This window comes from Carcharodon carcharias, chromosome 26 (assembly GCF_017639515.1).
Source record: "Carcharodon carcharias isolate sCarCar2 chromosome 26, sCarCar2.pri, whole genome shotgun sequence".
NCBI lineage: Eukaryota > Metazoa > Chordata > Chondrichthyes > Lamniformes > Lamnidae > Carcharodon > Carcharodon carcharias.
In genome coordinates, this window is record NC_054492.1 from 29,835,850 (window position 1) to 29,980,028 (window position 144,179).

A 144,179-nucleotide genomic window follows, 5' to 3' on the forward strand; every position below is an offset into this window, starting at 1 on the left:
CTTGTAGAGCACAAGTGCAGCTGAAGGTCTACAATCACAACAACTTTATTTTTAAGGTGCTATATAAATACAATATCTCAATGTGCTTCACAGAGGCATTATAAAACAAAATGCACTGAGCCATACAAGGAGTTATTAGGGCAAATGATCAATAGCTTGGTCAAAGAGGTTAAGTTTAAGAAATGTCTTAAAGGAGGAAAGTGAGACAGGGGTGGAGAGATTTAGGGAGGGAATTCCATAAATCTCAGACCCAGGCAGCTGAAAACATGACTATCTATGGTGGAACAATTAAAGTCGGGGATGCTCAAGAGGCTGGAATTAGAGGAATGCTGATAGGAGATCATAAGAACTAGGGGCAGGAGTAGGCACTTGGCCCCTCGAGCCTGCTCTGCTATTCACTAAGATCATGGCTGATCTGATTGTGGCCTTAACTCCACTTTCCTGCCTGCCCCTTATAATGCTTAACTCCCTTGTAGATCAAAAATCTGCTAAACTCAGCCCTGAATATATTCAATGACCCAGCTTCCACTGCTCTTGGAGGATTGTAGGACGGGAGAAGATTAGCGAGAGGGAGGAGCCAGACCATGGAGGGATTTGAAAACAAGGATGAAAATTTTAAAAGCGAGACTTTGACTGGGAGTCAGTGTAGGGCAGCAAGCACTATGGTCATGGGTAAATGGGATCTGGTGCAAGTTAGCATACAGGTGAGAGTTTGGATGACCTCAAATTTTCATGGAGTAGAATGTGTGAGGCCAGCCACATGCACATTAGAATAGTCAAGTATGGAAATAAAGGCAAGGAAGAGGATTTCAGCAGCAGGGAATAACTCCACTGATGAAAGGTCACATGGCCCAACAAGCTCATCTCTTCACAAAATCACGAACAATAACATAGGAAAAGAGACATTTCCCTGGGACCCCTACCAGATTCTCCGGGATCGTTTGCATTAATGCAAATAAATATTAAAAATAACCTGCCATCTCTCCATGGCCTCATTTCTCCCCATCTCTGTAATCTCCTCCAGTCCTAATTCTAGCTCCTTGAGCATCCCCAATTTTAACTACTCCATCATTGGTGGCCACAACTTCAGCTTCCTACATCCTAAGCTCCGCAATACCATCCCTACACTTCTCTACTCCACTTTCTTTATTTAAGTTATTACTTGAAATCTACCTCTTTGACCAAGTTTTGGCCAGCTGCCCTAGTATCTCCTTACATGGTTCAGTGTCATAATTTTGTCTTATAATGCTCCTGTAAAACACCTTCGGACTTTTCAGCACTGCGGATAGATGGTTGACCTGGGATAGCTGACTCCAGTCGGTGCATAGTGCCACTTGATTCAGGGCTGGAGTGCAGCCCGTTGAGCGCCACTTCCCGCATCCTGTGCTAAAGTCACAGTTCATAAAAGACCTGATACTGGCTCAGGGTTTTGTGCGTAGCAGAGCAGATATTTCACTGCAATCTACTGAAATGTCATGCCTCGAGCCAAATTTTTGTTTGCTGCTTCAGAGAGCCAGGACAGGCATGAAGGGCCACATGGCCTCCTTCTGCGCTGCAACCAGTGTGTTATTCTGTTTCATTACATTAAAGACACTTTATAAATATAAAACCAAAATACTGCAGATGCTGGAGATCTGAAATAAAAACTTGGAAAAGGTCTGGCAGCATCTGTGGAGAGAGAAACAGTTATCGTTTTCAGTCCAATGACTTCTTCGGAACATGCTTCTCTTCGGCTATTTAAGTTGTCGTTTTGCATTTGCAACATTTTTTGTTTTTATTTCAGGTTTCCAGCATTTGCAGTGTTTTCCACAAAAATAAATAATTATTTTTCTCTTTAATGAATGCCATTCTTTACACAGAATGTAGTGAGCACCATGAAAACGCCACCTGCCTGTCTAATGTTGCTCTGTGCTCTGACCAGATGCTGCTTAGCCAAGGGACCGTGCGCCTTCCCATTGGCCAGCTTGACCCACCACTCAGCAGCCTCTATTTGCACCAATCCTGTGGCTCCGACTGGCGTGATTGACATGGGAGCCGATCCGCCCCCTTCCTGGCTCGCCTGCGCTGGCTCCTCCCCTCCTGCAGTGCAGGCACCGCCCACTGGAGGCTATCGCTGCGATCCGATTGGCTCGATTCCCCCTCCAGACCCTGCCCCCTTCCCCGGGGCTCCTGTCAATCACACCTGCACCGCGTGACGTCGGCCGTTAGTCAAGTTAGGTTGAGTCGCGGCTTCCACATAAAAACTAAAAAGAAAACCCGCGGGGTTGTGTTCATACTCGGCGCCTTCCAATCGTGGCTTCTCTTATAAAATCCACCTTTATAAACAGATAGATCGGGAGAAAGAGTGAGGAAAGAACCCATTTTCACTGCGATATACAAGCAAGTTAGTGTTTTATTTATATTTGAAGAAAAACCATTACGTGACAAATTTTTAAAAATCGTTCTCCGGATTACCTTCGGTTCAGGTAGGCGGTGCGAATGGAAGCGGCTTTTATCCGATTACTTTTATTTATCTCTTCTGTTCATCGTCGCCCTTGGACCGGGGCTGGCGAAGCTCGCGCGGCAACCGTTGGCCCCAAGCGAGTCCCCGCCCCGTTCGTCGCCGCCGCTGATTGGCTAGTTCCGGCCCGTGGGCGGGTTTTCCCTACGGCCGCCGGTTGGTTGGTTCAGGTGTCAATCGCCGCGGGCCGGCCGGTAATCTTGCGCATGCGTGCCCACTCTCTCTCCTCCTTCCCCACCACCCCCCCCTCCCTTCCTTCCGGGTGTCTTGCTGCCCGGGGATGTAGTTGGCGAGTGACTCTCCTGCCTGCTTTTGACCGGGTAAAGGTGTGCATGCAGAGTTAGGAGCATTTGGTGTTTGACCGCTCTTCATTCACACCATACCCTCCTGCGTGCACACCTCTTTTGCAATCCGACAAATTATATATTTATAGGGAAATAATTGTATGCCAGAGCTGAAAACTGAAGTAAAACAAAATCTATTGGTGTCAAAATCAGTGCCCCCTGTTGTGATGACTGGACGTACCCTGTGGGGTTGAAATGTAAGACGTTTGTTTTTTTTTGTTGTTGCTGTTAAATCAGTTTCTTTGCAGATCAATAGTTCAAAATGCGCCCTCTTGTAATGTTCTTTCCATTTTCCCCTCTCCTGGATAAAATACAGTGGTGTGTGTTTAACTGCGATGCTTGGTTTATCTAGTGCAGTAGAATTAGATTTTTTTTTTCAAAAAGATGGTGCGTGTGGAATACCAAAATATCAAATTCGGAATCGTGTTCCAAATTTTTGGACGGGCAGAAACATTTAGTGAGGAAGTAACAGGTATGCAAACCGACGCTGTTGCACAAGAATAAGATTTTTTTGTTTTGTTAATGAAAGTTCCCTAAACCCAGTATAATTTATTTACCAAATGCTAACTTTACACTTTTTTTTGTTTTATCTTGCCTGATGGCTGCTATGCGTCTTTGAAAATTATTCTGAGATTAGAGTTAAAATAGGCAAAAGGCTGAACTCAAAAATAACCAAATCTAATTTGAAAATGTTTGCTGATAAATCCTAGAAATGCAGTACGTGGAAGATGCACAATATCCATGCCAACAGTTTTATACTGTTTGTGTAACTTAGGCAAGTTAACGCCCTTCAATCTTAAATTTAAAAGCTGCGCCCTCGATAGTTGCTGCCAGTTTCCCCTAACTACCGTATTGCTTTGGTTTGTTTAAAACAGAATCTGCTAAAATGGTATATTAAATTAATCAATATCTGTGTGATTTTATAACATTACTTAAGTTCCAACTAAAGCTATTAGGATTCCAGTAAAGCAGGACAATATTCATTTGAGCTATTTCAAAAAAGAACAGCAAATTCAACATTTGACCTTGCAATCATGTTGCGATTTGGAATACACATTTTGAAATGTATTAGGGTAAAGTGTGATCCATGTTGATTGCAGCTTTAACTGGCTGTGCTTTGGGAGCAATTTGTGATGGTAAGTTAGGAGTGACACACAAGAAAGGTTATTCTCACAACACTTAATCATATTTGCTTAAGTGCACTTTCTCTTGTAGTATATTGCTGCTAAATATGCCTCTGGATAACACTTCACAAAGTGATAATGGGCAGTTGTAATGTGAAATATCCTTCATATGGTTAAATTTAGACCCCCATGGCTATACCAAGATACCGATTATTGAAGGAGGCATTCTGAACTTTTTCATGGGAAAAGATCAGATTTGAAGGTGTCCCTTAATGGTCCATGTTCTTCCGATTTTTAATTTTGTAAATGTAATGTGTGCTGCTTTGGAGTTGGGTGTAAGAAAGACAGACAATACAATATTTCTGATTGGGAAATGAATAATCAGGTATTCGTATTCTTCATGTGGGGAAAATGATTTTGTTTTATCTCTTCATTGTACTGCATTCAATGCTTATGTAACAGGGAGGTTGTCACTTTAAGATCAAGCTTAATATATTGCACATTGATCTATTTTTCAGTATCCTCTCATCTTGCAATAGCATAATATAGCATATTCTTAATTATATTGGAGGATTCTCATTATCATGATTATTTGAAGACAAGGCATTTGCAATAAGCATTTGAATGCTTTTTAAAAATTAATACTTTTAATGCTGGCTAAAGCTTTGGATGAATTGCGTGATTTGAAATATGTGGTTTGGGTCATTCCAACCTTCACTGCATTGTGGTTTGCCTGACAAATTTTTAGATAACTAACACCAAATGTTTGGTTGACATAACTTGAATAGGAAAATTTTGAGTGAATCATTCTGTCCGCTATGTATATTTCCTAAATGTAGTGATAATTGGGATTTTGCAAACACTTGTTTAAAATGTGGGTCACTTTTCGTTTAAACGAATGTTAATTTATTGAAATTAGAAAGCTGTGCTTGGATAGTATGAGCATGCAAATCTTAGTAACCAAGCAATCAATATAATTTTATTCTGGTGTAGCATTAATGAGGTAATACTTTCCTGTTATTTCAATGGAACTGTACAAATTCATTCCATCAATCTTTTTCACTGTTTTATATCTTGGTTATGCTCAGTTGTATTTGGAATTTCTTCCTTCTGTTGAAGCAGTTGTTTCATATGTCCACTGTAAGGAGGCTTTTATTGAATAAAGGAATTACAAACATAGCTATGGCAACAAGTACCACTGCCTATATTCTTTCTCCTCTTCCTCTTGCGGTTTTGCAGAACTTGGTTTTGGACATATTTCTGTTTATGCAAGCCTGAAAATAAGCTTAGAATATGGGGGAAAATAAATCTCATGCCTGCACGGATAGGTTATTGAAAATTTGTATGTATTTGGCACCTGTGCCTTGAGTTTTTGTTCTGGTTATTTGTTCTTGAGATGTGGGTGACACTGAAGTAATAAATATCACTATATCCCCTGCGGACATTGTGCCTGCATGTAGGGGTGGCAAGCTCCTTTCCCCAAAGGAAGTTAGTGAGCCAAATCACACACAAGTCATAGTCAAATCTCACACTAATTATTGGAATATTTTTTCCACAGTGGAGTTTAAATGCTTGACCCCTGAGTTGCTAGTCCAGTGCTGTAACCGTAAGGCTTCCAATTCCTCTCCCATCTTTTAAGCGCTTTAGATCCAGGCATACCCCAGGTAAATTGTGTGAAGCAGCAGGAGAGCTTGATGCAAGGTAAGCTGGTTGTGGTTGCTGGCAATAGTTTCTCCTTAGTTCTCTGTAAAGCTTTTAGCACCTAATTTGCTACTTGAACAGAAGACTGGTAGTGAGCCCATGCTTTTGTGGCATTTGCAGTTTTCTAAATGCCTCAAAGTCAAGTTAATGTAAAATCAAAACTAATTACTTCTCTTCCCTCACCAACTCCCCCTTTCCTTGTTCTGCATTAAGTAAACAATATTTAGCTGGTTCTGTTTTTATTTTCCTACTGGTAAGAATGTATGGAATGAGCCCTCAATACAGGGAGCAGTATGCTTTCTAGACTTTTCTGAAGTTCCAAAATATGAAGTAGCAGGTCTGTATTTCTGTAAAGAAAGAAGTTTAAATTATTTAGTGTGTTTCATGTCCTCAGGATGTCAGAGAAATGTTTCATGGCCAATTATTTTCGGGCGTAGTCACTGGTATGTAGGTAAACTGCAATAAATGCTGGCCTTGGCAGTGACACCCACACCCCATGAACAAATGAAATTAACTAACCAATCATTCCCTTTGACATGGGAAGAACTGACCTACTCATCTAGGAATAGTGGGCTATTTACTCTTTTTTGAATAGGCAAATGAGGTGTCTATTTTATGCCTTCTGAAAACGGAATGGGGGAAGGTATTTTAAAAAAAGATGTGGAATCTACTTGCAGTTAACAAGTACTTGGCAGCATTTGAGAATCCATTAATTTTGTGGAATATTACTTTTTTTTTGTTAACCTTACTCTACTATGGATGGATGACTGACTGTCAGTGCAAGTTCTTTCCACTGTTTTTTAATTAGCTAATCCATTTACACCTAGTGTGAACTGAAGCCTGCATTATTTTGATTATTTTACTCTTGACCTAAAAAGGATGCCACTGCACTAGTAACATTGAAGTGCCTTAACCTTTTGCCTAGTACTTTCTGCTAACCAAATGATGTGTATAACTGTAGTAGAAAGTAGTGCCAAATATCAGTAACTTGATGGATTAAAGCTGCTTATGACTTTGTGCATAATTTTTCTGTAACATGTTAAAATTTGATTTTAATAAATTTTGCATTACATATTACATTGCGAGACATGCATTGCCAGTACTATACATTTTTTTCTTGTTGGCTCTAAGTACTGCTAATGAGTTTCCACTATCACTAACTAACATGAAGTATTGGCCTTGCCTCTTACTGAACTGCCTCTCATTGGCACTACCCTTTTCTGGTTTCATTCCTATCTATTCTAGAGTAGCCAACACACTACCTTGCTTTCTCCTTCAGTGCTCCCACAGTCACCTCCGTGTGTCCCACGATTTTTCTATACCTCCATATGCATATTGTCTCTTGGCACTTATGTGTACGAATGGGATTGGCTTCTGCATGCATCAATGAAACACTGTTTTAACCCTGTCACCACCAACTCAACTCCCTTGATTTTGGCCCTGAACTTAGCTTCAAACTGCCAATCCAATGCATCTTTAATTTCCACCATTATGATTGCCTTCTGTGAAAAATTACTTTTGTGTAAAAAAAAAATGTAAAAGCTTTCCTTTTGAATGCATTTATGATATCACTGTCAAAGTAACCAGAACAGCTCCCTATGCCTCACCCCAACAAGTTTTGTTTCTGGACTATATAATATGTGTTATGCCATTGTTCTCCAAAATAAGAAAGAAATGCTGGACCATTATGCCCGATTTAATTGCCAGAGATTGTATTCACCAGACTATCATATAAATCATGTTGATACATTGCTGTTATGCTTGTATGAGGACTGTCCTGCACCAACTGCAGTATTAAAAGCAAAAATTGTGGCTATCTTAAAACTAAACCAGAGTGTTTTATTTTTACAATTCTAATCAAATAATACTGATAATGTATGTTGTTGCTTTACTCTTTGCACCTATCCACTGAATTATCTTGTCTAACTCATTATTTTGAATACTAGTTATTTACGTACATAAGTTAGATGATGGGGAAATAATGCAAGCTTTTGCATGGAATATTCCCTTTGGCAAAGTTAATCATGATTATACCTGCTTTATGTGTTGATCTGTGGAAACTGTGCTTTTTTTTTCCCCTCAAGAGCCTCAAAAGCAATAAATCCAGTCAAGCGTGCAAGATCTCCCAATCTACTGTAGCTTTTGGGGGGGGTGAAAAATGTATGTGGCTATTTTGGCTTAAGGGGCTGGAATGTTTTCTGGTTGGTATGCAGAGGATTAAATCCAAGATACAATTATGCATATTTAAATTATTTTAATGCAAAACTTCCCTTGCAGTGTTCTGGAACTTCCATTTAATTTAGGGTTATTCTTAAACAATGTCACTTTTATTGTACAGATACGTTCCATTTTATTAAAATGGTTGTTGACAGGTTGGAGGGTGCATTTGATGTGCATCGCATATACAAAGATAGAACTTGAGGCTGCTACTGAAATATCTAACAATCAGGATTTTTTTTTATTAAAAGGCCTTTATGATAGTTCTTAGCTGTGTGGAAGACCTGCTGGCACTTGGCAAATACTCATTAATTCTTTCCATAAACCACAGCAGTACAAAATGTATGCTCTTCAGAGAAACATTTAATGAAATACAATGAAACAGCGACCTTCTGATTGTTCAAACTTATTTATGCTAACTGCAAGATGATCAGTTTGGCTATTTAATGCTTACAAATATTGAAAATCATGCAAAAAGAAAAAGGTCTGCCTTTAGAACCCATCTTAAAAAATAACTAGTTATCTTTTTAAAGCCAGCCTATGCATTTAACAATTTAGATAGTTGTAATGAAATCAGCAGTACTGCATAAAGGTTTAGAATTGCTTCATGCCAAATCAAAACATGATGCAGACAGCATTCATAAACTTAAACTTTGAGCCTCATAATCAAGTGGTGCAGAAATGAAAATTGTGATATTTCTCCCCACCACCACCACCACGCTCTGTAATATCAGTGAAATGGGTCTAAAAGCCTTTTGAGTTAGTTCAGCTATGTTAGGCCAGAGATAATGGCAATTGAGGAATGAAATCCATATTTGATAATGCTTGGTAGCTTATACCCCTCTGCACAACCTAGAAATAGTTGACAATCACACAAAGTTGCTTCTTAGATTTTTAGCTGGTGCTGGAGTGAGCTATTAAGTGGTTAGAAGTTCAACGTTCACTAGAATGTTGCGAATGTGTTTACGTGTCACTCAAAATTGGTTTATCTCCATTAGCTGAGTCTTTTCACAACTGTTGAAACTAGTAGGTTGACTGTGTGCAGTGCGGTGTGCTGTTCAGGGTGATAGTGTGTAAGTTGACATTATCTTCATCCCCAAATTGCTAGAATTTTATATGTATAACAAAATATGATGCAACAAAGAAAAGGATATAAATTAACTGATCCAACGTATGGTTTAGTTAATACCTAAAATATTGTCATTTGCAGTTATAGCCCAAGCAATACCTAGTATTTATAACAAGCTCCAGTAATGTGATGCTTTTCATGTAATGAAATGTTTCAAAGCATTTTACAAGAAGGAGCAGCGGAGACCAAATGTAAAGCTCCGATAGCTAGTTGGTAGGAAAGAAGGAAACCAGGTCTTTACTTCTTCCAGATAGAGCTTAATCCAACTCACATGAAATTCCACCCCTAGTTCATCACCTGTTTTCCCCTTTAGACTCTTTTAAAACAACAATAAACAAATGAAGTAAACTGGGAAGTGACAGTCTCTTAAAGGGGTGTTTCCCCTTTCATATACACCCAGTGATGTACTTAACCAATTAACCCCTCACTACTAACTTGTTGATTATTTATGAACTATTTCTATCCTAATACTAAACAACAGGAAATTTAGGGAAATGGTTAAAGGTGTTCTCAATAAAATATGCTTTTCTTAGCTTTTTAAAAAGGGTGAAAGTATGTCACAAATTGAGATTTAAGATGATTGTACAAAGAATAGCCTGTGGCCATCACATCTATGGTGGAGTTGATCTCACTATAAGTCAGTTGTGAACAGATGCGGCTGGGATGAAGTGCTGCAGTAGGGCATAGAGGAATTTGAAACATGGGGCCGAGAGCCAGTTGTTAATAGGACAGAAATGGTGGATTGCAACCTTTAGGCAGTGGAGATTTGTATATGTTGGCATGTGTAGGGGAAGGATGAGATTGGTCAGAGCAGCTTACGAGAAATCAGGTTTTCTGGTCACAGAGTTGTAGAGAGGTGATTTAGGTTATAAGTAGAATGCTGTGGAGCTGGAAGTGAATGGTCTTGGCAATAAACTTTAAATAAAGTTTAACTTTGAGTCGTATGGATGATGAATGAACATTTATGGATTCCATTTCGAGTGAGCAAATTGGGAAGGGTGATGGAATCAGTAGATCAGCTTGAGAACTTGTAATGTTTTAAAATACTGTTGAATTTCAGAAGCCATTTGTGCCAGAACTTGTTTGTGATGGCTTAATTGATGTCAAAAAGTTTTCACAGTTTGATCAATCATGTTTCTCTTGATCTTTTCTTGTCTTTATTCATTTAAATTAGATTTCTGTGTATGCTTAAATATTTTATTGTCAAATGATGACATTCCAGAGACAAAACAAGCTTTTTTAATGAACTTGGTTGAGTCCCTGTGTTGTGTTTCAACATGTTTGCAAGATTGTATGTTGGTAGATGGAGCTTCTTGGCAGAGTTGCAAGTGCTTTGTTGGTATTGAAGGGGCGACAGAAGGAACAAGGAGTAGTGTGAACCTGTAGGAAGTGAGCACAGGTTATTACCTACAATTTTCCAGGTCTGCTTGGAGGCTGTGTTCCTAATCTGCTTTCTGTAAGATTTGCAACTGCAAAGGTTGAAAGTGTGTGAAGAATGACTTTCAAAACAAATCTGCAGTAGATTGAGATCCAGTCCAGGCTTGGGTGGATTGCCTTCTATTTGTTGTGCCTGTAAAATGAACTCATCTAGTGAGCATGGGCCTACAGAACAAAACTAATTGGCATTTCAGAGAAGGTTGATATGTACTGATAAATACAAAATGTTCAGGTCAAGTAGACACTTTTCTTCTGAGATGGTGACACAGGCACATTGTGATGCATACATGTATAATGGAGAAGTCTTGTAGACTTGGGGAAGTCTAGTGTCCCTACCTCTGAGCCAGAAGCTCTGAATTTGAGTCCCACCCCAGGACTTGTTGACCAAGGAAGATGCATTCATAATGTGGCCAAACAGGTTGATTTTTAACCTGCAAACCGTTCCAATACGTGCCAGTGGCAGGTGGTAAGAGTAGGAGAGATTCCTGGTCAGCCATGTGATGGAAAGAAAGTTGAAGTCTCTACCATCACTATTCATAGCTCCAGACTACAACATACATGTAAAAGTGCATGTTGCCACACCAATTACACACCACCGCATGTATAAAGATCTTTAGAACATCCTATAATGCTGCATTTGACTTTGAATTGCTTGATAATGCCAATGGGTGCCTGAAATGTTTTGTTTCCCAAAGCTTACATCCCTCATTTTGAACAGGAAATTTACCAAAGTATAATGATACTAATAGCAAGAGTGTTGGCCAGGATTTTAAAATTTTGTAGGCAGTATCACAATCTCTGGACCTTCAGTGCTGAAATCTAGAGTGTATATGCAACTACCAGCGTTGAATAGTGGACTGCAGGAGTAGCCAAACAATTAATGATTACCCTGATAAGTAATTCATTTGAAAATTCAAAAAACAGCTTTTTAATTTTGATGATCATTTAAAACTTTCAAAATATGATCTTTGACTCCAGCCTTTGATCTTTAGGATTTAACTGCTTCTGCAATTATTTGATATCTTTGAAATTTTATCGCAACACCATTTGGCTCATCCTATTCTACTTCCCTGCTCCTCATGTACTTTTTATTATTTTTTCTTCAAATGCCTAAATCTCTATTAAATAGTGCAAAAAAACTACATGTAATGCATCCTATGTTCTAATTATTCAATAAAAATATTTGTTTCCTCAGACATTTTAGATACTTGATGTCTTCTACTTTTACAGTTCCTTTCAATAGTGCTTTTTTGACAAGATTCTCAACATAGTGATGGCTAATGTTTTGTAGTCAATTCCTCTGGTACATGTCTGAGCTTTTTGAGTGTTGATTAAATAAATAATGAATGTTCAGGATACTGATGAGTATTCTTGGAAGAATTCTGCATATTTGTAAGGACATCAGAAATTTAAATGAAATTCTATAGTGCACAGTAACATTACAATTTCCAATTTAATAAAATTACTTATGTATTTTATAATTTACAAAGAAAGTAGAACTTTTCTATACTTGAAATATCCTAAAATAATTAAATAATGTGACTTATTGTTTAGGTAGTCTTGTTTGGGACTGAACTGGTAACTGTACTCTGAAGTGGTATGGATAGCTGGAAAGTACAAATAATGATGCAATCAGGTACTTTTTTATGACGTTGAGGTGGAAGCACAGAGAACTTTACAAACCTGTTCCATTCACTAATGCTAATATTTCTTTTTTTCTCAAATGCAAAGTTCTTCAATATTATACAATGTAAAAGCTTGAGTTATGCAACAATAATCATAAAATTTTAGAAACCTAATGGTTTCTGGTGGCAGAAAATCTGCCATATATTTTGTAACTGAAAAGCATCTTTATACTGTAATGCATAATTTTTGGGAGCAATTAGCTTTGTTTTAGGCATATTCAGAAGGTTGAAGCCAATGTTTTAGTCCCTGCCACAAACTCCATTTCCTAGCCACTGTCTCCATCCCTCACCCTGACAACTTTCTGAAGCTAAACCAAATTGTGTGCAACTTTGGTGTCACATTTGATCTCCAGGCTTCCAACTACAATTTGATGTAATCAATAAGACTGTCTATTTTCACTTCTAACATGCTGAACTCTGTCCATGCCTCAGCTCATCTGTTGCTGGAACCAACTTCCGTGCCTTTGTTAACTCCATGCTTAAATATTCCAACACATTCTTGGCTGGCCCCTCATGTTCCACGTTTTGTAAACTTGAAATCATCTCAGCTCATGTGAGGTCCCATTCACCCATCTGTACCTGTACTTGCTGACCTACATTGGTTCCCAGTTGAGCAAAACCATTGTTTCAAAATTGTATGCCCCCCCCCCTCCCCCATTTTTCCAATCTCCTGCAGCGCTACACCACCTCTGAGATACCTGTTGCACTCAAGTTCTGGCCTCTTGAGCATCCCTGATTTTTAATCTCGCCCCTTTACTTTCCAAACCCTTTCTGTCATCCACATGGCCCAAGTGAGGAGCACAATGGGAAACGCTCTGGTTGGCTGGCTGCAACTCCAAAAACACTCAAGAAGCTCAACACCATCCAGCGCAAAACAGCTTGTTTGACTGATATCCCATCCACCACCTTAAACATTCATTCCCTGCACTACTGATGCACCATGGATACAGTGTACATCTATATATGCACTGCAACAACTTATCAAGGCTTCTTGATAGCACCTCCCAAACATGTGACCTCTATCTATCTTGAAGGACAAAGGCAACAGCTCCATGACAATGACCTGAAGGCAGTGGCACACCCCTTCCTGACTTGGAAATACAGTGTCATTCTTTTACTGGTGCTGGGGAAAATCCTGGAGCTCTGTCTAACAGTGATGTGGAAATATTTTCACCACATGCACTGCAGCGGTTGAAGAAAGCAGTTCTCCACCATCTTCTCGAGGCTAGTTAGGGATGAACAATAATTGCTGGCCTTTCCTGTGAATTAATTTTAAGAAATGACTCCACCTCTGTCAGTTCTGCTTTCAGTTGCAAGGCTCTATGCTTTGGAATTCTCTCCCTAAACCTCTCTGCTATTGTCCCTAATTTTTGTCCTTTAAGACCCTCCTTAAAACTTACCTTTGATTAAACCTTTGTTCATAAGAACATAAGAACTAGGAGTAGGCAATTCAGCCCCTCGAGCCTGCCCCGCCTTTCACTACGATCGTGGCTGATCTCATTTCGGCCTCAACTCCAATTTCCCACCCTCTCCCCATAATCTTTCAACCCATTACTAATTAAAAACCTATCTATCTATCTCCTTAAATTTATTCAGCGTCCCGCCATCCACTGCACTTTGAGGTAGTGAATTCCACAGATTCACGACCCTTTGAGAAAAGTAATTCCTCCTCATCTCTGATTTAAATCTACCACCCCTTAGCCTAAAACTATGGCCTCTTGTTCTAGAATGCCCCAGAAGGGGAAGCATCCGCTCCACGTCTACTTTGTCTATCCCCTTTAGCATTTTATATACCTCAATTAGATCTCCTCTCATCCTTAAACTCTAGCGAGTGTGGACTTAAACTGCTCAATCTCTCCTCATAAGACAAGCCCCGCATCTCTGGAATCAATCTAGTGAACCTGCTCTAATATCTCCTTACATAACTCAGTGTTTAATTTTGTTTCATAATGCTCTTATGAAGTGCCGGGGGTGTTTTGCTATGTTAACACCAATGAGTGGCATTTTCTTTGTGGATTTAATGCATGGACAAAGGTATGTGTAGGATTTGATGACTGAAGTGATGTGAAATTATCAGGAGCAAACCTTCAGAAGGCAACTCAGAAAAATAATTAAGAATGTTCTTTTATAGTCTGTCTGCAGATTTCTGATTTACACATCCTGAAATTAAGGACATCATGATAGCTAATTGCTTTCTACTCATAACCAGTAACTCAACCATAATTCCCCATTCAAGTACTAAAATTTGCACTTGCACAAATTGAACTTTAAAAACATTAACACATGGCTCTGTAGGTTCTTTTCCTAGATCTACTTCATGCTCTCAGCTGAAGAACCTTGAAGTTGAATTGGGAATTCTGTCAGTTGAAGAACTGATGTTTACGGTTGGGTTGCATTTGAATTGTGTAAATCTGAAATGAATTTGCTTTGCAGGCTATATCCGTTTCCTTTGTGCTGTGCACTAAACTGTCATATTTCAAACTTGATGTCAGGGATAAAGCAGAGCAGGAATTTGAATTAGACTGTGTGCAGAATTGTAAATCTGGCTTGATATCAACACCCCCGCATTTCAAAGGAATAGCATTTAAGTTTAATGGGTGGCTTGAATTGACTGCTGTACAGCATTTGCAACATAAAGTTGTGCTCAAAACTGCAATGAAATGGTTTTTGTCCTCCTTGTATGGCTACTCTGGTTTATTTTCTCCAGTCTGCATAGATCACTTTGTAAATTTGTGTCTATATGCAGCACTTCATACTGAGCAGCAAAGTAGTGGTGGAGAGAAGGGGTTGAATTCACAGGTTTTGACGATAGCAAATGGAACTTTTTCAGAGAATTCCATAAGGAAAGGGTAAACCTACAGTAATGCCTAGAAGATTAGTCTCCAGTGGCTGAGCATAGGGAAGTGGGAAAGGAATATTGGGAGGATCATCAGAGTGGAGGATGTGTGTTGAGTCCTAAACCTGGCAAAATGCACTTAAGTAGAGTAATCTTTTTAGCTTGATTTTTAGTGGCATAACATGTCAGAGCTCATCAAGTATAGGTGGTGGGTATTGGAAAGAATTTGGGCCGGGAAATTTTAGTGGGAGACTGCCAAGGTCATTGATTTCTCAAACAGTTTATTGAGTTATAAAAATGGAAGTTTAGTTTTCAACAGTATTTGTTGACTTTGGCGGTATGAGCAATGTTTGGATTCTGTGTTGTTCCTTATTCCCCAATCAAACCATGCCTCTTAGTTAGTGCTGACCTTTGGCTATTGAGAAGCCTATGGGTTTTCTGTTATTTATTTGCTTCTGGTCTCTCACTCTCCCTCTTATGCTCTCATCTATTCTGGCCACACTTAACTTTTCAGTTTGGAAATTTGTTCTTGTGACGAATCGTACAGATGTACTCAATTGCTGTCATCTGACATGCTGGTTCATTGCATTATGAGCTGCTATCTCTATTTTTTTAATGTTCAGGTTTGATTTAATGGTTTTGCTGGAATGAAGTGTTGTAGTTGATTCTAACTACTGTAGTAGTAATGTCTAAAGACGTGTGGGAAGAAATTAAATGTGTAGGATTTGTTTTAAAAGGTTTTGTAGGCTGCACAAAAAAAAGAGACATTTCCATTGATCCCACAGAGTCAATGTAGCACCTTTGAAGTGTAGTCACTGTTGGAAATGCCGCACCCAATATGAAGCTCCCACAAACTGCAATGGTATGATTTTTTTACATGTGTGACATTGATTCTTTTAAGTTATCATTTTAAGTTATCAATGATGATCCATGCTACAAAGCGGTTCAACACCTGTGAATATCTGCTGTGCTGGAAATGCTGAGGTATTCAAGATTCTGCCAGATTGGGCATGGTTGTGGAATGAATGAGTTGCTTCTCACCTGTGTCAAGTTCCAAGCTTTTTCTGATACTGTAATTCATTTGCAACTTGTAGTGTAATCATTTTTCACCTGTGAACTACCATATCTCAAAGCTACAAATCAATTTGCTTTGTAGCCCATAAAGGCCATCATGCTGAATTATCGTTTATCAAGTTTTGTTGTAAAACTATTTCTTGGTTTTGCTCTTAAAATCTTTTCCATGTAGTCCCATTGTTGTCATTATAGAATTAGAGAAAGCATATTCAAGAAAGTAAAAAGGTTCAATCTGTATTAAAGTCTACATAAGATCATTGCATGTTCACTGAACTGTTTTGCATTATTTGGGGTTATTGAAGGTATTATTGTTGAAGCACAGTAAGTCTTGCTTGGTGTAATAGATTTTCTGTTCTGTGCGTTTGCCATATGCCTTTAGTGTAGTAAGGAGACAGTGTTCTGTCTGCCTGCAGCTTTCGCTGTGATTTGCTCATCCTGGATTTGATATCATCACAACACAAGAGTTCCAGGCCAGCTGCTTTGCTGCAAAACGAATTGGAAATTAGTTAGAATGAGCTGCTGGGATCACTGGTTGAGGCCAAAACACTGGGTGTATTTTAAAAAATCTGAGTCTGCTTCTGGAAGTTAATAGTGTTTGTACGTTGGATGGCTGAGATCAAATGGGGCTGAGGGGCTTTCACTTGAAAATCTCCATTTATTTCGTGAAAATCTTAAGTATATGGCTGAGGCGTTCTTAATGCATGTTTGTTTTTATCTTTAAGATTAGGATGTTCAAACCCCAATCTTTTAGATGAATGTAGCTCACAATCCCTAGCATTTTGGCCCACAAAACTCCAAAAACTTCAATAACTTTTAAATTTGTGTCAGTAGAGTATCTGCGCTATTCATTCTTGAAACCCAGATCTCAGACTCAGCAGCAATGAAATGCGAACCTGCCTGATTCTCTAGGACCATCAGCCAAGAAAATCAGATTCAAAATGCATCTTCCTGGATTCTAACGTTAATGGACATGGAAGATTTGCAGTGAGGATGCCATTGGCTATATGAGACTGTGCTTTAGTATCTTGCAGCATGATCACCATGCTGACACCATTTTATATTTCTACTCTGCTTATTTCTTGCTGGTTTTGTTCTATTGAATTTTGTGAAGCTGGAGGTTGGAAATGGAGCTCTTAGACTGTTGCCTCATTGGTGCTGAAGTAAAACCTAAATAGGCACCCCAAACACACATCTGACCTTAGAACACCAAGCCCACTTATTTTGTTACTTGAAGCTGGTTACTTGAATTATTCAACTTGCTCACATCTCATGGACAGTACATGTCAGGAGGCATTTCCAGTAATATTTAAAGGATTCATTACCTCAAATCAGCTGAAATGCTGCAAATTTGGTAAGATATTTTGCTTAGTTTTTTGCTCCTTGGACTATTTCACAGTGATTGTGGTGGTTGTACAATGTTTTAATCATTTGAAGGGACTTCTGGCAGTGCAGTCTTTTAATCATGAGGCTCTTTCTCACAATTCCACTCTGGTAAACAGAATTACAGTTGCAGGGAAACCGAATAGATTTTAAGGAACAGTCGGCCACCTTGAAGTAATCACCACCCATCGAACTTTTCACCGTCCCAATCAGCAAGCTGTCTGTAGAGAACAAGATTACATCTAAAAACTTTACTAAATTGAACTTAATTGAGGCCTAACAATGAAAATTGATCTCTCCTCCCTCAGGCAGCATTGATGGGCAGGACATCTATTGTAATGAAAACTGCTAAGGGAAATTGCTCCCCATCTGTCTGCCAGGGCCACAAATATGAGGAGTCATCTATCCCATTCTTCCCACCATCGCCAGCACTGCCACCTCCGAACCACCATGGAGAATGCCTAAACAGTATTTTCATGGACTGCTGAGACTCAAAGCTCTATGGAGAGTTCTATCACAATTATTGGTGTTCGGAGAAGCATTCTGATGAAAGGACCAGTGTTTTTTTTGTGTGTACCTCTTTTTCAGTTCACAACATTACAAAATATTCTGATTTTAAACCCTTAATTTTCAGTTTTCAGTAGTAGCAATGCATTCCAAAACATATGCCAAATATTTTTGGCATGACAATACTGAGTAATCGTTTTTAATTTTGAAACTTAATGTTGATGGTGTCATTAGGTGCTGTCAGGGCCTCCTAGATTGAAACACTCCCCTTCTGAAATTGGCATGTGTTGAAAATAGTGCTTTCAGATGGAGTATTCTTGTCTGTTGCCTTTTTTTCAAATTGCTCTAGGTCTGCTCAAAGCTCTTTGGAACAGAACAAAATGAGTGTGTGTGACATTGAACAAAGACAACTGTAGGATCTTAAATTAGAAGGAATAACAACCTGTCCTTTAACATTTCCAGGCCCAATGAATGAACTGCTTTATGTGACTAAGTGCCCTGGTAATAGCTTTTTGGGATGAGTAAATTACCGTGTTCTGAGGTGAAAAAAGATACAGGAATCAAAATTTGGGTGTCTGAAAATTGGTTCTTACTGCTAATGTATAAATGTTTTTCGAGAAACAATCTATCAATAATGAGTCTAAGGCAGGTGAGGTTGGTGGAATTTTATGGTAATCTTTTGGTTGCAATTATGCTCTGCTATGTCTGCTCTACATTGAACATTAGAAATTTGAGGCAGGAAACAAAGGCTGCGTCTGTTTCTGCATCCTGAGCCTGCCCCTGCCGTGATCCCCCCCCCCCCCCCCCCCCCCACCACGGTCCAAGTGGCCCAACTAATGACCAGAGGGCAGGTTTGCTGCCCAGTTCGGGATGGCGAGCAGGCTCTCTAAGCTGGAGGACCAGTCAAAGGTCTTCCAGTTTCAAAGGAGCAGCAGACCACTATTGAAGGTAAGGAACAGAAGATGCTCCGACTTTAAATCTTTAATTCAAAAAATATTAGATTTTTCAGCCTCTGCAAAAAGGCCTGGATGGAGCTTTAGCCTGCCTCTGATCCCAGTGTTGGCTAGGGCTGAAAATCCAGCCCTTGGTATAAATTGAGAAGGGTGGGGGAGCATGGTTTCCTTTTTAAACTGTTGGTACCTCCTATTTATCTTGCTGGTTCAGGACAGCTGCATTAAATATTTCTGTCTTGCTCCCCATAGGTAGTGTGTCATTTAAGTATTGGATTCGGAGATGTGTTGGCTTCATTGAGACAGGCAGCTGATTAGGAGGAAGGGTAAACTGCAATACTACAGCTTAATCATGCACTCAAACTTAAACCTGTTTTTCCTCTTTAAATGCAACACAGTTGGTTTCCAGTAAACAATTTCTTGGCTTCTGTCTGAACATCACCTAGGGAAATAATTCTTTTGATTATCAGTTGACTGCATAAATTTTGTATCAGCCTTTCTTTTGTTCAAGAACATTTTTTTTTCAGCACTTTGAATTAAGAGGTGTAGTCTTCAAAAAAAATTTTCTTGAATACATTTTGTTTCCATTAAGGCTTTGTTACACTGTTCTTGACACTGAAGTAAAATGAGGTAAACTAGTCATGGTTTTAAACATGTACTGTCTTGTAGAGCATTCAGTAGGCAGAATGATTAAAGTTTTTTGCTATTTACACTAACTGGTTTAAAAAGATGCTGTAACATACTTTGACCTTGAAGTTGTAGCTTGACTTTTACATTCATGTTTTTCCTTATTTTACTTTTTTAACATAACAATGCTGTTTTTACTAAAATCTCCCAAAAACATACCTTTTTGTATTGGACCTTCATTCAGGTTTTTCCATCTGCGGCTTTCAGCAGGTTCCATAGGAGATTTTAAAATAATTCCTCAACCAGTCTCTCTTGTTGGATAACCATTGAGTAATAGTTCTTTGCGAAAAGAACCAGTGAGCTTTAATCAACCTTTTGACAAAAGATTTGAACAAATTAAGGCAAGAAGGACATTTTGTAGATGAGACTCTCGCCTTTCTAAAATGGCATTCTATAGTAATGCTGTTCTGAAATCAGGAAGTATGGCAGCAGGATAATGTATGGAGCTTTTAGTTTTTCTGTGGTTTTGTTACTTGACCCAATCAGTTGTACAACAAGACTGTGACTTGCAATATGCATGGATGTAGGTTTAAACTTGCCTAGCTACTTTTGATGTCTGCAATCTGCTCAAATGGAAATTAGCAGAGCAAAAATAGGACCCAAAGCTCACCCATAACTATGAAACATATTTTTTTAAAAGTGCCCTCACGCTTGTGTGTGTGTGTGTGCGTATGTGTAATCTCTTGCATGCTCTTGTGTAAATATTTTCAAGTGCGAAAATATAATTGTCCTTTTTCAACTTAGTCCAAACAGCCTTACCAAAGTGGCATAAGTTTTCCTCGTATGTGTTTTAATACAAAGCGTGACATTTTAAAATGTTTTATTTTGTGTGTGTAGATGAGACAACACAGTACGTAACACAATAACCGTTTTTATACTGTGTGGAAGTAATTGCTTTAAAATAATTTTACGGTCATTTATGTTTGCCTTTCTGAGCCAATGTATAAAAGTTTCTGTTTTCTAACAATTAAAGGGAGAAGTGTGGGGAATAGAAAGTGGCACATTTCTTGTTATGAAAGAAACTGACATGTCATTTCAGCTGGGAAAAAAATAAATCTTTGGCGGCGTTCTAGCTGTTCTAATGCATATTGCAACAAAAATAATGACTTATTTGTTAGAACAGTTGAGGATATTTTAAGTTTCGACTTCAGTGGGCCGCTAGAAGTTGAAACCACTCGGCTCAACAATCTAATTTGTTTCCAGTTTTTAAAAAAATTACCAGTATCTTGGGCCAAAATTTGGCAGACATTAGAACATTTTATATTTACAGAATTGAAAGTTCAATTAAAGCTCAAATTTTATTGGATTGCTGATTATTTAGTATTTTTAATGACGGCTAATGAATCTGCTCCAGTATATTTTCATGTAGCTTTTACATTAGTAAGAAAATGAAAGAGATCCAAATATCATGAATTTCTTTAGTCTTCGTCTCCCTTTTCATTTCTCTCCTAAATATGTGGAACTAAAACATTCTAGTTCTAATTCCAAACTGGTGCTATTGTTATCTCAGTTTGGATCATCATTGTACTAATGGGGAATTAATTTTTTTTATTTTGCACTCTTCAAAGCCAGCTGTTTCCATGACTCTAGTGTATCACTGCAAGTGTTTTATAAATTAATCTTGTCTACTTTGCATTTGGAGGAGATTTTATTATAAAATGTTCTCCGCAAGTTGCATTACGGACTCTTGTTCGCCAAAATGATCCAGCCTAAATTCAAAGGGGCAGCATAAAGTTAGCTTCATTTTTTGAGTCCTTGTAAATTTGCAATGCTTTTAGTTGTAAGTTACACCAGGGTACATGCCTGTCTCAGGAAACAGTTTAGCAATATCAGAGGAGCACATTTTTATTGTGTGGTAGTTTTCTTCGTAGCCGGAACAATATTTAAGAACTATGCCCACTAGTTTTAAATTCATTATTTGTCTAGCCGACATACCTTTCCAGTAAAGTACAGAAAAAGAAGTTTATAGGTCAGCAAATGCAAAACTGCTTTCCTGGCTTGTGCAAGTCTGCTGAACTGCTTAAACTGCTAACTACCACAAAACATAGCTACTGCAAGTGGCAAGTTTAATTCTGTGTGCATTGCATAGAAGTCATTCTGTGGGTGTGTTGTAATTTCTGACCTCTGCCACCTTTGTCACATTTTGGCAAGTGTTGAAGAGGCTAAGTGGATCCCACACATCCCAATGTACAGGAAATGAAAATCCAAACTTCACAACTGCTGATGAAATTATGAGAACACATGACTTTAAATCTGCAATGCTTAGTGGATATTTAATTATGGATTGAAATAGACATTCTTCAGCTTTCAAAAAAAATAATCCTGACTCAGCAGAATCTTTTACCCTCCTTCCATCACCCCCTTCACTGCCCCAGTGAGTTAGTCACAGGAATGGTTTTAGGAATGTGAAAGAAGAATTGATGCTTTCTTTTAAAAATCACTTCATATGGTGTGTGCACCTGAGGCAATCAGCAATGCATTTCTAATTAAGTGCACTCCCAGTGAAGCTGCATGGTCAGTTTGAGGCATATATAGAATTGGCTTGTGCTGACTTAACTGATCTGATCTGGCTCTGTGTTGGGACACTGGAACTGGTTTTCATCTCCTTAAACCAGGAATGAGGAGGAAGGAAAAATTGAAAGTTCCCATTCCTTTACTACTTCTAATATGTGGTGTTGATTGATTCTTAAGAACAGGGTTAGGTATGACTGTTACTACTTCCACTGCTGCCTCCTACGCCCACTCCAATTCAATTGAATAGTATGCAAACACACATGGTTGCTTGAGTATGATATTGTATTGAAGGACTGCCTCACAGCATGAGTAATAACTTTGGGAGAGGAAGAGTAGAGGAAACCCCCCCCCCCCCAAAAAAAAAAATTTTTGGCTCTGCTTTTGTACCATTTAGTTTACATTTATTAGAAACATAAGTGCAGCATTAGACTAAAACTACTACATTGTTCGAGGTATCTATTGCAAACTTCTAGAAGTGGAAATTTTTCTTCTCAATGAGCATATATTTTCACACAGGTTCTAAGTGTTAACAAGTGCTGCCTGAATTGATTTTTTTGTAATTTTCAAAAATTGCAATACTCTTTTATGCATGGTTTTGGCAATTTCTCCTGAACCAGAGTTTTCTTTTTATAAAAGCATATTTGCAACGCTAGTTTGACACATTTTAAAAGTTGAATCTTATGCATATTTCCTGGTTCATTTAAAATGACTAAAACTATTCTGTGATTCCCCACTTGAAGAATGTAATGCCTTTTGGATGAAAGCAGCTTTGCTTTGTGCAAATATTTGCATTTTACTGTAGTAAAATATCCAAAATGCTGAATATATATAACTTTTACAAATAAGCTGTGGGTCCTGAACCTCATATGTAAAATTTTATCCCAGTGTCAGATGGATGTTTGAGCGTTAATAGAATGCAATACGTTTGAACAATTGTGATTTTATATGGGATCTTAAAAATGTTGAGTAGTAAGGGAGAAAATGTTTATCACTTTATAGGATTAAGGTAATGCTTTTATGGAGAAATTGCATGCTTAGAAGATGGCATTTTGAAAATAAAACTGACAATTAAATTGGATCCTTCTTCATACAAGTATTTGCTCCAATAACTGCACAAGAATTTTAAGCTGAGTTGCCCTTGTCTTTTCATGTTTGCTTTTGTTTCTGTCTCACTAAAATATTTATCTTTATGAATTTAATGTCTTGTGATGTTAAGTGTAATTTAAGATGTGTCTTTGAAAGATGATACTGGATCCTAAAACCTCAGTTTTTAATCTACTATTTATTTTAAGGAGGGACTACCTGTTGCCAGAATCAAAATTAAAAGGTAATTATGGAGGGAAAAGTACCTTCTATTTTTTTTGATGCAGGCTGTCCCTAGGGCTAGTATTGACTTGATTAGTATTGCATTTTTTCCTCAAATATGAGCTATTGCTCTAAGGAAAATATTTTATGTCCTATTTCAGCTACACAGTAGAACAGCTTGAATATATATTAAGAAATATGTATTAATATTGAAACCTCTTGTTTTGGATAAAGTTTCAATTTGGCAACCACTGACAATTTGGTTTTATTCACCAGCAGTCTTTCCATTTATATACACATTATTTTGCTCATTTTTCAATCGATAAAACGATTGAAGCCATTAGACTATGGCTCGTTTGTAAGATTCACTTCATTACCTTCTACTGTTTCATTAGATACAAATTGAACAAAAGTGCATTTTAGCAAAATTCCTAACAATTGTTAATTATGTATTCAAAGATTGTAAATCTTGTGTTCCCTATTAGAAAAAAGTTTGAAATGACCCATTTATTCGCTGACCAAAGTAGCGAACACAAAGTGGCCTTCCACACATTCTTGAGCTCTAATGAAAGCTGCACAGCTCATTTCTGTATAGATTAAAACCAAATAATTGAAATATTCATTTGGTACAAATGGCCCTGAAGTATGTGGATCAAGGTTGGCCTACAGTAAATATAATTACAGTACGTCTGAATTTCAGGTTTTCCTCAGTGGTGATGGTGAATACAAAATTCAGATTTGAGTGGTGCAAAGTAGAGTGCTTGTAGCGTTGTCTACATGGAGAAATGTTATCAAACTTGGGGAATTTTTATAAAGCATACCATGTAATTAATCACAACTAAAATGTTCTTTTGCACACAAACTATTTCTGTGCGTCTTTCTGTTGGGACAGCAAGAGAGTAGGCCACTCATCTTCAATGAATTTTGCATTTTTGGTGAGGGGCAGAGTTTGCCTGTGAAACTGTTTCAATCTAAGCAGACTGCAGGGTTATTTAGAGACATGGTTATTTAGAGATAAATGCAATAGAATTTATTGGTCTCTATGGAACCTCTACCCCTGTTTTGTTCACCATACACAATTTAGTACATCGTGGTATAGCAATTATATATAATTTTTGATTTTTAAGTGTTCATTTGTAAAAGCAGAACTGGAAAAATGACTCGTTTTATCAAATTAATTGTGGATTACTATTGGAAGTACAAGACATAGATTATGGAGCATGCCATTTGTCTATGGAGCACTAAGCTTTGCCACAGCTGTTCCATAGCGATATGAGTCATCTCTTTTCCCATCATCCCCTGCACCCCTAAACCCAGTTTCAGTTATACCCATGTGTATAAAGAGCTGTAATTGACTAAATGAAAGTAGTTGAAGCTTTGTCTATAGCGACTAGTGTTGCAGAAGCTCCTTGATGCATCAGTAATGGTTGGGGACATGTCTTTGCATCCTGTATAACACCAAGAGGAAGGCAATCTTGCCAGAGGTAAGTGTGTTCTAGCCCAGGCCCTTGCTCCTTCCTTCTGAACTTTACATTTCTGCAGCTTTTGTGCAACAGTTAGAGTTTCAGGTCTGGCTCCAGGACTCTGTTAGGTGACGGGAGGATCAGGAATTTGAAATGGGTATAGAAGGACGTATTCTTGGACTCGAACTCAAGTTCTGTTGAAGGGTCATGAGGACTCAAAACGTCAACTCTTTTCTTCTCCGCCGATGCTGCCAGACCTGCTGAGTTTTTCCAGGTAATTCTGTTTTTGTTATAGAAGGACATATGTTGTGCACATGCAAAGGGATACAGAGAGAAGGGAGAGGAGCACAAAGGCAAGCAGGAACAGGAGAATTTCAGAAAAGGGGAGAAAGAATAGGTGATGCAGAGATAACTACCTGAAAGTCTAAAGGGGCCACCTGCTATGACAGGTTGTGAATTCAAGAGCTCTGGGTGCCTAAACCAGTTCAATAACCACTCTATCACTCTGTCTATATATTTGTATGTAACTATATATTTGTATGTATATTTCAATATATAAAAATACTTGATATAATCCTGATTTATGGAAAATTACCACTTGTAAAAACACAGCTGGTTCACTGATGTCTTTCATTGGGGAGACTTTTTGACTCTAACTGATTTGATTTATGTGCAAGTCCATTCCTACACAATGTAGTTGACTCTTTGGTGCCCTCAAGGCAACTTGACATGAGCAATGAGTACTGCATTGTCAATGTCACTCGTGTTCCAAACACAATATTTCTTTTTTCAAAAACAAAGCATTGCAGGGGCAAAGAAGTAGGAATTGAAGTCGAAGCAGAGTCATTTAAAAAACAAAATCTGAGAAATTATCTGGAAGATCAACTAATAATATAATGATTGTAGAAAAATATTTTAATGAGGGGCTTCCTCAAAGCTCCCAAAATACTATGTGGCTACTTGTTTAAAAATAAATAGTCATAATCTCATGTGGCTTTATGCATCATTGGTCAAAGGAAATGGTACATCTTGTAGTTTTTTGTTGTGAGAGTTTACAGCACCAGAAATGGAGCAATCAAGGTAACAGTTAATAGCACCATCCCATGGAAGAACCAAGAATAGCAGTAGTTAATATTACAGCATTATCCATGGGGGTGTTACCAGTTCAAAGATTTTGTAGAAATATTTTATATTTTTGAGTTAATTAAAAGGTTGAATTCGGCTTCTTGAACCAATGGCAATGCAGTTTGGCCTTTTGGCCCAGAGTTTTTGTATTTTACTCTCTCAACTCATTTCTGATTGAGGTGCAGCTCTGTATGCAACTCCAGCCTGGCCTGTTTTATTCCAACTCTGGAATTTCTTACAAATGGCTTGCAAGCGTCCCTTCTACCTGGCCTGTTGCACCAGAAGGAAAAGGTGGTTAGCAAGTTGCCTGCTTGAAACCAAAAATTTCTCCCTTTGTGTAAAAAAAAAAATCTCCTTTATTAATGGGGCATTGTGCATGACTGTGCTCAAAAGTGCTTGCGCAGGTTCCCAATCCAGTTTTTTGACCTGAGACAGTCATCTTTGAACCCTGGACCCTTCTTCATCCAGCATTTTAAAAGTGCAGATGATAAGGTGAGGAGGTGGCATAGTGGTATTGTCATTACACTGGTATTCCAGAGACCCCAGGGTAATGCTCTCAGGATCTGTGTTCAAATCCAACCACAGCAGACAGTAAAATTTAAATTCAATAAAAATCTGGAATTAAAAGTCTTATACTAACCATGAAACCATTACAGGTCGTTGTAAAAACCCATCCGGCGCACTAATATCCTTTAGGGAAGGGAATCTACTGTCCTGACCTGGTCTGGCCTACATGTGACTCCAGACCCACAGCAGTGTGGTTGCGTCTTAAATGCCCTCTGAATAAGGGCATTTAGGGATGGGCAATAAATGCTGACCTACCCAGCAACACTCACATCACATGAACAAATAAAATTGCAGTTATTATGGAGGCCTTATTCCTGAAAACATCATGGGGACAGGAATGCTGATAATGGTGTCTGCTGGTTGCTTTCTGCCAAAAAAAATTGGTGGAATGAGAAACAAGTTGTAACATGTTTGTTGCAAAAATCTTCTTGTTGTAATAGTTATATAATTCAGCAACATTCGATCCCTTTTTTAAAAATCCTTCAATAGAGAAATTTGAGTTTTTCGTTTTTAAATTTAAGCTGAGAGGTAAATTTATTTTGTTTTGATTCTTGTTTCAGAAGCAACTTTGAGGCAGGATAGAGGGAAGAATCTACTTGGAATATGAGTCACAATAACCTTTTCCTATTTCTATGTTGATCTCTTGCATTTAACCTTCTCAACCTAGCTATAACAACAGTATAGCATGTGCAATGGTGCACAAAGAGAATTGTAAAAGGGCAGTACAGTTCCTTGCCTTGACATCAGTTTTGAAACTCATGACTGACTTGAAGTTACATTGTTGACCTTGGCTTATGTTTTCACTCCTGTTTGTTAAGCTGTTTATCGGTGTCTGTAAACAATATCTCAAAAAAGGATGGATTTAAATGAAACTTGGTACACAGGATACGGCCCAGGAAGGGTTGATGAGATTTTGGTGAAGATCTGGATCCTGGAATTTTTTTGAAGGATCTGTTAACATGAATTGACTTTTTTAGAATGCTGTGGATTGTTTTATTTAGAATGCTATTGATTGTTTTGGTTTGTCACAGCTGTCAAAATGTGAGCAGAGTTTTCAGAGCAGGTTGTTGGGATGTGGATTGGCCTTAAGCATCCCAGTGAAATGGAAGCTCTTAATAAAAAGATTTATTTTTTCAGCCTTGTAGTTTCAGAACACCAACCAGGCAAAAGAAAACCTCAAGGAAGAGCTGCGTGATTGTAATAAAGTTGAGTTAACAGTGTGGCAGATGTATGTGCCCACCTGAGTGTCCGCTTAACTTGTTCTCTCTGTGACTACTTTATAAGATTCAAATATATGGGAATACCAGCCTTAAAATCTAGTAAAACAATGTTTTTCAAATTTTCTATATGATTCTCCTCAAGTGTAGGCACACTTCTTAGTAGTCCTATATTCTGAGAGACTGTAAAGTGCAAATAAGTGACAAACACGGAAGGGTGAGCAGGGGATCAAAAAGCATAGAATATTCTTTTTTTGAGAAATGGTGCTCAGCTCTGCTCTGATCAACAGAAAACTGATGACTTTGTGGACTCATTTAAAAACCAGTACAATCAAAATGATTTTATTACAGAACTGATTTTAATAAGATTGATCTGCTTGAAAGGGAAGGCATAGTAGGGATTGGATAACTGCTTTTTTAAAAAGCAAAACTTCACTCATAAAGGTTTACTGTTTCCTTTTTCTCTTAAACTTGAGTCACATTTTGTTAATGTAGTCTGTTTGGGAGACTTCAATAACTTTTTCCTCTTTACGTTTTGTTTAGATATATGGAGAAAAGGTTTTGCATAGTAATAAAGTTTTCGACATCAAAAAAGGACCGGTTTTTGTCTGACTTATAGTTTGAGAGGTTCTATTGTCAGCTAAAAGAAATAGATTTGCAAGATAATGACAGTTATATATTATAACTTATGTATTTGATACCATTTTTCTTCTCTATTAGAAAATACTTGCTTCCAATAGCAGAGAAATTTATGGTTATATCAGGACAGTTAAAATAACGTATATTCTTGAAACCCCAAAAAATGAGAGTGGGGACTGTTTTAAGAGAGAAGGCTTACATAGTACAACTATGTGTACTTTTCACATTTTTGTTTTGATTCTGGTTTAACTTTTTTATTGTTTAAAATATGTGGTTAACGAGAGAGTCAGACAATGGCTACTGATGAATTTATCTAAACGTAGTGTTGAAACTTATGTGAGCGGCTTAATGTTGCCAAAAACTGCACTGAGAAGAGGATCTGTGAAAATTTAAATTCATGCAAAGCCTAAGTGAAGCTGCATCATTACTGACTTACTAGCTTAAAGCTTCTGACAAGCATATCGTCTTTGGCTAGTAACATCTGAATTATTAAAGCTTTCTTTGTTCATTAAGTTGAGCAACCAATAAGGTGACTACACATAAATTAGGGAGGGGGCAGGAAGGAAATGTGGCTGTGCATTGTAGTGCTAGTAATCATTTGAGTACAAAAGACCTCTTGCTGCTGTTCATTGATTTGATTTAAATGAAAAAAAGCCCATTAGTTGATGCAAGTCAGGGAATGAATGTGTGTATGTGTGTGTGTGTATGATCTGAATATAACCTCAACCCCACATTCCTGCCTACCCCCGAATAATGTCACAAACAGTGCATATATATATATATATATATATATATATACATACACACACACACATACACACATTCATTCCCTGACTTGCATCAACTTATATATATATATATATATATACATACACACATTTTTAAAGCACTAATCTATTCAATATTCCATTCCAGTTGTACTACCCATAACATCTTTACATTATGAAACCTCTCTTTTACAATATAAATTGCTGCTTGTCATCTCCTTCTGGGGGGGAAAAATGGTTATGTACTACTGACTTTTTTAATGACTTGTACATTCTGCACTGTAATTCATGCCTATCTTTTGCATTATCCTCTGCTATCCAAACAATCTGACCAATAAGAGTATCTTTATTTCAGGTAGAAACTAGTTGAAGTTATGATTTGGCCATCTAGCTCCTTTGAATTGAATTGGACTAATGAACTAATATTGCACTGTTTGTGACATTATTCGGGGGTAGGCAGGAATGTGGGGTTGAGGTTATATTCAGATCATCCATTATCTTATTGAATGGTGGAGCAGTCTTGAGGGATCGAGTGGCCTCCTCCTCCTAATTTGTATGTTTAACATTATTTCTTCTTCCTTTTCGCATTTTCCCTGCAAAATTTTTATTTTGTAAATGTACAACAAGGAAGGACTTAGGCGGCATAATGTTAGTGTTTGTTTTGCTGGAGCAGAGAGCAATATAAAACTACAGTATCTATGATATTTGCCTTCTCTTGAGGCCTTTTAACATTGCTTGTGAACCTTTTTGATGGTTTATCAACTCTGACCCCTGGCTTTCCTCCTTGTAATGGCTGTGTTTGATGTGCTGTTTCCAGTTTTGGATTCCCTACACATAACAGGAAATATCCAAACCCATAGAGAAGGTACAAATGAGAGTAAGCTAAACGATACCTTGCTGCTTTTAGTTATCAGGGCAGTTTCCAGGAATTGGGGGTGTTTTCTTTCAAGAAATAGACTTAGGTAGTCATCCCGACACAGTATAATCATGTCTAAAATTTACCATGGCCAAATGCATAACACTGCACTTGTCCACATTGATACATGTGGACTCAGTCACTTAACATATCTAAATTGCACTGTAAACTTATGAATGGCTCCATTAATGTCCTTGTGGCATTGCTGATTACAGTAGTACTGCAGCATTACTTCAGTATTTGATTATTGTTGTGTTTTTAATTGAAAAATGGCATATACTTGAACCTGTGCCTGAGGGGGGAACAGACTGGATGCTAGAAAACTGGTACAGTACTAATTTGATGGAAAGCAGAAAATATCCCTGGTTGTTAATTCAACCATTTTAATTGCACTAACAAATAATTTACACCTGTGGCGGCAGAATCTCAACTTTTTTGTGCTCTATTATAATCTAATGTGTCAACTTGCAGGTTTTGACAGTAGGTACTAAATATAATTCAACATTTTTTTACTTTTATGTGATGCTGTTGCTTATTAAACGTGGGTAACTGTGATAGAGTTGAAAGAGCTATTACCTCATAATTTTTTTTAGGAACTGTATTACATTAGAGGTACTGGCTTTGAATAGCTAACTGATAAAGGGATTAAATTATCAATAGTAATAATTGTTAATTCTGGAGTACCTTAAGTGTTTTAGTTCAGCGTTCTTCCACTCTCCAGCTTAATAACTGCACCAAGCTCGTTTTCCCAATAATCAATACTTATGTAGGACATAAAGAAAAGGTTGTTAAACTTGCATTTGTAATATCCATGCCAGGAGATGGAACATTTCTCTACTTCTGGTATCTGGGGAGTATATGACAGAGACTCAAACCCATAAGGAAGTTCTATTGAAGCTGCCCAAGCTCATTTCATTCGAGCCCCGAGACACTACGAGTAAGAATTTGACAGGAACGTAATGGGGCAGACATTGTTACAATCAGTTGTCAAAGAAGTGAAGCATCTGCTGTTACTGTAAAAAAAAAAGTCAAAAGATTGATTTTTTTTTTAACTACTGCAGCCAGGTCTTTTTTTTTTTTAAAAAAAGCTGAGACTTGGGTTACAAAAAACCTTCTGAAAATTGAGGCCAATTTTTGACCCCATTTGAGGTGAAATTAAATAAGCTGTTTAAAAATTCTTCCTAAATAATTGTAGAAAAGTTAAAACACTGATCAGCTTTGCTAATCTAAACAGAAATTGATTTGTTTAAAACTTCTAATTTAATTTTTTTTGGCTGTCCAAAATAACTGTTTTAAAAAGAAGTAATTACTGACTTCTGACTAGTATTATTAGGCTTGTTTCAGCGTCTTGGTGCACTTGCTGAAACCTCGATCCACTGGTTGGGACGGGCAAGTTCTTCATTCAGTAAAGATTCAGCTGTAGTCCTAACAGGAAAAGGCAATGTTATATGTCATTACTAGATAGCTTTCTTCACTTAATTGTTGAATGAGTTAATGTGTCTGCTAGAATTTAAACTAAATCTAGAAGCTGAAAAGTAAGTACTTAGCTTTATGACCATTGTGTTGTAGAATGGGGACGTTTATAGAAACTGTTACATATACTTGTGCCAAATGCTCCCTGGTACTTTACTAGATAATTGAGGATCAGAAGATCCATTGCACTGAGACTACACTATTTTGGAGATCGACCCTAATGGATCTGTTGCAATAGGCACATTTTTAAAAATAAGAAGCAGTACTGATCAGCATCTGGGAAGAAAAAAACAGCTTAATGTTTCTGATGGATGCTGTTTGGTAAAGGCGCAAGAGTTACTTTATTTGGAATTCCAGTCAGGGGGAGGAGGAAAGGATTGGTGCGCTGTTTGGATGTTATGGGAGCTGAGTTTCAGGGTAGGGTGACATGTTGTATTTTAGTATATCCTTTATGCTTTGCCTTGAAGAGTAGACAGTAGGGGCGAAATTGGTCTACACCAGCAAGCAAAACTGGATTGTGGTGAATATACAGTTTATTTTTCACCACGGCAATTTTTATTTTTCATTGACTTTGAAAATAGCCAAACATTTTAATTTCAAACCAAGTGAAAGCAACAGTAATTCTAAATAGATTGTCTCCTAAAATGATTTCATATGGATGGGGAAGCAGTTATAGTTCAATGCCAAGGTTAACAATCCACTCAGTGGTTTCAACTGATGCAAAGGGAATGGTTGAGATGCCACCAAGAATGGATCTGTTAGGGTTGTTGAGTACAGAACCATAGAAAAGTATGGTGCAGAAAGAGGCTATTGAGCCCATCGTGTCTGCACAGGCCAAAAAGAGAAAAAAAAGAAATTAGCCATTCATTTTAATCTCACTTTTTAGCACCTTGTCCATAGCCTTGCAGGTTACAGCACTTCGGATGCAGATCCAGGTACCTTTTTAAATGAGTTGAGCATTTCTGCCTCAACCACCAATTTAGGCAGTGAATTCCAGATGCCCACCACCCTCTGGGTGAAAATGCTTTTCCTCATGTTCCCTCTAATCCTTCTACCAATCATCTTAAATCTATGCTCCTTGGTAATTGACCCCTCAGCTAGCAGGAACAAGTCTTCCCTGTCCACTTTATCTAGGCCCCTCATAATTTTGTACACCTCAGTTAGGTCACCCCTTAGCTTCCTCTGTTCTAAGAAAAACAACCCTAGCCTATTCAGTCTCTCCTCATAGCTGCAATTCTGTAATGTGGTGACCAGAACTGTGTACACAATCCCAGCTGTGGCCTAACCAGCATTTTATACAGTTCCATCATTACGTTCCTGCTTTTGTGTTCAATACCTCACCCAAGAAAGGAAAGCATTCCATATGTTTTCTTGACCACCTTGTTCACCTCTCTTACCACCTTCAAGGACCTGTGGAAATGCAGCCCTAAGGTCTCTCACTTCCTCAGCCGTTCTCAATAACTTCCCATTGAGTGGAAAACCAGAGACAAGCCATCAGCATATGGGAAGAACCATGACTTTGTTTGGCAGAAGTATATATGTTGTAGAGGGCTGGTCAGGACTTATCCTTGTGGGAGCCTATTGTTGGTTCTGTGTGGGTAGCTGAGTTTACTTCTGTGGGCTTGAGAAGTCTGCTTGCTTTGGGGCAACCTTGAAAGACTGCATCAGGGCCGTTTTTACCATCCACTTATGTTTCCAGGTGGTTTGTATCTTTGACTTTATTAGGAGTTGTGAAGTGACGGCATCAGTTTTGATTCTAGGCCACAGTTGTGTTTGCTTGTCTGCTCCCAGGTGGAGCAAGAGTTTCTGTGCTTTTTGGCTTGTGTGTGTGGCTTGAGGGTGACAGCAACCTTCACGTGGTCCTTTTTGTTAGAGCAAGTTTTTCTAACTTGGCAGCCTTAGTTCGCAGGCTTTAAAGAAGCAACCGAACTGCAGGCTCCAGTCTAAGCAGTAAAAACCCACTGGAAAATGGATTTTCTCAGACAACAAAGCTGACAAATAGGATCAGCAACAAGAATATACCAGCTTAACATTGAAGACCTATCCTAGACAAAACATGAGTAACTCACAAAAGAACTCTGACAGGAATGTGGACATAGTCGCCCTGCAAGAAGCTCACCTCACAGACCACTCCACCTGTCGAGCCCTCATTCCCAGGTATCAACTCATTGCCAGCAGGGATGACAAGACATATGGCCTGGCCGCCTACATCAAGGAAAGCCTCCCAATGATGCACAAACCTAAAATCAGATCACTCCTGCTCTATCTCTATCAAAGTAGGTAAGTTGACCATCACAAATGTCCACAAGCCACCAAATGACCCATGACCCAATATCGCAGTTTACCCTTCAGCACCAACCAAATACATTGGCAACTTCAGCAGCCAACGTCAGTTGGGGGTACCCCAACAATAACACTGCGGGAGAACAGCTGCCAGACTAGGCCTCCATGCATGACCTAAAACCTGTATGTGATGCAAAGCAACCTGGCAGATTGCATTCCACCAGGTGGAAGAAGAGCTGTTTACCTGATCTTTGTTTCATGACCCATGACAACAATGGCTAACTACTGATGTGCTGCCAACAAATGCTACCCATCTTCCCCCACTCAACATTGCCCAAGTATCATTCACAATGGCTTTGAACGACCAAGCATAAACTCCAAAGTCAATACCACACTGGAATCTATGGAATGCCAACTGGGAAGCCTACAGAAGATATATAGAAACCACCATTAACGGGACCCCAACCCTCCCTGAAAACCATAACTGCTTTGCTCAGTTTCTGAAACTGAAGGCCATCATATTTGTTCCCCGGGGCTTCGGAAAAATTTTTATCTCCTGCTGGACCCTGGAAAATGAACGGCTCCAGGGAAAATTTAAGATCCCCATCTGGCAAAAGTACTCGAGTCTCATGATATTTAACTCCTCATAAGATGGCAGGAAACAGTGGAGAACATTGATTTCACGCATTCAAACCAAAAGATGTGGAAACTCTGCTGCCGCCACCAAGGAGCAGCCAAGCAACAACCACACCAGTAGCCCAGAATTAATGCTGATGCTGTTGCTTTACAACTCCTAATAAAGTCAAAGATACTAGCCAGCAGGGAAGATAAGTGGATAGTTAAAAAGAGCCCTCATGCAGTTTCTCTCAAGCCTGTGTCCCAGAGCAGACAGACTTCTCAAGCCCTTAAACAGAAGTATTGTTATATGATGTCAGTGAAATGAAGGTGGGTGTGGAGAAAAATTGCATACATATTTGCTACAAATTTGCTTTGCGCTGCTGGTATAGATCTAACTTGCCCTCAGTAAGTCTGATATTCCTGAAGCTTCTTTGAGAGGGAAAATATACTTTTATCTGGTAAACAATACATTCTTGGTTTTTTTTTAAAAGGATCCACCTCAAGACTCTGGTACTGTTTAAGTGAATGTGCTTCTACAGATTTTGAAGCTGCCACCATTTGTCCCCATGAATTCAGAAAGGAAACAAATATTTTTTTGCCTGGATAAATAGTGCAGGTTAGTGGCATTGATGTGAGCCATTTTGTTACGATGCTGCTAGATAGTGAGCATCTAAAATCATCAGTTCCTTGCCAAAGGAGTGTACAGAATAAGTGGAGAGGTTTTCTATAGTTCTATAACATGACAACATTAACACTGAAAATTCTGTTCAGGGAGGTTGTTATGAAGAGTATAAGGAGGAGAATGTTCCTTGAACTGTTTTGGATAAACATTAAATTAGTAATTTTATTTGAAAATGATTACTTTCTGAAAAAAATTTGATTAGAACTTGAGTTAAACTAACTCCTAAGCCCCCACTTGCCTGGATTACTGCACCTCCCACAACATTTATGAAGCTTGACACCATCCAGGACAAAGCAGCCCACTTGGTTGGCACCACAAACATTCACTCACTCCACCACCGACGCACAGCAGCATCTGTGTGTACCATCTACAAGATGCACTGCAGTATTTCACCAAGGCTCCTTCAACAGCATCTTCCAAACCCATGACTACTACCATCTAGAAGGACAAGGGTAGCAGTTGGATGGGAAACCACCACCTGGAAGTTCCCCCCCAAGTCACTCACCATCCTGACTTGGAAATATATGGCCGTTCCTTCACTGTCAAAATCCTGGAACTCCCTTCCTAACAGCACTGTGGATGTACCTACACCACATGGACTGCAGCGATTTAAGAAGGCAGCTCACCACCACCACCTCGAGGGCAACCAGGGATGGGTACAGCTGTGTCCCCCCCCCACCCCGTTCTTTGTCTAAAATTTACTTTTTTTGAGAACAATGTACAGAGGAGAAAGAAATGCCATACAAGCAGTTGAATAACTATACAAATTTTAAAAGTTCAATTTCATGCCCTCCATCTCAATGCCTCAATATCTGGTCAAGCTGGACTGAGATAGAAATAAATTGATGATCCACCTAAGTCTGTGTTTTGCCAAATTTTAAGGTTCAAAAAGCAATAACACAGTGGCATTCAGCAAATTCGTACCTCCCTGTAATACCTCAACTGCTCTGCAGTTGCCTTTACGCACATGTAGCGTCATTAGTAAGGGACCTGTCCACTGTCGCGAAAATTCTGGCAGAAGCCCCAATCAGCCCACAAATGGGCACTTGATTATGTAGATTAGTTATCAGCTGTTGCCAGGCAGGTAATATCTGCATGTGCTGACCCATCTCCAGGCGATTTTTCCTAGAAGTAGACTCAGAAACTCCTCCTGGACTTGCTTTGAACACTGTCCCCATGAGACTGGGATGATTCTGCCCAATGAGAACAGACTGACCCTGACAATTAAAATACATAAGGGTAATTGCTATTTCAGTGCTTCACTGTTGCAGGTGCCACTTTTCAGAGGAGATGTTAAGCTGAGGCCCTACAGATGAACATAACAGCACCCATGGCCCCATTTGAAGAAGAGAACTTCTATTGTACTGATCAATATTTATATCTGAACCAACTATCGCAGACATTTCCTCCTACCTCCCCCTGGACCATGAACCCACCACTGAACATCAAGCCATTGTTTCCAGGACTCAACCTCGGACGGCCCGCTTCTACCTCCTACCCAAAATCCACAAACAGGACTGTCCTGGCAGACCGATCATGTCAGCCTGTTCCTGCCCCACGGAACTCATTTCTTGCTATCTCTGCTCCATTCTCTCTCCCCTTGTCCAGTCCCTTCCCACCTACATCCGTGATTCCTCTGACACCCTACATCATATCAACAATTTCCAATTCCCTGGCCTCCACTGCCTCCTCTTCATCGTGGATGTCCAATCCCTCTACACCTCCATCTCCCACCGGGATGGTTTCAAGGCTCTCCGCATCTTCCTCGAACAGAGGCTCAAACAATCCCCATCCACCGCTACTCTCCTCCGTCTGGCTGCACTTATTCTCATGCTGAACAATTTCTCCTTCAACTCCTCTCACTTCCTCCAAATAAAAGGTGTGGCTGTGGGTACCCGCATGGGCCCCAGCTATGCCTGTCTCTTCATGGGGTATGTGGAACATTCCTTGTTCCCGTCCTACTCCGGCCCCCTCCCACAACTCTTTCTCCGGTACATCGATGATTACTTCAGTGCTGTTTCATGCTCTTGTCTGGACCTGGAAAAATTTATTAATTTTGCTTCCAATTTCCACCCCTCCATCATTTTCACATGATCCATCTCTGACACTTCCCTTCCCCTCCTTGACCACTCTGTCTCAATTTCTGGTGATAGACCATCCACCAATATTCATTACAAGCCTACCCACTCCCACAGCTGCCTCGACTACAGCTCCTCACACCCCGCTTCCTGTAAGGATTCCATCCCATTCTCTCAGTTCCTTCGCCTCCATCGCATCTGTTCTGATGATGCCACTTTCAAAAACAGTTCCTCTGACACGTCTTCCTTCTTCCTTAACCGAGGTTTTCCACCCACAGTGGTTGAAAGGATCGTCAACCGTGTCCGGCCCATCTCCCACGCACCCGCCCTCACACCTTCCTCTGCCCCCAGAACCGTGATAGGGTCCCCCTTGTCCTCACTTATCACCCCACCAGCCTCTGCATTCAAAGGATCATCCTCCGCCATTTCCGCCAAATCCAGCATGATGCCACCACCAAACACATCTTCCCTTCACCCCCCTGGCGGCATTCCACAGGGATTGTTCCCTCCGGGACACCCTGGTCCACTCCTCCATCACCCCCTACACCTCAACCCCCTCCCACGGCCAATCGCAGAAGGTGCAATACCTGCCCCTTTACTTCCCCTCTCCTCACCGTCCAAGGGCCAAAACACTCCTTTCAAGTGAAGCAGCATTTCACTTGCACTTCCCTTAATTTAGTCTACTGCATTCGCTGCTCCCAATGCGGTTTCTTCTACATTGGAGAGATCAAACGCAGACTGGGTGATCGCTTTGCGGAACACCTTCAGTCTGACTGCAAGCATGACCCAGACCTCCCTGTCGCTTGCCATTTCAACACTCCACCCTGCTCTCATGCCCATATGACCGTCCTTGGCCTGCTGCAATGTTCCAGTGAAGCTCAACGCAAACTGGAGGAACAGCATCTCATCTTCCAACTAGGCACTTTACAGCCTTCCGGACTGAATGTTGAGTTCAACAATCTTAGATCATGAACTCTCTCCTCCATCCCCACCCCCTTTCCGATCCCCTTTTTTTCCAATAATTTATATAGATTTTTCTTTTCCCACCTATTTCTATTATTTTTAAATGCATTTCCATCCATTGTTTTATCCCTACCTTTTAGCCTATTTCGATCCCTTCCCCTCACCCCACCCCCACTTAGGCTATCTGTACCTTGCTTGTCCTGCGTCCAACCCTTAATGTCACCTATTAGCACATTTCTTAGCTAATATCACCACCTTCAACACCTCTTTGTCCTTTTGTCTATGACATCTTTGGGCTATCTCCACCTGTCACTAGCCCTTTATCCAGCTCTACTTGTCCCACCCCCCCAACCAGCTTATATTTCACCTCTCTTCTACTTTCCCTTAGTTCTGTTGAAGAGTCATACGGACTCTAAATGTTAACTGTGTTCCTCTCCGCAGATGCTGTCAGACCTGCTCAGTTTTTCCAGGTATTTTTATTTTTGATTTGGATTTCCAGCATCCCCAGTTTTTTGCTTTTAACATTAAAACATTATCTGCTCATGCCTTTACTTTTTGTGGGAACTTGCTGTGCACAAATGAGATTCTGTGTTTCCCTACATTAGACGGTGACAATTATACAAGTCCATAAATGTAAAGTTTCCGGTAACTATTTGAAGTGCTTTGTCAATAAGGCATTGTTAAAGTCATCGATTGAGTTCCATTTGTAATTTGATTTAACACACACTTTGTCTTAATGACCTTTATTGTTATTGCCACCATAACTTTCTTTTCAACGGATGGGAATTGTTGAAGACTGCATAACCTGTATCACATTTGTATTAACAAGGTTTTCTTCAATTTATTATATTACCGATGGGAATACTATTTTGCTGGATAGATACAACAGTGTTTTCAGGAATCTTAAATGTGTATTTTCATTGCCTATTATTTATGGCCTTGGTGTAAATCCATAATATTGAGAAGATAATTCCCATAACCACCCCCATAATTTAATGTCTTATGAAGCCAGTGCATATGTTTCTGTGTGGTTGTATGATGTATCAAATAACTTGGAATCTGTTACTGTGTATTTTCTGCATTGGTTATAATCAAATTGCTGTGTGAATTCACGTCATGATGAATTAGCAGGCATGCTAGATTATAGGTCTGACAAATTGACTGCACAACTGCATTTATGAAATAATTACTCTTTGCAGTTGGTATTTTTTATATAGGCACTAGTGTTTCATGCCATTATTTTGTGGTATCCTGGTAATTATTGAGTTCATCAGATGAGCTTTGATTGTAAGAAAGACATCCAAACTTCTTTCTGAGTAAGAAACATTCTTCCTGGTCGTCTTTTTCTTCCTTTCCTCACCAAACAAATCCAAAGCTTTTGAAATGCAAATTAATGTCACTAGACACAAATAATTGCAGTTCTTTAAAAATATTAACCATATTACCTTTTATCTCGACTTGCACCAAGTCCATTTACCTGTCACCTCTACTCTTCTCTCTCCTTTTTCATGCTCTCTTGTTCTTTGTTTTTCATGCACTCGTTCTTTTTTAAAGCATTTCTTAAAACCTACTTCTTTGACGAAGCTTTAGGTCACCTGTCTTAATATATCCTTTTGTGGTTTGGTGCTAAATTATTGTTTGATAATGCTCCTTTTAAGCACTTGGGAACAATTCACCACATTAAAGACACTGTATAAATGCTAGTTATTGTTGTGGCCAATGCCCGGGCAGAGATCAACTAACTCGGTGTAACAAGGACATTTTTTAGAAGAAAATGTATCCTGGTATTAACTAGTACATTCACATCAGTGAAGAGTTGAATATAGGAGGTGTTGACTTGAAACAGGATTTTTTAAAATTTTATTTCATTGTTTGAAAGGAGGAAATGCAAAGGAAGAGGACTTTTCTCAATCTGGCATGTCAAACACCAAAGAAAATCTAGAATTGTTACTGACTGACTATATCATTATTTTTTTTAATTCCAGTGTCACCTGTAGGATATCAGGATACTAAACCAAGTTCAGACATCTTTTTCTGAAATAGAAAATGAATATTGCATTGGGGTTCATCAATATAACTTGATGTTGATTTATGGAGTTGATCTATCACTAAAGTGAAAAAGGTGAGTTCTGATTTTCTTAAGTCTCTAGCACAAAGCTAACAAAGATTGGTAGAATGTTGCATTTTCAAATACTTGTAATTCGAGAATAAACTGTTCATTCAAGGTACAATAAGAGAACTATGCTTTATGAAGATAACAGTATGAGACTTGAATAGACAAGTACAGTAGTTCAATTCTAAACATGGCAAACCTTCATAAAAGCATAAACTATGCACATTTTCCTTTATATTTCTAATTTCTACAGCAATTGAATATGCCAAAGACAACAGTGGTCATTGAAGGGAAGAATTTTTTTGAAAAGTGTGGAGAAAGAGACTGCATGTTTTTTGGGAGAGCAGTAGTATGTGACACAACACTCAAATGATTGATCTCCAGTGGTAGAAAAATCAAGCTGTAACACGGTGGAACATGTGGATCTGTGATTTGAAACAGTTGCTCATATAGATTGGAGCAAAACCATAGAAGAATTTGAACATGAAGATTAGGATTGTTAAATTAAATCATTTGGAATTAAAAGAACTGAGGTAATGGGTTTGTCACAGTGTACAAGTGTTGCAAAGCTCTGGGGTAGCTAATGTTTGGAGATGGGCAGGGTAGCACAGAGACTGTTATAAAAAAATCTCACAACAAAATTCCGCAGATGCAAAGAATCTTTTTTTTTTAAATGCTGGAAGTGCTCAGCAACTTGCACAACATCTGTGGGCAATGTTTCAAGCTTTTGGCTCTTCAAGATTAGTAATAACAAAGGGTCAAATCCTGAAACCTTGACTGCTATTTTCCATAGATGCTGCTCAACCTGCTGAATTTTTCCTGTTTTTTTTCTGTTTTAAAAATGAATCTTAGAAGTGAAGGTCTGGATTTAAGATTTCACCAGTGGCAAGGGAGAGGTACAGCTGTAAGAGCATTTTGTTTCAGAGAGAGTTTATTATTTTATATCACAACATGCTTTTCAAGTGAAGTTAAAAGCTCAAGTCAAAGTGTACATCATGGTTGTACCACACTTAATTTAGCCTAGGGTAACCAGAAAGGTTAATGAACTATGTAGTGAACTAAGAAGGATGGATTGGTGATTGTTAACAAACTGGAGGGAATTTTAACTAGTCCAGATTTGATTTTTGGGAAGTAGTTTTTGGCAGTAATGGTAGAGGAGTAAAGCTGGGTGTAGTTAGTGTATGTATGGAAATTGATTCCATGCTTGTGAATGCTGCGTATAAATGATGAATGAGGGTGTCAGTGATGGTTCTCTTCTTAAAAATGACTGTCAACAGACATATTTGCTATGCTGGGATAAGGATGAATACGAACATGAGACCATACTATGGCAGGGATGGATTAAGAAGGAGAATGGAGTGGTCAGTGGTGCTTAGGATGTCAGAGAAGGGAGAAGGAACCTAGATCAGTATTTCAGGATATCATTTGGTGTTTTTTGACCAGGCTGATCTGTGTTCTGGGTGGAAGTGCAACAAAGATTGGTGAAAATTTAGTGGTACCCACTTAGTCAAATAAGTTATATAATATAATATAATATATTATATAATATAATTAAGTAATGAATTAAAATACATTAAGGATGTCAGGACAGGTGATGTGTCATGGTTGCAGCATGTGGGAGCTCCTGGATGCCATTGTGATCCAGGTCAAATACATCTGCAGCAAGTGTTTGTGGCTCGAGGAGCTTCAACTTGGAGTCATTGAGCTGGAGGCCGAGCTGCAGATACTACAGCACATCAGAGAGGGGGAAAGTTACCTGGACGCTTTGTACCAGGAGGCAGTCACACCACTTGGGATAGCGTCTTCTGATTTGATCAGTATTCAGGGACAAGAGGGTGTAACTGCGAGTGAGGCAGGAAAGGGATCCAGAGGGCAAGAGTGAAGCAGCTTCAGCCTTTGCCATTGTTGAATAGGTTTGAGATTCTGTAAGCTTGTTTAGATGATAGTGGGGACTGCAGGGTTGATGAGTAAACTGACCATGGCACCATTGTACAGGAAGCTATTCAAGTGGGGGGAGTGAAAAAGTTTGTGGTAGTAGCAGGAGACATTATAGTGAGGAGAATTGACACTTCTCTGCAGCAAAGAGCGAAAGTCCAGGCAGCTGTGTTGCCTGCCCAGTGTCAGGGTTCAGGACATTTTTTCAGGGCTGGACAGGAACTTGCATTGGCGGGGGGTGTTGATGTGAAAGATCCACTTGTTGTGGTGATCCACACAGGTACCAACGACGTAGGTAAAACTAGGTAAGAGGCTTTGCAGAGAATGTGAGGAGCTAAGCACCAAATTGTAAAGCAGAACCTCAAAGGTAATAATCTCTGAATTATTACCTAAACCATGTACAAATTGGCATAGGGCAAGTAAGATTAGAGAAGTTAATGCATGGCTCAAAGACTGGTGTTGGAGAAGTAAGTTCTGTTTTACTGGGGCATTGGCACAGTACTGGGGAAAGTGTGATCTGTACAGCTGTACATCTGAACCAAGCTGGGACTGGTGTTCTAGCAAGCTGTATAAGGAAGGAAGTACAGAGGGTTTTAAACTAATTAGTGGGGGCAAGGGATCAAATTTGGGAAGATGCAATAAACCAAAGAGCAGAGACAAGGCAAGAGAAAGATATTAATATGGGAAATGATAAACAGAATGTGACAGGATGGGATAGAGTGTACAAATCTAAGAGTGAAACAGCAACCAAGGCTAGAGGTTACAAAAATAAAAAGACAAAAGTAAAGGCTCCATATCTGAATGCACGTAGCATTTGAAACAAAACGGATGAACAGAGCAACTAGAAATAAATAAGTACAATCTGATAGCCATTACAGAGACATGGCTGCAGGATGACATAGATTGGGACCTGAATGTTGAAAGGTTCATGACTCTTAGGAAGGACAGGAAGCTAGGAAAGGTGGCTGGGTGGCTCTGCTAATTAATGATAGTATTAGCGCATTAGAGAGAGATGACCTAAGTTCAGGAAACCAGGATGTAGAAGTGGTGTGGATTGAAATGAGAAATGACAAAGGCAAGAAGTCAATTGGAGTGGTGTATGGGCCCCCTAATTGTGACTAATGGTAGGACAGAGTGTAAAAGAAGAGATATTGGGAACTTGTCACAAAGATGTGGCGATAATCAAAGGGAATTTTAATCTACATATAGACTAGAAAAATCAGATGGGCAAAGGTAGTCCAGATGAGTTCATAGTATGATCATAGTTTCTTAGAACAGTACGTTCTGGAGTCAACCAGAGAGCAGGTATTGAGCAATGAGATAGGATAAGTTGATAACCCCATAGTGAAGGAACGTACCTCTGGGTAGCAGCGATCATAATATGTTTGAATTTTGCATTCAGTTTGAGGGAGAAAAGAGTGGGCCTAAGACTAGTATTTTAAACTTAAGTAAGGGCAATTATGAGGGCATGAGCTAGCTAAAGTAGACTGGCAAATGAGATTAAGGGAAAAGATATGGAAATGCAGTGGCTGACATTTAAGGGGATATTCCAGAATACACAGAATAGATAGGGGAGGACATATGGACCATCCGTGGCTAACTAAACAAAAGTTGGACAGTATCAAACTTGAAGAAAAAGTATATACTTGTGCAAAGAAGGGTGGCAAGTCAGAAAATTGGACAGAATATAAGGAACAGCAAAGAATGACAAGATTAATAAGGAGGGAAAAATTGGAGTACAAGAGAAAGCTAGCTAGCAATATAAAGATGGATCGTAAGAGATTCTATAGATATTTAAACAAGAAAAGAGTTAACAAAATGAATATTGGCCTTAGAGTGTGAATCTGGGAATTAGTAATGGAAAATAAGGCAAAGGCAGATGAATTGAACAGATATCTTGCATCGGTCTTCACTAAAGAGAATACAAGTACCATCCCAGAAATAGCTGTAAATCAGGAAATGGAAGGGAGGGAGGAACTCAGGAAAATTACAATCACCAGGGAAACTATACTTAGCAAATTGTTGGAGTTGCAGGCTGGCAAGTCCATAGGTCCTGATGGACTTCTTCATAGGGCCTTAAAAGAAGTAGCTAATGCGATAGTTGATGCGTTGGTTTAAGTTTTCCAAAATTCCCTGGATTCAGGGAAGGTTCCATTAGATTAGAAAATAGCAAATGCAACTCCTTTATTCAAAAAGGGAGGGAGACAGAAAGCAGGAAAGTCCAGGCCAGTTAGCCTAACATCTGTCATAGGGAAAATGTTGGAAGCTCTTAAGAAAGATGTTATAGCAGGGCACTTCGAAAAATTCAAGGCAATCAGGCAGAGTGAACATGGTTTTGTGAAAGGGAAAACATGTTTAACCAAGTTATTGGAGTTCTTTGGATAATGTGCTTTGGATAATGGGGAGCCTGTGGATGCACTGTACTTAGATTTCCAGAAAACATTTGATAAGGTGCCACATCAAAGGTTAATGCAGAAAATAAAAACTCATGGAGTAGGGGGTAACATATTGGCGTGGATTGGCCAGCTAAACGGAAACAGGGCAACGATAAATGGATCTTTTTCTGGTTGGCAGGATGTAACGAGTGATGTGCCTCCGGGATCAGTGCTGGGCCCTCAACTTATATATAAATGAATTGAAGGGGCAGAATGTGTGGTTGTTAAATTTGCTGATGTTGCAAAGATAAGTAGGAAAGCAAGTTGCAAAGATGACGTGAGGCTACAGGGGGACATAGGTTAAGCGAGTGGGCGAAGATTTGACACATGGAGTATAATGTGGGAAAATGTGAAATTGTCCATTTTGGCAGGAAGAAGAAAAAAACATAGTATCTAAGTAGTCAGATTGCAGAGCTCTGAGGTTCAGAGGGGTATGGGTGTCCTGGTGCATGAACCACAAAAGGTTAGTATGTTGATACAGCAAGTAATCAGGAAAGCTAATACAATGTTATTATTTATTGTAAGGCAGATTGAATATAAAAGTAGAGAGCTTATGCTCCAGTTGTACATCTTGGAGCACTGTGTACAGTATTGGTCTCCCTATTTAAGGAAGGATGTAAATGCATTAGCAGCAGTTCAGATAAGGTTTACTAAACAAAGACCAGGAGTGGGCAGGTTGTCTCATGAGGACAGATTGGATGCTATGCTTGTATCCGCTGGAGTTTAGAAGACTAAGAAATGACTTTATTGAAATAGGAGATCCTGAGTGGTCTTGACAAGGTGGGTCTGGAGAGGATGTTTCCTCTTATGGGAGAATCTAGAACTAGGGGTCACTGTTTTAAAAATAATGGATAACTGATTCACCCATTTAAGACAGAGGTCAGTAGGAATTCTTTCTCTGAGGGTCATGATTCTTTGGAACTCCCTTCCTCATAAGGCAGTGGAAGTAGAGTCTTTGATGTTTCAAGGCAGAATTAGATTCTTGATTGACAAGGCGGTGAAAGATTATCAGGATAGGCAAGAGGTTACCATGAGATCAGCCATGATCTTATTGAATGGTGGAGCAGGCTCGAAGTGCCAAGTGGCCTATTCCAGCTCTTAACTCGTATGTTCGTTTGACCTTGCAAGGAGATTGACAATAGATAAGTAGAGACATTAAGGGTCTGCTTTTTAAGTGGATGGTAGTTTTAAAAAGTGAGCAATGCTAGAGCATGGGGAGAAGTTTGTTGTTAATTAACATGGATTATAAAAGTCACATCTGAAAGATAGACAGTACAGCCTGGATTATGTACATAAATCTCTGAAGTGGTACAGGGACCAAAAACCTTCTAAGGAAGAGATAAGAATGTTACCATTAAGTCAAAATTGACAAAGGGTTCAGGAAGGTGGTATGAGATTAGAGGTGTTGTAAACATGAGAGTAAAAGGAGATTAGAGATTAAATGAAGTTGATGAAGATTGATCAGTCAAAAGTGGGTGTTCTTTTGAGGAGGGCACCATGCAGTGATAGAAAATTGGTGGTTTGAAAAGGGAAAGGGATATTACTTAAGCAAGAGGATTCATTAACAATTTACAGTAGCCAGGTAAGGTAATCAAGCTGTCAGAATTTGGGTGTAGAGGTAATCGGAGAAGGAGATTATTCTCATGGGAAGAAACAAGCTTGAGGAGGAAGGGTGGAGAGGATGCGAAGGAAACTAGAGTGATAGCGGATCCGGTGTCGAGTGGGGTGTCTCACGTATCTCACCAATTTAATTAAAGCATTTTTAAAGACCTTTTCAGTCATTGCAACAATATTTAAAAAAACACTCTTTACTGCGCTAAACAAAATCAGTTTATGGTCATGGCTACAAAGTAAAGGTGGCCATGCAGATGGCCTCAGCCCTCTCATCCAAACCTACAAACCACAGCAGCCTCCCTCTCTTTCCCCAACCTTAAACTCATCATCTCCACAAACCTCCCACTCCACTTGGTCCCTAAGCACACCTCCTTTACTTTTGTAATCCATGTTAATTAACAATATAGACTTATCCCCATGCTCTAGCATTGCTCACTTTTAAAAACTACCATCCACTTAAAAAGCAGACCCTCAATGTCTCTACTTATCTATTGTCAATCTCTTTGCAAGGTCAAACGAACATACGAGTTAGGAGCAGGAGCTCCACCATTCAATAAGATCATGGCTTAATGGTAACCTGCCTATCCTGATAACCTTTCATCACCTTGTTAATCATAGCAGCAGCCACCGCCTCCCCCATGGCACTGGTGTTCAGTAGAGCTTTGGCTGGTAGTTCTGGTCTCCACTCCAGGGCCCGTGATCCCAGGAATGGCCTGCCACTGGCCTGTCAAGTGCCTGAGTGACACATGATGTGGCAGGCTTTCCTGGAAAAAGGCGAAGCAGAGCTCTTGCAGGCTCTTCAGACGATGACCGTGGCCCTGTTGCCTCTGTAAGATTCCGGTTGATATCTATTACTTTATCCTTTTTATCTCTTTATCCTATGCTCTCTTTTTTCCTACCACCCTGTCCTGCAACGAAACCCTATTTAAAGATATCAGGTGAATGCAAGTTTAATTGTACTTTTAGATCTGGCAGATGTTGATTTATGATGCATATCCAATTTTAGTAAAGAAACTGGAAGGGAAGTATGTTGCTACAAAAAATGTTGTCTTACAATATATTACTTGCTTTGACTTGGGTTTTTACAACAGTTTGCAGTACAGTTCTTCCAAGCCTATTTTTACAGTTTTTCTTTATTCTTACAACTGCTAAATAAACCGTACATTTATCTTCTCGGTTGAACTGTTGTCACAGGTAAAAAACCTTTTTGAGTCAGATTGTCACTTCAGAGTGAAATGTCAGTGAGCAATTCAATTGGTTAATGAGTTGAAGAACAGAGGTCTGCGATGGCAAAGGATAATGCTTTTTGTGCAGGATACTTTACAGAGGGTTCAAAATCTGCTACTTCATATAGTTTTTACTGTCTCTATTTGCAAAGTTTAATTTGTCCCAGAATTCTTCCCAAGAAAAATTTAATTTCAGCTTGGTGATGGCTGGATTCAATTCTTCCCACAATCGTAGAGCAACAAATTCACAACTGAACGGGTTGTAAAACAGTAATCTGATTGAGGTCTTCGGGCTGCATCATAAAACAAAATAACAAAGCTATAACGATTTCTTAATGTCACTTGAACCTAGATAAGATTACTATCTTGAAATCCTGCCTTTTTGATTTTATAACGTATGCTTATCTTGATGAATACCTACAACTGGAAATGTTAAGAAATTGAGAATTTTTCATGTTGGCAAAATGAAAACTGTTGTGGTTAACCCAGGAGTTCCATTTTTTGGTTGTTGTTAAATAGGTGCTCATTGAAGGCCACAAGTGGAAAACATCAAGAATTATTCTGAAATTTTAAAAAAACACGCATCAGGTCATTCATTTGATGGCTTTAACCCTATCTTTGTCTCCTCAGATGCTGTATGACCAGCTGAGTGTTTCCACCACTTCTTGATTTTCCGCATCTACTGTATTTTAATTTAAAGAATTTTTCTGGCTTGTTATGCACGCAACCTAGCAACAAGAATTGGCTACAGCCAACCACCTAAGTACTATTCTGACAAGTGGTACAAGGACATCTAAAAGGGAGTAGGAACAAACACATTTATGTATCTCACCTGGTGGCTTAAAAACATGAGTAAAGCTCTTAAATTCCATGGAGGAGAGGAAGTATGCTTATTGTTACAATCCTAGCTGATGTTGATACTGGACAAGTCAGATCCCAGAGCGAAACCTGACCTTATAGATCCTAACTTTTTTTTAGAAACTGTGGAATAAAGTTGCTGAACAAATTCACAAGAGTCTGCTGATGAACTTTTAAAATGCAGGAAAAAACCTTTATTAAACAAGAAAAGTGAACTATATTACCCCAGACAAGGTTGGAAAGACCTCAATACGAACACAAAAATATGATTCAAATATTCACTCTTACTTCACCCAAGCTATATCTTTAACCATACGTACAAATTAGAAAAGATTAAAAAATTATCATATCGAACTTATACTCTAGTAATCAGGGTAAGTATGCAGTACATGTGAATTAACAGGCAAACAGTGGTCAGCATACCACACTCCAAAGTTAATGACACATGCGACCAAAGCAGATTCCATGGATCTCTCAACAACCCACTCCAGGTGCTTGACACATCGTGAGCCAACTGGTCTCACTGAAACTCTCATGGGGAAATTCCAATCTTCACATCTGAAGAACTCGCCTTGGAGTTCTCTCCAAATGTAGCTCCCACTCAGACGGCTTCAGCAAGGATCCACCTCTTTTCAATCCCGCCTTATGAGATTCCTTTCCTCTGGATCTCCGTGTACACTTAGCTTCACCTTCCAAGCACAATTTCAGATCCTCAACCAAGCCAAACTGAACACCATTGCTCCTAAGGGCCCACAGTAAGGAATCAACCTTAGGCTGCCCTCTTGGATCTTCTGGGCTTCTCTCGAGCCTACTTTTCTTCAAGTCTGCTCTCTGAAGCTCTGTCTTTAATTTGGATCCTGTTTCTCTGCTCCTTACTTTTAACTTCACTTAAGGGACCTCTTTCTAATCCCTGTCTGTGTCCCTGACCTAGGACTTCCTTTGGGGACCTCTTTCTGGCCCACTCCCTGTTCCCTGTATCCTGCTCCCTGGGACACTTTCCCCCAGAATGGTGCATTCAGGTCACCTGACCTTTTTTCGCACCGTTTCACTTCTTTGCTGCTTTCCCCCTGCGCAGGCATGCAAGGCCAGTTCCTGGCCTGAAGAACGAAAACAAAAAGCTGCACATGTGCGGTCACTTCCCCACCGAATCATACGCAGAAGGCATGAGGCCCCTGGGAACTGGAGTTCCTAACCATCTCCTTCAGATTAAAGTAAGTATTTTGAGTTTCATCACATACTATCTAGTTTGAGTGCAGGAAGGTTCTATGTTGGTCTTGTTTTACAATGTTAAAAAATACATTGAGTATGATGCCAACAATTGACCTTTTGTGTCCTTTGTGTTGTTGAGGGAGATATAATCAGCCAGGATTCCTGCTCCTGTTCGACATTTCTCAAACCTGTTGAAAGTGCATGTTTGCTGTTAGGTGCAGAAAAAGTTGGGTTAAATTGTGATGGCCTCAAGTCAAAAAACCTGGTTATGCTCAATGTTGATTGTTAGCTCATTTTGTGGAATTTATGGTGGGCCTTATTCTTGAACCGATGCGGTCCATGTGATGAAGAACTGCCCACGGTGCCTTTGGGTAAGGTGCAGGTTAAAAATACAAGTTTTTTTTTTCCCTTCTTACTTTCTCATTAGGTATTTCATCCAAATGATTGGCTGCTCATCTTTGAGCCTTGACAAGTGAATTTTGGTGGTCTTAAAAGCTGATTCTAGACCGTGTTCTAATCAGATAATCACAGAGTAACTCCTGGATAGTGATCAGCAGCAGGAACCTTTATAGTACATTAAATGTAATCTTTAGGCAATGGAATAAGAAACAGCCATATAATGTCTATAAAGTAGCATATGTTAGTTGCATCATGGAGGTGGAAGAACAGGTGTTTAAACAGAATTAGCAACAGTGAGACAGGTTTTTTACCTTTTTGTGATCTTGAATAATGTAGCCTCAGTGTTTTCAGCTGATCAGATTAACTCAAACCAGCAAGTTGGAAGGTAATTGATGACCAGAACTTGAGGAAAGTGGAAGATTGGAGGTGGGATGATAGTTGGAAAGAATAGACAAGTTCATTTTTTGAGGCAGAAACTGATAGTGGCTTTGAATCACTTTGGGGAGCTGGGTAGAGGGTGTGGTGGTAGGTTTGTTGAAGAGAAGATGGAGATAAGTATTTAATATTCTGATGAAAAGTAACAGACCTAGAACATTAATTCTGTTTCTTCCTCCACAAATGTTGCCAGGCCTGCTGAGTATTTCCAGTATGTTCTGTTTTTATTACAGATTTCCAGCAGCTGCAGTATTTTGTTTTGTAGCAGAATTGGAGGAGCACAAATATCTCAAAAGGTTATTGGGCTGGGGGAGATTACAGAGATCGGGAGCCAAGGAGGGTTTTAAAACTGAGGCATCACTTAACTGCAAGCCAGTGTAGGTCAGCGAGCACAGGTGTAATAGGTGAATGAGGATTGGAATGAGTAAAGGACACAGATGGCAGAGTTTAAGATGACGTCAGGCTCATGAGGGGTTGAATGTGGGAGGCCAGCCAGGAGTGCTTTAGGATAGTTGAATCTAGTGGTAGCAAAGGCATGGATGCTTTCAGAAACTTTAGTGAATTTACAGTAAATCACATCCAATCTTGAATAGCGCTTCAGACAAAATACAGTCCCTTGATATGTTGGGTTGCATTTTCTGCAGGTTTCCCCAACTCGGGCAAAGTACAACTACTGTACATGCCTTGCTCTCTTGGGATTCTAAATGGATTTAATTGAATTCTGAATCTGTTATGTATGCTAGGTAGAGAACAAGCATTCAGTGATCTATAATTTATTGTAAAGAAAGTGCAAGTAAAAAAAAAAGCTTTAGAAACTGCATTTGTATTCACAGAACACTCTATAGTGTAACATTCAGATTCATTAAAATTAACGCTTAAACACACAACAGTTTTTAAAGATGGTACCTCCCAAATCACTTCCTTCTATTGGTATTGTTGGGATAAGTTCCAAGGTCTCTGACTGTCTTATACTTGTGTACTTACTGTGTGTCAGCAAGCTATTCAACTGTGGAGAGCATAATCTGTGGAGCCAATAACCTATTTTCCTGCAATCTAGCAACTCAGGTTTGACTACCAAAATGGTCAGAAATCATGGCCCACGTTCAGTGAATTTTTCACTCCAGAATGCATTCACCCCCTTCAGGCATTATCCTGTCAGTAATTTTACTCTTAAGTTATCTGAAGGAAAAGTAAGTCAAAAAGATGGGTCATTTCAATCTCTGGTCGCTTAGGCTCATGCTGTACAATTCCCTCCCAGCCTCCGCCTCCTTAAATCCCATCTCTTAATTGTGCTACTGATCACCCTTCCTCGTTTCCTTAACATCCATTTATGTCTGATTATACCTCTGAAACACCTTGAAAGGTCTTTCTATGTAAAAGGTACTATATGTTGCTCTGTGTCTGAGCAGGTAGAGTAGTACATAAAAGTAGGATGATACTAGTCCAAATTAGAGAGACCCTACAAGGCTCTATCTTCTATACAAGGATTTCACAAGTAGCCTTCCTCATGGGAACCATGAACTTGTATTTCTGGGCCCTCCTCTAATTTGGATCTGTTACGTTGCATGATGTGCTATTTTGAGATGCAGATTGAAAATGCATGTAGGTAAGTTGCATTGCAGTGATACTGGGCAAAGACATTTTAAGAAATTACCTTAACTGGGAAGCTTTTCTTGGGGACTGTCATCATCATCTACATCTATTGTGAGATCTAACTGGTAGTGGTCACATTGACCCTGATCACAAACTCCTGCAAATCCAAATGCATTATTTTCCTCTAGTGAGGGTACCTTGTTATGTCAACAAAAGCAACTCTCCGAGCACCAACCTCACCTGCCATCTACCCCTTTGCTGCATCCTCCATTTTTGATCCATCTAATGGGAGGAGGAGCGAATGCTTTGCCAATCCAAAACTTGCCTGATACCTCTAATTTTTCCTTCCTACAAATTTTTCTCTAGTCAGCCAAAGAGTTTTGTCAGCCTTTGTTATTCCATTGCTCATTACCTTGACTGCCAACATTTTTTTCTTTCAAGTGTCATTTCCGCATTAAATGGATGTTGCAGACATTTACATGAGTGTAATAGTGCCACATAGTCTCTCTTGCTACATATTCCCATCCCCACAATTCCCAAAGCTCATACTATAAATAATTGACCTGACCCTAATTTATAGTGGGGTCAACTGTTCTGAGTGGCCAAGTGCAAAGCACACAGCTTGCTGTCTCTAGCCAGAGCACCAGTATGGGGCAAATATACAACTGGATATGGTCCTCAGGATTCATGACATCAGTGTGGGTGGGGTGGCCTTGAAGACAAAAGTATGGGTACTCCAGGTACAAATGTGATCACTGTTGCTATAGTATAGCAGTCAACCTTGCAGCATTGAGCTGGGCAAAAATGACTTGCTTGGGATAAAAGATTTCTTTTTGAAATAAATTCAAAGCTATATAACCTACAGCCATGTGGATATGAATTTTGATATTATGCCTGTGTATAAATGTATCATTTGAAATCATATGTACTGTCATTTGAAGCGAGTAGAGGTAAAGTACTTTTGGCATGAAATACTTCAATACTACTTTCTTCCACTTCACCTCTGCTCCTAACCCCACCCCAACTCCCAAAGCCCTTCTTGGCTTCAAAAAAATCTACAGAAACTGAGACATAATTGAACTCATGGGAAAGTATATCATTGGTTTCATTAAAAAAATTTGAAACAATGAGGCCATGTCTTGACAAGGTAGTAAATAAAAGTACAGTGCTACAACAACAACAATGTATTACCTTTTAACATAAATCGTCCCAAGTGCTTTGTGAATGTTTAAAGCAAGCTTAGATACTGAGCTTCTTAAAACAGTATTATGGCAGATGACCAAAAGGTAGATTTTAAGGAGCCTCTTAAGGGAAAAAAAGATAAATAGAGAATCAGAGGTTTAAGGAGGAAATTCCAGATCTTAGAGCCTGGACAACTGAAGGCATGACCACCAGTGGTGAAGCACTTAAAATGGTGTATGCGCAAGAGGCCTGAATTAGATGAAATTATCTCTCAGGGTTTTGGGGCTGGAGGAGATTATAGAGATAGGGAGGGGGAGAGGTCATGAATGAATTTGAAAACAAGGATAAAAATTTTAAAATTAATATTTTGCACTGCAAGTTCTCTTATATATTCGTTTCTCTTTTTAAGATCCATATAATACTGATATTGGAACATATAATATTGAAGGTGAGAATTACATATATTACTGAGAATTTAAAATATTTTTGGTTTGCATCATTTTTTTCAATTTTCTCATGCTGCCCCAAGATACTAATTTCCCCCTACAGTTTTTCTTCGGTAAAACTCAACAGTATTCGTAAGGGGCCAACAAAATTCCCAGCAGCAAAATAGTGAAGGCATTTGAAAAATTAAAATTAACCTCCCTACTACTACTAAAGTGAATTCTTTTTAAATGCAAATTGTTGTCACATTTGTGGCAGTGTCCAACGGTCTCAAACTGGCACTGATTTATTCCTTGCATAAATTTCCCAATAAACCAGTGATTAGAATGTGTATTTATATAATTATGGGCAAAGTGATGTACAATGAAATTGCAATGAATCGAACTCTGACACAAAATTCCAATTATGTTGAAGTCATCAACCACTCCCATTGGTGGAATAGCAAATCACAGAGACTCTAATAAGCCAGAATTCCGTGCTGGTAATTCCAGTTGACTGAACTTGTCTAAGCTTGTTATATGACAGCGTGACCAATCAGAGTGGAGTTAGACCACATGAGCTCAAAATAATGGAGCCCAAGGAGGCTGATGACCCTGTAGAGTCCGATGAATGCCTTTACGTTTCCCTAGCTGATGCCGCAAAGGCAGTAGCAATGTTCTGGGATTTTGTATTGCACCATGAAAACACCAAAAATATGTTCAGTGACATGGTGAGCTCTATCGTGCAAGTCCGAAGGCAACACACCAAGCAGAAAAAGATTGCGGAGCGTTTCGAAGCTCGAGTTTTTTCAATGCAAAGCTCTGGCCTTTTGAAAGATCAGGCCATTGTAGGGTGTGAACAAATTGAATAAAGACTTTTTCACACATTTACTGTGTTTTCATTTTGCATTTGAATCTGTCATATTTGACAGACTGCCTTTGTAGGCGTATCGGGTTACACAGAGATGCATTTATGTGTGAATGGGGCTCCCTCGGCTTTCACGTAGCTCTGCTGAGCACGAATTTGTGGGCGGATCTCCTGGGATTTGACTCATCAGGATTTTACTGTACCATCTTTTTCCCCCTCTAACAATCAGATGTGAATGACGTAATTTAAACGTAGTTGTGGCTTAACATTCTAAATCATTCAAGAAAAAAACTGGTGGGGATGCATAATTGTGCGGCCTCTTCATTTGTTTGGTTATTTCATTCCTGGTTGCTACACAAATTGAATTGAGAATGGGCACACACCACAGATAAAGGTTAGTAGAATGGGCACACTTGCAAGACTTGCTCTTAATGAGGTGTCCTTGGCAGTAAAGATTCTGTAGTGATTTCAAAAGCTTTGAGGTTTCTGAATGATGTTTGATTAAGGAGCCTGACTGACTTGGTGGTAAACTCTAAAATGTTTGGTTTCTTCATTTTATAGCCTTATTTGTGATTATCTGACAATGCTTATGTTACTGGTAATATTCAAGCATAAAGCTAAACAATAGGAAGTATAATTTATAAGCTTATATTGACTCATATAGTCAGTATCTTTGGATCAAAATTGCAAGAAGGCTTCAGAAAAGCGACCTGTTTCTATGCGATAAATAAAATCATTTTATGTAGGCTGTGCTCCAAGCTTCCACAATAACGATCACTCAACTGCATGGCACTGGTTGGAAAAAATGTTATTGCACACTTGTCAGCAGCTGCCTCAGTTTGAAGTTATTATTTGTGCCATTAGCAAAGATTTTAATAACAGTACCCATCTGGTGATTAGTTAGATTTATTGGACCATACCTTAAATGGACTTGTAATTATGACAGCAATTTTCATAGAGGCTGTTCATTGTTTTGAGTGATGTGCCAAGTAACTAGCTGTGGGAAACTAACTCAATCCCATGAAATTTGTTCACTGTTAGAACTCTTAATTGCCAGTATAAGCCATATGGTGGCAGGCCACTGCATTTTGGTTCAGCATTTTATGAATAATTGTAATGTTTGTTTTGAGGCTGCCAATATTGTATTTGTTCATAACCCAATTTAATAGGTAAAGTCACAAGAGCATGGGTATGTATGCAAGCCTTATATGCCAACAAAAAGGCTGGATGACCAACACTTTGCTTCATCTAACAAAATGTCAAATAATGACTCCTCGTGCAATGCTTACAATTCTTAAGCTAAATCCATGATGTGTTCTTAGGCATAGTACAGTCCACAAGCGTTATAAGATGTGTGGGGAAAAGAAAATGGTTGAGTAGTTTTATGATAGTGCATATACTATGCAACAGTTTAATTTTAGACATTACAGCTGTTTCTGATTAACTAAAATTTTTAAAATACTTCATTATTGAGTCCATAGCTTGATGATGAAGTGATTTATTTCATTTATTGGCTCATTTATAAAAATTATCCCAGACCTAAATGAAACAAAGGTAAGATTCATGCTCAGTCACTGGAGGTCAACAGCACAATTAAGAAATGTTAAGTTAGAACTATGTTTACGATTTCAAGAGACAGGATATCATTAGTGCATTGTTCTCTCCATGCTGATATATCTGGCCTACTGTCCTACAATGAAATATTCAGCTTCGAAAGTGGGTATTTGGATTAGAATCTTAAATACCTTGTGCATTGCTGTCATTGAAGTTATTAGCAACTTAATGTTATTTCTGCCTTTTCATACTGACATTGAAGCTACATCATTTCAGTCGTCTTGAAGTCCTTCGTAAAACAACGTTACAGTTATTCCTGTTATATTTGGTGAATGTAAGACAAACATTTCTGTGGCTTCCATTTTAGCAATGACAAGCAAACAGAATGGGACTAGTGTCTGACTGAAGCTTAGCCCTGGTTATGGATTGGGAGCTCCAAATGTGAACATTTGAACTCCTTTATAATATTGCATTAGGTGGTTAAATGGTTGTCCCACAATGCAGTTATTTAGATCTTTTTTAAAAACTCTTCTCGTCCATCCCTTCTTACCTCGCCGACATTGATTCCTTGCTAGTTCCAAAGATGTAGGTTGTCTTCTCGTGCCTTCCTCAAGCACTCATGTTTGAGTATTGGCCAAGAATGCAGCAGAATAATTAAATGTAAAGGGCATCATAGCAAAGCCCCATTCTGCCCTTGTCCAACGTTAACACACATGCAGACATCCAGCAGGGATGACTGCCCAGAAATCTGGGGGAAGGTTGTCTATTTTTTTTTTTTTTTTGCTTATCCTGTAACCCAGAGGCACACCAGTCAATTGCACTGTTCCCACCAAATGTTAGCTAATTTATTATGGATCCAAGGTTGTATCTGGAGTCCTTTCTGATCTGTATGGCAAAGCTACTTACTGGTCCGTCAGGGAAGATTGTGGGATGGTACAGATTAAAATGAGAACAGGGGAGTTACTAAATATTAAAGTGAATGCAATTATGCATAATTGGAAATATATATTATGGGAAGTATTGGCATTTTCTATTCACATTATGCCAGTGATTTAGTTTCAGATGCTGCTGGTGTTTGCCTACCATTGCATAAAAGCAGAATACTGGTCAGCATTTGGATGACGTCAGTAGTTTAGCAGCTGTTGTCCAGGAAAGTGTTTTTTCAGCTAATGAGAGAGTGAAAATGAAAGGGTTACCACACTTAAGATGGAGGCATATAGGTTATTCTATTGCATGATGGTATCTTCCAGAATTGAGTACCCTTTTTTAACTCTTAGAATACCACTAGCTTGAAGGAAATTTGAACATGTCAGGTGATTTTTAATTTATTTAAACACCAACATACATGCTAATTAATTGCAGTATTTTGTTGGTTTTAAAATTAACATAGTACGGTAAATGTTTACATTTTAGCCAATGTTATACAGGAGATGACAATGTTGGAGTTTTGGCTTTTTGCCTCTAGAGGACCTCACTTGATGTAGCTTGATGTGTGGCTTTTCCATTCGGGACTCTTTTTAGTATTTTTTGATTTCTGCATTTCTAAACTCAGGCAGATGATGTGTCACAAGCATAGTGTGTTGAATGCTGCAATATGCCTTCCCTGTGGCTTGCTGACACGTTATTTTTATTGCTGTTCAATAGTTTTCTGCTGTGATGGCAACATTTTCTTTTTGAATAGCTAAAGCTTATATGGAGAAGGGAGGCTTTACAGGCAGTGTCAATATCTGCGAGTAATTCGTCATGCCTATATTTAACAAAAAAATAAAGAAAAAAATTCTGGTGACTGGATTCCTGTACTGTAGTTGTTTGTTTGAGATAATTTTTTAATTCTGTCCTGATTTGCATTATGTAGGTTGAAGGGCAGGTGCCAGTTATGTTATTTACTCCTTCATCCAGATGTGAATTGCGTACATAAAAGGATTCCTGTTGTAAGTGGGCTTCCTGTGTGCATAATCTTACTCAGTGATGTAGTTAGGCAAAGATTCTCCATTTAAAAACATACTGTTTTTAATTGCTAAGATTGTTAAAAACATTTGTGTGAAACAGATCTTCCACAACAGTTAGTCTTGTCTCAGCGTTTTTGTTATATTGTGGCACAGGTTGGTATGTTAAAAGCTAACAGTTTTATCTTAACCCCTTTTTCCCCCACCAACATTTCCCAACAGAACAAAACAGATAATAGACCACTGAAAAGTGTAACTGGATAGGGGAACAGTTTTGGGGGGGTGGAAAAGAGTAACCTAGTTTCCAAAGGAAATAGAAAGTGCTGTAGCCTGCAAATGGATAAGCAAGATGCAATGAACAGACATATTTCCTTTCAGGAGTTGAGTTGCACTTCATGGATCAATATGAACTAAGGGGGAGAGTTAATCTATATAAAATGTGTACGTGCGTGGGTGTACTGTAAGATGTTTAATATACTTGCAGCGAGATTTGCTAGTGCTATTAGGGTGGATTCAAACTAGTTTGTCAGGGGGTTGGGAACCTGAGAGGTGGCCCAAATTGTAAGAAAGTAAGGCATTCGTAAGGGAGGATCTCAGATTGGAAGAACAATGTGTGGAATCTGTTTGAGTGGAGCTAAGGAACAACAAAGGGCAGCAGACATTTGTTGGAGTTGTTTATAGGCTACCAAACTGTAGTGGTAAGGTGGAGCATGGTGTTAATCAGGAGATGCAAGAAGCATGTAGCATGGGTAATACAGTAATCATGGGTAACTTCAGTTTGTAGATAGACAGAGTGAACCAATTGAGCACTAATCCTGTTGAAGATGAGTTTCTGGAGTGCATTAGGGATGGTTTTCTAGAGCATCATGTTTTTTTTTATATAAGACCATAAGACATAGGAGCAGAAATTAGGCCATTCGGCCCATTGTGTCTGCTCCGCCATTCAATCATGGCTGATAAGTTTCTCAACCCCATTCTCCAGCCTTCTTCCCGTAACCTTTGATCCCCTTACCAATCAAGAACCTATATATCTCGGTCTTAAATACACTCAATGACCTGGCCTCCACAGCCTTCTGTGGCAATGAATTCCATAGATTCACCACTCTCTGGCTAAAGAAGTTTCTCCTCATCTCTGTTCTAAAAGGTCTTCCCTTTACTCTGTGCCCTCGGGTCCTAGTCTCTCCTACTAATGGAAACATCTTCCCCACGTCCACTCTATCCAGGCCTTTCAGTATTCTGTAAGTTTCAATCAGATCCCCCCTCATCCTTCTAAGCTCCATCGTGTATAGACCCAGAGTCCTCAAACGTTCCTTATATTTAAGCCTTTCATTCCTGGGATCGTTCTCGTGAACCTCCCCTGGACCCTTTCCAGGGCCAGCGTATCCTTCCTGAGATACGGGGCCCAGAATTGCTCACATTATTCTAAATGTGGTCTGACCAGAGCCTTTATAAAACCTCAGCAGCGCATTCCTGCTTTTATATTCTAGTCCTCTCGAAATAAATGCCAACATTGTATTTGCCTTCCTAACTACCAACTCAACCTGCAAGTTAACCTTAAGAGAATCCTGGACTAGGACTCCCAAGTCCCTTTGCACTCCAGATTTCTGAATTCTCTCCCCATTTAGAAAATAGTCTGTGCCTCTATTCTTCCTACCAAAGTGCATGATCTCACATTTCCTCACATTGTATCCCATCTGCCACTTCTTTGCCCATTCTCCTAATCTGTCCAAATCCTTCTGCAGCCTCCCCGCCTCCTCAATACTACCTGTCCCTCCACCTATCTTATTATCATCTGCAAACTTAGCCAGAATGCCCTCAGTTCCTTCATCTAGATCACTAATGTATAAAGTGAAAAGTTGTGGTCCAATCACTGACCCCTGCGGAACTCCACTAGTCACCGGCCACCATCCTGAGAAGGACTACCTTAACCCTACTCTCTGCCTCCTGCCAGACAGCCAATGTTGAGCCAATTAGAGGACAGGCTATATTAGATCTAGTATTAGGTAATGAAAAAGGACTAATTAATCTTGTAAAAGAATCATTAGGGATAAGTGACCACAATGTGATAGAATTTTACACTATATTTGAAAGTGAGGCAGTTCACTCTGAAGCAAGGGTGTTAAAGTTGAATAAAGGAAATTATGAAGGCATATGGGACAAATTGGCTGAGGTGGATTGGGGAAATACATTAAAAGATATGACTGTACATAGACAATGGATAGTCTTCAAGGAACTATTACATAGCTTACAGCACCCATTCATTCCTTCAAGGTGCAAAAACCTAAAATATGTCAATCAACCGTGGCTGACAAAGGGAGTTAAGGATTGTAGAAGATTAAAAGAAAAGGCTTATAAAGTTGCTAGAAATAATAGTAAACCTGAGGATTGAGAGCTTTTTAGAATACAGCAAAGGAAGCCCAAGAAACTGATAAAGGGATTATAGAATGTGAATTCAATCTGGCAAAAAACATAAAAAACAGTTTGTAAAAGCTTCTATAAATATGTATAAAGGAAGCTTTTGGCTAAGCCAAATGTGGGTCCATTACAGGCAGAATCGGGAGAATTCATAATGGGGAATAGAGAAATGGCAGAGAAGTTAAATGATTACTTTGTGTCTGTTTTCACTGAGGAAGATGCAGGAAATCTCCCAGATTTAGAGATCCACAGGACTAGGAAGAATGAAGGGCTGAAGGAAATTAGTATAAGTAAGAAGGATGTATTGGAGAAATTAATGGGACTGAAAGCTGGTAAGTCCCTGGGACCCCATATTCTGCATCCCAGAGTGTTGAAAGAGTTTGCTATTGAGATAGTAGATATATTGGTGATCATTTTCCAAAGTTCTATAGATTCTGGAATGGTTCTTGAAGATTGGAAGTACAGGAGTAATGAAGTCTTGCTTCAATTGTATATAAGCTTGGTTAGACCACACCTGGAGTACTGTGTGCAGTTTTGGTCCCCTTACCTCAAAGGATATTATTACATAGAGGGAGTGCAATTAAGGTTCACCAGATTTGTTCCAGGGATGGCAGAACTGTCTTATGAAGAGAGATTGGAGAAACTGGGCCTGTATTCTCTAGAGTTTCGAAGAATGAGAGATGATCTAATTGAAATGAACAAAATACTTAAAGGAATAGACAGGGTCGATGCAGGTAAGATGTTTCTCTTGTTTGTGGAGTCCAGAACCAGGGGTCACAATTTCAAAATAAGGAGGAAGCCATTTGGGATTGAGATGAGGAGAAATTTCTTTACTCAGAGGGTCATGAATCTTTGGAGTTCTCTACCCCAGAGGGCTTGAGAAGCTCAGTCATTGAGCATGTTTAAGGTAGAGATTGATAGATTTCTGATTAACAATAACATAAAGGGTTATGGGATAGTGTGGGTAAAAGGCATTTAAGTGTTCGATCAGCCATGATCGTATCGAATGGTGGAGCAGGCTTGACTGGCAGAATGGCCATTTCCTGGTTCCTATGATCCTATACCTGTCTCAGAAATGTGACCGTTGCAGAACTACTGGGCCAAATCTTGCTGAGAAAATGATAATATGTTAACAATGCAAGCCAGTACTAATGTGCAAATTGACCAGCAAATTCCAGAGACTGAAATACATTGTGGATTTCCGGAATTTGCTAGTTGATTTATAAAATGCCGCCTTTTGCTTCTCACAAGTGGCACCTCTCCCTTAGCCGCCTTGTTATTTTTAAGAACATGCTGGATTTGTGCATTAATTACCTGTTAAGCTCGCCACTAAATTAAGTCTTGTAATTAAGAGTGCAAGTATCTCAAGCAGGTGGGAGTATCACCAGAACAGCAAGCTGTGCTATCCCAGCTAGCTGTGCTGTCTCCATATATGTGTGGAACTTGCCTTTGTTTGGCTCTCCTGATTGATTGCTTAGTAGCTAAATGCTAGTGGTGTACTTGGGTGTACAGATCAAATATCATGTGTACACAACGAAGTTAGGAACATAGGACTTGGGATTAGGAGTAGGCCATTGGGCCCTTCGAGTCTGCCCCGCCATTCAATAAGATCATGGCTGATCTGATTGTCACCTCACTCCACTTTCCTCTCTGTCCCCCATAGCCCTTGACTCCCTTGCCTATCAAATATCTAACTCAACCTTGAATAACTTCAATGCCCCAGCATCCAATACTTTCTGGGGAAGAGAATTTCACAGGCTATTTGACCCTCAAAGAACATTTCTCCTCTGTTCTGTCTTAAAAAGGAAACCTCTTATTTTTAAACTGTGTCCTCTAGTTTTGGCTCCCCCACAAGAGGAAGGAGCTTCCTGGTATCTACCCTATCAAGCCCTCTCTGGATCTTATGTTTCAATAAAATCACCTCATTTTTCCAAACTCCAATGGGTAAAGACCCAACCTGTTCAACATTTCTCCATAAGATAAGCCCTTCATCCCAGGAATGAGTCAAGTGAACCTTCTCTCAGCTGCTTCTAATACAATTATCTTTTTTTCAAAATAAGATCAAAACTGTATACAGTACTCCAGATATGGTTGTACCAAGGCCCTGTAAAGCTGCAGTAAAACTTCATTGGCATTCATTGCAAGGGGAATGGAATATGAAAGTAGTGTTCCATTTGCCTTCCTAATCACTTGTCATACCTGAATAACTTTGAGATTCATATATCAGGACACCATGATCTCTCTCTACCACTGAGTTAGAACCATAGAAAAGTTAGGGTGCAAAACGAGGCCATTCAGCCCATAGTGTCTCTGCTGGCAAAAAGAGAAAAAAATTAGCTAGATATTGGGCTAACTGGCCTATAGTTCCCTGCTTTCTGTCTCCCTTTTTTTCTTGTGTAGAAGTGTTATTTTTGCTATTTTCCAATCCGTTGGGACCGTTTCAGAATCTGAGGAATTTTGAGAGATCATAACTAATGTCTCTACAATCTTTGCAGCCACTTCTTTTAAGACTTTAGGATGCAGACCTCAGGTCCTGGGGACTATTCAGCCTTTAGGTCTATAAGTTTCCCAGTACCCTTTCCCTCATGGTGGTGATTAAAGTCCCTCCCTCCCCTTTCACCTCTTGATTTTCAAATATCTTTGAGAAGCATTCTAAATCTTCGACAGACAGACAGACACAAAATGCCTGTTCAGTGCTTCTGCCATTTCCTTATTTTCCATTATTAATTCCCCAGACTCGCTCTCTAGAGGGCCAACACTCACTTTCATTTACTCTTTTCCTGTTTAAATATTTGTAGAAACTTTTACTATCTTTCTATATTTCTAGTTATCTTTCCCTCAGTCTCTAATTTCTCCCTCTTTATTATTGTTTCAGTTAGTTTTTGCTGGTTCTTTAAAATCTGCCCTATCTTCTGACCTACCACAAATCTTTGCTGATTTTTGTGTTTCTTTCAATTTGATACCATCTTTAACTTGAGATAAAAAATAAAATACTGCGGATGCTGGAAATCTGAAACAAAAACGAAAATTGCTGGAAAGCTCAGCAGGTCTGACAGCATCTGTGGAGAGGAAGACAGGGTTAACATTTCGAATCCATATGACTCTTCTTCAGAACTAAAGAGAAATAGAAATGTGGTGAAATATAAGCTGATTAAGGGAGGTGGGACAGGTGGAGCTGGATAGAGGGACAGCAATAGGTGGAGGCAAAGGAGAGAGAGCCAAAGATAACATAAACAAAAGGCCAAATGGGCATTAATGGTGATGATATTGGCTAAAGGATGTGCTAATGGTGACATTAAGGGTAGAAAGCAGGATAAGCAAGTGGCAGATGGCCCTAGTGGAGGCGGGTGGAGGGAAGGGATCGAAATAGGCTAAAAGATGGAGATAAAACAATGGATGGAAATAAATTTTAAAATAATAATAGAAATAGGTGGGAAAAGAAAAACATATATAAAAAATGTTTTATAATAATTACAAAAAAGGGGAGTGAGGATGGAGGAGAGAGCTCATGATCTGAAGTTGTTGAACTCAATGTTAAGTTCGGAAGGCTATAGAGTGCCTAAGCGGAAGATGAGGTGCTGTTCCTCCAGTTTGCTTCACTGGAACATTGCAGCAGGCCAAGGATGGACATGTGGGCATGAGAGTAGGGTGGAGTGTTGAAATGGCAAGCGACAGGGAGGTCTGGGTCATGCTTGTAGACAGACCGAAGGTGTTCTACAAAGTGGTCATCCAGTTTGCGTTTGGTGTCTCCAATGTAGAGGTCCGGCCCATCTCCCACGCATTCGCCCTCACACCTTCCCCTCCCTCCCAGAACCATGATAGGACCCCCCTTTTCCTCGCTTATCACCCCATCAGCCTCCACATTCAAAGGATCATCCTTCCCTATTTCCACCAATTCTAGCATGATGCTACCACCAAACGCATCCTTCCTTCACCCCCCACCCCTGTCGGATGTCCTTCCTTGGTCTGCTGCAATGTTCCAGTGAAGCTCAACGCAAACTGGAGGAACAGCACCTCATCTTCCGATTAGGCACTTGACAGCCTTCTGGACTTAACGTTGAGTTCAACAACTTCAGATCATGAACTCTCTCCTCCAGCCTCACTCCCCTTTTCGATCCCCTTTTTTCTAATTATTATAATACATTGTTTATATATATATTTTTCTTTTCCCACCTATTTCTAATATTTTTAAATTTATTTCCATCCATTGTATTTATCTCCATCTTTTAGCCTATTTTGATCCCCCCGCCCCCACTAGGGACATCTGCCCCTTGCATATCCTGCTTTCTACCCTTAATGTCACCATTAGCACACCCTTTAGCTAATATCACCACCATTAACACCCCTTTGGCCTTTTGTTTATGACACCTTTGGCAATCTCTCCTTTGCCTCCAACTATCGCTGTCGCTCTATCCAGCTCCACCTGTCCCACCCCCCCCTTAATCAGCTTATATTTCACCACATTTCTATTTCTCTTTAGTTCTGATGAAGACTTGAAACATTAACCCTGTCTTCCTCTCCACAGATGCTGTCAGACCTGCTGAGTGTTTCCAGCAATCTTCGTTTCCGTTTCATCTTTAACTTCCTTATTTAGCCAAATATTTTTGCATCCTCCTCAGCGACTTCCTTTCTCACTGTGATAAATCTTTGCTAAGAGTTAGTCTTTAAATGCCTCTTAAGTGTTCCAGTGCATCTCCACCATCTTACATTTTAACCCATTTTCCCTGTTCACTTTAAGCCAACACTGCCTACATACCCCAATAATTACCTTTATTTAGGTTTAAAACACTAGTCTTAGACCTACACTTCTCACTTTCAAATTGAATGTAAAATTCTATCGTGTTATGATTATTGTCACCTAGAAGCTCCTTTACTATGAGGTCATTGATTAATCCTGTCTCATTACGCATTACCAGATCTAGAATAGCCTCGTTGGCTTTATAATTTACTGCTCTAATAAACTGTCTGGAATGCACTCTGAACTCATTTTCCAAACTTTGCCAATCTGATTTGCCCAATTTATATGTAAATTAAAGTCGCCCATAATTATTGCAGTACCTTTCTTGCACGTTTCATTTATTTCTCGGTCACATACCACAATACAGGTTGAAAATACAATATTATTCTGACCTAGCAACACAACTATGACTGTGTAGTTTGATCAGTGTTGACCTGCAGCTATCTGTGGACTAATTTCATTGAGCTAGACATCTAAATCAATATATGATCAGTGCTGAGGTTTTGCTACATAGCTAATTATACATTGTAAATAACTCAAACTGTCAGGTCAAAGGTAGTTCAGAAATGAAAAACTAATTACAGGTCCCAAAATAAATACATTTTTAGTCAAAAAATCCACATCACTGCTGAACTATTTGATTTTATAAACAGCAATCTACATCTCGAATCACAATTAAAATCAGAAATGGCAGGAAATGAACCTGTACCAAGGTTAGCACTTCAAGTTGGCTATCTACTCTAATTCCCTGCTCATGCCCACATCCTTGCTAGTAAAATAGAGCTGCCTAAATGAAAATTTGGACAACATTTTTAAAACTTTGAAACCAGGAAGGAGTAAGAGCTGGTATTGATCATTTTGTTAATGTATGATTTTGAACCATATGTTCACAAGCTAAAAAGGCTTGCAAAATAATTTTATAAAGATAATGCTGTTTTAAACCACTTACCTCATCATATTCAGTCTGTTTCAACTACTTGGGGTAGAGGCAGCAGGAAGAGATTATTTTGGTGTAGTTTTATTGCATTTTGTAACTGTAGATCAAAAATACTGATGTTCAAGCCTTGTTAGTTGTATAATTAGAAACCCCAGTCCAACACTAATTAGTAGAATTACTGTTGGGCAGTGGCATAAGAAGTGGCACTTCAATGTAAAGAAACAAACTAGTTCAGAGAGGTGAACAGATGTATTGTAATTATTCCATTAGAGTGCTTAACACTTAACTAGCTATGTTGGAGATAGTTCATTCTGTTAGTCTTGTCTCCTTTGTCAAATGGAGTACTGTTTAGGGTAGCACATCCTATTATCTTCAGATAAAAGCAAAAAACTGCGGATGCTGGAAATCCAAAACAAAAACAAAAATACCTGGAAAAACTCAGCAGGTCTGGCAGCATCGACGGAGAGGAGGACAGTTAACGTTTCGAGTCTGAATGACCTTTCAACAGAACTAAGTAAAAATATTTTTACTTAGTTCTGTTGAAGGGTCATTCGGACTCGAAACGTTAACTGTCCTCCTCTCCGTCGATGCTGCCAGACCTGCTGAGTTTTTCCAGGTATTTTTGTTTTTCCTCTTATCTTCACTTGTACATACTGCTCCATTGTTATGGTAAATATATAATTGCCTTAGCAACAACCTGCAGGTACATGGTTTTAACATTAACAATAATTTTGGCACAAAGGAAGAAACATAACTAAAAATTTCCTGGAAAAATGAATATTATGTGCTGTGTTCTTGTCTTTTGGCTCCCAGGTGTTAATAATAATAGCACTTTAAACTTGGAAAGATCAGAGTACTTTAACTTGCCATGCTTCCTTGTACGAAAAGGCTGGTTTGAACTGGTCCTATTACACATCAGTCTCTAGTGCAGCTGTGAAAGTGACTTGCTGGAACGCTTGCACATAACAATTAGTTTCTAGCTCTTTACAAGTATTTATAAATAATTTGTAATGATATACCGGACAGCTTTCAACAAGAAACTTAACTTTATTACAGGGAGGTTTTCAGATGCTACATAATTGAACCAGGTCCTCGACAAGATGCCCCCCCCACACAATTACCCACGCTTAGGGTTCATTGGTTGGGGCCACCAAGAACAATCACATGACCCCTGATGGGCAGTAGGAGAGGCTATACCTTCAGTTACTACAATAATACAACAATATATAACACTGTGGATGCTGGAATCTGAAATAAAAACAGAAAGCTGAAAACTCTCAGGTCAGGCAGCATCTATGGAGAGAGAAACAGAGTTAACAGAACAGTTCTGATGAAAGATCCTTGACCTGAAGTAGTAACTCTGTTTCTCTCTCCACAGATGCTGCCTGACCTGAGTGTTTACAGCATTTTCTGTTTTTATTTTTGAAATTTCCAGGCCTATATAGAGCAATTCCACACCAGACAGTACACTTATCCACTGGGACATCACTGGAGCCTGTTATTCCATTGATGCTGCCAAATATTTTTATTTGCTACTGTAATTATAGCATTTAAATGTCATATGAAACTTCACTATTATACTTTTTTGAGAAAAAATGCATAAATTACCTAAGGGCTTTAAACTGGTTCTGGAATGCTGTTTGCTACTGACATCTTAAGTACTGTGATAATGTACTAAAGTGGTTTAGTGTTTCATATATATATATATATATATATATAGTGCTTGAGTGAATAATTGCTTGGACAAGCAATAAAACCAACATCTGTTCCCATGGAATAAATAGATTTGTATGTGAAATCTGTGGAGGCTTATTTCGAATTGATTTTTCTTGTGGGGGGTTGGGATGCAGGGAGAAATGGTTACTAATTTCTCCAAAATGAAGGTGTTGCTATATACTGCCTGGTGATGTTGGGAGCGTATTGATGTGAATTATTTTGTTTTCTTAAGTGATGCATTGCAGCTTTTGTTATGACACTGTTCCAGGCTAGCTAAGTGTTTTGTTATAACGTATGGTTTAATGAGCTCTCTTGACTGAGATTAGCTTTTTTGTGCATGTGTTTTGGGCTTTTACAGATGGCAATTGCTTCCTCAAAGGTTTTTGCAGTCAGCTTTGCTTTCTTGTCCATGAATGTGGCTCAAAACATCAGTAAGCCAAGTTTGCATTACAAAACCTGTGCTCTGAAAATTAAACTGTAGAAGTAATCTAGGGGGCTTGGGTTCAAACGAGTAAAATGTAATTTTAGCACACATGTTAAGAAATTCTTCAGGAGGAATAAACTTCCAAATTGGAGAAATAGAAGCAAAAGCCTGAAATCATCAACAAAACAGCTGGAAGCTCCAGTAGGGTGACAATAGGCTCTACCAGATAGATGAAATAGATTTGCTCATCTGTAATCTGTAGTCATACTGGGAGAAGGATCCAGTATTTATTTCTGTCAAGCAAGCTAGAGGCAGAGAACAGTTGGTCATTACCACCATCAGATATTCTAGCCAACATATTTGACATAACAGGCTCTTATCTCTGTAGGTCAGCACCCCCCAAAGGATAAGCTTTTTCTCCTGGTAACCAGTAATAACAAACTTTTTTAACATACATGAGAAAAACAATTCATTCTTCATAAAGCTTTGTACATTTTGATTGCATGGTGCTTGTGGAGAGGAATGCAATCATACATACAATTGTTTGAAATAATTGATTGTATCTTTCTGAAGTGTTGTAAAACAATTTATTGGTTCAATATCCCTTAACTCATTTTAAATGAAAGTTCAAGCAGCGTAGCTTGCTGATTATAGCTAGTTCCAATTCCAGTCTCTTGCAGACTTTCTCATCGTGAGTAATTAGACATTGAGAAATAAAGGAACTCCTCTAAGTCCCACTCTTCACATAGTTGTGACCAAGCAATGGTAAGAATTCTTGCTTAGGTAATGTACATACCCCATTAAGACTTGTTTCTCTGGCCATTCAAAAACCCAAGAGACTATGGGTGGAATCGTCCCAGATTTGCACTAAGTGCGGTAGCTGGCGGGAAAAAGAACGTTTTACCCGCCAGCTGCAGTGGCAGCTTTTCCTGCGGTATTGTCTGAATCCTGCCTCATTAATCATGCATTCCTGGGAAGCATGCTGCTTCGATGGCAGGCAGGCTGTCATTCACCCACCACGCCATCACCTCGTCACTTTCTCACACCGGACACCCATATTTAAAGTGCAGCCACACGCACACCACTTAGTGCTTCCAGTTCAGGACTGCTGCGCAGAAGACAAGGCCCTGAAAGGCAAGAATACTGCAGCCTCCCAATTTAGTGACACATCCTTGGAACACCTTTTGGATGCTGCGGAGGCCCACCATCATGTTCTCTACCCCTGCTCTGGTTGCAGGAGGGGCAGCAACATCACCAATCTGGCTTGGGAGGCAGGGGCAGTGCTGGTCAGTAACCATCGCCCTGCAAAAGAGGACAGCCACCCAGTGCCAAAAGAGGGTGAATGATCATCTCTGTTCCGCGAGGGTAAGTCACTCTTCTCATCACACTCAACTCTCATACCAATCGCATGTTCACAGGGATCTCATTCACTGCCAGTTCAAGGGACATCACACACACCTTTATTGTCCTCCTTTCATCCATGGCACTACTCACCACCCACACGCCAGGCATCCTTATCATCTGGCCAGGTGGACACCTGACTTACACCCTCTCTGTGTTCATGCAGGATAAGCTGACACAGCAAGAGCGAGAGGTCACAGACTGTTGGAAGAATGCCTGACCTCAAGGTTCTAACGGACTTTGACAATAGAGTCATATCGCTGGCCAGTCAATGATGATCTGGACCGTTCCGGTGATGACGGTGAGGTTAGTATTATTCTACCAAGTGAGGATCCAGCAGTGCAGCATCCATCGGTCAACAATGCTGTGAAATGATGTGTCCTGTTTCACAGGCCACTGCCATGCATTAATTATCTCTCTTGCTTTCGCAGGAACATCTGGGAAACAGCCAAGGGAGTCCACGACCCAGGTCCTTGACTCAAGCATCGCAGGCACCTTTGAAAAAGGAATCTGCTGAAACCCTCACTAAACATCCATCACAGTGCTCACCCACACCCTCCAACAGAGTGAGACACCACCTCTGGGTAAAATTCTAGAGTAGCCTTGGAGTCATAATCTGGTGACCACATCACACTGTTTGATCCACATCAGGCAGAGGCAAGAGCTTCCCAGGTTTTCGGCACACTGAGGACTGCTGGAGGTCAAAAATCTGCTGATCCGAGTCAGATGAGAAGCCTCTAGACTCTGCCATACCTCAGTTGATGGAGCTTCGAAGGCAAGCTCAGGAACATCAGGAAGGGATGTCTGCCGCATTCCTCAAATTTCAAGGCACAATGGAAGAGTCCATCCACCTTCAGTCTCAGGTGATAGCGCCAGCATGCCAACGTGCCAAGGTCAACACTGGTAGGATAGTGGCTGCCATGGAAACCTTGGTCCAGGACATCAGACTGAACTCCATTGCTGAGGCCACAGTTGGCCTCCAACAGTGTCAATGCGTGAGGGGGTGCGGGGCAGCGCACTCTCGCTCCAGCTTCCCCTTCTCCTCAAGGAGTCAACCAGAGCCCTTCAAGCACCCATAGGGAGGAAGATCAACAGGTGCACACCCTGGGGCCATCCACCCAGGTGACTCGGAGTGTCTGGCCCATCCAAATCCCCTCTCCCTATGACCCCCAAAAGCTCCAGGTCCACAGGCCGAAGAGAGTGTCACTGCTAATCAGCAGGACCCCAAAATCAGACTGGGGCCCTTCAGGTCTCAGCCCTCTAGAGGACACTCACTAAAGTCATCACAGATGGGACATAACAGTCAGCAGGCTGTCTCCACTTTTGCTGTGGATGTCAGGGGAGCATCAAGACGTAGCAGCAGGGTTAGGAAGGTTAAGAGACGTAGTTGAGCAATCTGAGCACAGGTGTTAATCACATGTACATATCGTTCACTATTGTAAACAAACTCCCAAGAATAGCGCCTTGTTATGATGAGCATTGTTCTTGTCACTCAGATGTGAAACCTTGGTTCCTACACAAGATAAAAGCAAGTGTCCCAGTCCAGGGCCTCTTCCCTGTGCAGTGCATAAACTTCAGACCAAAGTGATGATCTGGCTTCACATTCACTGGATATGTTAGTGGTGTCTGCACCTTGATGGTGCTTGTCATTGCTGCCAGAATGTCATGGGCTGATGTTCCAGAGTTCCATCATTCTGTATGTGTGCACTCAACATCTTTTTGAGGTGGGGCTGAGCCCCCATCTCTTCATCTATGACCAGTGACACTGTGCTCCTGAAGGGGTCAGGTGCTGAAGGCAGACAAAGGATCAGGTACATTTAAAGCTTCACGGCTGCGTCTCCATGATAGGACCTTGGACACAGAGTACAAGCAAGCTGCCCTCAGCCAGACAGGAGTCAGATGTTCACAGAGGCTATGTGAAGATCTATGGAGCATCCTCACTGCATGTTGTCATCCTCCTGGAATCGAACGACTATTAGGGCCTCTGCTGCATCTCCACGACAGGAGCCTTATCACAGAGGTTATATGCACTGCCATAAGCAAGACTGGAGTTAAATGTTCACAGATGAAATGTAAGGATCTATGATGTCTCACTGTGTGTTGTCATCATCTTACACTAATCTAGTAGCTGTGAGGGCCTCCCGAGTATGCATGCCTCGTCTGGCTAGTGTAATGGCCTCATCGCCAGCATCCTCCCCTTCGAGAACCTTCTCATCCTCATCCCATGCGATGTACTCATTTAGAGGAGGCATCCAGCTCCTCCATTTCCTCCTCAGCCAGCTCGTCTCCCTGTTGCAACACCAGGTTGTGAAGGGCGCAGCAAGTGACAACAATGCTTGACGCCCTCTGTGGACTGTATTGCAGGGCTCCACCAGATAGGTCCAGGCACCGGAATCTCATTTTCAACATTCTGATGGTTTGCTTCATCAAGGTGCAAGTTGTAGCATAAGCCTCATTGTAACTTCCCTCTGCTGCACTCCTGAGGCCTCCGCACAGGTGTCATCAGCCTTGTCCTCTGTGGGTAGCCCCTTGTCCCCGAGGAGCCAACGCTGAAGCCTCTCTAGATCCTGGGAGATGCCAGAGATGTGAGACCCACTGAGAATGTAGGAGTTGTGCACACTCCCTGGGAGCTGTGTGCAGACATGCAGGGTTCATTTGTGGTGGTCGCACACCAGCTGAATATTCAGCGAGTGGAAGCCCTTGCGATTGACATAGTTGACCACACGTTGCTACGGAGATCTGAGCGCCACGTGAACGCAGCCGGTGGCACACTACAGCTGTGGTCCAGCTTCATGCTCACTGGACACGTTAGTGATGCCTGCATGCTCACCTCAAGAGTGCTTGTCATTGTTGCCAGAATGTTGTGGGCAGGCGTCAAGAGTTTCATCATTCTCTGTGTGAAACCTGAGATCTGGGCAAATCTAAGCGTTCTTGCATCCTGGCTTTCCTGGTCCTTGGTAAAATGCACAAAGTTGTATGCCTTTGCAAAGATGGATGAACCTTGTGGGTGGAGGCTTGCGATATCCCACAGAGGCCACTTGTGGATCCCTGAAGGGAGCATATAAATTGAGTGCTGCGTTCACTTCATGACCACTGGCAGTGGATGCACTCCATGTCCCCGTGGCACCAAATCCTGCAGCAGGTGGAAAATGTGACTGACCAGTTCCCTAAACATGCGCAGTCTTCAGTGACACTAGTTCTCAGTCATCTGCAGGAATGAAAGGTGGTGTCTATAGATCCTGGGTCTCGCTAGGCGCCGGCCCAGAGATGGCTCGCTGTGGCTCTTCGGCATGTATGGGGACCCCAGTTGCCTCTTATTCCTCAGGTGCTGCTCCTCGCTCAGAGTGCTGCCCCCCCCCCCCCCCCCCCCCCAGGTTCACCTCAACCCTTGAATGCCTCGCAATGTTACTGTGCACTCACCTCTGAAGTCCCCTCAAAGTGCAGCTTATCAGGTGCATGCCTTATGAATATAAATAAAAACAAAAAACTGCGGATGCTGGAAATCCAAAACAGAAACAGAAATACCTGGAAAAACTCAGCAGGTCTGGTAGCATCGGCGGAGAAGAGCACAGTTGACGTTTCGAGTGCTCATGACCCTTCAACAGAACTGTGGGACAGTGTGGGGATGATTCCAATGAGCTGGGCTTGTATTAAAACAAAAGTCCCCAATGTCTGGCAGTGAGAAACGCGGCTTGCCATTGACCGATGGAGCAGCAATTGCAAATGTGTTTCATGATGACATGAAACCAATTTTTGACCTTCCCGCCATATTGTCTGCTCACATCCACCATAACGCTTGCCACCAACAGGTCTGGACAATTCCGCCCTATGTCATTGACCAGCTACAAATGCTTATGAAGAAATATTAATAATAGCTTTGATTTAAAAAAAATTAGATGTCTGATCTATCAAAGCTGAGTAAACCTGCTTTATTGTTTGTAAGAAGTAAATGACTCAATACGATAAAGCAGATTTACTCAACTTTGATAGATCAAACATTTAATTTTCTGTTGTATTGTTTTTTTACACTAAATGTAACACTATCATATGAAGTACAATTTGCCATTTTACTCCCCTTTTTGAACCATTGCCTCTTCGCAGAGCTACGGTTTCCTGCGCACTGGTTGCCCTCTGATACCTTGCACAAGTTACCTTTTAATTAATCTGTGCCAGATACTTGGTAGCAAAAGACTTTGCTGCCAGCCTAATCCTATCTTATTTTTTTCCCTCCATGTGTCTTTTTTACTCCGGTGTTCATAAGGACATATTTCCAATAGGAGGCACTGGATCGCAGATGAAAAATGCTGATTATTTCCAATCTGTAACCTTGAGGCACTGAGGCCAACTGTGGCACCCTATCACAACATTAGCTGAGATGAGGAACATAGATTGCTGATCAAAGTTGGGTCTTTCCTATTTGTTCCTAAGCTTCTAAAGCAACATTTTGATGCTTATACATTGTAGTTCTGTGTCACTGATTTTTCCAAACAACTCCTGGTGGATATGGCAGCATTGTGTACCAAAGTACTGTACATGTCCCTATCAGTTTTAAGTTTTTATTTACTGAATACAAGTGCTCAGTGATCATTTCTTCTGAAGTAGGGGTGGTGTAAGCTGATAAAATTGTGATGGTTCTCATCAAGAAACCCTGTTTTTATGCAGGGATTTGTATATGTTTAAACCTAGTGTCTTGTGGAGATAATTACAGGCTTTAATCACAGTTAGCAGAAACCATTCAAATCCATGCTTTTGTAATTCAAATTGTGGCATTCAGATATTTGAAGAAACTGTATCAGTATTGTTAGCAGCCGTAATTTGCATGTTTTGTGGCCTTTGAGGAAGAACACTTGATCAGGTTCTGGGAAGAATAATTGATGGCTGTCTACTACTTTGGTTTGAATTGTCAAAATCTGTGTGTTGTATGCGTTGAAGCTGCTTTAAGGTAATATTTGACAAATTACCTACAGTAGAATTACCCTCCTGTCTGTCTGGCATGTACATATTGTATATAATTATGCAAGATTTTGGGTTATTTATACACACCAAGCTTTAAGTGTCCAACATGAAGTAAGATTTACAGATTCACAGAATGATTACAGCACAGAAGAAGGCCGTTCAGATTGTCATCTCTGACCAATGCACCTAGTGCCATTCCCCACTCTAGTTGAGGCTGAACTGGTATTTTATACAGTTCTAACATAACCTCATCAATCTTTATCCCAGTTTCTTGTGAACGTGAGGATATGATGCAGATCACTCACATAATTTGGTAGTCTTGCAAAAGATCCCAGAAGGATGGCGATGGGGATAAAAGGGAAAAAATTCCTCAGCAGGTGGAAGACAGGTTGATCTGAGGTAAGTCGTTGGGGCGAGGTAAAAAAAATGATAGTACAAACACAGTACCATACTGTGGGAATTCTTAAAATGGAAGAAATATTCCCGACCCCACCAAATACTGACATTTGTTGCATTGAGTGCGAGATGTCACCACAACCCTCAGTTATCTCCTAGTAAGGTGATTAGGCTGCCATCTTACCAGCGCTTTTTGAAAGTTGATGCAGAAATGTGACTCTTCATCATTTGGTTTGGGCCCATTGCTGATTGTCTGTTTTCCATGGAGCTGTGGTATGGTGTTAACCATCAAGTTCATGCAGTAATATTGTGTTTCTGTGCCCAGCTTCTGGAAATGTAGATATGATTTTGTAATGAACACTCAAATTATTGTAGTATCTTATCCTTTTAAGGAAGCACTACCTCCAGATTATTGTAATTTTGAAAGCATATCTTGCGTACTAAAGTTCTAACACTTCTTTATTAAAAAAGGATCCATCAAGAAGTTATTAAATTCTGAAACACTATAGGCTGATACTGGATTAGTTGATTGTATTTTGTTTTGTTTTATCTAGGTATGATGTGAATATGCGGTGCTTGGCAGCTCGAGTTAACTACAAGACTCTTATTATCATCTGTGCTCTCTTTACATTGGTCACTGTACTTTTGTGGAACAAGTGCTCCAGTGATAAGGCAATCCAATTTCCAAGAGACCTGGGCCATTTGGAGGACCTGTTCAGAGAAGGAGGTTTGGAAAAGCAGGGAGTTGACTCTGAAGGTAACAATGTTGTAAATAGCCTTTTACAAGTGGGAAAGTCCCTACCAAAACAACCGTCAGCAGATGCATCCCATCAGGAACAGCAGAAAGCTCCGCCTGTAGCCAATCTTCTAAATAACAATGCCAACAAACTGTTGGGTCTTAAATATGAGGAGATGGATTGCTTAATAAATGATGACTATACTATAAAAGGACGGAAGGAAGGCAATGAAGTTTATCTGCCTTTCACCTGGATTGAAAAATATTTTGATGTTTATGGAAAGGTTGCCCAGTATGACGGCTATGACAGATTTGAGTTTTCCCACAGTTATTCAAAAGTATATACCCCGCGGGGCACTTACCGGCCAGATGGGGTATTCATGTCCTTTGAAGGCTACAATGTGGAAGTTCGAGACCGTGTGAAGTGCATCAGCGGCATTGAAGGTTGGTCTTGCTATACAAAATTTTTTACACTAACCTTTCTTCTCTTTCCCCACCCTGAATAGGAATTGCACTCATTTTGTCATCAATATTATGCCTCCAGTTCAGAGTGCTCTTCAGTATACATTAAAAAGGAACATTTTTTTACATTATCCTAGCTTGTTCAAGAAGCTGACCACCTCTAATTTTTTAAACCTCGTGTTTTACCACCTCTGGATTACTGTGTATAGTTTTGGTCTCCTTAAGAAAGAATGTAATTGTATTAGAAGCAGTTCAGAGAAGGCTCATTCGACTGATTCCTGGAATGAAGGGGTTATTTTGTGAGTTTGGGCCTGTTTCATTTGACTTTTGAAGAATGAGAATGAGAAGTTTTCTTGTAAGATCCTAAGGGGACCTCACATGGTGGATGCTGAGACAATGTTTTCCCTTGTTGCAGAGACTGGTACTAGGGGATACAGTTTAAAAATTAGGTGCCTCCCATTTAAGACTGAGCTGAGGAGAAATTTCATCTCTGGGGTTCGTTAGCCTGTGGAATTCTCTAACCCAGAGAGCAATAGAGTTTGAGTCATTGAATATATTCAAAGCTGAGTTAGATTTTTGACCGACAAGGGAACCACAGGTTATTAAGGACAGACAGGAAAGTGGAGGTGAGGCCACAATCAGACCACCCATGATCTTATTGAATGGCAGAGCAAGCTCAAGGGGTTGAATGGCCTACTCTTAATCCTTGTATTTTTGTGTCTTTGTGCAGATGGGGAAAAGAATTCCACCCACTTGCTATTTTCTTAAAACATTGAATTTTTTCATGCACGCAGAATCATGGTGTTGGAAGTAAACTCCATGTTGACATACTTTGTACTTCATGTAATTGTCTTTTCAAAATTACAGAATATTAAATGTTCTAGCTGCCAATTTGAACATTTGTAAGTATGCAGTTGGTGTTGTGTCTGAGTATAGCTTCAAAAGGCTTCCTTATGATGTAGTTACATTTATGAATAAATTCTATGTATGGCTCTGATTTATTTTTTGACAATACATGACGACTTGCGTGGTCAGGAGAATGTTTTTTTTTATTCATGTGATGTGGACATCGTTAGCTGGGCCAGCATTTATTGCCCACCCCTAACTGCCCTTGAGAAGCTGGTGGTGAACTGCCTTCTTGAACCACTGCACTGTGGTGTAGGTATACAAATATAATAATGGCTGGCTGGAATGTATTGGAAGTGTCTAACAGAGTTTGGAGCTTAAGAAAAGAAAGGACTTGCAAACTGTTTTGTATCCAACAAAGTATTTTTGAAGTGTAGTCAGGTGTTGTAATGTAGGAAAACAGTCAATTTGTGCAGCCTGTAAAATGATGCTCATATATAATATCAATATCTTAATCATAAGATTGGAATGTAATGCTTCCAGGCACTTGACATTTTGATAGAGTTTATGATTTGATTCAGAGGTGAAAAAAGTCTTTATGTAATAGAACAGAAAATGATTGTTGGCCTAAGTTGCTCATGCGTGAAATCCTCCAACAAAATGTTTACACTTGAACAATACAAATATTGTGATGAATGTACTTGTAAATGACAGGAAGAAAATGCATATTTTCATTACAATAAAGCTGTAACTAAATTTTTGTGTAAGTTATTCTCTGTATGATCTTCGTGGATCAAATCACTTGGCTAGCCTCACCCACTTTCCCCACTCCACTATGATTTTCTTCCCTCGTTTTCTAAAGGTGTTAAGATTTTGTTGGGGTGTGGTGCTACAGATGCCCTCCAAGACCTTATGCAAATGGACATTATTCAAGCATGAGCCTTGGCAGCAATTGTCAACAGGCTATTCTGCTTAGTGGGACCCCATAGGCTAGTATGTTCCAGCCCTCATCTCCAACTCCGCATGTACGCTTCCAGGAAGGATCTCTGGATTGGAAGAATAAGGAACCAGATTCCTAGCCAATACACACCATTTAATCCAAGAGTACTTGGGTTTACTGTAATTGTTCTTACTTCTTCCCTGGTCTGGATAAATGTAGTAAGCCATTAGTTAGTTATTTTTTAGGCTTACAATGTTTATATTTCCACAAGACAAATATCTGTAAATGCACAGAAGTTTATTTTTTGTGCATAAATTCAGAAAACCCCAATATCTGATTTCTATATCTAAAATAAGCAAACTCCTAATGGCAGTCCACCTGAAATAATTTTAACCCTACCTACCCATTGGAAACTAAGCAGTTGGACAGTTAATTTCACCCAGATTCCTTTCTTGTTGGAAAGCTGCCAGGAACCACTGTTTAGAATTTTAACCTCTACTGAGCAGCCGAATGGGACACCTGCCCATTGCTGGCAGGGTCCTTCCTTACATATGCATATCAGGGCCTGATGACTTTGGGTAAAAGCAAAATACTGCAGATGCTGGAAATCTGAAACAAAAACAAAAATAGCTGGAAAAACTCAGGTCTAACAGCATCTGCGGAGAGGAATACAGTTAATGTTTCGAGTTCGTATGACTCTTCATCTGATGAAGAGTCATACTGACTCAAAACGTTAACCATATTCCTCTCCACAGCTGCTGTGACAACTTTGGGACCTGACTATAATTTTAATTGGTGACCTGAAACGGGAAGCTGCTGTGGCTTCCCTGTTAGATGAAGACAGCAGGAAGAGAATCCAGGGCCAGAAGATCCCCAAACATTTGAAGGTTTTTTTAAACTTTCTATTTGGAGTAAGGAGGAGCAGGATGTTCAGGATTCCTTCTTTCTGAATGTACAACAGCCCTTCTATCAGCAAGCAGCCACCACACTATGTAATTACTGCCACATTCTATCCAGATTGAGTGAGAAGTTATTCAGTGGGATTTAAATGAGGTCCAGGAGTTAAAATAGTCTGGACCTTGAAGCAACAGGTGAGTTTCCAACTTGCCTCTCCACCTATCCAAGTTAAAGTGAGTGCTTTGATCTGATACCCTGATAAACTTGCAGCTAATCAATCTTGGTGGGGCCCTGTTTATCTCTGCAGGGAAAAATATCACCCTGAGTGTCCATACCTATCTGTTGTCCCAATGCATGGTTCACTCATTTTAAAATGCAACCAGTAAAGGACAGGAATTAAGTTCAGTTACAGTTGGAACTGATAAGGGTCTCGATCCAAAAAGTGAACCAACCTGTGTTTTCTATTTTCCGATGTTAACTGAATTGTATCTCCAGCATTTTCTGACTTACTTCAAAAAGCATTTATCTGTTCCCATTCCCCAAAAGCTTATGTAACTCTAAATTGTACTGTGCCTTGTGACCCTCGGCATAGATCTCAGTTATAGGGTATTGAGAACCATGGCAGTGAATGGAAATATTGAAACTTGCCATGGAAACAGAAGTTTTCCCGAGTGGTCTGTGATTAAAACTTCAGGCTATATTTTACATTGATTAACCTGACCATTTTGTTGTTAGAATCATGCAGCAACTGAAGAAAAATGGTTAATACTTTCAAACAAAACACTACTTGCTAGCAAGTAATAGAGATTCTTGAAGTCTGTATGAAAGAAGATAAATGTAAAGGGCATTGAGACTGTCCAAGCCCTAGAGGCAAATGGCAAATAGACAAGGGTTTTGAAGACTGGGAAGGACATTTAGAAGGCATTTGGCTATTCTCATGGAGAAAATATTCTGCACTGATAAATTTCTGCATAAAGGGAAGTGAGGAATATAACAGCTATGTATTTTAAAGAGGGAAAACAAATCTGACCCAAGCAATTGCATGCCTATTATCTATCTTATACAATAATGGTTATGCTATGGGGACTGTTGCTTGGTTGGTGTTCTGGAGGAGCACTCATGTAACATAGCTTGATAAATAGTTTGGATTTAGAAGGGGGAAATTTGTTCCTGGCAAACTTTTTTTAAGGCCATTACAAATGAGGTAGGCAGCATAATTCCCTATGATGTAATTTATTTGGGAATTCCCAAAAGCTTTTAACTAAATTCCCAATGAAAGACTCTTAATTACACAGAATGACAGGAATCCTGTGTAGGACATGAAACCAAAATAAGTTGATTTTTAAAAAAAAATTAGGAGATTAAGTACTCATAAAATGGAATAATTAATTGTGTGAGAGCTGTTGAGTCTTAGAGCCATCAGTGCTTAGAGCACTGCTTTTGATCTAAATTCATGACTTTGATACTGACACCAACAGAAATCTGTCAAAGATGCTGACACCACTTATGTTGACAAAGTAGTGGAAACTGAGGATGCAGCAAAAGTTATTGAAGATTTTCACATTTGTGTGCATAGAAATGGCAAATTAACTTTAAATTTGATAAATGTACAGTACTGCATGCTGGTCAAAAATGCATCAAATTCAATTCCTTTCATAAAGTACTTGGAGATAGAGAGACTTTGAAAGGAAGCTGAGAGGAATAGATTCCTCCTTTTCATTCATTAGACATTATGGTAAAGCAATTTTAAAAGCTTTGAAATGCTGAAATACATACCCCAGAACAGTGGAATACAGGCTTTCAGCGGTTTTAGTAAGGGTTTACAATGACTTAGTTCAGCCATGCTCGGAGAACTGAGTTTGGCATTGGTCACCATTTTGCAAAGACAATTTATTTTGGAGAGGGACAGTACTGATCCCAAGTGTAAAAGGGATATGCTGTGAAGAAAACTTAGCTCAGACTTGCTACTGTAGAAAAATGGTGCTTTAAAGGGGGATGGGAAGCAATCCAGACAAGAAGGATATAGGATATAAATTTGTCAAAATGAATAGTGAACATAAAACAGATGTGAAGGAATATGATCAATTTTTAGAATTATCTTCCAGGCAAGGTAATTAAGACAAAAAAATATAGATGTTCAGAATGTAGCTGGATGTAATTGTGCAACAGCCAAGATACTAGAGGGCCAAGTTTCAAGATGCTACATGCCATTTTCTCACCCTAAAATTTTCTGTCTGGAAATGAATGTTCAGAATGGTCAAGACAAATGAAATGTTATTTGTGGGTCTGACAGCATTTGTGGAGAGAAAGACAGAATTAATGTTTCGAGTTTGTATGACTCTTCAGAGTTGTTTTCCAGCATTTTTTGTTTTTGTTTCAGATTTCCAGCATCTGCAGTATTTTGACTTTATCGAAATGTTATTTGTACCTCACTAAAATTAAAATGGAATATGGTTAATTTATTGGTGCACTAGAATAGTGTCAAACATGTAAAAAAAAAAAGAAAAACTTACAATTATATAGTGCTTTTCATGACTACCAAGTGTCCCCATGTGCTCTACAGCCAATAAAGTACTTTTGATACAGGGCTGAATTTATGTGCCCCCGGGTGGGTGTGTTTCCCACAAAGGGTGGTCACGTAAAAAAGAGTAAGCACCTATCCCACCACCTACCCGCCCATCCCTGAGCTCTCGCCCATGATACGAAATCAGCAGCCCATTTGCCATACTTAAATGAAAAAATCAAGGGCCAATTAGGCTTGTTATCAAGACAATTGACAGTGATAATACATTGCTCATGCCATAAAAAGTTTGTGGGCAGTAGGGCAAGAAAGGGAGAAGGGGGAAATGTTTGAAGGGAGGGGAGAAAGGGGGTCGTTCTTCAGGGGCTCCCCTTTGCCAATCATGGGGTGGCCCCATGTAGGTTGAACCACCCCCCTCCCCCCATTCCTTCTTACTGCTCACTCCCTTAAACCCAACCTCTTTCTCCCCGTCCCTTTCCCTAACCTACCCAAATCCTCCTGGCCCAAGACCCCGGACTTGGCTTCTCCAGGGAGCCTTGATCATCTTCTCCTTCTGCCATCCCAGCAGTTGCCACTGACACCTTCCTGGTGCTGATAGGACTGATGGAGCTGCTGGCCAATCAGATTGGCTGGCAGTCCAGAGGACGTGACATCTGCCCCAATGAGGGACAGAGCTGCCATTTGGCCCTTATTAGACAGCCCTACAGCACTTTTTGGCTGCGGGTTGTCATGGTGCATGTCAGCTCCATACCAACGTTATTTCTGAGGTGCCCTCCCTCACTGTTGCAATATTGGAAATACAGCAACCAGTGTGCGCACAACAAATTCCCACAAACAGCAATGTGATAATGACCTGCTAATCTGTTTTAGAAACATAGAAATCAGTAGGCCATTCTGCCCTTTGAGCCTGCTCCGCCATTCAATATGATCATGGCTGATCCTCTATCTCAGCGCCATATTCCCTCTCTCTCTCCATACCCCTTGATGTCCCTAATATCCAAAAATTTGTCAATTTCTTTCTTGAATATACTCAGTGATCCAGCCTCCACAGCCTTCTTTGGTAGAGAATTCCACAGATTGGCCACCCTAAGTGAAGAAATTTTTCCTAATTTTAGTCCAAAATGGCCTGCCCCATATCCTGAGACTGTGGCCCCTGGTTCTCAACTTCCCGACCAGGGGAAACATCCAGTCTGTTGAGCCCTGTTAGAATTTTATAAGTTTTTGTGAAATTTATTTAAGGGGTACATATTGGCCAGAACATCAGGAATAACTCCCATGCTCCTCTTCAAAATAGTGCCAGAATCCTTTGCATCCACACACAGTCGGGGCCTTGGTTTAACATCTCACCCAAAAGACTGCACATCCAACAATGGACAGCACTGCCTCAGTCCTGCACCGAAGGACTGGCTTTTATTTTTCCGCTCAAGGCCTGGAATGGGACTTGAACTTGGAACCTACAAGGCAAGAGTGCTAACAATTGATCAATGGCTGGTACTGAATGGTTTTTTTTTTTATTTAGGAAGGCTGCTAGGATGATGGTGTTTCATTGATCTCTGAGGTGCTCAATCACCCAAGATGTTTCAGCTCAAATTATGTATCGAACTCCAGTTTCTCCATTTACACACACTACTTTTCAATTTTTAAACAAAGACATTTTTTTAAGCAAGTAAAACTACTTGCATTTCTGTGATGTATTTAACATTGAATTGTGTTTCACACAAGTGTAATCAAAAGAAGTGGAAAACAAAAACATATTAAAGGAATAGTAGCACCAATAATTTAATATTTTAGGGGTGTTCAGTTTTTTTTTTCCTTAAACGGTCTACTGTTATCAACCTTGAACTGATATATGCTGACATCCCATGGTGTAGATTTCCATGTGACTATGCAGGTTTTAACCTAAACTTGACTGCTAAGAAATAAATGTATAATGTCAATGTATATTTGATTTGTATAACCAGTAATTCAGTTACTTGGATGTTTTGAGGCAGATAAGTTGAGGGTGAAAATCTAATTAGTGGGCATTTACACTACGGATAGTTTATGTGCCATTGTTAATCTGAGTTTTAGGAAACTGCCTGTGTACAAACAACCAATTGTGTATTATATTTATTTCTGTTTTCGATATGTTTTTGGGAGATTATTACAAAAAGCTGCTTTGATTCCGTTGTGTTTCAGGTAAGATCTAACTTGCCTATGCCCCCATGGATGAATGGTTGCAGTTTCTTTAAAATGTGAATCTAATTTCTATCAAATTATGATGTGCATTGTTTACATTTAATCGAACTAAGATCAAGCTGAATTAATGTGTTATGTTGATGTTGTAGGAAAGTCATCACAGTTTATATGGAATATGAAAATATAGAATCAACTGGTCAAGCTGAAACAATGTGGTATAGTTTCACTTTTTTTACACTACCCTGAGGAACTTCTGCAGCACTGCCCTGGGGCTGAGATGATTGACCTCCACGATCATCTTCCTTTTTGTACTAGGTATGATTACAACCAGTGGAGAGTTTCCCTCTGATTCCCATTATCAATTTTGCTCAGCTCCTTGATGCCACATTTGCTCAAGTGCTGCCTGTTTGAGGGTGTGGATGTATTTAGAGCCGCCGCCTCTTAGTGTTTAATTGTCCACCATCATGCGCAACTGAATTTGGCAGAACTGCAGAGCTTTGATCTGATCCATTGTTTGCAGGATTGCAACACTATAGCATGTTGCTTCTGTTTAGCATGCATGTAGTCCTGTGTTGTGGCTCACCAGGTTGGCAGCTCATTTTTAAGTATGCCTGCTGCTGCTCCTGGCATACTCTCCTATACTCCTTATTGAACCAAGATTGGTGCCCTGGTGATAATGGTAGACTGAGGGATATGCTAGACCATGAGATTACAGATTGTGGTACAGGTATATTTATTTTATCTGTGGAAATTTGTTGAATGTTATAGCTAAATTAAGGAATAATAGCCAAGAAATGGGAAATAATCTGAGTCTTCAAAATTTGCTTTTAACAACGTAATTTTCAAAACCATTTCATTTGAATTCACTTATTCCATTCCTGGCAGACTCGAGTTGAAATGAAAAGACAATGGGACCTTCCTGAAAATTTCACATTTAAATCCTATACAAAATGAATTGTCATCAAGCCCAAACTCTATGATGCCCATCACTATTCAAAGCATCTTGCAGGTGACAGGTTCAAACTCTTCTCATGAATCAAGAGAGAAGACATGCTATTGAATTGAAATTGCTTTGAAACAATTCAATTTTTTTTGCAATATAAATGAGGGGAAATTTTAACTCCTAGGTGGGAAGTCTGTGCAACACATGGGTCATCCACCCAAGAGCTACTGTGAAGGGAAGCCGGGGTCAATTTTAACAGCTGGGCCTTATTTACATTTTCGGACTGGAAACGTTAACTGTCTTCCTCCCCACAGATGCTGTCAGACCTGCTGAGTTTTTCCAGCAATTTTTGTTTTTGTTTCTCATTTACATTTTGTTGGCCAGTTGCTTAGCCAAAACCGACATCCAAAGCTGCCTGCTGGCTTATGGCCTGTAAAGATTGGATAGCTTGGAGTTTACCAGGCTAGCTGTCATCTATGTTGCTGGAGTAGCGGTTGTGGTGGGGTGGGGGGTGTAAGTGGTGGACAGTCTTACTTTGTGGGGCTCAGAGGAACGCTTTATTCCTGTCCCCACAAATAAGTTTTCAACTTCCCTGATTGAGTTTCTGATCCAGAAAATTGATGTCTATCAGATGATTGCTCAGAAGATGTGAGGCTCCTTGTAAGTCACTGTGCTATTTTATACTCTGGGTGATGTTTTGTTCCTATGTTGGTAAAATATTTAACAGTTTTAACAAGTACTAACAGCAAGTGTAAATTGGCTTTGCAAAACTTTATTGTAAATTGACAAATATTGTACCATTTTTCACTCCAAAAAGGGGTGTAACATACATAAGTGGAGGATATGCATGTCATGCGTGGTGCATGCAACAAAATAAAATCTTCGTAAGTTATCATGACAGTTGAGTTTAGCAGTTTGTGTAGGATTTAGGGAGCCATTTAGAAGTGTTTTAGAAGTGCTTTTTCAAAGATATTGAGTTTCCACTTTCTAAATGCATTTCTCCCACCATCTTTATTTGCACCATCATCCTTTAGCTGCAGAAGCAAGCTTTTCTGCAGCTTGCTGTGATGCTGCTGGGTGCTTTTATTTTGAGGTTAAAATAGGCTCATTGTTGTTTAATCTCTGTTGCAAAAAATCACTGGTCACTTTGGAAGTTTTAAGATGGATTATATTGATTAAAATACTACTGAATTTTATTTAATGCTGGTATAATGAATTTTTCTATTGTAAGAATAATGTGGAATATGCACCTTTTGTATGTTGGAGTAAATGAACTGTGCATACTTAACAATTCACTATTATAATGAACCGATGACAACTGTAGTAAAGTACTGCTCTTAAAACGCCAATGAGATTTTCTTCCCAAAAAGTGTATACTGGATAATGAAAATTAATATTAAGTAGTAGAGGAGCTTGTGAAGTTCCAATTTGTAACTGTGTCAACTAATTTTGTTGGCATTGATTCAAAAATGTTTGTGTGGCAAGTGTGTATTTCAGCGGTTTCACTAGCATTTCTTTACAGGGTTCCCTGAGGTACCGTTTACTTCTGAAGTGGTAATGTGATTAGGTAAATCTAAAATTGCAGAACACTGTCTATAATCATTTCAGTTAAGGATTGTCTTCAGGTTGTTATGCAGTGATGACACAACTGCCTTAATTAGAAAATATGAGCATTAATTATTTTGAAGAAATTAGCATTTTGGGCTCCATGAAAAGTACTACTTGTTCTAAATTGTTGGAAGTAGTTTTATGTGATTGCTCAGCCTCAAAGTTGGAATGCATATTGAAGTGTGATGAGTTGCATAGTCCTCAAAATAGTATACAGTATAAACTGGACTTTCTGAATATTTAATTTCTTTGAATTGTGCAGAAGAAAATGGGAAATTTAAGAAGCAGAGCTTCCTTTGTGGCTCAGGTACTTGCATTACATGTTATCGTGCTCAACCATACTGATCAAGCATATTCCTATCTTAAAAGTTTAATGTAATTGTAAAGATTTCCTTTAGCATTAGTTGAGCTTCAAGGGGATAGAAAATATTTGTTAGCTTATTTGCTCAAGTTCATCAGTTCTGAGGTTGTTTTAATAGGGGCCAGAGAGTCAATTGGTCTGACAAAAATTCACTTGCATATTGTTAAACTCTGATTCAAGTCTAATCTTGATGATGGACTGCATCATTTGTTTTTAAGACAAAGCTCTATGAACTATTGTGCAATTATTGGTACTGCTTTTTTAATAAAACTGTTTCATAGCTCATAGCCTAAACTATGGTTTCACAGACTTTTAATTCTACAGCTTCCTGAAATCTAGGACATTGTGAGGGGACTCGTGACCTTGTGATCTATCCAGTATAATATATACTTAACATCACTTCTGGCTTGCTACATTATGAAATATGGTGCACATAAAGTAACACTGGATCATAGTAGCAAGGGCTTCCTTATAGAAGTATTCTTTGGTATTAAGTGCAAGAGTTTTTTTGCTATAGAGTGAACTTGAGTATAATACATCAAAATAGCTCCCGTTTATAAAGCAAAATGTGTGATTGCCACTTATGAGTGCAACTTAGCAAACCTATTAGGGGATATTTGGAAATAAAGCTCATCAAAAGTATTTAATAGAACATTGATTTACTATTTTTAGCATTTAAAAAACATCTAGCTAAAGACAGTATACAATGTGAATGCTTGAACAATTATTAATATCAATTGTTATCATAGGGAGGATATTATGGCCAAGGAAAGGGGACAGTTAACGTTCCCTAGAATAATGTGAGGAATGAAAGGTTGCAGTTACTATATTAGAAAAGTCTTGATAAATTATGTTATTTCACTTGGGTGAGCAGGGCGAGAGAACATAAGAACATGAGAAATAGAAGCTGGAGAAGGCCATTCAGCCTTTTGAGCCTGCTCTGCCATTCGGTGAGATCATGGTTAATCTTCTGCTTCAACTCCATTTTCCTGCACTATCCCCATATCCCTTGATGTTTTTAATATGGAGAAATCTATTAAAAACATCGAGGTTAAGAGGGAGCTAAAATTTTCAGAATGCAAAAATCTACATAATTCAAACAGAAACAATGAATGAGATTTTAAATAAAAAGGTAAATTTCACTTTAAATAGTTGATACAACAAAGTTACGCCTCATCATTACAAGCACTCACATCACTTCCAACACAAATGTGGCACCACGTGCAATCTAAATCTTTCCAACTTGACCTCCAGTACGTGGGATCTCTCACTTGCCACTCAATTTTTTTGGCCCTTGAGTCACTTTCACTGGCAGCCACATTCACTGGCATCCACATTCCATCAGAAGTTCCCGGATATGGTCAAAACCCAAACAGCACACTCCTGCAGAACCTCCTTAAGTACGTTCACAACAGCCTTGATGGCACATATTCCCCAGAGACTCCTTTTATTCCCACCCTTTAAGTGGTCTGGTTGGGTCTGCCAAAACTAAAGCAGCAGCAGGAGACTTGTCCCATTAACAATCCCTGCTCTCCCTGTCTTCAGCTTTCTGTCCTTTTTAGCTGCATTACACACAGCTCCTTGTAAATGTGTCTTCTGTGGTTCCCCCCACCACCTGCCCTCCCTTGGGGGGCCCCAGCTGCAGAACTGAACATACACCAAGATTTATGTGTTCTGCAACTGCAGGTTCTGAGGCCAGCTGTAATTCAATCTCTCAATTAGCTGCCTATTTATCCTTTGCTTTTTAATTTTCATTCCCATGGCAACCTCTGATCACATGGGCATTTCTTGGAGCTAAAATGTTTGCTAGGAAGTCTCATTACTCCTCTTTCAGAATATGCTCCAGTTTCACTTTGGAATTAGAGGGACATTCCCAAAAGAAAATACCGGCTTTTTTGCTCAAAGCACAAGGGTCATCACATCTATATGCTTAAAAAGCTCCTGAATAACCCACTGTTTTTCTAAATTTGTGTGAGCAATTTAACTGCTTCTCGGTTATTGAATGAGGTTTTTTTATTTGTAAATGTGGCAAACTGTTGATTTTAAACAATCCTGTTTTTAACGAGATATCTGCTTGACTCAGTTGAGAGCGTTCTCGGCTCCGAGTCAGGATAATTGTGGTACCACAGCAGGGCTTAAGTGTAAAACCTAGACTGTCATTCCAGAACTAAAAGTGCTGCATTGTTCCAGGTGCTATCTGCCTGAGATATTAAACTGAGGTGTTGTCTAGGTAAATATTTAAAAACGATAATGAGGAATATTGGGTTGGTGCTCTGGAAGGACATCAAATTCATTATTGTCATCTGTATTCTCCAGCAAATATCAAATTAAACTGAAGTAACAATGTTCCCAGTGATAATGCTGGATTATGCAAAATGTAATAACTGGTTCAGAAGACTAGTACATTTTCATCTCATCCTCATTTAAAATGGCAGTGTTTAATGAGAGAAACTACCGTGTTAACCAAACAAATGTATGGTATCAGGAGTCTACTGAGCCTGATCCTTGCTGCTAGACTGAATGATGTACAGTTTCATTTCGACAGTTGTGCATTCAAATAGTGTGTGCTTATCGCATTTGAAGATAAATGACTGCATTGACCATGGACTGGGTTTCATTTATTCTTCTTTTCATTGCTCTGAGTACTTACCTTGAGCTGTCTTGTAGATAAATGACAGTAGAGTCCTGTAACTTGAAAGTTGAAACATTTACAACACAGTACTCTGCTGTAAGCCAAGGTTCAACAACTGGATGAAAGACTGAAATGAGGATGTTTGGTTCTACAAGTCCACTGCTTCACCTGGTCATTGTAAATGTCATAAATTGTTCTCTTAAATTTTGTGAAGGAGGTCATCCCTGAACCCTAAAGGTAATTAGGCAATATTTTTCCAAACAAAATCAAATTAAAACAATTAAAAAAAACAGTATACTGGTCTTGGTGAAGTTTGGGGTGAGCCTGTTGTCATGGTGATGTGACTTGTACATGAGTGATATTAATCTGCAATTTCACTGGCTGACCAAACATATATTGACATATACAAACACATACTGTTTAAAAAGGACTTTTGAAAGATGAGAAAAGATACTGGTTAAAGATGGCTGCCATGAGTCACCTGACATTGGTATTGCAAATTGACCAGCTTTTGGAAAGTTCCACTCTGAATTAATTGCAATTCAGACGTGCCACGACATCTTTCTCTGAAATTTTATGCCTGAGGATTCAAGAACCAGTTCAATGGGATTTACTGAAATGTATTGGATATGGTATTTGCACGTCTATAAGACTACCTCTCCAGTAGAAACAGAGAGTCTGCTAGAACAATGGTTACATGGAAATATGTCTACCTATGTCATCAAGATGGATAATGACTCATACATTGGGTTAATGGCTGGGACATTACAGAATCTACCTATCCCCTGGCCATGAAACAAAAGCAACCATTGGTTCAGGCATCAGATAAACAAACCCCTTCTGAAATCATTATGGAGGAAGAGAGAGGTCATATGGCTGAAATAGCCATTTTGAAATCTCTTTAACACAAGCTGCTAAAGACACAAGCAGTGTGTGTAGTCTGAAAAAGCTGCCAATGGAGCAGTAAGGAGCTTTCTTCTCTCCCATTGTTAAGACCCTATCTTTTATGTTTTAAAAATCCAGCACTGAAATAGTGAATTTTCCATCAAGAGGAATGTCAGGTGCGAAATTCATCTCTTCTTGAAGAGATGGATTACAGACTAAAAATAAATTGTCTCCAGCAATTGCAGTTACATGGGCTTCAACTGAACTCCTGGAATCTAAAGGAACTTGGAGAAAAAATTCTGCCCAGGCAAGGACTCACAGTGAACTCTCACGTTTTTATTTTTCAGCGTTGAAGTTTAATTTGGCAAAGAAAGTAACCACCTACTGTCTAAACTTGTCACTTCAACATGTCCGTGTATTTGAATGTGGATCGCGAAAGTTCAAGAAGCACGGGCTTACCTTTTTAAATATTTTGCTATCCTTACCTGGGTGGATTTTTATCTCCGAGAAACTAACCCCTTTTTGCTTTAAACCTTAAGAAAGCCTGTCGGACTCGTTTCTTTGCAATCAGTATGTAAATAGTTAAACACAGACATTGAGTAAAATTCCTCCATCCTTCTAAATTCTCAAAGGAACCTGCTATGGTCTGACCTGGAGTGATATGATAAGGGAGTAATTTGTATCCCTCCTCACGTAGCCATAACACTAACAAAAAAGTCACAATATTTTACATTATACCCATATTTGTAGAATGTGTTATTCACAAGACTTTTTATATAGACTATCTAATCATGATAAGTTGGAACTTACCTGGTTTTATAACTGGTGTTATGTCTTGTATAAAGGTCATGGAGTTTATTGTGAGTGAATAAATCCAAGATTTTTTTTATTGCATGGTATTTCACTGGTATTCTGGGGATTGAATTCAGTGTTTGCCAACCATTTATTCCTGTGAAAACTAAGTGGCTTTGATATTATGGTGGAGGAATTTGTTCAAGTAGCGCAGCTTTGCTAAGCTTCCACTTGGATGCTTTGATTGAAAACCATTCTTGCATTAAAGGTGCAAACACCTCTAAGTATGATTATTGACTTTCCATTGCTTCAAAAGTAATCTGTATCTAACAGCTTTAATGGTAAAAATCTCAAATGGTATGCCAAATTATATTAACTTGATTGTGTTATATTTATCAAGAGACTGGATTACCACTGCATTAAGAAAAATAAATCCTTGACAAAAATTAATTTGCTGTTATAGTGCTGAGGAAGTATATTAATATATTCTTCTCTTGGCGAGGGGAATTTGTGCTAATCTTCTACTAAGATCTTTTTTAACTGGAAACTCAACCACAGAGTAGCAAATGTAAATAATGACTTCGCAAGCAAGCCTAAGTTTGGCTCACAAATTGGCATTGTCATGCACAGTAACAACAACTTGCATTAATAAAGTGTCTTTAATGTAGAAAAATATCTTGGCACTTCAGAGGTAGAATCAAAACAAGTGGGTACCCAGTTAAAGAAAACAATATGAGATGGGATGATCAAAAGACTAGTCAAAGAAGGGATTTAAACACAAATATAAGATTTGAAATTAGAGATGTTGGGGTCTGGGGATCATTATTGGTCAGTGCACATATAGGTGATGGGTAAGCTTTGAATGTGCTGAAGTCTATGAAACATGGAGACAAAACTAACCAGGAAAAAATGGGAATTGTCGAATCTGGTGATGGCAAAGGCAAGGATGAGGGTGTTAGCAGCAGATGGGTTGATGTATGTGTGGAAACAGACTGACAGAAATATAGGCAGCCTTTGATTGAGAAGATGGCATTAGTAGAACAACTTCAGATCAAATAGAGCACCACGTCTAGGTCAGTTTTCCTTAGTGAGGATCTGCATGGTGATGATATGATACACGTGAGAGCTCTAGCCATGTGCTGTGTCCATATCTGAGATTAATGATACAAATGAGCTGATTTTAACGGATTAAATTGAGCTTAAATTAAGAAATCCGGATTTTCTGTTCTGAGATGGTATAATAGAGCCTGACTTAGCAGATTGATGCTTATTATGTGTGGTCACGAGTGTGTCACGAGTGTATCTCGAGGCAAAAATGGTCCTAGCAAAGAAACAAAGCACATCAATTTACTACAAACCATCCAACAAACTTTTTGTCCAGATCAATCTGCACTGCTGTAAAATGTGTGCTCTGTCCTTGGCTGATTGTCTGCTGAAGCTTCATCCTGAACCATTTTCTTGGCAGTTTTTGTCAGTGATGGTTTACCTTTGCCTTCCACTGTCAGGCAGTGTGTGGAGAGAGACCCCAAGTCTACCTCAGCCAGAACAGGAATCAAACCCACGCTATTGGTGTTATTCTGAACCACAAGCTAGCCAACTGAGCTAGGTGGCACCCCTTTTAAAATAGGGCATGACAAAAGTACTCTACATCTAGAATTCATCTTTGTCTTTTTTTTTGAAGAATACTGAGTTTGTACTATTGCAATTACTGGATTATGGTACTTTTGATCACCTAAAGGGTCTCTAATAGAAATCCTAAGGCATCCAAAATCAAATCTCTTTCCTTTTTTAGCTGAATTGTTCAAATTGAATTTAGAACTTGAGCTTTGTTGCACATAGTTCTGTTCAATTTGATCTATGATTTTGCACACAGGGACTTGAAATAGTTTGATTATACAGTAAAATTATTAAACCAAATTGTTCCAACTTGTTTCTCTCAAATGAGAGAAGGAATTCTCAGTTCTACACAATTCAAGCAACTTTAGTAACTGGCCTCCTAGAATTTTTTTTGTTCCTTCGGAAAACCAGATAACATTGTTTCTGCCAGTATATTCTTCATGCAAAGTTTAAACAGAGGCCTGTATATTATAAGGCACAGCATGTTATAAACCTTCATGCGAGAATGTTATTGCAGAAACATTTTGTATTCACTGTTAATTGCCTGGTGCTGTGATGCAGGAGACCATAGTTCGCTCGAATATAGTAGTAAGCATTTTATGGATTTCAGTTGCTAATCAAGAATTGGTGCATTTGTCAGGAAGTAATTGGTAGTTTCAAGCAAGGAAGCTGCCCTTTTGTTTTGCTTAATGTACCTCATCACGTTAATCACACTTTGATATGTGATGAACGTAAGAAAAGTCAGGCTTGAGAAAAGGCTATTTCCCCCAGAGAACGTTGTCCTTCATTCTGTTTCTAGCTCATCCTATAGTATTCTCAAAGCAATGGATTACTCAGTTAATACCAAATTATAAAAAATACAAAACCTTAAATGAACAAATATGCACATCACAAATGTTTGTTTCAAAGTCTAGGCAGGCACATGAATTGGCGACAAAAACAAAATTGCTGGAAAAAAATCAGGTCTGACAGCATCTGTGGAGAGAGAGACAGTTAATGTTTCGAGTCCGTATAACTTCTTCAGATCTTAAAGAGAAGTAAAAATGTGGTGAAATTTATACTGTTTGGGGGGCGGGGGGGGGGGGGTGGCGGGGTGGAGCAGGTGAAGTTGGATGGAAGGCCAGCGATAGGTGGAGGCAAAGGAGAGATTGCCAAAGATATCATAACTAAAAGGTCAAAGGGGTGTTAATGGTGGCAGTACTGGCTAAAGGAGGTGCTGATGGTGACATTAAGGATAGAAACCAGAATGTGATAATAGCTGGAACAAGGGTAAGCACTCTGGAAAGAACAACATGAATAAGTGACAAAACAAAAACAGAATTACCTGGAAAAACTCAGCAGGTCTGGCAGCATCGGCGGAGAAGAAAAGAGTTGACGTTTCGAGTCCTCATGACCCTTCGACAGTTCTGTCGAAGGGTCATGAGGACTCGAAACGTCAACTCTTTTCTTCTCCGCCGATGCTGCCAGACCTGCTGAGTTTTTCCAGGTAATTCTGTTTTTGTTTTGGATTTCCAGCATCCGCAGTTTTTTTGTTTTTATCTATATGAATAAGTGACAGATGGCTCTTGTGGGGGTGGGGTTGGGGGAGGGACCGGTAGTGGGAAAAAAGATCGAAAATAGGACAAACAGGATAAAACAATGAATAAAATGAAAATAAATAATAAAAATAAGTGGATAAAATAAAAATTTAAAAATAAAAATGAACATTTGAAAAAAGGGGATCAAAAAGGGATGAGGATGGAGGAGCATGTTCATGGTCTGAAGTTGTTGAATTCACTGTTAAGCCCAGAAGGCTGTAAAGTGCCTAATCGGAAGATGAGTGTGTTGAGCTTCACTGGAACATTGCAGCAGGCCAAGGGCAGGCATGAGAGCAGGATGGAGTGTTGAAATGACAAGCAACAGGAATGTCTGGGTCAATGCTTGCGGATAGACCGAAGGTGTTCTGCAAAGCGGTCACCCAGTCTGCGTTTGGTGTCTCCAATGTAGAGGAGACCACATTGAGAGCAGCAAATGCAGTAGACCAAATTGGAGGAAACGGTCCCATCTCCTGCGCCTCTGCCCTCACACCTTCCTGTCCCTCCCAGAATCATGATAGGTTCCCTCTTGTCCTCACTTTTTCACCCCACCAGCCTTCGCATTCAAAGGATCATCCTCTGCTATTTCCAGCTTGATGCCACCACCAAACACATCTTCCCTTTTTAATGTTTATAAAGTTTCATGTACTAATTGTCATGAAATTAATCCATAAAATTTCAACTGAATGCCCGTTAGGAGCTATGCCTTTTAAATTTCTGGAAGTGAAGATTACCGCTCCTTTCGTTTTCAGATTTTTAAAATAATAAATTGCCATTAACTTTGAGTCTAGTTGACCTAGTAAGAGAGCAAGGTAATAAAGATATGTCTTTGTTCAGTAAGAAAGGTGTAATGTGACTTTTAGCATTCATTTTAAATATAGCCCAAATTATAATCTCAGTTAATTTCAAGGTGATGGAAATATAGTCACAGTTCCTGATCATAAGATCAGCATATAAAGAAATCAAGATTTTGATTTGCAATAATGTTATATTTTCCATCATTGCTGTCCATGTTTTTAACCATGTAAGCTTGAGGATAGTCCATAATCTTATCCTACCCACACAGTACTACCTTGCTTTTTTAAAAACATTTATTCTGTAAATTTATTTGGATCTGCCATTCATCAAAGAAAAAATCCAAAAGAACTGTGTCCCTGTAATCTTTCAAGAGTTTTGTTCTTCCTATTGGGAACACCATTGCTTTCACATTTGGCCCTTGTCCATGTCATCTGTTCCTTCCAAGCCTGCTACACTTATGGCATGTCTCAAATTATTCATACCATACATATTTTCTGAAATAAATGCATCACCAAAAACTGATGATCTGCCATCTCGATTTTTCTAATCCCCTCATTCAATCTAATATACAGTACTCTGTTCTCTCAGATCCAACACCAACATTGTCATTAAACCTAGCAAGGGGTGGTGCTGTTATTTTTTAGCAAACAAATTCTATCTTGTGGAGGCTGAAAACCAACTCTCTTTGACACCTGAATCACAACTCCTCCACTGAACACCAAGCCATCACATCCCAGACCATCCCATCCAATCTCCTCTGGAAATCTTATTTTACCCACCCCCACCATTTGGCTTCCAACCTCATAGACCCAACCCTGCACAGCCTGCTTCTACTTCCTTTCCAAGATACATAAACAGAAATACCTGGTAGAGGCATTTTTTTTCAGCCTGTTTGTAACATAGGAGTATTAGGAGTAGTAGTTCTCCATCCACCTTGATTACGCCACTGCTCACCCTGCCTCATGTAAGGACTCTCTTCCATTCTCCTAGTTTCTCCATCATGTCACATCTGTTCTAACAATAGAAGCTCTGGAACCCATTTTCCATAGCGTGTTAGTGACGTCAGGGATCGATGGACAGCTGGGCCTCCAGTTGGGTAGGGAACCAGTCTCTGACTATGGCAGCCAGAAAAGAATATAGGGGATTGTTCACATTGGTTGCGGGGGTTTTGATTCCCGTGGGGAGTGAAGGCGAGAGAAGATGGGCCACAGCATGACCCTCCGATGGTGGGACATCAGAGACTGAGGTGAGGGGGTTGTGCTTGGGGCAGAGTGATTGGAGGCTTCCTGAAGGGGAAGGTTTGGGAGGGTTTGGAAGAAAGGGTTGGGGGCGACAGTGGTAAGGGACTGTAGCTGATCACAGAGTCTCCTCAAGCAAGCATTGAATCCAGGAAGTAAGTGTGAAGGCACTTGCCTCCTGAATCTACTTTCCTCACCTTGAGGAAGCTTCCGAGTTCCCTAAGGGGTAGGAAACCCAACCAGCAGCTGTTAAAACTTTCAAAAGCTGCATGCTAATAGAGCTTGCATACTCATTATCATACTTAAAGCTGCAATCCACCTCCTTAAATCAGGTTAGTTGTCTACCCAACTTCTGGCTTCTGTTAAAGCTGGAAATGGGTGAGTTGAAGGCAAGTTTGGGTCAGGAAACAGATTTCTGACACATTAGCTGTCTGTTTCATTTAGTTAAAATTCAGTCCATTAGCTTTTTGTCTTCCCACAGATATTGTTTGACCTGTTGAGTATTTTCTGTTATTATTTCTGATTTCTAGTATCCAGGTATTTTGTCTTTATACCAAAAACTGATATTAATTGACCTTTCATTGCATTTGTTTCTGTGTCGTCTTTATGTAACCAAATTTGCTGCCAACTTTCCCTATATAGCTACAAAGGTTGCAGTTCAAAATAATTCTTTGGATCTGACTTTGGGATGGAATAAGGAGCTTCATTAATGCAAGTATAAATTTGCAATATTATTAAATATTAGCTTGAGTTCATTATACTAGAGTAATATCTTGTGTCCAATTGTATATGGATGGTTAATTAACAAATCCATTCTTTATATGGTATATCCTGAGTCACAGCTCCAACATTTACTAATCACTCTCCATCGCATAATGTTCAAATTCTGCAGGTGTGCATCCTTTTTCCCGGAGATGATAACTTATTTTAATTTTGTCATTTCATCTAAATCATGTTCTTGGATAAATAATTTCAAAGGACTATGACTTTAGACTTGATAAATTTCACAATAGCTGGATTTGAAAATAATAGAGCAATTTTTGAAATTATTAAATTTCAGTAATAAAGTATTTTTCAACCCATTCCCTATTCTACTTTAATGGATCTAGTTAATACTTTGTGGAACTCAATGTTGCACAATTCAGAATGTAAAACCCTGAAAGGAGTAATTTGGCATTAACTAATGAAGTGGTTCATATCCATAGGGATAATAAGAATGCTTGATGTAAAGCTGTAATTTTGCTCAGCAGGTTGAAACTTGTATTAGCAAGTCCCAAAAGATGAGAGCGAAATAATTATGAAGGGAAATTCTCTGGGCCAACATCTTGAATGTAATTACTATTAGCCATTTAAGCAAATAAACCCAAATAGTTGATTGAAGATGTTTTTGTAAATCTTATCTCAAAATTTAGATTTTGAAAATGGCTTGCATTACTGGAAAAGCATTATAATTAAGTATTGCTGCAACAAAAAGATGCTGTGGAAGTTTTTTGTCTTGCACTCAACGGGACAGATGCAAGAATACCAAATTTCAAAGGAAACAACTTATCCTGCATGAAAAAAGGGTACTCTTTAGTTGGCAAGTGGACTCTGGTTGAGGCGTTGACATGGAAAATGCACCTGGGAACAGTTATCCCCTCAGCTTTTACTTGTTTGGAAAAGGCAAGTCAACTCTGGTTAAAGTGTTGCTATGAGGAATGCACCGGGAACAGTTGTTCCCCATGCTTTTTAACTGAAAAAAGTACAATGCCTGGACACGTTCTTGCTGCTTGCAGAGGACAGGGCCCTGCATATGAACATATGTAGCTTCTAGCAAGCGTAAGTGAGCCACATTGCAAGTCTGTCTGATAATCTTAAATTGTTTTTTGGCGTAATTCTTGTGATCGGACAGCACTTATTGAATAATCGCAGAATCACATCTAACATTGAACCCTACATTGAGTTTTGCAAGCATGGGCTGGTTGAGTACGGTCAGTAGTTGTATATTGCGAATAGCCAAAGGGACGTGCTGTTTGATATGATCCACCAGTCATTGGGACATATAGCCTACATACCTGGCATTGCACCAGAACTGAAACTTATGTACCACATTGCTGATTTGTGTGGTCATTTTTTGGCTTGACAGCAGTGCAGGAGCCCCAACTGCCCCTTCTTCCAGAGGGTGCAATTCCTCCCTCTGCACAGCCAAACATCTCAGTCGCTCTCTTTTCCATCGTCTTTGCTCTCTAAGCCACGAGGCATACAGCTAGAACACCAGGATCCATGATCCTGTTATTGTACTCCTGCAGTATGAAAGAGAGATGCATGAATTAGCATAGGTATTCGAAGAACCTGTATTGGTTAAGTCTGAAGGCCCCTTAATGCATTCTGGAGAGTGCTGGCCACCACTTGGATGGCCAGAGATTAGTGCGCTGCATGGCTGCCTGAAACCCCACCCACCTCTGCCCCACTCCACCTGTCTGATTTGTGGCAGCTTTGCCCATTGGACTGCATGCTGTGCTCTCAACTCAAGCGCAGGCATTCTCCTAACCTGTACTGCAAGGCTGCATTGTTAGTTTGAACCATGGAGGGGGAAACTGGTCCGAACCGGGATGACAACATTGCAAGGGGCTGTGAACGCCTTCACCAGTGACTGCTCCATGGCCAGCTTTAGCAAGGAGATTGTACAACATGCCCAGTCGTCCAACTTTTTTGCAGTCCAATGAAACGCTTATTACTTTGCAGTCTGTGCACGAGGGGTGTAAATCTCTAGTGCGTTTGGTGGCACTTTGATGCCTCTGCATTGCTTGAGTGGGCAGAGAAGCTGACACGAACCATATCAATGTGGCTGCGCTGGAACTGTCTCAGCTGCAGAGGAATGGTCACTTTATATAAGATTTCCCTAATACGTGGCTACTTCCCTCATCCACTTCCCACCCATACCCCACATGTGCTTGTGCACTACCTTCAACTGCAGAGCAGCCCTTGCCCCGCCCCCAAGTCACCTCAACCGCAGGGCAGCCCTTGCTGCGCCCGCGCCCTCCCCCCCCCCCCCCCCCCCCCCCCGCGGCCAAACACACCTCAACCTTGAAGTCAACAAGTGACCTGGGTAAGCACTCTGCAACGTTACTATGTACTCACCTCGGAGTTCCCCTCAAAGTGCTGCCCGCCAAGTGCACGCCTTTTATATGCTATTGTGAAACATGACATGGGGGTGGACAACCCAGTGGGGTTGGGGGGGGTTGATTCCAGCAGGCTGGCTTTATGATGATAGGCTGATGTATTACAGTGAAGTTCTGGACGTCTGATGGCGGGAAATGTGGCCCACCATTGGCGGGTGGAGTGGATGACCGCAAACTGGCTTCACGACATTGTGAAACCAATTTTTGGCTGCCTTGTCATATTACCCACTCCAGCAGGCACGGAAAACCCCGGCCTTAGTATTAAATTACTTAATTATTAGTTTGTTTTTTAAACTGTTGACAGAAACTTACTTGAGATTTTTAAAAATGAATTTCTTAAATAGTAAAAAATGCATTGCTATACTACAGTACTCCTCTAAGGCTGCTTTTCTACACACTCAGATCAAACAGGAAACCTAGTGATCAGTTATGCAACAGAAACTGCTATTAATATTCAAATACTCCGTGTCTGAAGAGAGAAGACAATTCAGTAGGATGATAATGAAGATGATAAATGATAAATTTGGCTAAGGGATACAAAAGGTATTATACAAGTGGTAGTCTTCCACTAGGGAATTTTCACAGGAGGTACACAATGAGTGCAGTAGATGGTCACAATTTAAAAAGTTTAGTGCTATTTTTGATATACATTAATGACTTGGACTTAGGGATTAAGGGCACAGTTTTGAAATTTGCAGATGACATAACCATGGAAGTGAAACCTTATGGGTGTTTAAAGTCATGGTTTAGATAGAGTAAATGAAGTGAAATTGTTTCCACTGGCTGAACAGCCAGTAACAAAGGGCACAGATATAAGGTGATTGGCAAAAGAACCAGAGTCATCAAGGGGAAACAAAAACAGAAACAGTAATACCTGGAAAAACTCAGCAGGTTTGGCAGCATCGGCAGAGAAGAGGACAGTTGACATTTCGAGTCCTCATGACCCTTCAACAGAACTAAGTAAAAATAGAAGAGAGATGAAATATAAGCTAGTTTGGGGGTGGGGGGGGAAGGGGGGGACAAGTATAGCTGGATAGAGGGCCAGTGATAGGTGGAGATAACCAAAAGATGTCACAGACAAAAGGACAAAGAGATGTTGAAGGTGGTGATATTATCTGAGGAATGTGCTAATTAAGGGTAGAAAGCAGGACAAGAAAGGTACAGATAGCCCTAGTGGGGGTGGGGTGAAGGTATCAAAAAAGGCTAAAGGTAGAGATAAAACAATGGATGGAAATGCATTTAAAAATAATGGAAGTAGGTGGGAAAAGAAAAATCTATATAAGTTATTGGGAAAAAAGCGGGGGGGGAATTGGAAAGAGGGTGGGGGATAGAGCAGAAAGCTCATGATCTAAAATTGTTGAACTCAATATTCAGTCCGGAAGGCTGTAAAGTGCCTAGTCGGAAGATGAGGTGCTGTTCCTCCAGTTTGTGTTGAGCTTCACTGGAACAATGCAGTAAACCAAGGATGGACATGTGGGCATGAGAGCAAGGTGGAGTGTTGAAATGGCAAGCCACAGGGAGGTCTGGGTAATGCTTACGGACAGACCAAAGGTGTTCTGCAAAGTGGTCACCCAGTCTGTGTTTGGTCTCTCCAATATAGAAGAAACAGCATTGGGAGCAACGAACGCAGTAGACTAAATTGAGGGAAATGCAAGTGAAATGCTGCTTCACTTGAAAGGAGTGTTTGGGCCCTTGGACGGTGAGGAGATGGGAAGTAAAGGGGCAGGTGTTGCACCTTCTGTGGTTGCATGGGAAGGTGCTGTGGGAGGGGGCTGAGGTGTAGGGAGTGATGGAGGAGTGGACCAGGGTATCCCGGATGGAACGATCCCTGCGGAATGCCGTGGGGGGTGGGGGGGTGAAGGGAAGATGTGTTTGGTGGTGGTATCATTGCTGGAGTTGGCAGAAATGGCAGAGGATGATCCTTTGAATGTGGAGGCTGGTGGGGTGATAAGTGAGGATAAGGGGGACCCTGTCACATTTCTGGGAGGGAGAAGAAGGTGTGAGGGTGGATGCGCGGGAGATGGGCCGGACATGGTTAAGGGCCTTGTCAACGACAAGGTTGGAAAACCTCAGTTAAGGAAGAAGGAGGACATGTCAGCGGAACTGTTTTTGAAAATGGCATCATCAGAACAGATGCGACGGAGGCGAAGGAATTGAGAGAATGGGATGGAGTCCTTACAGGAAGCGGGGTGTGAGGAGCTGTAGTTTTGGTAACGGTAGGAGTCGGTAGGCTTGTAATGAATACTGGTGGACAGTCTATCACCAGAAATTGAGACAGAGAGGTCAAGGAAGGGAAGTGTCAGAGATGGAGCATGTGAAAATGATGGAGGGGTGGAAATTGGAAGCAAAATTAATAAATTTTTCCAGGTCCAGACGAGAGCATGAACCAGCACCAAAGTAATCATCGATGTACCGGAGAAAGAGTTGTGGGGGCGGCTAGAGTAGGACTGGAACAAGGAATGTTCCATATACCCCATAAAGAGACAGGCATAGCTGGGGCCGATGTAGGTACCCATAGCCACACCTTTTATTTGGAGGAAATGAGAAGTGTTTCAGGAGAAATTGTTCAGTGTGAGAACAAGTTCAGCCAGACGGAGGAGAGTAGTGGTGGATGAGGATTGTTCGGGCCTCTGTTCCAGGAAGAAGCGGAGAGACATAAGACCATCCCGTTGGGGGATGGAGGTGTAGAGGGATTGGACGTCCATGGTGAAGAGGAGGTGGTTGGGAACTGGAAATTGTTGATATGATGTAGGGTGTCAGAGGAATCACGGATGAAGGTGGGAAGGAACTGGACAAGGAGAGAGAATGGAGTCAAGATAGCAAGAAATGAGTTCCGTGGGGCAGGAACAGGCTGACACGATCGGTCTGCCTGGACGGTCCTGTTACCTTGTTGAAGTGAAAACACACAGCCTCCCTTAAAAGGTTTCAACAAATGACCTGCTTCCTGAGAATAGATTGTTTGCCTGCCTTTGTTAAAACCAGACCTGGGCAGGTTGAGTGCCTGTTTGGAACTTTTCATGTTTTTACTTCACACCTGACCCAATTCATCTGTGTTTTTATGGGGTGGTTGGTTATAATTACCCCCTCTCTGTTACATACATACCTGATATATTGTCGTTTTTTAGCCTACCAAAGCTGAAAAGGCTTGCACAATTACCCTCTCCCTCTGAGGAATCTACAATTCCTATTCATCATTTTTAATAGGCCTTTTTGTCCTCACTTTTAGCATTTTCTTAGTTCCTGTAAGGCATTGCCAGGAATTACTAGGTGGGATAATGAAACTGAGAACACTTATTGAAAGAATAAACATTAATATGTGATTAAGAGCTGAATTAACTGCATAAGTGCAGTTGCATGTTTGTTGGTGACCTCAAATTGGTGTGATTTTTTAAATTCAAATTTTCTGCATATTTAAATGACTATTCCCAGAATTTTGTGAATAGTGAGCCTTTTTTTAAAAGAAGCTGATCTATCAATGTGTTTTAAACTGGATCTCAAGCATCTCCTACCAGGAAATTATTTTTGTAATTGGATTACAGTGCTGCATATTCTGAGTATTTACAGCTGTTAGTCCTGACTGATTAGTGGAAATATTAGCGTTTTACGAATGATACAGCGTGTATTTACAATATGGCCTACATTGTTTCAGTTATCATGAAATTGCAGAATAGCAACAGATTTATTGCTTTAGGTATGTTGTTTTAGCTATGCAATGGTGGAAAACGGGTTGGTTTGTTATAAAGAGCAGTTATTTTGAATAACTTGGTTCCCAAGTGACAGAGATTGCAGAACCCTGAGGTACAGAGGGACCTGGATCCCTTAGTACATGAATCACAAACATTTGCCCAGGACATTCAGCAGGAGTGGTTAAAAAGGCTTTTAACCAACTACAGTGGTATAAAGTTGGATATTTGCTCTAGTAGTTTAATGTCATTGCTTGCAACCACGAAAGATTTTTCTAAACTAAATCTGAGATTTGTTGACACAAATTGTGATAATTATGGGAACTGTTCAACAGGTTGATGTTTCACCATCAAACTTGGTTGCTTGTATAAATTAACCACCAATTTCAGAATTAAACCAACTGTACAATGGTTGGCACATTTGTGACCAAAATATTCATTAGTTGACAAAACACTGGACCCTGTGAAGTCAGTAAACATTATATTACTTACACACACATACTAAACATTTGAATCTAGTCAGCCAAGTGGGATGAACCACAATTTTGAAATAATCAGCAAAGGAACACATTTAAGTAACTATTGTACTGTAGTAAATGTTTAGAATGCAATTCCAGTATTTGCTGTAATGGCAGTGGAGAATAAACTAATATTTATGATTCAAATACTGTTCATTTGGGTTTGTGTGCAGTTAGTATGTAAATAGAAAACTATATTTTTTAAATTGAGTCAACAAACAATCCATGAAAGCAAGCTTAAAGATCCAACAAATAGAGTTTTTTTTTATTTGTATCTTGTAGATGGTGGACAGCCTTTGAGGAGTCTTAGAAACTAGGAGTAGACCATTTGGCCCTTCGAGCCTGCTCCGCCATTCAATATGATCATGGCTGATCCCCTATCTCAATGCCATATTCCCGCTTTCTCTCCATATCCCCTGATGCCCCTAATATCCAAAAATTTATCAATTTCTTTCTTGAATATACTCAGTGACCCAGCCTCCACAGCTTTCTGTGGTAGAGAATTCCACAGGTTGACCACCTTCTGAGTGAAGAAATTTTTCCTCATCTCAGTCCTAAGTGGCCTGTCCCGTATCCTGAGACTGTGGCCCTTGGTTCTAGACTCCCCGACCAGGGAAAACATCCTCCCTGCATCTAATCTGTCTAGCCCTGTTAGAATTTTATAAGTTTCAATCAGATCCCCCTCATTCTTCTAAACTCTGGTTCGACTGGACCTGCATTCACTAATCTCTCTGCTTACAACAGTCCTGCCATCCCCCGGTATCAGCCTAGTGAACCTTCGCTGCACTCCCTCTATGGCAAGTATATCCTTTCTCAGGTAGGGAGACCAAAACTGCACACACTACTCCAGGTGTGGTCTCACCAAGGCCTTGTATAACTGCGGTAAGACATCCCTGCTTCTGAACTCAAAAATCCTCTTGCAATGCAGGCCAACATACCATTTGCCTTCCTAATTGTTTACTGCACCTGCCTATTTACTTTCATTGACTGGTGTACAAGGACACCCCAATCCCTTTGTACATCCACATTTCCCAATATATCATCGTTTAAATAACACTCTGCCTTTCTGTTTTACACACCGAAGTGTATAACTTCACATTTATCCATGTTATACTGCATCTGCCATGTGTTTGTCCACAAACACAACTTGTCTAAATTGCCCTGAAGCTTCCTTGCGTCCTCAACTCTCAACCCCACCCAGTTTTGTGTAGTCAGCAAACTTGGAAATATTGCATTTGGTTTCCTCATCCAAGTCATTTATACATACATCATGAGTAGCTGTGGCCCAATCACTGATCCCCGCGATACACTACTAGTCACTGTCTGCCATCCGGAGGAAGACCCATTTATTTCCCCACTCTGTTTCTGGTCTGTCAACCAATTCTCAATCCATTGCAAAGGAGCTTCATGTTTTGAGGTTTGTGATTTCTGCTGTCAGGTCATTATTAGGTCTGTTGTAGGCCTGTTTTAGGTGGAGGTTGTCCTTCACCATGTAATTTGCTTTTGGTACTACACACGGGCCAATAGAATGCCTTTTTCACTTTTTTTTATTTGCCTAATGTAATGCTGGAAGCCATTAGTATATCATACATGAAGTCCTAAATCCTGTTTAACTGACAGTTCTAAAGGTAAATCGCATTCTTAATAGACATCTCTCCTCTTGATTCAATGATTCCAATGTTAGGCTCCTGAACTTTGGACTTGGAATTCAAATAAGTTTTTGTTTTTAGAATTCTTCATCAGAAATTGAGTGCCACCACCTCTTGGACTCCCCTGTATTTACTATAATACAGTAGTAATTTATTCATTGGAGCAAGGCCATTTGTAGTGAATAATTGCTGCTTGTGGTAAATGATAAAACGTTGACTGAAAATGTTCTGTAGAAGTGCAATAATGAACAGTTTTCAGTTTGAAATTGGTGTTTCAATATGAAACTAGCGATTTAGGTCTGATGAGATCCTCTTGAAAGTTTAGATCCTGCTTAACAATGAAAATACTATTGAAGCCGTTGCTTTTTCATTTCTCGGTACAAAAATTAGATAAAGAAGCCTACTCCATTCTTTGGTTTGATGAGTTCTGCCAAGAGATACTTTATTACAGAGATGATAGTGCTTTGCTGCACTAGTGACATCATGAGCATGTAGCTGGTGTACTTGGATTTATTTGTAACATACTACAATAAATACATGTATTCATGCATTTTTCTATCTAATGTCAACAGCAAATGCTTTCAATAATGAATAGTACTAGAAAAATAACTAAGCTTTAGTTCTGCCTGTATGTCAAAAGAAATTCTGACGTGGGCAGCTACTATTCTGACAGATTCTTCTTGATTATAAGCATTATACTATTTACTGTCCCTCGTGCTTCAGATCAGACTGTTTTGGATGGCTGTTTGAAATCATGTTGCATTATCTAGTTCAATCATTAGCTTCAGTTCGCCAACTCTGATATTGGCATCAGCTTGAGAGGACAAGCCATCACATTAACACAGCTGTTGCATGACTTGAGTCCAGCTGTAAGCTCCCTTCAAGAGATGCTTGGTATGTGAACATGAGTGTTATGTAGAAGTGCAGTAATAAACATCAAGAGCTTGGAATTAGTGTTGTGAAATTAAGCCACAGATTTTAGCCAGTTAGATCTTGGTGGATCTCAGTTGTCAGATAACACTTGAATCTTTAAAATGATTTGTTTCTACCCTCCGTAAACTTGAGTTAATCTGAAACTGCCTATGTCTTAACTTGCGCCAAGTCCCACTCACCTACTAGCCTGTGCTTGCTGACCTACACTGGCTCCCAATCAAGCAACATCTTGAATTAAAAGTTCTCATCCTTGCTTTCAAATCCCTTCATCACCTTGCTCCTCTCAATTTCTATAATCTCCTCCAGCCCCACAACCCTCTGAGATCTCTGCACTCATCGTATTCTGGCTTCTTGAGCATTTCCAATTTTAATTGCTCCACCATTGGTGGCTGCACTCAGGTGCTTAGGATCTAAGCTCAGGAATTCCCTTCCTACACCACTCCACCTCTCTGCTTCACTTTCCTCCTTTAAGACACTTTGTAAAACCAAGCCTTTGATCATCTGACCTAATATCTCCTAATGTGGCTTGGTGCCATGTTTTATAATATTGATGTGAAGTGCTTTGGACATTTTATTATGTTTAAAGGTGCTGTATAAGATGTGAAATAACTACAGGGAATTAATTGCTGGATTCAAGTGACTTTCATGTGAAAGCTTTTTTTTGAGACACAATTGCAAAATATATTACAATACAGTTCTGTATCGCAACATATTGCTTTCAGCATCAGTTTAGCATTTTGTCATTTAATTTTTCTCAGGGGTAGGGGCAGGATAGTGGTTTTGAGGTCACAACCAAATTAGCCAGAATGCCAGAGCAGGCTCGAGTGGTCACTTGGCCTACTCTTAATTCATATGTTTGCATACTTTTTAATTTTTTTTCCCCCTTTGCTGGTGGACAGCTCTAATAAATGGGGCCTGCTGGTTCTTCCACCCAAGTGGTCATTGTTTATGCACGATGCAGTGATTGCCTTTGTAACATTGCAGTCAAATTCAGTCTGCATCCAATGTCCACATATGCACTCCCTGCACGGAATGCTGTTTAGTCACTTGAAGTTGGAACCTGGGATACTTTTGCCTTCCATGTTCCAAACACTAGTGTCAGTTAAGTATAAATCTCTCCCTGCCCCATCTGTTGTATTCCAGATAACTTGAGTACAGACCTGAGACCATTGTTCACTTGCTCATTGCCTTAACCTGCTGAGCCATCAAAGGATTCCTTCAGGTAAATTCAGCTAAGCAGCTGTATATATTTAACAACTTTTTCTTGTCCTTATCCACAGGTTCTTAATCTGTATAACATCATTGCCAATAGGACTTTAGTAACTCTGCTGTGAATTTTTTGTAATTTTTCTACTTCAAGACAAATCCATAGTATAGTTATAGATTTTGGCCTTCAAAATGTTCTCCAGATATAATCTCAGGATTTGGAAGTGTATAAAGCTAGTGTCATGCCCAGTTCAGGCATGGCAATATTAGTATTTTGTTTCAAAAATGTACACCAAATGCTGTTTAAGGAGCTCACGGTATTGGGGGTAATGGATTAGCATAGATTAAAGATTGGTTAACGCACATAAGACGGAGTCAGAATTAATGGATCTTTTTCAGGTTGGAAAGAAGTAACTAGTGAAGTGCCACAAGGATCAGTCCTAAGGCCTCAATTATTTACTGTCTGTATTAATGACTTGGAGGAGGGGGCAGAATGTAATGTATCCAAATTTGCTGACGATACAAAAATAGCTGGGAAAGCATGTTGTAATGAGGATATAAGGAATCTGCAAGGAGATATAGGTAGGTTGAGTGAGTGGGCAAAAACATGGCAGACGAAGTTTTAATGCCGGAAAGTGTGAAGTCATGCACTTTGGTAGGAAGAATCAAAAGGCAGACTATTATTTAAATGGAGGGAGACTCCAAAAAAGTGCAGCGCAGATGGACCTTGGATGTTCTTGTGCATGAAGCACAAAAAGTTAGCATGCAGGTGCAGCAAGTAATTAAGAAGGCAAATGGAATTTTGGCCTATGTTGCTAGAGGGTTGGAGTTTAAAAATAGCGAAGTCTTGTTACAACTGTACAGGGTGTTGGTGAGGCCGCAGCTGGAGTACTGTGTACAGTTTGGTCCCTGTATTTAAGAGGATATACAGCATTGGAGGCAGTTCAAAAGAGATTCACTAGGCTGATCCCTGGGATGGAAGTGTTCATTTGTCAAGAACGGCTAAATAGGTTAGGCCTTTATTCATTAGAGTTTAGAAGAATGAGGGGTGATCTTATTGGAACATACAAGATTCTGAGGCGGCTTGACAGGGTCGAAATTAAGATGTTTCCACCAGTAGGGGAAATCTTGAACTAGGGGGCATAGTTATAGAATAAGGGGATGCTCATTTAAAACTGAGATGCAAAGGAATTTCTTCTAAAAGTAGTGAATGTCTGGAATTGTCTACATCAGAGAGTTGTGGAGGCTAGGTCACAAAGTATTTAAAGAGGAGGTAGATAGATTTTTGAAATATGAGGAGCTGGCACGAAATACGAGTTGAGGCCTGGGGCAGATCAGCCAGGATCTTATTGAATGGTGGGGCATGCTTGAGGGGCCGAATGGCTTACTCCTATTTCTTATGTTCTTAAGGTGGCTATAGCATATCATGTGACTGGCAGTCTTTGCTCCAGACAGGCCTGAAACTCTGGCAAATACCTAATTACACATGGGCAATCAGACACTTGTGAAATTCATGCATCCCTTTATTAAGGATGAACCTTCAACAAACAGAACTATGATACACCAGCTGATTAATCTTTCTGCTTCACCATGGATAATAGAGATGTTGAAATTCAATGGGCTTTTTTTTATTTATTTGTGGGATGTGGGCATCGCTGGCTAGACTAGCATATATTGCCCATCCCTAATTGCCCAAGAAGGTGTTGGTGAGCTGCTGCCTTGAACCATTGCAGTCCGTGTGGTGTAGTTAGACCCAGTGCTGTTAGGAAGGCAGTTCCAGGATTTTGACCCAGCGACAGTGAAGGAACGGCAATATATTTCCAAGTCAGGATGGTGTGTGACCTTGGAGGGGAACTTCCAGATGGTGGTGTTCCCATACATCATCTGTCCTTGTCCTTCTAAATGGTAATGGGTTTGGAAGATGTTGTCTAAGGAGCCTTGGTGAGCTCCTACAGTGTATCCTGTCGAAGCTACACACTGCTGCCACTATTCGTTGGTGGTGGAGGGAGTGAGTGTTTGTGGATGGGGTGCCAATCAAGCTTTGTCTTGGATGGTGCCAAGCTTCTTGAGTGTTGTTGGAGCTGCACTCATCCAGGCAAGTGGAGAATGTTCCATCACAATCCTGACTTGTGCCTTGTAGACGGGGACTCAGAGGAGTTACTCGTCGCAGGATTCCTAGCCTCTGACCTGCTCTTGTAGCCACAGTATTTATATGGTTAGTCCAGTTCAGTTTCTGGTCAATGGTAACTCCCTGGATGTTGATAGTGGGGGAGCCAGCGATGGTAATACCATTGAATGTCAAGGGGCGATGGTTAAATTCACAAAATCACAGAATTGTTATGGCGCAGAAGGAGGCCTTTTGGCCCATCTTGTTGGAGATGGTCATTGCCTGGCACTTGTGTGGTATTAAAGTTACTTGCCATTTGTCAGCCCAAGCCTGAATATTGTTCAGGTCTTGCAGCATTTGGACATGGACTGCTTCAGTATCTGAGGAATTGCAGAATGGTGCTGAACATTGTGCAATCAGCAGCGAATATCCCCACTTCTGACCTTATGATGGAAGGAATGTCACTGATGAAGCAGCTGAAGATGGTTGGGACACTACCCTGAGGAACTCCTGCAATGATGTCCTAGAACTGAGATGATTGACCTCCAACAACCACAACCATCTTCCTTTGTGCCAGGTATGACTCCACCCAGCGGAGAGTTTTCTCCAGATTTCCATTGGCTCCAGTTGGCCGTATATGAAATGCATCTCCTCAACCTATCATTGTATTGTGGTGGCTCCTCATGCCAACACAGAAACCTTGGCTGTCTGAAACTCCATATGTAAAAAGCCACAACGCAAGATGTTTACTGGCCTAATATTCCACCTTATTTGGAAAAGGACATAGGACTTGTCCCAATTCACATGGGTGAGGCAGCCATGTTACCTGTTTTCAAAAATAACAATGGAAGCTGTTAGAAACACCATGACAGATACTATCAGAAACGCCATCAGACCAGCTGCAAGACAATTACACAGCCAAGAGAGTATATGGCTATATCTTGAAAGTGGGAGAAAGACTCTCTTCCTGCCCCCAAACTTGTTCCAACTTCAAGCTTACCTGGGAGCGGACCTCCTGGAAATTCAATTACAAGAAGCCTCACAGCCTACTGAGAATCCCCTACTTTTACAAGACCTCCACTCCAGCTAAAGCATCAATTCATCCAAGAAACCCCAAACCTGCTATGAAAGAAACTAAAATAATTCAATATTGTAATTGTATTTTTTTTCTTCACCTGTGTCTGCTGTTTGTGTGTGTGATAAGTGTGTAGGACACTGAATTTAAACCTCCGGGGTAATCATGTGCTAATAATATTTTTAAATTCACAAAAAGCTTGCTGCTGAAATCATTTAAATCGAGACAAACTACTCTTGAGGATAAGGAAACATGCTAACCTCACAAATGAAAATACTTTGATCATGGACAACAACAAAACATACAAATGCTGTCCATGACACTGGTGTGACTTACTATTAGTCACAAATCTGTCACTGCTGGTGGGAATAATTTTGTGGTATGAATAAAGAGCAAGACCAGCTCTTCTGTCTCAAGATTCTAACTCTGTCAACTCTCAGTACCTACATAACAACTTTGGAACATTTTGGGACATTTTGAGGTTGTGAAAATCACTATATAAGTGCAAGTTCTTTATTAAATAAAATTTTTCTAAACCTTAAGACCGAGTGTGTGACTGAAAATGCTATATAGTATATGCTGCAACCCAGAAAAGTTATACTAAGTTAATTTTTTTTAAAAATCTTAAATCTCAAAGCAAATCATACGTTGGAGCTTGAATAAAAACAGGAAATGCTGGAAATATTCACGTCCGGCATATGACCTGATAAATTAACTCTGTTTCTGAGTCTGCACAGATGCTGCCTGACCTGCGGAGTATTTATAGCATTTTCTGTTTTAATTTCAGATTTCCTGCATTTTCAGTATTTTGCTTTTGTGACTTATTAAAGTTCATTGACTTAAGCACATTTTTCCCCAAATAGTGGTACCAGCGTTCTTTATGATCATAGTCAAATATAGATTAAGTAGCCAGCCTTAAACTTAGTTTGATTGCTATAAAGAATTATACAAATGGTAGGACAGTAATGATGCATCACTAGCATCTGATTCGAGTATTGAGTTCCTGTTGTCTACATGACCATATACTAAACAGACACTGAAATTTTCTATGAAGTTAATCTAGCTGAGAGGAAAAAAATTATACTATCAAAACTTGGGATAAAAATTGTCGTGTGACACAACATGTCAAATTAATGCATGTGGGTTCCCTATTGTAACTCTAATCTTGATAGTCCCAATAGAAGGGTAGAGAGAAGGTGTGGCACTTTTGTTCTCGCGCATCCATGAGTTGAGAAAACCTTGAGGGCAAGGTAACCAGCAGATATAACAGCGAACTTGGTGACATTACAACTTGAAGGCCAACATTAAGAAGAAAATAGTGAAAAAAAACCTTGATTTGCTATTGAAGTATTTTAGATCTAATTGACACCAATAATTGAGAAAAATTGCACTCCTGGCATTTTATTTCCTTCCTTTTGAATTCATGTCTTTTTGCTTTTACTTCGTGTTCCAGGCTTCAAGTAGTTTGATATAGCTATAATGACCAGATCCTTTCTGCTGTGCCTATTTCAAAAAAGATTTTTAAAAACTACATTTCATTGTTCTTGGGTTATTTTAAACTTTGTTCTAATATATTTTTCCCCCTCTCTTCTTTAGGTGTTCCTTTGTCCACTCAGTGGGGACCTCAGGGTTATTTTTACCCTATTCAGATAGCACAGTATGGGCTAAGTCACTACAGTAAAAACCTCACTGAAAAACCACCACATGCTGAAGTGTATGAGATCGCAGAGAAGAGAGACAAAGGCACAAGGCAAAATGACTGGATTGTACCAAAGGGTTGTGCAGTCTCTACAGTCTTTGACAAAACTAGATCCAGCAACGTAAAGCAGTTCACCACCCCAGGTATTTTATCTTACTGATCAATACTTGTTAATGCGTTCTTACTGAAGAAAGACAATGAAGTAATTATTGTCAGCACTGAAGCCTCAGATCTTCGTCAGAAAACTGTGAGAAGGTTTCCAGCTTTTGACATTGTAAAAAGAGAGGACAAACTGTGTTATGAAGTCTGTAATGTTTTCAAGGCTCCCCTTTTATTGATGGCAAAGTAATTTCAAGATGCCATAGGCCACAGACAAATCCACTTAAATTTAGGATATCTTAACTAATGGATTTACAAATGATTTATGCATTGATTTTTTTTTAAACAATTTTAAAAGAAAATTTTAAGAACTCATCCCTTTATGGATGATATCTCAAAACTATCTGACCTGAAAAACCTAAGATTAAAAAAAATTTCCAACTGCATGCATTAAATTCACAATGAATTGTGCAGTGAAGGTTGAGTTGAAACCAGTGAAAAGACTGAATTGCTAATTTCCATTGGGCTAATGCATGAAAGCTGGAGTTGTTTGGTAATTATAGGATCTCGGACTGTATTTAGGAAAGATCCAGTATTGAAATTAGAATCCCCCACATTGAAAATTGCCTAGGTGTTTAAAGATAAAATAATTTTAAACACCAGGCACTTGCAAAATCCTATGCTTCACTGATTTAACTCTAGAAAAAATCCTGTAAACAAGCTTTGAGATTAAAGTTAAACCTTGCACCACATTCCAACCTGCCTGCTGTAATGTGTAATGATTTGACCAAGTATATTATAATGTTATGGTGTAAAATGTGGCATAGGTATGGCATCTGCAGTAATGGTTTTCTAAAAATTGGAGTGATTGTTAAGAATTGATGGTATAAGTATACACATTTTCACAAATCTAATTTTACATTCCAATAGAAAGCTGCACACTAATGTATTACACTTCAAGTATTATGCAAAAGCTTCAGTTTAATCATTCATATTTTTCCCTTTCAGAATCTTCGGATGGTGTTTATCTGATGTTAGGAAATGGAAAAGATTTCATCATTTCATTTGATCTTAAATTCTTAACAAATGGGAGTATTTCAGTGGTACTGGAGACAACTGAAAAGAACCAGCTGTTTACAATTCACTATGTCACAAACACACAACTTATAGCCTTCAAAGACAAAGACATTTACTATGGCATAGGCTCCCGGACTAGCTGGAATACTATTACTCGAGATCTGGTAACTGACCTGAAGAAAGGAGTTGGCTTATCCAACACTAAGGCTGTAAAGCAGACTAAAATAATGCCCAAGAAAGTCATAAAGCTGGTTGCCAAGGGAAAAGGCTTCATTGACAACATCACAATAGCAACCACGGCACACATGCCTGCCTTCTTTGCTGCCAGCGATTGGTTGGTAAGAAATCAGGATGAAAAGGGTGGCTGGCCAATTATGGTAACACGTAAGCTAGGTGAAGGCTTTAAATCTTTGGAGCCTGGCTGGTATTCAGCTATGGCACAAGGTCAAGCCATGTCTACACTTGTAAGGGCCTATTTGCTCACAAAGGAACAGGCGTACCTCAATTCAGCCTTGCGGGCAGTAGTGCCCTATACTCTCAAGTCAGAAGATCATGGTGTAAAAGCTGTGTTTATGAATAAATATGATTGGTATGAAGAATACCCAACTGTCCCCAGCTCTTTCGTTCTGAATGGTTTCATATACTCGCTACTGGGTCTATATGACCTCAAAGAAACTGCAGGGGAGAAACTAGGACAAGAAGCTAAAAAACTGTATGAACGAGGCATGGAGTCTTTGAAAGCCATGCTTCCATTGTATGACACTGGCTCAGGTACAATCTATGATCTCCGCCATTTCATGCTTGGTACAGCTCCAAACTTGGCACGTTGGGACTATCACACCACCCATATAAACCAGCTACAACTGCTGAGCACAGTTGATGATGCTCCTATCTTTAAAGAATTTTTAAAGAGGTGGAAGTCCTATTTAAAAGGAGGGAGGGCAAAGCACAATTAGAGCTGAAAGCCAAATTATAATCTTATGAATCATACATATAATATATAAGGGAAGTTTCCTTAACTTAAACATTTTTATAAGTGTGCAAATAGTACCTTTTGTATCCCTGCCATCTTCCTAATGGCACACTTTAAGAGTGTAACAATCAGTAACTCTGTATGATTAAAAAAAAATCAATTGGTTAGAAGAATTAGCCCTGACTAAACATCCTTTTGTTTGTCTTTGCCTTTCTGTAAGTGAAATACTAATTAGTTGGAAGTGATTTAAGCTTTCAGTTCTGCATTCTCAATCATCTTAACACTTTCAAACCCTTTCTAGCACATCACCCCTGTCATCAGCACTCACTGCTTTAAGATATATGCTTTTATTTCTGCCTTTGTGGTTTTTATAATTGTTATTCTTCAGCATTGATTTTGTTTTTGCAACCATTGTATTATGTCATCAAATCATTTACCCTTTCAGCAGCGAATGAAATACTGTTTCTTCTCTTTTTTAAGAGAAAGCATCCATTTAAGTATCTCTAGTATGGCAAGAGTCTCAACACTGCTTTTCTGTTCAGAGACTTCATATCCTTATCTATGTTCCTAGCCCCAACGCCAAACTAATGTATTAATTTCCATGCTTAATGAAATGTTGAAAATTGTGATTGACCCCTAAGGTGGTTTGTTGGCATGTTTTTATTTTATTTTCTGTTTAGAGGTGAGGCTGCTCTTATAAACTACATTGAGTAGCATGAACTTTTGTAAAAATGTATCCTTTTAAATGTTCATCTGTAACTGGCACAGAATATTTTTCCATTGTATATTGTATATTTAAAAAAAAAGGTCCTTCTAAGCTTATTGCTCATTTAGCTTTTGATGCACATGGCAAAGCACAACACAAAGTTAAAATGTAACTGCACAAGTATAGTATATATGTATAGTGGATCTTGTATTACAGTGCAAGGGGTGAATTTGGTTTCCAATGGAATCAATAAGTTCCAAATGGTAGTTGATGTCATTTCCATTTTTGCCTCCGCCACTTTCTAAACCCACTCCCTTCATTCTTGCAGAACTCTTGTCTCCATTTGATTTGTGTCACAGGATTAAACTTTTATTTGAGGGCACGTTGTAATACAGTATTTACTTTGTGATTATGTTCATACAATTAGACTATTTTATTTTAAAAATAAGTATTATTTGATCGCAATGAAGTTGTTTGTGTGATTTGGGCATTGCTTCCCTCCCCCTTCATGATAACCAGTGTGATAAAAGAATCTTGTCATGGAAATGTCGATATAAGGAGCCAACTCTGTGGAACATGATCCACTTTAAACATTCACAGCCTGGATTAAAAACAGAAAATTCAAGAAGTGCACAACAAGTGGGTCAGCAACCATCAAGAGGAAAAGCAGGTTACTGATATGACATTCCAGGTGCGGCCCTTTGGTTTTGGTGAACAATACCTAAAGTAGCAATCGACCGAACTTTGCAGATGCTGACTGACCTGTTTATATAATCATATTTGTATTTCAGATTTGCCTATCTTTTCTCTTTATTTCAAAGCTTGGACTTAACTATTAATCAGCGAATAGCATTGGGGGGAGTTGTGGATGTTGAAGCTATATTGTTTTGTAAGGTAGTGTGCATTTAACAAGAAAATATCACCAGCCCAGAAATGGATTTGAATGCCAAAATCATTTGGATACAGTGAAAGTAAACTGAATATTTTCATAACTGCCAGAGCATCTCCCAAGTTCAAAACATGCTTTTTTCCTAGTCTTTATCATCTGTTATAGTCTTTTACAGATAGACCCAAAACAATTACTGAGTGGGAGAAACATGTTGTATCAAATATACTTAGAATCAGGAAACAGCCTCACTTAGGTTTTGTCATCATTTTGCTGTTCTGTAGCATAGGAAACAGAGATCTAAATGATGGTGAAGGAAACTTTGCCCAGTTTCCTTGTTTTAAACCTGATTTTCACCGAGTTTTTGTACATGGAACCAGACCAATGTTTGGATGCCATGACCATTGATGCATGGAATGAGGGGTTTACTTTGCTGTTGATTTGGCCATTTGGTTTAATTATTGATGTGATTGTTTGGAAGCCACACCTTCCAGCACTCCTAATATTCCACCAAGTTCTATTTATAGCCAGAAATGGCGCAGGCTTTATAAGATCTGATTTTTTTACTATTCCTGAATAATTATAGTTAATTCAAATCAGTGAACCAACACGGAACAAAATTCTTAATGATCGAGTTAAAAGAAACTAGACAATCTTCCCTCCCTCTTTATTGAGCTATTCCTGCCTCCTTACAGAAGAAAGAAAATTGCTGGAAAAATGCAGTGGTTGATACAGGTATTAATAAGGTCAGTCTGCAATATTTATAAGTATATTGCTGAAATCAGATTATTACTTAAAACGTAAAGCATGCAGATCAAGTTGCAGGCTATGTTGGATGAGATGTCCAATAGTGTACTTTGTTTTTCTCTGCAATACTGATATCTATTTGATCTAACTAAATAGTATATATTTGAGAGGCATTCACTATGGCAGTTAGATGGGATAGAACTATTTGGCATTTGCTATTTTATTATTCCAAGCCTTTCCATTGCTATTCCTTGTCATGTTCTCTGCATGCCAAACCACATTTTCTTTTTATTCCATCACCCAATGGTTCATTTCCCTATTTGTAAAGATGGTGTTGTATTAAAAATGTATTGTTCTGTGTTTCTTTTCCTCTTCATGTTGGGGAATTCTGTTCATAGCTCTAAATCATCTTTTCTTCTGAGCTTAAGTGTTGTCAATACCAAAGCATTATATAAAAAAAACATCCAAACTGCTCTGCACCTGAGATGGTCTTGTTGATAACTGTTAATATTACAAATCATTCTCGTCTTTGGATGTATTAGAATGCAAGATGCAGGTGGGTAAATGCAAACAGATGACACACAAGCACAATAGTAGACTTTGTGCTGATGTACCTTGTCCGGACAATGTGCAAGACTTTCACTGAAAGCTGCTATTTTCATTCACACTGTATTTTTTATCATTTTAACTTGTATTTTTACACGTGGATTTGAACCATATGTTGGATATGCAATAAACTGTTTACTGAACACTGTTGCCTTTTGATGGGGTGAAGCAGTGTTATAGAGCTGTACCGATTTGCATTTGTTAAGCACAATGTGCACACGGTTGTACAGCTTTGCCATTTTGTACACGGCAAGAATTCATAATTTTTTCAAATAAAGTGACTATATACAACTATGTTTATATAATAATATTGATTGGATCAATCTTTGCTGTGCTGAGTATCTTTGCTTACTGAAGTTGTACAATAAAACATTTTCTTAAAAAGGTGCTTCCTAGTTTTGTTTGTTTTTGTTAATATACAGTTGCATAAAGGAAATCTGAGGTTACAGATCTATTTCTTAATTTTCCTGAGCAAAGACTCTGTATCTAGGTCCTGTGTGTCTAAAATTCTATGTTCATTGTCACTTGGCAATAATATTGTTTCCCAAAATGTTATTATTCAAGCAAAATACCAACTTTAGCATTGCCACTTTTAAGAAATTACATATAAGTAGGTCACAGGACGATTACTGGACTGAGATCCTTTTGCATGAACATGGATTGAGAAATCTTGAATTACATTCTCTTGCCAGGAAAAATAGCACAAACATGGTGCTGTGAATGGAGAAAGGTAATGTATTTGTCATCAGCATATTTGGACAAATGAACTGTTCAGAGAAACCAATATATGTGTATTTTAACATACCTGGTTTGGACAGACCATATTCTGCCTGATTTGTCTAGACAAGTAATGTTTGCCAACTGGAGCCCGCTATGTTTAAAATAACAAACAACTCCTGCCGTTGAAAGTGGGATGGTGTATTAACACTAATGCAAAGTGATCTCCGTTTCTTTGGTTTTTGATTATAGTGACAACATGAGTTACTTTTCTCTTTTGTACAGCGTGGCTTCATAATTCTAGTTTCCCTACCCCTCCCCAACTCTACTGTTGATTCCTATTCCAGTAGATCTCCATGCATAATGGGATAGGATGAGAAATAATACTTTTAAGTAATTGTTGCAAAAAAAAGTTTCATTTGTTAAAATGTGATGCTCTACTATTGATATCACTGAATGTAACACTGCTGCTCTGCTCTAATTCCAGCATCTTAATTAAAATGGCACAGCATTCCCTTGACCTGTCTCCTCTTCTGTGGAAAAGTCATTTTGATTTTTTTTATTTAGTCTTTCGTGGGATGTGGATGTCACTGGCAAGGCCAGCATTTGTTGCCCACTCCAAATTGTGCTTGAACTGAATGGCTTGCTTGGCCATTTCAGGGGCAGTTACAAGTCAACCACATTGCTGTGGGTCTGGAGTCACATGTAGGCCAGACTGGGAGAAGGATGGTAGATTTTTCCCCTAAAGAGCATTAATGAACCAGATGGATTTTTACATTATTCGATGATCATTTCATGATCACCATTACTGAGACTAACTTTTATGTTCCAGGTATTTTTAATTGAATTTAAATTCCACCAGCTGCCATGATGGAATTCAAACCCATGTACCCAGAGCATTTGCCTGGGCCTCCGGATTACTAGCCCAATGATGTTACCACTATTCCACCGTTAATTAAGGCAGAGCACACTGGGGTTCAGGTTTAAATGCATTGCCCAATATGGAACTGAGGCAGATCAGTGAGGTTCCAAGTTTGATTTTCTTTGGGTCTGTGTTAAATTAGGTGATCTGAAATGAAAGGAATGTGTTTGGAAATACTCTGGTTAGGTAGCATCTGTGCAGAGAGAAACAGTGAACATTAGCCAGGAGGGAGGAACAAAAGGGAAGATTTGTGATAGGGTGAAATGCACAGTTAAGTAACATTTTTCAGGTTTGTTACAAGTTTGTTTTACAATCTGTGGTGTCCATTTGCTCAGCTAGCGATATAAAATCTCAGCTGTTTATAATTGATTATTGTTACATGAATGGAAGCATTAGAAATTAACATTTAAAATGTCACCAACATTTACAGAACATAGCAAAGTGCATCAGGCAGTGAATTGCATTTGAAGTACGATCGTTCATTGTGTAGGTTAATGTATAAACAATTTTTCACACCCATGTCTCCACACACGGCAAATGGATGACTTTGTTTTAAAATTAGATGGTGGTGGTTGAGAAGGGAATGTTGGTCAGGACAGCAGAAAAAAAATTCTACTTTTCAAATAGTGCCGTGGAATCTCTTCCACCCGCCTAAGCAAGCAAACCCAAGCTTCTGCTCTGAGAGCAATGCAGTTTTCCCTCAGTACTGCACTAAATTGTGTTCCAAGTCAATGGTGAGACTTAAGTCCACAACCTTCAGATTTCAAATGAACCTAATACTTGCAGGTTTAAGAGATACTTTTAAACTATTTAATTTTATCAGACAAAATAATGATCACTGGTGGAAAACTTTATTCTCTACAGAGGATGGAAAAACTAACTGCACCTAAATGTATGCTGTTTACTGGATAAAAGCAACTTCAGCAAAAGCCTGAACTGAATGGGTAAACTGAGCAGATGGGATGGTAATGGAGAGGGCTATAACCTCAAGGAGGGATGAGCTATTAAGTAAAATAACATTGCAATATCCTTGATTCTGGAAAGTGACTTGCTATTGCTCAGCGCTATGTAGGGAAAAATTGATTTACTTAATACAAGCAAAATGGCTGCATTATAGTGTGATGCCAGCAGGAAAATGAACGCTACACTTTTTTTCCCCCACAGGCAGATGTCTTTTAGCAACCAAAAGCAAATGTTGATTTGCTGACATTTCCTTTCCTACTGCAGTGGCATTTATTTACAATCCAGGAAAAAAAAAGTATATATGTTGTCTTGGTGATAAATTTGAATTTTCAGCTGCATAATTTGTGACACATCAGAATTTGTGATATCTTTTAAGACCCATAATTTATTGGATTTAAATGAAAATTCTTTCAGCAAGTCAAACCCTCCTTTGCTATATATTTGTTTGCATAGTGTATTTGTTTTATAAGGCTCCATAATCAAAGAACAAGCTTGGTTCAATTTATACATAATGGCTGATTTTTCCCCCCAGCTACACTTCTATTGCTTTTCTCATTTTAGTTCTCCAATAAATAGCCTGCAAAGCTTCAGATAACAGCTTCAATACCGATACTGAGAGCATTAATCCCTACATCATTATCATACAGAAGGGAAGCATTTATCAGCCCATTGTTTCCTTTGGTTGGGTGTAAATGTGAATTGGGCACCATGTGACCATTTTATATCAATATTCAATCTCTTTTCCCTTGGTCCAATGCAAAACAACATCAATTTGGTTGGAATTGCAATTTGCTTTTGCCAGTAAAGAGTGAACAGGTGAGCTCAAGATAGATCCTAGGGCTCCTCCCTGTTTCTGTACACATTATTTACACCATAAGGCTTGAACTTCATACCAACAAGCATATACATGTGCACAAACAAAATGCAAGAAAATCTTAATTCAAACCATTAGATATTTGTTGAGCTTCTGTCCCAACAGAGACAAGCACCTATCTGATAGCCAGGACAGTGTTCATCAAGAAATGGGTCTTTAATGCTGGGGACTAGAATACTTTGTTACCCAGTATCCATTTGGAGCACACCCTGATAAGATATATTGCAATTATCTGTGCTACTCTGGTGTCCATTAACCTCAATCACTAAAGGCTACTGCCTATGTGATGTTTCCATTTTCCAATGGATTCATCTTACAACCTGAGTGAGATTGCCAGTTTGTGAAATCCTGGATAATTTTGTGGTGTTGAGCTACTGTTACCAAGAACCAAGAAGATACATCTCCTATGTATGTTTAAAGTAAGTATGAAAGGAAACTTTCAGTCTAGATCAATGGGATTAATCAAAAAACAAGATCCCAGAGATGAAAGGACTGTGCTCTTGATTCAGTGTATCAACTACCCCTTTTGACTCTTAACATTTCTGTTGCATAGAGCAGCTTATGCCAAAGGACTATAGGAATTGTTGGACAAAAGGCTAAAGTCCAAATGGTTCACTTTCTACAATCCTGGTAGTCGCATGATACAATGATTATGGAGTTGTTGACAATTGTCGCAGTGAATCTCTATTAATTAGTCTACACAAAATCCAGACATGGCGTAAGGAACTCACAGTAGTGGAGAGCTTTGGGAACCATATGGATCCAAAGCCACCTGTTCTTACCAAGCATGTTACACTTAACACATGTCATGCCTCAAATTACTCACATACTCTATTCTAAAATGTTATTTTCTAAATAAATCTATCTAATATTTGAATGAATCTGCTTCCAGGATTTCTCTTGAGAGTCTGCTCCATAGCTTGATACTCACTGAAATAATGTTTGCTAAGCTCAGTCTGTATTCTTCAAAGATAGTTAATAGAAAAAAAGCTTCCTAGAGTATTCCCAAGTATAGCCCACCCTAATTCTGATTCACACTGCAAGCTCCAGTCTGCTACTTGCCTACCATCCACACTTGGATCAGTGGATGTTGGAGATGGAGGAAAATACAATGATCATACCTCATGGTAATTGACATTCAAGAAGCTGCCAGAGCTGAGGCTTCAATGGTTTTATTTTTTAACTTGCTTTACTCCCTCATAGTTTGCTTTTGCAATGTGCCTTATCTAAACGCGGAGCTAGGTTGGAGCCTTTTGCCAGCACTATTGAGTTTAGAGTATTTCCTATCCTTTAGCCCTAGTGCCTGTATTAGAAATAGAGAGATGCGTGATTAATCATCCTTATTGATAAGCATACTAATGCAGCCCATTAAATATAATTGTCATTCTGAATAGCTCTGTAATATGAACTTGTGCCCTCTGAACTCCCACATTAGCCCTGTGCAAGACCAGGTAGAGTTTCTGAAGGGCCCAGTACATTTATATTGTTAACAAAAATAAAAATACCTGGAAAAACTCAGCAGGTCTGGCAGCATCTGCGGAGAGGAACACAGTTAACGTTTCGAGTCCATATGACTCTTCAACAGAACTAAGTAAAAATAGAAAAGAGGTGAAATATAAGCTGGTTTAAGGGGAGTGGGGGCGGGGTAGAGCTGGATAGAGGGCCAGTGATAGGTGGAGATAGCCAAAAGATGTCACAGACAAAAGGACAAAGAGGTGTTGAAGGTGGTGATATTATCTGAGGAATGTGCTAATTAAGGGTAGAAAGCAGGACAAGCAAGTTATAGATAGCCCTGGTGGGGTGGGGTGAAGGGATCGAAATAGGCTAAAAAGTAGAGATAAAACAATAGATGAAAGTACATTTAAAAATTACGGAAATAGGTGAGAAAAGAAAAATCTATATAAATTATTGGGGGAAAAAAGGGGGGATCAGAAAGGGAGTGGGGATGAAGGAGAGAGTTCATGATCTAAAATTGTTGAACTCAATGTTCAGTCCGTAAGGCTGTAAAGTCGGAAGATGAGGTGCTGTTCCTCCAGTATGCGTTGAGCTTCACTGGAACAATGCAGCAGGCCAAGGGCATGAGAGCAGGGTGGAGTATTGAAATGGCAAGTGACAGGTCTGGATCATACTTGCGAACAGATCAAAGGTCTTCTGCAAAATGATCACCCAGTCTGCCTTTGGTCTCTCCTCTCACTTCCTCCAAATAAAAGGTGTGGCTATGGGTATCCGCATGGGCCCCAGCTATGCTTGTCTCTTTATGGCGTATCTGGAACATTTATTGTTCCAGTCCTACTCAGGCCCCCTCCCACAGCTCTTTCTCCGGTACATCGAGGATTGCTTCAGTGCTGCTTCATGCTCTCATCTGGACCTGGAAAAATTTATTAATTTTGCTTCCAATTTCCACCCCTCCATCATTTTCACATGCTCCATCTCTGACACTTCCCTTCCCTTCCTTGACCTCTCTGTCTCAATTTCTGGTGATAGACTGTCCACCAATATCCATTACAAGCCTACCGACTCCCACAGCTACCTCGACTACAGCTCCTCACACCCCGCTTCCTGTAGGAATCCATACCATTCTCTCAGTTCCTTCACCTCTGTCGCATCTGTTCTGATGATGCCATTTTCAAAAACAGTTCCTCTGACATGTCTTCCTTCTTCCTTAATTGAGGTTTTCCAACCACAGTGGTTGACAGGGCCCTCAACCGTGTCCGGCCCATCTCCCGCGCATCTGCCCCCAAGCCTTCCTCTCCCTCCCAGAACCATGATAGGGTCCCCCTTGTCCTCACTTATCACCCCACCAGCCTCCACATTCAAAGGATCATTTCCGCCAACTCCAGCATGATGCCACGACCAAACACATCTTCCCTTCACCACCCACCCCCCCCCCCCGCCCCCACCCCCTTGCGGCATTCCGCAGGGATCGTTCCCTCCAGGACACCCTGGTCCACTCCTCCATCACCCCCTACACTTCAACAACCTCCCACGGCACCTTCCCATGCAACCGCAGAAGGTGCAACACCTGCCCTTTTACTTCCCCTCTCCTCACCATCCAAGGGCCCAAACATTCCTTTCAAGTGAAGCAGCATTTCACTTACACTTCCCTTAAATTAGTCTACTGCATTCATTGCTCCCATTGCGGTTTCCTCTACATTAGAGAGACCAAACGCAGACTGGGTGACCGCTCTGCAGAACTTGGTCTGTCCGCAAGCATGACCCAGACCTCCATGTCGCTTGCCATTTCAACACTCTACCCTGCTCTCATGCCCACATGCCCGTCCTTGGCCTGCTGCATTGTTCCAGTGAAGCTCAATGCAAACTGGAGGAACAGCACCTCATCTTCCAACTAGGCACTTTACAGCCTTCCGGAATGAATATTGAGTTCAACAATTTTAGATCATGAACTCTTGCCTCCATCCCCAGCTCCTTCCCGATTCTCCGCACCCCCCCCCCTTTTTTTTCCAATAATTTATATAGATTTTTCTTTTACCACCTATTTCCATTATTTTTAAATATATTTCCATCCATTGTTTTATCTCTACCTTTTTTGCCTATTTCAATCGCTTCCCTTCACCGAACCCCACCCCCACTCGGGCTATCTGTACCTTGCTTGTCCTGCTTTCCACCCATAAATAGCACATTCCTTAGATAATATCACCACCTTCAACACCTCTTTGTCCTTTTGTCTATGACATCTTTTGGCTATCTCCACCTATCACTGGCCCTCTATCCAGCTCTACTTGTCCCACCCCCCCTCCCCACCCCTTAAACCAGCTTATATTTCACCTCTTTTCTATTTTTACTTAGTTCTGTTGAAGAGTCATACGGACTCAAAATGTTAACTGTGTTCCTCTCCGCAGATGCTGCCAGACCTGCTGAGTTTTTCCAGGTAATTTTATTTTTGTTTTGGATTTCCAGCATCCGTAGTTTTTTGCTTTTATCTTAGTATTTATATTGTTAATTGTGTACTGTTAGTACATAAGCAGGTTCCTATTCTGTGCAGTTAAACTTGAGATCATCCAAAACTCTGCCAGTGTTTAAGTTGCAACAAATCCTTTTTCCATTCACCTTAGCACCCTTGTGCTCGCATTGGTTCCCAGTCAAACAGAGCCTTGATTTTAAAATCCTCATCCTTGTTTTCAAATCCCTTCATGGCTTCACCCCTCCCTAACTCTGTAATCTCCTCCAGCCCCACAATCTTTAGATTCTGCACACTTCTATTTCTGGTCTCTTGAGCATTCCCAGTTTTAATTGTGCCTCCATTGGTGACCACGCCTTCAATTGCCCAGGCTCTAAACTCCGGAATAACCTCCTTACACCCCTCCAACTCGCTTTCCTCCTTTGTGACACTCCTTAAAACTTCATGAGGTTGTATGGGAGTAAGAAGTGGTCAAACTGCTGACTGATGTACTTGCATAATTTTGAACAACAACTTTTATATAGTTATAAAAACAAAAAACTTTTATATAGTACTTTTCATGTAATAAAATGTTTGACCAAGCTTTTAGCCATCTGACCTAATAACTCCTTATGTGGCTTGGTGACGAATTTTGTGAAGTGCCATGGGATGTTTTATTACTTAAAAGGTGCTATATAAAGGTAAAAACAAAAACAGAATTACCTGGAAAAACTCAGCAGGTCTGGCAGCATCGGCGGAGAAGAAAAGAGTTGACGTTTCGACAGAACTTGAGTTCGAGTCCAAGAAAGAGTTGAAATATAAGCTAGTTTAAGGTGTGTGTGTGTGTGTGTGTGTGTGTGTGTGGGGCGGGGGGGGGGGGGGGGAGGGGGGGGGAGGAGAGAGAGAGAGAGAGAGAGAAGTGGTTGGTGTGGTTGTAGGGACAAACAAGCAGTGATAGAAGCAGATCATCAAAAGTGTCACAAACAACAGAACAAAAGAACACATAGGTGTTAAATTGGTGATATTATCTAAACGAATGTGCTAATTAAGAATGGATGGTAGGGGACTCAAGGTATAGCTCTAGTGGGGGTGGGGAGAGCATAAAAGATTTAAAAATATTTAAAAATAATGGAAATAGGTGGGAAAAGTAAAATCTATATAATTTATTGGAAAAAAAACAAAAGGAAGGGGGAAACAGAAAGGGGGTGGGGATGGAGGAGGGAGCTCAAGACCTAAAGTTGTTGAATTCAATATTCAGTCCGGAAGGCTGTAAAGTGCCTAGTCGGAAGATAAGGTGTTGTTCCTCCAGTTTGCGTTGGGCTTCACTGGAACAATGCAGCAAGCCAAGAACAGACATGTGGGCAAGAGAGCAGGGTGGAGTGTTAAAATGGCAAGCGACAGGGAGGTTTGGGTCATTCTTGCGGACAGACCGCAGGTGTTCTGCAAAGCGGTCGCCCAGTTTACATTTGGTCTCTCCAATGTAGAGGAGACTACATTGGGAGCAACAAATGCAGTAGACTAAGTTGGGGGAAATGCAAGTGATATGCTGCTTCACTTGAAAGGAGTGTTTGGGCCCTTGGACGGTGAGGAGAGAGGAAGTGAAGGGGCAGGTGTTACATCTTTTGCGTGGGCATGGGGTGGTGCCATAGGAGGGGGTTGAGGAGTAGGGGATGATGGAGGAGTGGACCAGGGTGTCCCGGAGGGAGCGATCCCTACGGAATGCCGATAGGGGGGGGTGAAGGGAAGATGTGTTTGGTGGTGGCATCATGCTGGAGTTGGCAGAAATGGCGGAGTATGATCCTTTGAATGCGGAGGCTGGTGGGGTGATAAGTGAGGACAAGGGGGACCCTATCATGTTTCTGGGAGGGAGGAGAAGGCATGAGGGCGGATGCGCGGGAGATGGGCCGGACACGGTTGAGGGCCCTGTCAATGACCGTGGGTGGAAAACCTCAGTTAAGGAAGAAGGAAGACATGTCAGAGGAACTGTTTTTGAAGGTAGCATCATCGGAACAGATGCGACAGAGGCGAAGGAACTGAGAGAATGGGATGGAGTCCTTACAGGAAGCGGGGTGTGAGGAGCTGTAGTCGAGGTAGCTGTGGGAGTCGGTGGGCTTGTAATGGATATTGGTGGACGGTCTATCACCAGAGATTGAGGCAGAGAGGTCAAGGAAGTGAAGGGAAGTGTCAGAGATGGACCACGTGAAAATGATGGAGGGGTGGAGATTGGAAGCAAAATTAATAAATTTTTCCACGTCCCGACGAGAGGATGACCTGACCTGACCTTCCCCTCTCTGATGCTGAATGTTCAGTGCTCAGCAAAGGAATTAGTTTCATATCCTTACGCCCTCACCTCAATGAATTTCGGGCTCGGCATGATGCTGAACTCATCTTCCGCCGCCTTCATCTCCGTGCTCACTTCTTTGGGCAGGAGTCCTCTCCCCATTCAACGGATCCTTTCACCCACCTCCAATATTCTCCCTCCACCTGGACCCCTCCCTCTGGATTCTTACCTTCTCTTGATCTTTTCATTGAGAACTGTCAGCGCGACATTAGTCGTCTCAATTTCTCTGCTCCTCTCACCCATTCTAATCTCTCTCTCTCTGATCTTACTGCACTCCATTCTCTCAGGTCCAACCCTGACATTGTCATCAAACCTGCTGACAAGGGTGGTGCTGTTGTTGTCTGGCGCACTGACCTCTACCTCGCGGAGGCTGAGCGTCAACTCTCAGACACTTCCTCCTACCTCTCCCTGGACCATGACCCCACCACTGAACATCAAGTCATTGTTTCCAGGACTGTCACTGACCTCATCTCCTCTGGGGATCTTCCTCCCACAGCTTCCAACCTGATAGTCGCCCAACCTCGGACGGCCCGCTTCTATCTCCTACCCAAAATCCACAAACAGAACTGCCCCAGTAGACCGATCGTCTCAGCTTGCTCCTGCCCCACAGAACTCATTTCTCGTTATCTTGACTCCCTGCTCTCTCCCCTTGTCCAGTCTCTTCCCACCTACATCCGTGATTCCTCTGACACCTTACGTCACATCAACAATTTCCAGTTCCCTGGCCCCAACCGCTTCCTCTTCACCATGGACGTTCAATCCCTCTACACCTCCATCCCCCACCAGGATGGTCTGAGGGCCCTTAGCTTCTTCCTCGAACAGAGGCCCGAACAATCTCCATCCACCACTACTCTCCTCCGTCTGGCTGAACTTGTCCTCACACTGAACAATTTCTCCTTCAACTCGTCTCACTTCCTCCAAATAAAAGGTGTAGCTATGGGTACCCGCATGGGCCCCAGCTATGCCTGTCTCTTTATGGGGTATGTGGAACATTCCTTGTTCCAATCCTACTCCGGCCTCCTTCCACAACTCTTTCTCCGTTACATCAATGATTACTTCGGTGCTGCTTCATGCTCTCGTCGGGACTTGGAAAAATGTATTAATTTTGCTTCCAATCTCCACCCCTCCATCATTTTCACGTGGTCCATCTCTGACACTTCCCTTCCCTTCCTTGACCTCTCTGTCTCAATCTCTGGTGATAGACTGTCCACCAATATCCATTACAAACCCACTGACTTCCACAGCTACCTCGACTACAGCTCCTCACACCCCGCTTCCTGTAAGGACTCCATCCCATTCTCTCAGTTCCTTTGTCTCCGTCGCATCTGTTCCGATGATGCTACCTTCAAAAACAGTTCCTCTGACATGTCCTCCTTCTTCCTTAACCGAGGTTTTCCACATACGGTCGTTGACAGGGCCCTCAACCGTGTCCGGCCCATCTCCCGCGCATCCGCCCTCACGCCTTCTCCTCCCTCCCAGAAACATGATAGGGTCCCCCTTGTCCTCACTTATCACCCCACCAGCCTCCGCATTCAAAGGATCATACTCCGCCATTTCCGCCAACTCCAGCATGATGCCACCACCAAACACATCTTCCCTTCACCCCCCCTATCGGCATTCCGTAGGGATCGCTCCCTCCGGGACACCCTGGTCCACTCCTCCATCACCCCCTACTCCTCAACCCCCTCCTATGGCACCACCCCATACCCACGCAAAAGATGTAACACCTGCCCCTTCACTTCCTCTCTCCTCACCGTCCAAGGGCCCAAACACTCTTTTCAAGTGAAGCAGCATTTCACTTGCATTTCCCCCAACTTAGTCTACTGCATTCGTTGCTCCCAATGTGGTCTCCTCTATATTGGAGAGACCAAACGTAAACTGGGCGACCGCTTTGCAGAACACCTGCGGTCTGTCCGCAAGAATGACCCAAACCTCCCTGTCGCTTGCCATTTTAACACTCCATCCTGCTCTCTTGCCCACATGTCTGTCCTTGGCTTGCTGCATTGTTCCAGTGAAGCCCAACGCAAACTGGAGGAACAACACCTCATCTTCCGACTAGGCACTTTACAGCCTTCTGGACTGAATATTGAATTCAACAACTTTAGGTCTTGAGCTCCCTCCTCCATCCCCACCCCCTTTCTGTTTCCCCCTTCCTTTTGTTTTTTTTCCAATAAATTATATAGATTTTTCTTTTCCCACCTTTTTCCATTATTTTTAAATATTTTTAAATCTTTTATGCTCTCCCCACCCCCACTAGAGCTATACCTTGAGTGCCCTACCGTCCATTCTTAATTAGCACGTTCGTTTAGATAATATCACCAATTTAACACCTCTGTGTTCTTTTGTTCTGTTGTTTGTGACATCTTTTGATGATCTGCTTCTATCACTGCTTGTTTGTCCCGACAACCACACCAACCCCCTCCAGTTCTCTCTCTCTCTCTCTCCCCCACCCCCCTCCAACACACCTTAAACCAGCTTATATTTCAACTCTTTCTTGAACTCGAACTCAAGTTCTGTCGAAGGGTCATGAGGACTCGAAACGTCAACTCTTTTCTTCTCCGCCGACGCTGCCAGACCTGCTGAGTTTTTCCAGTTAATTCTGTTTTTGTTTTGAATTTCCGGCATCCGCAGTTTTTTTGTTTTTATCTCTATATAAAGGTAAGTTGTTGATGATCAATATAGTAGTGCATCAATCGGCATATAGACCACTTCTTGCTCATATGCAGCCTCACTACCAACACTATCTGTTTATTGCTGTCTCAACATTCTTCACATAAAGACTACAAATGTCCTTCACAACCTTCGCTTCCTTTATCTCGTCGAGATATTTTATTACACAGAGGCATATTTTCCTTTCACACTTGCCTTCTGATTCCCAGACACTCTGGCACTTTTCCAGCAATTAGCATTCCATTCTCGCATTAGCCTACACCTCACTGCTAGGTCTGTGTCTTGGGAGTGTCTGGAGTATGATTTAATCCAATTGAAAGCTTACTTCTACTCTGGTCTAACTATCTTTATAATGCCAGCAATTCTATCTAGCTTGCTTATAAGCACCACTGTACAACTGAAATGAGATGAGTGAGAGTGGTGTTCTGTGACTTTCCCTCTGAACATTTCTGTTCCAGCACTGGTTAAAAGCCTACACGTCTTCATGATGGGACAACTAAAATGAAGAACCAACTGTGTAATGAATCATGGACTGAAACCCACATCAAACCATTCCATGCTGCTATTCTATATGTTTTAAAAAAAATCAAATCTTTCACAAACATCTGCAATCATCGAAGTTTTTCAGTCTATATAATTTTCAGTGAGATTTGTTTTCCTCTGCAAACATTTTTAATGCATATGAAAACGGTCCAATCTCTGTAGATGTTTCCAAGGTTTTCTCAAATCAACTACAAAATTACTGTGCATCTACACAGGCCTCTTAAATAAGCTTGATTAAAATGTTCCTAAAAACCTTATCTCAAAACCCCTGCTGCCTTATAATATGCCTGTCATAAACTATGACTTGCTTATGCATTTTTAATAGGAACAAATGAAGGGGTAACATCTGCTGTGCAGCCTAAATAATTCCATAACTTGGGGGAGGGTATTTTATTCAGCTTTTTCATCCAACCCACTCCCTCCTTAAAACTTCCAATTACTGCCCCAACCTCTTCCTCCCCCTCCCTAACCTTAGTCTCTGCTACCCAGCTTTATTGTTCACTAAGGCCCATCTACAACACCCCACCAACCACCACCACCCCCCCCACCCCGCCACAGCCTCAAACACCCTGTGATCAACATCAAAAACTTCCCCACCCCCCACCCATACCACACATCTCTACCCACATACCCTCCCATTCCACCCCTTTCTCCATCCCCATATCCTCCTCCTCTATCCGCATACCCACTCATCCCCATAACTCCTCCTCCCATCTCCTCCTCCGCCATCTCCATATCCCCTTACACCCCAATCCTCCCCCATATGATGACGGCTCCCCCATACCCCCTCCACCCCATATCCTAACCTGCTCCACCATCCGCCCCTCCTTCCCCATAACCCCCTCCTCCCCTCCCCTCCAGACACCCCCATCCTCCCCCCTTACATCCCCCAACCCCACAGCCCTCCTCCTCCTCCCCACTTTGCACCCTTCCCACCTCCCCCAATCTGTGCGCCACCCTCTCCCTCCCCCATAAGCCAACTCCTCCCCCCATCCCTCCCCCATAAGCCATCTCCTCGCCTCCCCACCGCTATGCCCCTCTCCCACCCCCTTTGTATGCTTCCCCCTCCCCGAACGTTCCCAATCTCCCTCCATTCTCCTGTGCCTCCTCTCCCTGAACACCACCATACTCCCCGCCCCGCCTTATGTCCCCCGCCTCATGCTTCCCCCCCACCCATTGCATTCCCTCCTTCCCACTTACACTCCCCCCTCCTCCCTCATGCTCCCCCTCCATCCCCCTTATGCTCCCCGCCCTTCCACCATCCGTCCTCCCTCCCACCGCCCGTCCGTCCCCCATCCCCTACCCACCTTCCATTCCCCCCTCCTTGTCCATTCCCCCTCCCTCTTGTCTGTCCCTCCTCCTCGTCCATTCCCCCACCCCTCCTCCAATCCCGCCCCATCCCCCTCCCTTTCATCACCCCCCTTCCTCCCCAGTCCCCTGTTGACCCATCCCCTCTTCTCCCGTCTGTCCCCCTCCCCTCCCCTTCTGCCCCCTTCCCTCTCCCCTTCCCCTCCTCTCCTATCCTCTCCCCCACTCTCCCCTCCCCGCCTTCCCCCCCATCATCCTACTTTCCCCCTCCCCATCCCCTTCCCCATCCCCGTCCCTCCTTGTGCCCTGTCCTCTCTCCTCCCGTCCTCACTGTCCTCCTTCTCTCCCCCACCAGTCTCCCGTCTCTACCCCGCCCCGCTCTCCCCCCTTGCTTCTCTACCCCCCAGTCTCCCATTTCCTGTGTCCCCCAACTCCGCAGTCTTCCCCCCGTCTCTCTCCCCCATCTCTCTGTACCCCCCATCTTCCCCCCCGTCTTCCCCCCCCCCGTCTCCCCACTACCCTGTCTCTCCCATCCCCCCCCACCTCGTCTCTCCCTCCCCCCATCTCTCCGTTCCCCACAGCCCCCCCGTCTCTCCATCCCCACCACCCCCCCCCCCACCCCGTCTCTCTCTCTCTCAATTCATCAGATCTGATTCACAGCTCTAACTTCCTAGGGCTCCTCTTTCAACACATTTGGTGATTCTAGCTCATTTTTAAATGTTTTTTTCCCTGATTTTCTGCTCAAACTCGCTTACCTATTGCTGAATGTAACAACCAGTGCAATTCAGCAGCATTTAAAATGCAATTTTAGAAAAGTGCTTTAAAAAATATTTCTTATATTTAAAACTGAAACTTTGATAAAGTTTTATTAATACAGCTGAAAATAGGTTAATCACGTTTTAAATCACAGATATCCGCCACCTGTGAGTAACCCAATTTTAAATTACTAAAAGGGTCTTTTTTAAAAAGATATGGAACTATTTTCCAGTTCGATTGCAGTACAGTGAACTGCTTTGTAAATTAAGATCAGTCAGAACATTTGCCTATTAATGCTCTTGTGCCCAAAAGTTCCAGCTTAATTGTTGAAGCCTCCTCGAAGACCTGCAAATGAGTAGAATTAGTGGAAATTCCCAATGGTGATTAATTCACCCTGGGGGCATATCCAGTTTTCTGGGTGGGGTCTGCTTCTAATGTAACTGTGTAATAAAAAGTAGTGCAAAATGGATTACAGAAATCAAAATGCATAACCCAATTTTGCTTAAAATTCTCCAATCTTTTGTACTGATTACACTGAGAGTAAGGGAATTTCGCCCCCAAAATAACAAGCACAATTAAGCAGAAACTCAAGACCATTATCTCGACAAACTATTGTGCTGTGATTTAACACTAGAAATATCATCCTGGGCAGCTGCTAAAATTGCCCTCAGGCTTCTAAGGGGAAAGGTTGCTTAGGATTCTAGCTCTTAGATAATGACTAATGCCTCAAGTATAATTGTGTGAATTTTTGTATCAGCTTTGTTGTGACGCCACTGTGATTGAATACCTGACCAAACTTCACTGCTGTTTGGGTAGCAAACAGCAGGGTAACTGGTGCCTGTGAAACAATATCTCAAGAATCTCACCAGGACAGGAGGGGAAAGAATTGGAAATGGGTGCCCAGGGGAATGAGAGTCACGATCATTGCCCACATCAAACTTCTTCAGGCTCCTTCCTCTTGTCATGCGTTAATGCAATGTCATGCCCGTTGCTACTTCTGTAAATGGAAGCATTTTTGTGACTAATTTTCATTGGTAATTATGAAATGATATTGGGTAAGGTCCCAATTTTTTCCGAGGTGTCTGGCCACATCTGCCTTTTCAGGAGAGTGCCTTGGATGTGTCACAGACCTTGCTCGTATACACCTTTAGATCCATTGACCTCTTGCTAGGATCATCTCCTGTCATTTCAGACTTCATGCACTTGGAAGGATGACATGCCCTAACTGCACTGGACAAAGCTGATGATACCCTCACTTAGTTTAACTTATCCGCCAAGGTGAAGTACCAGAGTATGCCCACTGGTGTGCATTACCAGCTACTTGGAGTCATAATTGAGAGCCGAGAGCTGAGGACACTGAAGGACATCAATGAGCCACACTGCATTCAAAACCGGAGTGTGTGTGGCTTGCATTGACTCAGAGATACTAGTCATGCCACAGAAATCCCCCATAAAACCCACCACATCAGTCTGTTGCAAAGAATTCTCACTAGAATCCTACAAATCTCTTTCTACTTTGCCAGGATTATTCAGATACGATCAGTGCCATGCTGGCACCATCATTGAAACCAGCTCAGAGGAGTTACCGAGTCTGTTTGAGATTTCAGTTGGCGTGCACAATTTCCACTGAACTATCTTCAGTTAATTGTTGGATCTGTACTGTTGCTAATTTGCCTTACTGGCTTTGCCAGGTTCAGCAATCCCTCTGAGTAAGTCCCTGTGATGATGGCATCAACATTCAGTGATTAAACCAGAACTTCCAAAAATTCGACAGAAGCACTGAGCAATGTTACAGGGCAGATTAGCAGATTCAGAGAGCTTTTGAGCAGTTCCCATGTCAGTCAGAACAACCCCTTTTTGCAAACCAGTTCTACATCTGGAATGTTGGCTGCCAGGGACATACTGCAATTGTTGCAGCTACTATCCATTGTGAAGTGCTTTCATGGGGATTATTTTATTTAACAGGTAATAGCTCCCCTCCTCCACATTAACTCAGAAAAATATACTGTTTTATAACCACAGGTGCATTTATATGGCCCCTAATGTGGTCAACAATCGCAAGATGTTTCACTATCAAATAAAAATTTGATGTGAGTTATGTAAGGCGATATTAGGACAGCTGGCCAAAATCTTAGTTAAAGAGATAGGTTTCAAGAAGTGCTTAAAGGAGAGGAGGGAGAGAGAGACAAAAAGGTTTAGGGAGGAAATTCCAGGGCTTAATGCCTATGCAGTTGAAGGCATGGTCGCCAATAGTGGAGTGATGAAAATCAGGAATACTCAGAGGCCAGCATTAGCGGAGGGCAGAGATCTCAGTGAGTCGTAGAGTTGGAGGATGCTACAGAGATTGGGAGAAATGAGGCCATTGGAAAAGAAGGATGAAAATTTTAAAATCAAGGTGTTGCTGGACCTGGCCGATGTGAGTCAGCGAGCAAACAGTGTATTGCATAATGCGGTGAATGTTTGCATTGTGATGGCCCCTTCCGCTCTTTGGTGTTGTTTTGATAAAAGCTATTTGCTGCTGAGCTGGAGCCATGATTGATTTCACCTGTCACTTTAAGAATGCAAAGTCTAATGACTAAACTGACACCTCCTGATGTCAACTAAAGGCTCATTGCTGCTGGGGAAGCCTGGATGTTTGAAAGTTCCTGCCCCACCCTTTGGTAGGAAGCCAATTGACCAACGTCACGCAAAACTGGCAGCAAATGGACACCATCTTGTATCACCAAGCAATTGGTTTAAGGTAACCATGGAGAAGGCAAAGGCACCAGCTTCCTATTTACCTGCTCAGGCTCAGTTAAGCAGGAGACCAAAATATTGCTGTGGAGCTAAATGAAAGACCATGGCTCAGCTCACCTGGGTAGTGCTCTCACCTCTGAGTCAGATGGTTATGGGTTCCAGAGACTTGAGCACAAAATTCATGCTGACACACCAGCGCAGTACTGAGGGAGCACTGCACTGTCAGAGGTTACTACCTTTTGAATGAGACATTGAACCGAGGATCCATCTGCTCTCAGGTGGATGTAAAAGATCCCATGGCACTATTTAGAAGAGGAGCAGGACGTCGCTAAAACGTGACCTGATGGTTATTACGTTGCTGGTTCCTGTGCAAAAATTGGCTGCCACATTTTCTACACTTTAAAAAGCACTTGGCGGTAAACAGTAAAGGTGCTGAGTGCAGCCCTTCCTTTTCCTTACTGACACAAAACAAAACCTGTAACTTCCTGTCCCTAACAGCTCCAATGAAGTCATGGCTTTCCAACCTCTCAAAATAGAGAGAGGATGTGATTAATATTGAAGATTAGCTTGCCTGGTTGCACATTGACTAGTGCTGGGATATTTAGTATTAGCCAAAGGCAAAATAATTTTGTTGCAATTTTTGAATGCAAGCTCTTTGGAATACAGTACTTCAGGATTTGGAGCTGTATGTTGCTCAAACTAACCTTACGAGACACTCTAAAATATTAATGCTCATTTTCTTCTCCGATGTTCTTGAGCAATGTTGCTCTTAAGTTGCTGTGAAAAAGGGCAATGGAGTGTGATGTTATTCTGGAAATCAGGCTTTGGGAACTTGTTACAGATCCAATAGAAATTGGCTTTGTAGCAAGAACATTTCAACGGCTTTGTCAGAAGGGGAGACCTCAATTTATATTGTGCCTTGTCTCATCATTGAAACATCTCAAATCAGTTTGTAGAGCAAATTAATTCTGGTGCACAGTGTTTATGTAATCTGGCTCTCTTGTTCTTTGTTCAGAGTCTCTGGCTTGAATTTCTGCCATCATTACAGGGGCAGCATCAATGGTAGTGTCTCAGGCAGTGGGAGAGAGAGGGTGGAGGATGAAAAACAGAGGTCCTATTTCAGAACAGTGCTCCCCCATTGTGGCTATGTGGAACTGACCCAATTCTAGTCCCCTTTTTCTTGGTTTGAAGTGGCCGCTCTATAAACGAGGTGTTAAGGCCCAAATGAAGAGAGGTGGTTTTTCTTGGTTAATTTAGAGATAGTGCTCACCTCCAATGGTTAAGCTAAACACATTCTCTAGAGAGGTAAGAAACCACCTTTAATGGTCCCAGAATAGTCAAGCAATCAAGTCACCCAAGTCCACACTTTATAACTGTATAGCTACCCAGAACAGGGAAGTGGTTGATTGTTCCGTTCCATAGCCCAACAATATTGGTTCCTCCATTTCCATATAATGAACCCATAGAGGTAACATTAATTGACATCCCCCCATCATAAAATGATACATCACAGAAGGAGGCCAGTCAGCCCATCAAACCTGTGCTAGCTCTTTGGAAGAGCTTTCCAATTTGTCCCATTCACCTGCCCTTTCTCTGCAAATTTTTCCCCTTCAAGTATTTATCCAATCCCTTCTCGAAAGTTATTATTGAATCTCCTTCCATCAACCTTTCGTTCCAGACCATAACAAAAAAAAATTCTCATCTCGCCTCTGGCTCTTTTGCCAATTATCATGAATGCAAGTCCACTGTCTAATCTACAGGATAGTGATGTGAGGTGGAAGAAAAGGGTCAGTGACAGACACTGCGTGAACCTTTATTGTTGATGAGTAGCTCTTCACTTTGAAGCTATAATGCCTGACATTGCTAATCTCATTCAGTTCACTGCAGATCTTATACTTGGATCCTCCCAGAAGTTATGCCTAACAAAAAAATTAATTTCTTCCTGCTTAAACATTAATATTAAACCATTACCTGCATGGAAGCATTTCTATAAAATTTATTGAAATGGCAGCATGCAAAATGACTACAATCACCACTGAGTTACAGCAGGGAACCTTTCAAGATCATACAGTGTTCTGGTTTGCATGCTTGGCATTTAATCAAGTTTAAACAGATTCATATTCTCCATAAATTAGACATAAAAATTAAACAGGAACTATCTGAGTGCTGAAAAGCAGCTTCCAGATCTCTATTGCACCTTTTTTCCCTACTTGATGCCAACTGCAGGTTTTGTTAAGTGATATATTTTCATGTTCCGCCACCCCCATCCCTTCAGCACCACCCTCCTTTAAGACCTGACTGTGTACCCCTCAGTACCACATCCAAACATCCATTCTTCACATGGACGCCTGGACTAGGAGTGGAGACAGACTCTCCAGCCGTGGCAGGAGGGGAAGTTGAAGCTGAGCCTCTGACTGTCCTCAGCTGATGTCCTCACATCTGGACTCTGGGGCAAAAGTCTAGCCCACAGGAGGGTGCCAGGGCCACAAAAGGTTGAGGAGGGGGGAGTAGGGGAGGGATGGGGTGGGGTGGGGGGAGTGCACAGAGGCATCGTGTTTCTGATCACCATCCTGACTCCAGGTTGAAAACTCGCTACATGATTAAGTTTGGCACGTGCATACCGATGCAATCCTGAAGGGGGTTAATTGGCTACAACAACAACTTGCATTTAAATAGCATCTTTAACATGGTGCAACATCCCAAGGTACTCCATGAAGAATATGTTTAAGGCACAAAAGGAAGCCATTTGGCCTGTTGTGCCTACACCAGTTCTTTGAAAGAGCTAAACAATTAGTCCCGCTCCTCTTTCCCCATAACCCTTAAACCATTTCTTTCCCATTTATTTATCCAACGCCCTTTTGGAAATCACTACTGAATCTGCTTGGTCACTCTACTGAGCAATGAATTCCAGATCATAACAACTCGCTGTGCAAAAACAGTTCCCCTCCTCTCTCCCCTCTGGTTCTTCTGCCAATTATTTTGAGACTGTGTCCTTTAGTAACCAACCCTCTTGTCAGTGGAAACAGCTTGTGTCTAGTTTCCTAACTGTTCAATTCGGGAGGCGGAGTTGTTATGCTTTGAAAATCTTCTCACAAAACTAATGTAGAATATGCAAATCCATATCTGCCGTTAAATTGTCTATTTTGTCTCCAGTGGCTCAGCATTTGAATCACAGCAACAAACCACTGCCTTTTAATTGCCATGGTGATGCTTTGGTTAAAATGCCTTTTCTGCTGCTCAGTGTTCTGAGTCCCCAGGAATCACTGATGGACAAGCACTCTGAATACTGTTTTAATCTTTAGAACCAGGCAGCAGCTCAGTCTGTGGGACTCATCTGAAATCTCTCTCCCCTGCGCACCCCCGCCCCCACAACCCCTCACAAAGAAGATTAAATTCCTCATGTCCACGGCTGACAGATTCAATCAAAATCATCTGACAGAGATTCATTTGGGGAAAAAAACAAAAGGAATTTCACACTCGGCCAGGTGTCAGGAAAGGATCTCCCTTGACAATAACAAAATCAAAAAACACTTGCGAAATCTAACAAAATTCTCTAAATCAAAATTTTAGTTTAATTTTATGGGGTAGGACATAGCTTTGCCTGATTCAAATATCAGACCATCGCTAAGCTGTAGCCAATAATATTTGCTGTAAATACAAGGAACCTGACATCAATTAGGCGAAGCCAGTTAAAGTGGTATTGCCATATCTCAGGTGGTAAGCATACTGTCCAGTGTGAAACTGAACTACATGCATACAGGTGGGCAGGGGATAGGGTGAGAAGTGTCCAGTCATGATGTTCTGGCTGTCATGAGGTGTGAGGCTGGCTGAATGGACAAGCTTTTCCTTCCTATCATTTGCCCATGTTTTTAATAGTTGTTGCCTTCCAAAGCCTCCTCACAATCCATCTGTTGGACTGTGCCTTTGCAGGGGAAGAATATTTCCCCTGGCTGAGGGCTCTAGATCCAGGGGACACAGTCTCAGAATAAGGGGCAGGCCTCTCAGAACTAAGATAAGGGGGAATTCCTTCACTCAGACGATACTGAATCTTTGGAATTCTCTACCCCAATGGGCTGTGCATGTTCAGTAATTTAATATATTCAAGACAGAGATTGAGAGATTTCTAGATATTAAGGACATCAAGTGATATGGGGATAGTGCAGGAAAATGGCATTGATATAGAAGATCAGCCATGATCTAGGTGACTCGCGAGGAAGGCATGAGGGGCCGAATGGCCTACTCTTCCCTCTATTTCCTATGTTCCTAATCCCTGATTTTCCTTTTCCTCTCCTGCTGCTACTGCGATGCTCAATATCATGTCAAAGAGGGGCAGACAACAATTCTCAGAGAATTTTTTGTTGTCTTATCATGTCACCCCATTTAGCTTTTACCGTCCCTTTTTACATTTCACTCCCATGATATTTTCTACTCCCGCCACTAGTGTGTGCCCTAGAGCCTTTCAAATTGGCTCCAAAAGTCATCCCCATGAGCTGACCATGAGCTGTTTACTGGATGTAAACAGCAAACTTGCATTTGAAATCAACTCAGAAAACCCTGGAAACACTCAACTGAAGCGATAGTGCCTGTGGAGAGAGAAAGACTAATATTTTGGGTCACTGACTTTACATCGGAACTGGAAGATGTTAGAGAACATAAACAAATACAGAACCAGGGAAAGGGGCGGGGAGGGAGAGGGGAAGAATGAAAGAGAAGCAGTCTGCAATAGGATGGAGACTTCCATTTGAGTCTGTTTCAAAACCACCATTAGCCACTGGGACTCAATTACATCGATAGTGGAATGTCACAGTTGTGGTTTGAGTTGGTATAAGTTATGGGTAAGGGGTGTTGGGGTGGCAGTGCTGGATGTGGAGCGGTAATGTCACCAGACTAGTAATCCAGAGACCCAGACTAATGCTCTGGGGACACGGGTTCAAATCCCACCATGGCAGATGGTGGAATTTAAATTCAATTAACAAAGTCTGGAATTAAAAAGCTAGTTTCAGTAATGCTGACCATGAGTCAATTGTCGTAAAAGCCCATCTGGTTCATTAATGCCCTTTAGGGAAGGGAATCTGCCATCCTTACCTGGTCTGGCCTACATATGACACCAGAACAGCAGCAATGTGGTTACCTGTATTGGAACCTACAAAAAGGAATGAAACCAGATGGACCACCCGGCATCGACCTAGGCACCGGAAGTGACAACGGCAATTGCAGCCCTGTCGACCCTGCAAAGTCCTCCTTACTAACACCTAGGGGCTTGTGGCAAAATTGGGAGAGCTGTCTCACAGACTAATCAAGCAACAGCCTGACATAATCATCCTCACAGAATCATACCTTACAGACAACATCCCCGACACCACCATCACCATCCTCGTCCCATCAACAGGACAGACCCACCAGAGGTGGCGGCACAGTTGGGAGAGAATTGCCCTAGGAGTCCTCAACATTGACTCTGGACCCCATGAAGTCTCACGGCATCAGGTCAAACATGGGCAAGGAAACTTTCTGCTGGTTAGTATTATTGCCACGCCGCACCCCGCGCACACCCCCCCCCCACCCCACCCCCCCCCCCCCGACTCTCCCACCTTAGCCTGATGAATCAGTACTCCTCCATGTTGAACATTACTTGGAGGAAGCACTGAGGGTGGCTAGGGCACAGAATGTACTCTGGTGGGGGACTTCAATGTCCATCATCTAGAGTGGCTCATAGCACCACTACAGACTGAGCTGGCCGAGTCCTAAAAGACATAGCTGTTAGACTGCAAAACAGAAACAGAATTACCTGGAAAAACTCAGCAGGTCTGGCAGCATCGATGGAGAAGAAAAGAGTTGACGTTTCGAGTCCTCATGGCCCTTCAGCAGAACTTCAGCTGTTAGATTGGTTTTGCAGCAGGCAGTGAGGGAGCCAACAAGAGGGAAAAACTATTTCATCTTGTCCTCACTAATCTACCTGCTGCAGGTACCCATGACAATAATGATAGGAGTAACCACACTGTGGAGATCGACAAAGTCCCACCTTCACATTGAGGATACCCTCCATTATGTTGTGTGGCACCACCATCGTGCTAAATGGGATAGATTTTGAACAGGTCAAACAAATCAAAACTGGGCATCCATGAGACGCTGTGGGCCATCAGCAGCAGCAGAGTTGTATACAACCACAATCTGTAAGCTCGTGGCCCGGCATATCCCCCACTCTACCTTTACCATTATACCGGGGGGTCAACCGTGGTATGATGAAGAGTGCGGAAGGGCATGCCAGGAGCAGTACCAGGCATTTCTAAAAAACATGAGGTGTCAACCTGGTGAGGCTTCAACACAGGACTACTTACATACTAAACAGTGAAAGTAGCATGCAACAGACAGAGCTGAGCAATCCCACAACCAAAGGTTCAGATCTAAGCTCTGCAGTCCTGCACATCTAGTCATGAATGGTGCTGGATAATTAGACAACGAAACGGAGGAGGAGTTTCCACAAATATCTCCATCCTCAATGATGGAGGAGCCCAGTGCATCAGTGTAAGAGATAAGGCTGAAGCATTTGCAACAATCTTCAGCCAGAAGTGCTAAGTGGATGATCCATCTTGGCCTCCTCCAGAGGTCTTCAGCCAATTTGATTCACTCTACATGATGCCTAGAAAAGGCTGAAAGCACTGGATACTACAAAAGCTATGCGTCCTGACAACAGCCTGGCAATAGTACTAAAGACATGCTCCAGAACTAGCTGCATCCTTAGCCAAGCAATTCCAGCACAGCTACACGCCTGGCATCAATGTTGCAATGTGAAAAATTGCCCCCAGGTATGTCCTGTACACAAAAAGCAGGACAAATCCAACCCGGCCAAATATCACCCAATCAGTCCACTTTCGATCATCAGAAAAGTGATGGAAGTGCTATCAAGCGGCACTTACTCAGCAATGACCTGCTCGCTGACACATGGTGTGGGTTCTGCCAGGACAACTCAGCTCCAGACCTCATTACAGCCTTTGTCCAAACAAGGCCAAAAGAGCTGAACGCAAGAGTTGAGGTGAGAGTGACTGCCCTTGATATAAAGGCAGCATTTGACCGAGTGTGGCATCAAGGATTCCTAGCAAAATTGGAGTCAATGGGAATCAGGGGAAAACTCTCTGTTGGTTGGAGTCATACCTAGAACAAAGAAAGCTGGTTGTGGTTGTTGGAGGTCAATCATCTCAGTTCCAGGACATCACTGTAGGAGTTTCCTAGGGTATTGTCCTTGACTCAACCATCTTCAGCTGCTTCATCAAAGACCTTACTTCCATCATAAGGTCAGAGGTGGGGATGTTCGCTGATGATTGTAGAATGTTCAGCATCAGTCACAACTCCTCAGACACTGAAGCAGTCCATGTCCAAATGCAGCATGACCTGTACAAAATATCCAGGCTTGGGCTGACAAGTGGTAAGTAACATTCGCTCCACACAAGTGCCAGGCAATGACCATCTCCAATGAGAGAAAATCTAACCATCGCCCCTCAACATTCAATGACATTACCTTTGCTAAATCCCCCACTGTCAACATCCTGGGGGTTACCATTGACCAGAAACCGAACTGGACTAGCCATTCCAATCAAAAACTAAGGCATACAAAGCAGCGAAAATTAGTGGTAGGCCAGAGGATTGGGAATTTTTTTAGGAACCAGCAGCGGATGACTAAAAAGCTAATAAAGATGGACAAAATTGATTATGAAAGTAAATTGGCAAGAAATATAAAAAACAGCAAGAGCTTCTATGGGTATATAAAAAGAGAGAGAGTGGCTAAAGTGAGTGTGAGGCCTTGGAGGATGCGACTGGACAATTGATAACGGGGAACAGGGAAATGGCAGATAATTTAAACCAATATTTTGCATTGATCTTCATGGTGGAGGACACAATAAACATTCCAAAGATATCAGATAAACTAGGAGTAATGGAAGGAAAGATCTTGTAACAGTCTCTATCATGAGGGACAATGTATTTGAGTAACTAATGGGGCTAAAGGCAGTCAAATCACCTGGACCTGATGGCCTGCATCCAAGGGAAGTGGCTGCAGATATATTGGAGGCATTGGTCGAAATATCCCAGAATTCACTGGATTCTGGGAGGATCCCAACAGATTGGAAAATCGTTAACGTGATGCCCCCGTTCAGGAAGAGAGGGAGACAAAAAGCAGGAAACTATAGGCCAGTCAGCCTAGCATCTGTCTTTGGGAAAATGCTAGAGTCCATTATTAAGGAAGAAATAGCAGGACATTTAGAAAAGCTTAACTCAATCAAACAGAGTCAACATGGTTTTGTGAAAGGGAAATCATGTTTGACAAATTTGCTAGAGCTCTCTGAGAATATAACAAGCAGAGTTGATAAAGGGGAACCAGTAGATGTAGTGTATTTGAATTTCCAGAAGGCATTCAATAAGGTGCCACGTAAAAGGTTATTGCACAAGATAAGAGCTCACGGTGTTGGGGGTAATGTATTAGCATGGATTGAGGATTGGTTAACACACAGAACACAGAATCGGGATTAATGGGTCTTTTTCAGGTTGGAAAGATGTAACTAGTGGAGTGCCACAAGGGTCAGTCCTAGGCTCTCAATTATTTACTGTCTATATTAATGACTTGGAGGAGGGGCAGAATGTAATGTATCCAAATTTGCTGACGATACAAAAATAGGTGGGAGGGCATGTTGTGATAAGGAATCTGCAAGGGGATATCGATAGGTTGAGTGAGTGGGTAAAAACTTGGCAGATGGGGTTTAATGTAGGAAAGCTTGAGGACATGCACTTTGGTAGGGAGAATCAAAAGGCAGACTATTATTTAAATGGAGAGAGGCTCCTAAAAAGTGCAGCAAAGTGGGATCTGGGTGTTCTTGTGCATGAAACACAAAAAGTTAGCATGCAGGTGCAGCAAGTAATTAAGAAGGCAAATGGAATTTTGGCCTGTGTTTAAAAATAGGGAAGTCTTGTTACAACTGTACAGAGTGTTGGTGAGGCCGCACCTAGAGTACTGCGTACAGTTTTGGTCCCCATATTTAGGAAAGGATATATTGGCATTGAAGGCAGTTCAAAAGAGTTCACTAGGCTGATTCCTGGGATGAAGAGTTGACTTATCAAGAGCAGCCAAACAGGTTAGGCCTTTATTCATTCGAGTTTAGAAGAATGAGGGGTGATCTTATTGAAACGTACAAGATTCTGAGGCGGCTTAACAGGGTAGATGTTGAGAAGATGTTTCCACCAGTGGGGGAACCTCGAACTAGGGCACATAGTTACAGATTAAGGAGACACTCATTTAAAACTGAGATGCAAAGGAATTTCTTCTCATAGAGGGTAATGAATGGCTGGAATTCTCTATCC

At 40.6% G+C, this 144,179-nt stretch overlaps 1 protein-coding gene across 8 annotated transcripts; it reads left to right on the top strand.

Annotated features, from left to right (window-relative positions):
* The first annotated feature begins 2,216 nt into the window (after window positions 1-2,216).
* On the top strand, window positions 2,217-117,490 carry LOC121269805 (D-glucuronyl C5-epimerase-like). Of its 8 annotated transcripts, XM_041174751.1 has the most exons (7): window positions 2,223-2,383; window positions 40,167-40,303; window positions 49,438-49,573; window positions 53,590-53,628; window positions 75,508-76,133; window positions 111,910-112,155; window positions 113,120-117,490. In XM_041174751.1, the coding sequence occupies exons 5-7, from the start codon at window positions 75,521-75,523 to the stop codon at window positions 114,142-114,144; spliced, it is 1,884 nt and encodes a 627-aa protein (XP_041030685.1). In that variant the 5' UTR covers window positions 2,223-2,383; window positions 40,167-40,303; window positions 49,438-49,573; window positions 53,590-53,628; window positions 75,508-75,520; the 3' UTR covers window positions 114,145-117,490. The 8 variants fall into 8 exon arrangements, with proteins under 8 accessions (XP_041030686.1, XP_041030685.1, XP_041030687.1 ...); XM_041174753.1 differs by lacking the exon at window positions 53,590-53,628; XM_041174750.1 differs by lacking the exons at window positions 49,438-49,573; window positions 53,590-53,628 and having other exon boundaries at window positions 2,225-2,465.
* Window positions 117,491-144,179: the final 26,689 nt, after the last annotated feature.

Excerpts from the sequence above, each read along its gene's own strand:
- LOC121269805 (XM_041174746.1), top strand. Across the intron at positions 76,134-111,909 it reads GTGCATCAGCGGCATTGAAG|GTGTTCCTTTGTCCACTCAG; the intron begins GTTGGTCTTGCT and ends TCTCTTCTTTAG. Across the intron at positions 112,156-113,119 it reads AAAGCAGTTCACCACCCCAG|AATCTTCGGATGGTGTTTAT; the intron begins GTATTTTATCTT and ends TTTCCCTTTCAG.